This window comes from Capricornis sumatraensis, chromosome 4 (genome assembly GCF_032405125.1).
Source record: "Capricornis sumatraensis isolate serow.1 chromosome 4, serow.2, whole genome shotgun sequence".
NCBI lineage: Eukaryota > Metazoa > Chordata > Mammalia > Artiodactyla > Bovidae > Capricornis > Capricornis sumatraensis.
This window is the reverse complement of record NC_091072.1, coordinates 10,546,289-10,690,467: the sequence shown is the minus strand read 5'-3', so window position 1 is coordinate 10,690,467 and position 144,179 is coordinate 10,546,289. Positions and strand designations below refer to the sequence as shown.

General features: G+C 38.2%; 2 protein-coding genes across 2 annotated transcripts in view; one reads left to right on the top strand and one right to left on the bottom strand.

Moving 5' to 3' along the window:
• The window catches only part of LOC138078037 (A disintegrin and metallopeptidase domain 3-like), a 108,824-nt gene extending 107,618 nt beyond the window's left edge, over positions 1–1,206 (bottom strand). Inside the window, exons 1-2 of the mRNA XM_068970501.1 lie at positions 1,149–1,206; positions 586–668 (exon numbers count right to left, since the gene is read on the bottom strand). Of these exons, the coding sequence (XP_068826602.1) occupies positions 586–668; positions 1,149–1,206 (141 nt within the window). The remainder of the gene's footprint in view (positions 1–585; positions 669–1,148) is intronic.
• A 23,477-nt stretch (positions 1,207–24,683) lies between these two features.
• ADAM18 (ADAM metallopeptidase domain 18) lies at positions 24,684–142,465 on the top strand. The gene is made up of 20 exons (XM_068970500.1): positions 24,684–24,738; positions 25,286–25,362; positions 35,697–35,752; positions 38,314–38,392; positions 41,656–41,732; positions 43,194–43,371; positions 46,745–46,810; positions 51,332–51,403; positions 51,605–51,771; positions 52,811–52,892; positions 62,681–62,817; positions 64,184–64,367; positions 80,427–80,522; positions 89,773–89,971; positions 103,214–103,319; positions 107,557–107,740; positions 117,343–117,423; positions 126,283–126,397; positions 134,656–134,812; positions 142,423–142,465. Exons 1-20 carry the CDS (start codon positions 24,684–24,686, stop codon positions 142,463–142,465), a joined length of 2,211 nt encoding a protein of 736 aa, XP_068826601.1.
• Positions 142,466–144,179: the final 1,714 nt, after the last annotated feature.

The window sequence follows — 144,179 nt, the reverse complement described above, 5'->3', positions numbered from 1 at the left end:
CCATAAAAGAAAAAGCCAACTACAATTCTCATACACGTTCATTAAAAATTTATGTGTGTGTGTATGCATGTCTCTAAAACTTCCTTCAAATTTACTGCCTTTAGAAAGTGAGATAGCCATTCACTTTCTTAACAAGTCTCTGCACTGCCTAGGGACACACTTTACCATGTTAGAAAAAAAATAACATTACTTTCATTTTTGCAAAGATACCCATAAGCACATATATGTTAAATACAGGCATGAAGATATTATTTATATACTGTTATCTTAAAATCATGCTATAAGTTAAATATTTGTATGGCTTCATTTACATACAAGATATATTTAAATAGAAAATTTAGCAGACCATAGACTCCTTTTTGTGTGATGCGAATTCAAGGCATCTCTTTTCTTTGTATCTGTATTTGAAAATTGTTTCATAAGGTTTATATTTACTTGAGAAATGAAAAGAAAGCACTTGTTCTCCTCAGACAAAAGGTCTGTTGAACACAATCTCTAGAACACAAAATCAAGGAATGCATCGATTTGGGTCTTGCACTCCAGTAAAAATAAAACACTTTTATTTTAAAGTGATTTGTTAATTACATGCGTTTCTGAAATACTGCCATCTTTGGTGTTTGTCTCAATCTTCCTTGGCACTGTAATTTGTAGACTTGCTGTTTCAGAGTCTGCAGTAAGGAAAACAAAAGTGAGCATTCCCCAGGGCATGACCGCATCCTTTCTTACTCGTCCTCTCCATCCTTTCTTACTTGTCCTCTCCTATCACAACAGTTGTGGATCTTCCAAGCCCCAGGTCGCGCGCCTGCACACATGCGTGCGCGCCTGCACACATGCGCGCGCGCGCGCACACACACACACGCACAGACGCACACACACACACATCAAAATATCATACTGTGTAGGGTTTTAATAAGAGGTCCCCTGGACCCCATCCAGGATCCTCTCCCTACCCCCACCCCCACGCCGTCTCCCTAGAAGACCTGTGTCCCCGTCTGGGAGTGAGGGACAACTATCCCAGTCCTGCTCTGAGCCCTCCGACCAGCGGGCCTGGCAGAACCCTGAAAATGGGCAGGACTCCAATCAAACCCTGGCGCCAAGGGACACTGTGATGATGGGGCCCCCTCCTATCCGGCAGGGTCCTCACTTACGATGACCCGCCGAAGCCAGCCGGACCAGTCCTGTGAGGAGTAGCAGGAGAGATAACATTGCCTGGCCGGCCTCGCCTCAGGGAAGGCGGTTGACTGGACGTGGCTCCCCGCGTTCGCCAAGCGCGGGGGTGGCGGTAGGGGTGGGGTTGGGCGCGGGGTCTCGAAGGGGCGGGGCTGGGTTGGGGCTGAGGGGCGAGGCTAGAGGGTGGAGAGGAAGGGCGGGGCTGGAGAAGGGCGAGGCTGGAGGGCAGAGAGGAGAGGCGGGGCTAGAGTGGCGAGGGGAGGTCTAGGGGGAGGGGTGTGACAGGTTTTGGCCTGTTGAGGCTAGAAGGCTGGCAAAGTGTGGTCTGAGGCAGGATTTTATTTGGTTTTTGAGTTCCCTCGAACTCTTTTTGGACTTGGTGGTATATAGCCTGCTAAGCTCCTCTGTACATGTATTTCCCTGGCAAGAATACTGGAGTGGATTGCCATTTCCTTGTCCAAAGCATCTTATGGGACCCAGGGGTGGAGCCCAGGTCTCCTGCATTGGCAGACTGATTCTTTGCCACTGAACCAAGTTTGAAGCCTATGATTGAAATAGATGGCTACAAAGCCGTTAAGCAAAACATCCCTGGAATGTGAAACTGGCAAGGGTTGCACTTTATTCTCAAAAAGAGTTGCATACACCTTCTAGAGAGTTAGCAATTATAAGTTTCTAAAGTGACCAACTTAGATAGCATATTAAGAAGTAAAGATATTACTTTGCCAACAAAGGTCTGTCTAGTCAAGGCTATGGTTTTTCCAGTAGTCATGTATGGATGTGACAGTTGGACTGTGAAGAAGGCTGAGCGCTGAAGAATTGATGCTTTTGAACTGTGGTGTTGGAGAAGACTCTTGAGAGTCCCTTGGACCGCAAGGAGATACAACCAGTCCATTCTGAAGGAGATCAACCCTGGGATTTCTTTGGAAGGAATGATGCTAAAGCTGAAACTCCAGTAGTTTGGCCACCTCATGCAAAGAGTTGACTCATTGGAAAAGACTCTGATGCTGGGAGGGATTGAGGGCAAGAGGAGAAGGGGACGACAGAGGATGAGATGGATGGATGGCATCACCAACTCTATGGACATGAGTTTGAGTGAACTCTGGGAGTTGGTTATGGAGAGGGAGGCCTAGCCTGCTGCGATTCATGGAGTCGCAGAGTTGGACACGACTGAGCGACTGAACTGAACTGAACTGAAAGGAAGTTTGGGCTTCTTAGATAGCACTAGGGCTAAAGAACCTACCTGCCAATGCAGGAGTCTCTGGAGCTGTTGGTGAGATCCTGGGTTGGGAAAATCCTCTGGAGGAGGAAATGGCAATCAACTCCAGTATTCTTGCATGGACAGGGGAGACTGGCAGGTTGCATACACTCCACAGGGTAACAAAGAGTCAGACACAACTGAAACCACTTAGCAAGCACTCAAGCAAAGGAAGTTGCCTGAGAAAAGGGAGTGTCTGTTTGCATGATTCTGGGAGATAGAAGTCCTCCTTCAATTGATGAAAATCAATATTTTCATCTTATAGGTTTTTTACCCTTATACTATGTATAGAAAAGCAATAGGTTTTTCAACTAGTTTATACGAAGATTGCGGGCGTGTGTACTGAGTTTTGTCTCACTCTTTGCCTCCTCTATACACTGTAACCAGCCAGGCTCCTCTGTCCACGGAATTTTTCAGGCAAGAATACAGGAGTGGATTGCCGGTTCCTTCTCCTGGGGATTTTCCTGACCCAGGGTTTGAATCTGCATCTCCTGTGTCTTCTGCATTGGCAGGCAGATTCTTTACCACTGAGCCACCTGGGGAACATGAAGATTTCTGAAACTGTTAATGACTAAGCAACTGAAATGATTGTGACAAACATTCATGAGAGGCAGATTTGTACAAGATTTGGGAGATAGTATGTTGGGTTGAAGTTTCATTGGTTTCACGTATTTATGGGCTAGAAAGTATTTAGACTAGAGAGTATTTATGGAAATGAAAGTCTGGATCCCTAGAATTTGAGCTGAACACACACGTTTTCAGATGACAATAGATACCAATATTATACATGGAAAATGCTAAAGCTGCTACTAAAAAGTTACAAGAGCTCATTGATGAATTTGGCAGAGTCTCAGGATACAAAATTAATGCACATAAATCTTTGCTTTTCTAAACACTAACAATAAAACAGAAATTAAGGAAACAATTCTATATACCATTGCATCAAAAAGAATAAAATACCTTAGGATAAACTACCTAAGGAGACAAACCTGTACTCTGAAAACTATATGACACTGATGAAAGAAATTGAAGATGACACAAATGGTTGGAAAGATATATCATGTTCTTGTATTGGAAGAATCAGGACTGTTAAAATGACTATACTGCCCAAGACGATGTACAAATTCAATGCAATCCCTATCGAATTACCAATGGCATTTTTCACATATCTGTAATAAATTTCTTTTAATTCATATGGACACATGAAAGACCCCAAATAGGCAAAGCAATCTTGAGAAAGAAAAATAGATTTAGAAGAATCAGACTCCCTGAGTTCAAACTATACAAAGCTACAGTAATGAAAACAGTATGGTACTGGCACAAAAACAGAAATATAGGTCAATGGAACAAGATTGAAAGCCAAGAGATAAACCGTACACACCGGAGATCAACAAATCTATGACAAAGGAGATGAGAATGTACAACGGAGAAAACACAGCCTTTTCAAGATATGGAAGCAACCTAAATGTCCATTGACAGATGAATGGATAAAGAAGAAGTGATATATGTATACAATGGAATATTACTCAGCCATAGACTACAATAAAATAATGCTTTTTACAGGAACATGAGTGTAACTAGAGATTATCATAATAAGTGAAGTAAGTCAGACAAAGACAAATATATAATACCACTTATGTGTGGATCCTAAATGAAATGATGAAAATGAATTAACATACAAAACAGAAATAGACCCACAAACATAAACAGCAAAGTTATGGTTACCAAAGGGAAAAAGTGAGTAGGAGTTTGGGACTAACATACACACACTAGTGTATATAAAACAGATAACCAACAAGGACCTACAGTATAGTCCATGAAACTATACTCACTATTTTGTAACAACATATAAGGTAAAACAATCTGAATATATATACATATATATAATTTGCAAATGTATATATGTTTAACTTAATTACTCTGCTGTACACCTAAATCAACAATATATCTCAGTTCAGTTCAGTCACTCAGTCGTGTCCAACTCTTTGCGACCCCATGAAATGCAGCACACCAGGCCTTCCTGTCCATCACCAACTCCCAGAGTTCACTGAAACTCATGTCCATAGAGTCGGTGATGCCATCCAGCCATCTCATCCTCTGTCGTCCCCTTCTCCTCCTGCCTCCAATCCCTCCCAGCATCAGAGTCTTTTCCAATGAGTCAACTCTTCACACGAAGTGGCCAAAGTACTGGAGTTTCAGCTTTAGCATCAGTCCTTCCAAAGAAATCCCGGGGCTGGTCTCCTTTAGAATGGACTGGTTGGATATCCTTGCAGTCCAAGGGACTCTCAAGAGTCTTCTCCAACACCACAGTTCAAAAGCATCAATTCTTTGGTGCTCAGCTTTCTTCATAGTCCAACTCTCACATCCATACACGACTACTGGAAAAACCATAGCCTTGACTAGACGGACCTTTGTTGGCAACGTAATGTCTCTGCTTTTCAGTATGCTATCTAGGTTGGTCATAACTTTCCTTCCAATGAGTAAGCGTCTTTTAATTTCATGGATGCAATCACCATCTGCAGTGATTTTGGAGCCCAAAAATAATGTCTGACACTGTTTCCACTGTTTCCCCATCTATTTCCCATGAAGTGATGGGACCAGATGCCATGATCTTTGTTTCCTGAATGTTGAGCTTTAAGCCAACTTTTTCACTCTCCACTTTCACTTTCCTCAAGAGGCTTTTTAGCTCCTCTTCACTTTCTGCCATAAGGGTGGTGTCATCTGCATATCTGAGGTCATTGATATTTCTCCCGGCAATCTTGATTCCAGCTTGTGTTTCTTCCAGCCTAGCGTTTCTCACGATGTATTCTACATATAAGTTAAGTAAGCAGGATGACAATATACAGCCTTGACTTACTCCTTTTCCTATTTGGAACCAGTCTGTTGACTGTGTGGATCACAATAAACTGTGGAAAATTCTGAAAGAGATGGGAATACCAGACCACCTGACCTGCCTCTTGAGAAACCTGTATGCAGGTCAGGAAGCAACAGTTACAATGCTATATATCAACTATACTTCAATTAAAAAAAAAGGAAAGAAAAAAAGAAAGGATTGGCTTCCCAAGGGAGGAGGGCAACCAAATGGCAGCCTCAAATTCTTAGCTGATTTAAGGTCTGTCTATTTTTGAGCCAACTACATGACCTTTTGGAAATGTTAGCAGCTCAATTACCAAGCAAACGGTGGTAGAAAGACCTAATCTTTATCTCCTTTAATGTGCAATATTTGCTCTGGAGCAACTTTTTGGAGTTGGCGGAAACTTTGTCAGGTCTTCATTATGATCCCAACCTTCTGTTATTCAATGCTACTTCCTTCTTCATTTCACACATTTTGCTACCTAAAATCATTTAGACCCTCTGGCTCTTCCTCAGCTTCTTCTTCTTGGAGAATACAATGGAGATATTCACAATTGACTCATTACTGCCAATACAGTAATCTCTTTCTCTGTTCTCATTCAACCTGATCTCTGAGTAGTATTAAAATTGCTGACTAATATTCCACTCTGAATTTCTATTTTGATCGGTATAACTATACAATCTTCTACTTACCTTACACTTCAGTTTTATTTTCTATTTGAATTCTTTTCTCCTAATCCCCAGATCATTTGTGTCGCCTTCAATTCTATTTTGAATCACCTTTTTCCTCATATGCATCTCTTAGTTGATCTTATTCACTATTTTTCCTTGGAATTTCCTTTTTTTATGTCTTCATAAATCTATATATTTCACCTCAAACTCTGGGGCACCAGACTGTTATTTCTAACTACCCATTCAGTACATATACCTGCTATTCCACAACCACCTCCAGGTAAACATATATTTAAACTAAACTCATTAGCTCCCATTCCCTTTTCAAATCTGCTTCTCCTACTATTGGTACCCCTCTTATCACAGTGGCTTAACCAACCTAACAATTTCATCAACTTCCATGTTAATCTTCATATTGAATTATTCAACAAACCTACCTTCTTCCTAAATACATGAGGTATCTTTAATTATTTAGTTTCTCTTTCCACCCTCTAATCCTGAGTATGTAGATAATTTTTTTTTCTCAACCTATGTAAAATTCCCCTTAATGAATTTATTGCTTCCAAGTCTTCTTATTTCAATACCACCACAACCAGGCTGTTACAAAAAATCATTCTAACAGAAAAATTCATTATTTTTCACTAAATTTTGTTGATGATTTTAAATTAAGCATAAAGTTGTAAAATATACTAATAACCATATAAGTCACTCTATGGCTGAGATCTCAGATTCACATCCACTTTTAAACTTCACTTGACATCTATAAAGAAAACAAAATTATCTTAACAGAAGGCCTGGAGAATTTGGAACATCCCACTAAGGAAGAATTTTTCCTTTCTATCCAAAAGTGGATATCCATATCCACTTTTCTGTTAGCCTCTGATGTACTGGGAGAGAAGGATGGTGTCATAAACATTTTAATATTGACCTAGTTTCAGATTTTCAATATGCATATAAAATAATTATTGAATTAAATACAAATGATCTGGATGTCCATAGCCATGTTCACTAAAAGTGAAAAGTGAAAGAAAGTTAAGTTGCTCAGTCGTGTCCAACTCTTTGCGATCCCATGGACTATAGCCTACCAGGCTCCTCTGTCCATGGGATTTTCCAGGAAATAGTACTGGGGTGGATTGCCTTTTCCTTCTCCAGCGGCTCTTCCCAGCCCAGTGATTGAACTCAGGTCTCCCACATTGTAGACAGACGCTTTACCGTCTGAGCCACCAGGGAAGTCCATCATGTTCGAGGGATGTTGTGGGGAGGGAGTTGGGAGGGGGGTTCATGTTTGGGATCGCATGTATACCTGTGGTGGATTCATGTCAATGTATGGCAAAACCAATACAGTATTGTAAAGTAAAATAAAGTAAAAATACAAATTAAAAAACAAACAAACAAAAAATACAATAAAATTTATTAGGTGGACCAGAACAGCAAAAAAAAAAAAAAGAGCAGTTAATATCAATCACATGAATACAGGAAGGCATTTAAATAACAAATATAATTTCACCACTTAGTTATTTGACTGACAACACAGATTTTTAGTTGTACCAAGAACAACATTTTCATGCGTATCTTGCTTTCAACAACTTAAAAAATTTGACCAGGTTATGGACAATCAGGAAGTCACTATACCTTAAAAGCAGCATAATCAATCTTAACATATTAAATACCAGTAATTCTCATAGTTGGTGCTGCTGCTGGTGCTGCTGCTGCTGTTGCTAAGTCGCTTCAGTCGTGTCCAACTCTGTGCGACCCCATAGACGGCAGCCCACCAGACTCCCTAGTCCCTGGGATTCTCCAGGCAAGAACACTGGAGTGGGTTGCCATTTCCTTCTCCAATGCATGAAAGTGAAAAGTGAAAGTGAAGTCATTCAGTCGTGTCCGACTCTTTGCAACCCCATGGACTGCAGCCTACCAGGCTCCTCCATCCATGGGATTTTCCAGGCAAGAGTACTGGAGTGGGGTGCCATCGCCTTCTCTGAAAGTTGATATATAGGGAACCAAAATTAAAAACAATGCATTGGACTACAAAGTTAGAAAATAGAAATATGCCAATGGAAAAAATGAGTCCAGAAATAAACTCTCATATATGTTGTCTAATGATTTTCAATTAGGATGCATGACTACTCAAGGGAAAGAAGGACAGTTTTTTGTTAGCAAATTATATTGAGACCACTGGATGTCAACAGGCAAAAGAACAAAGATGGACTCTTACTTATACCATATGAAGATTAACTCCAAATGAATCAAGTATTTATACATCAAGCACTAAAACTATACAATTCTTAGAGGAAAACAAGGCGGCAGTATTCATAACACTCGATTTTGGAATGGTTTCTTGAATATAACACTGAAATTCTGGGCAACAGAAGAAAAAGTAGATAAGTTAGAATTTATCATTATTAAAACCTATTGTGCATCAAAGGACACTATCAGTAAAGTAAAAAGCTAAGCCACAAAATAAGGGAAAATGTTAACAAATCATATATCTGATGAATAATTTATATGTAGAACATTTAAAATACTCCTACAGCTCAGGTACAAAGAAACACATAACTCAATTTAAAAATGGCAAAGGACTTGAATGGACATTTCTTCAAAAAAGATACATCAATGGTCAATAAACACGTGAATGTTGCTCAACATTACTCTTAGGCCATTGCAGGTTGAAACTCCAACTAGATACCAATTCACATCTATTGGGATGCCTATTATTGAAAAAATTCAGAAAATATCAAGCATTAATGAGAATATAGAAAAAATGGAATACCTGTGCATTGCAGGTGGAAATGTACAAGTGCTACAGTCCATGTGGAAAACTGTATGGTGATTCCTCAAAAAAATATAATACTATATTATCCTCAAATTCCACATCTAGGTATATACCCCAGAGCATTGATAGCACTGACTCAAAGAAATGTTTATACACTCATGGTCTTAGCAGAATTATTCACAAATAGCCGAAAGCTGAAAACACTGGAGTGTCCATCAACAGTATAAACATACAATGATATATACATACAATGGAAAATTATGTAGCTTTAGAAAAGAATTGAAATTCTGACAAACAGTACAATATGCATGAAACTTGAAAACCTTATACTAAATAAAATGAGCCAGTCACATGGGACAAGTATTGGATGATTCTGCTTTTATGAGGTACCTGCAGATACCAACTCATAGGGACCCAGTAGAAAGGTAGGGGCTGGAGGGAGAGGGGATGATAAGTCACTGTTTAAGGGATAGTTTCTTTTGGGGAGGATGCTCAGCTGGTAAAGAATCTGCCTGCAATGTGGGAGACCTGGGTTCGATCCCTGGGTTGGGAAGACCCCTGGAGAAGGGAAATGCTACTCACTCCAGTATTCTGGCCTAGAGAATTCCATGGACTATACAGTCCTTGGGGTCACAAAGATTCGGACATGATTGAGCAACTTTCACAAAAATTCTAAAATTTGATAATGATAATATAACAGATGCACAAAGATGTGAATGTACTTAATGCCACCAACTTTATACACAAAAAAATGTTAAAGTAATCAGTTTTATGTGTTGATTATTTTATGACAATAAAGCATAATTGTCAGGCAAATTTTCCATTTTATTACACCACAAAAATAATACAATATTTAAACATAATTTGATGAAAAGAAGTGTAAGATATACACTGAAAGCTAAAACTGCATTATTAAAAGAGTGATCTACATAAATGTAAAGACATCTCCAACAAGTGTATTGGAAGATTCAATACTGTTAAAACAGAAATACTCTCCAAATTTATCTGCAAATTCAACACAATCCTTAACAAATCCAAACTGCCTCTTTTGCAGAAACTGACAAGCTAATCTTAAAAGTCTTACAGAAATTACGGCAACACAGAACAGTAAAATCAATCTTGGAGCCATAATTTTCAAGAAAACTTGAAACTGAAAAAAATAAAACACAATTCCAAAACATATTACAACACTGAAATAATCAAGGCAGTGTAATACTGTCCCAGGAATAAGGATAGACATTTAGTTCAGTGGAATAGAAGGGAGAGTGCTAAACAAAGCTGCATGCTTAGCCATTGGTTTTTGACAAAGATATTGAAACTCATCAAAGCAAAAAAGATGATCTTTTAAAACAATAGTGCTGGAGCAAATATATATCCACATTAGAATGAAGCTAAATTACTGCATAATAATATTCACAAAAATTAACTGAAAATGAACCATAGATCTAAATGTAGAGCTAAAATGAGGATTTTAGCAGACTGATTGAATTTCATCAAAATTAAGAACTTTTGTGCTGCAAATGAAGCAACCAAGAGAGTGAAGAACAAACTAAAGAGCAGGAGAAAATATTTGTAAATATTCTATCTTGTATGGAACTTGTATCCAGAATCGATAAAGAACATTTATAAGCCCACAATAAAAAGACAAATAACCCAATTCAAAATGGGAAGGGATTTAAATAAGCTCATCTTCACAGAAGATAGACTGATGGACAAAAAGCCCACGATACGATGTTCAACGTCTTAGGAAAATGCAAATCAAAACTCCGATGAGGTAGTACTTCACATTCATTGGGATGACTGTTATAATAAAAAACACAGTGAAGGATATGAAGCACCTGGGATCTTCTTGGTGTTCTTTATACCAGCACTACTCAAATTCTAGTATCTCTTTTTCCACTCTTACTCCAGTAGGAACTGCTGTCTAATTAGCTTCACGTTGTCTCATACTATACACACACATCTATATGTTTCTTATTCTTCCGCCAAGGACACCTAGGACGACTCCCTTCGCACTTTTAGAACCCTTAATCTACAGAGCAACTCTCTGTTTAGTGCTCCACCCTTTATGTCCAGCAATTCTGCTGTGAATTCTGTCCTCCATGAGAATGCTGTACTTTGCCTAGGATTCCAATTCTCTGTGCTGATATCAGCAAGTTATCCATAGGTAGCACTCTATTTCCATGAAATCAACATCATGTTTCCTTTTCTTCAGATATTATATTTCTGTATTTTCCATTGACCTTCAGAAACCATTTCCCTCATATTTTTGTCCTGTTTTATATTTTTATTATTTGACACAATTAATGGAAAAATTTTACCATGCCCCAGAGTGGAAACTCCCTCTCTCTCTTCCATAGAATAATGGGTGCCTCCTAATTCATCTAATAATAATTTCTTTAATCAGTCTTTGAAGTAAGTAAGCGCAGGGGAAGGAAGCTCCACTTGTAATGTGATGATTTTTAACATAAATTTATTTATTTTAATTGGAGGTTAATTATTTTACAATATTGTATTGGTTTTGCCATATATCAACATGAATCTGCCACAGGTACACACGTGTTCTCCTGAAGCCCCCTCCCTCCTCCCTCCCCATACCATCCCTCTGGGTTGTCGCAGTGCACCAGCCCCAAGCATCCAGTATCATGCATCAAACCTGGACTGGCGATTAGTTTCATATATGATATTATACATGTTTTAATGCCATTCCTTAAATCATCCCACCCTCTCCCTCTCCCACAGAGTCCAAAAGACTGTTCTATAATCTGTGTCAAAGGGGAGTTGAACTTTTCTGATGGATGAGGCCAAGAAAGGAGAGCTTTAAAGTGTTGAGTTCTATTGCAGCATGAGATTGCTTCATGTTCGATTTCCAATACTTTTACATATATTTGTTAACTTATTTATTAGAAGACACAAAACTTCCTAAACCACTATCTTTTGGGTAAATTACTTCTAATCGATATATAATTGGACTGTGTATATGTTTCAACATAACCAATTCTTCTGTCTTTTGGAGGGGGCATTAAATTTGCTTACACATAATATCATCATAATTGCTATGGTGGTAATTCTGCTTGCTTAATATAAGTTCTTTGTATTTTAATTGTCTGATTTATTGGTTTTGCTTAATTGCACCATTTCCATAGATATAGCTTTCTAGTTTTATGTAATGTTTAGAACACCAAGAGGAATATCTTTTTTTCTAATTTAAATAATATCACTTTATACATCTGTTATGTAAATTTAACCTAATGTGCTCTTACTGTTTTATTTTAAATTGGCCTTGAGAGGATTCTTCAATATCCACAAATCAATCAATGTAATACACCACATTAACAAATTGAATAATAAAAGCCATATGATTATCTCAATAGATGCAGTGAAAGCCTGTGACAAAATTCAACATCCATTTATGATAAAAACTCTCCAGAAAGCAGGAATAGAAGGAACATACCTCAACATAATAAAAGTTATATATGAAAAACCCACAGCAAACATTATTCTCAGTGGTGAAAAACTGAAATCATTTCCCCTAAAGTCAGGAACAAGACAAGGGTGCCCACTTTCACTGCTACTATTCAACATAGTTTTGGAAGTTTTGGCCACAGCAATCAGAGCAGAAAAGGAAATAAAAGGAACCCAAATTGGAAAAGAAGAAATAAAACTTTCACTGTTTGCAGATAACAAGATCCTCTACATGGAAAACCCTAAAGACTCCACCAGAAAATTACAAATCAATGAATATAATAAAGTTGCAGGATATAAACTCAACAAACAGAAATCCCTGGTATTCCTATACACTAATGAGAAAATAGAAAGAGAAACAATTCCATTCACCATTGCAATGAAAAGAATAATACTTAAGAATATATCTACCTAAAGAAACAAAAGACCTATATATAGAAAACTATAAAACACTGGTGAAAGAAATCAAAGAGGACACTAATAGACGGAGGAATATACTGTGTTCATGATCGGAAGAATCAAAATAGTGAAAACTAGTATACTACCCAAAGCAATCTATAGATTCAGTGCAATCCCTATGAAGCTACCAATGGTATTTTTCACAGAGCTAGAACAAATAATTTCACAATTTGTATGGAAATACAAGAAACCTCGAATAGTCAAAGCAATATTGAGAAAGAAGAATGGAACTGGAGGAATCAACCTGCCTGACTTCAGGCTCTACTACAAAGCCACAGTCATCAAGACAGTATGGTACTGGCACAAAGACAGAAATATAGATCAATAGAACAAAATAGAAAGCCCAGTTATAAATCCATGCACCTATGGACCCCTTATCTTTGACAAAATAGGCAAGAATATACAATGGAGAAAAGACAATCTCTTTAACAAGGGGTGCTGGGAAAACTGGTCAACCACTTGTAAAGGAATGAAACTAGAACACTTTCTAACACCATACACAAAAATAAACTCAAAATGGATGAAAGATCTAAACGTAAGACCAGAAACTATAAAATTCCTAGAGGAGAATATAGGCAAAACACTCTCCGACATAAATCACAGCAGGATCCTCTATGACCCACCTCCCAGAATATTGGAAATCAAAGCAAAAGTAAACAAATGGGACTTAATTAAAATTTAAAGCTTCTGCACAACAAAGGAAACAATAGGTGAAAAAACAGCTTTCAGAATGGAAGAAAATAATAGCAAAGGAAGCAACTGACAAAGAATGAATCTCAAAAATATACAAGCAACTCCTGCAGCTCAATTCCAGAAAAACAAAGGACCCAATCAAAAAATGGGCCAAAGAACTAAACAGACATTTCTCCAAAGAAGACATACAGATGGCTAACAAACACATGAAAAGATACTCAACGTCACTCATTACCAGAGAAATGCAAATCAAAACCACAATGAGGTACCATTTCACACCAGTCAGAATGGCTGAGATCCAAAAGTCTACAAGCAATAAATGCTGGAGAGGATGGGGAGAAAAGGGAACCCTCTTACACTGTTGGTGGAAATGCAAACTAGTACAGCCACTATGGAGAACAGTGTGGAGATTCCTTAAAAAACTGGAAATAGAACTGCCTCATGACCCAGCAATCCCACTTCTGGGCATACACATTGAGGAAACCAGAATTGAAAGGGACACGTGTACCCCAATGTTCATTGCAGCACTGTTTATAATAGCCAGGACATGGAAGCAACCTAGATGTCCATCAGCAGATGAATGGCTAAGAAAGCTGTGGTACATATACACAATGGAGTATTACTCAGCCGTTACAAAGAATACATTTGAATCAGTTCTGATGAGATGGATGAAACTGGAGCCGATTATACAGAGTGAAGTAAGCCAGAAAGAAAAACACCAAAACAGTATACTAAGACATATATATGGAATATAGAAAGATGGTAATGATAACCCTGTATGCGAGACAGCAAAAGAGACACAGATGTATAGAACAGTCTTTTGGACTCTGTGGGAGAGGGAGAGGGTGGGATGATTTGGGAGAATGGCATTGATACACGTATGTCATATGTGAAATGAATCGCCAGACCAGGTTCGATGCATGATACAGGATGCTCGGGGCTGGTGCACTGGGATGACCCAGAGGGATGGTACCGGGATGGAGAAGGGAGGAGGGTTCAGGATGGGGAACACGTGTATACCCATGGTGGATTCATGTTGATGTATGGCAAAACAAATACAGTATTGTAAAGTAATTAACCTCCAATTAAAATAAATTTATATTAAAAATAAATTGACCTTGATATAGCAATAATTATTGCTAAGTAATTTTTAAAAATTCTTTATTTTGCTCTTTTTTAATTGTAGAAACCTGTTAGATGATAATATCAATATAATCTATTCTAAGTAGCAGTTCATAGAAGAGGATGTGATACATGAGAGTGTAGCACATAAGTATTAAATATATGGATAAACATTGAAAATAATATATATATACATATATACACATAGACTTCCCTGTTGGCTCAGATGGTAAAGTGTCTGTCTACAATGCGAGAGACCCAGGTTCGATCCCTAAGTTAGGAAGATCCCCTGGAGAAGGAAATGGCAATCCACTCCAGGACTATTGCCTGGAAAATCTCATGGACAGAGGAGCCTGGTAGGCTACAGTCTGTGGGGTCACAAAGAGTCGGACACAACTGAGCGACTTCACTATACATACATATTTATATATGTATTTGACAGAAATACATAACACACTTTGGGGCATAGTCACAGAATTTTGGGAAAATTTTGAATAAATTTAAATGTATTCATTCTATGATAATATTATTTGAATCCCAAATTTTTACTATTTGAATTACTAAAATGCTTTGAATATTATAGTTGAAAGAGTTAAAATGTACTGTTATGTTTTAGTTAAAAGTACAGACTTCTTGATAAAACAACACGATACTTCTCGAAATAATGGCCTTGTGATCAGTTTCTATGTCTTTCTACCTTTCCTCATTATTGGTGCCATTATTGCTTTTAAGAGGAATAAATCAAAGATATTTCTGAACAGAGAGGATACAGTAAGTAAACTCAATATTTTTCTATTTAATAATGAAGGTGCTCTATGGAACAATTAAAATATTATTCAGAATATTATGATTGGGGACTCAGATGGATTGAGTTAATCTTTAGATATCTACCAAATGTTTAGAAATGTACCAGATTTTTTCAGATTTCAGGCAAATAGGTATCCTTCATGTCTATATAGATCTAAGAGCAACTGAAGTTACACAGTAAACCCTCAGTACCTTTCAAATTGAAAGTCAAGTTGGCTGTAATTACTCTAGAAAGCTCTGTCTACTTCCTAAGCAATGCTATTATCTTGTGTTGACATTCAGTTTTGCCAAGATCAACAGAGACCAGGACACACAGAATATGGGGCTAGTGATGATGAATAGATACAGGGCAGCTTCTCCATGGCTCAGCAGATAAGGACTCCACCTGCAATAGAGGAGGCACAGGAAACACTGGTTTGATCCCTGGGTTGGGAAGATTCCCAGGGGAGGAAACAGCAACCCACTCCAGTATTCTTATCTGGAGAGTTCCATGGGCAGAGGAGCCTGTCCAAAAGGTCACAAAGAGTTGAACTTGACTGAACGACTAAGCAAGAACACAAACATAGAATATGGAGCCAGTGAAGATGAATAGAGACAGGGCAGCATAGAATATAGGACAGATGAGAAAATATAAGATGGTTACAATGAGGGAGAGCGCACATGTGTATGTTACACAAAATTAATATTGCTCATGTGTCTCTAAAATTAGAATTAAGGCACTTATTCAGCTTTTCCTTCTTTTGTGTGTATGTAGATAAGAGCCTATTTAGGTCTTTTTAAAAATTTTTAAATGAGATATAATTTACATAAGACATTATATTACTTTCTTGTGTACAACATAATGCTTTGATATTTGTATATATTGTGAAATGATCACCACAGTAAGTCTAGTTAAACTTTGTTACATAGTTAATAAATTTGATTTTTTTCCGAAGAGGACTTTTAAGACCTATTTCAGCAAGATTCAAATATGCAATTTGTTATTATTGACTGAAGTCAGCAGGTGTACATTACATCCCCATGACATAATTATTTTTTCACTGGAAATGTGTACCTTTTGGCCCTCTTTACCTATTTTGCTCACCAGCCTCCCTACCTATTAATCTGGCAACCACCAATCTCATCTCTTTATCCATGAGGGCTGTGTTTTACTTTTTATCTTTACATTCCACATATAGGTGTATCATACTTCTGTCTATCTGATTTATTTCACTGTCATATGCTTTTTTCTTCACTGTAATACCAATAAAAGCCACAATTTGCTCAGTGAATATTAGCAAGTTGAGAATGCAGTGTTAAGGGTAAAGAAGTGGGACTCATTTCTTCATTGTAAAGGAATTAATTCCTATTCCTCATTTGTTTATCAGAGATAATAATATACAATTTCTATCAACATTACATTTCAAGTTAGTTTTATGAAAAGGTTAGCAGCAACCAGTAAATTCAGGGTAGTATTCTGCATGATTCTTATGGATATTTACATAATCATTCAATTGTTACAAGTTGACTTAATTGAATTATATCTACCATAAGTCTTCCTGGGCTCTTACTTAAGACACCGTAGAAAAATCTCAATAGTGCTCACAACAGCCTAAATTTTAGAGCATCAGTGAGTGGTTTCAGGTCTTCAAGGGCAAGAAATGATGTAGAGCTGAAACCAAAATGGCAGTAAGGAACTCTATAGTTACGAACTCAGTCATTCTCTCTATCACCCAAAGGCTTTATGATTGACATCATCTCTTCTTCTCTATAGTGTTTCCCTGGTGGTTCAGATGGTAGAGAGCCTGCCTGTGATGCAGGAGACCCAGGTTCAATCCTTGGGTCAGGAAGATCCCCTGGAGAAGGGAATGGAGGCCTACACCAGTATTCTTACCTGGAGAACGCCATGGACAGAAGAGCCTTATGCGCTATAGTCCATGGGTTCACAAAGAGTCGGACACGACTGAGCTACTAATACACTTTATACACACTTTTATACTTCTTCTCTATGACTACCCTCTCCAAAATAACTAATTGGGTTACACATGCCCAGAGTACCTCTCTCAACCCTTTCTAGTTTCATTTTCAAATAAAAACCTCCATTTCTCAAAACCAGTGCCTATTAGTTCATTTTATCAAGTGCATGCATGCTCAGTTGCATCTGAATCTTTGTGGCTGTTTGGACTGTAGCCCACCAGGTTCCTCTGTCCATGGGATTTCCCAGGCAAGAATACTGGAGTAGGTTTCCATTTCCTCCTCCAGGGGATTTTCTGACCCAGAGATGGAATCTGAGTCTCCTGCATTGCAGGCCAATTCTTTACCTGCTGAACCATTGAAGAGCTCCCATTTTATCAAGAGGCAGAAGTAAATAGCTGTGCTAGTGTCTTTAGTTTCAGCCAGTGTTCTCTCAGGATTTATAATCACAAGCTAGGTGTTCAAGCCTGATTTTATCATGTAGCCAAAGAATTTAGGAGGAACTTTTATATCATGACATTCCCTTTCAACAGGAACTGAGTGTGTATTGGAGTCAAAGGAAAAAATGGAGATTGTGTAAATACCAAAATTTGTAATTAAGCATAAATGAAACAGAGGCTTCATTAAAGACCTCATTAACAGAATTAAACTAATAACTGTTTACATAGTTATTTTATAGAAGTAATATAATTGAAGCTATGATAACTTAAGAATTCACATGTAAATTATCTGCTTAACTTTGGAGAAGCATTATCATAGATAATTGATAAATGATAAAAATATAGATAGATAAATGATAAATGACAGATAAATGATAAAAATATGATTTATCATAGATAAATGATATGATTTATCATTTAAATCACAGATAAATCTATGATTTACTGTAGATAAATGAAAAAGATATCATCATCATAGATATTTATCCTATTTTCCAAATAGACAAAATATAGAAAAGTAATAGATAGATTTTAAGTTTGAAATTTGAAAAATACTTAACATATGTAAAAGTTAGGCTAACATTAGGGAAAAGCCAAACAGTAGAATATGTGATCCCTGAATGGAATATAGGAAGCAAAGTGAATATTGTTACATATTAATTGAATAATCAGTACAAATCTAGCTTTTTTGGGCTTTGTAACTTTAAGATTACAGTATTTCCTAATCTTAGAAATAATTCTGTTTCTTTCATATAGTTCTTTATCAGAAGTCAGCAGTAGTAACAGCACCCAGTCAAGTTAAAGGTGAAGTAAAAGAATCAGGTTATTGACAATATAATATAATTCATTAAATACTTAAAAAATACTTTTAACATTACCTCAGTTAATTATTTCCAGATTTCATCATTTTGATTTTTATTTGTTACTCTCACATACTAAGTCAGAAATCAAAACAAAGTATTTGATTTAATTTAATTTTATATTTATCTGGAAAGATTTAATGTTACTCGCATTAGCCACAGTTTCATTAACAAACATTTTTGTAAAAAGAAATGACTTTAAAGAGATTTTAAATGTGTTCTTAAAATATTTGTGAGTAATCATGCATTTGATTGGTAGATTTAAGATTCTAACTGAGAGGTTTATGCAAATTTTCTCCCAACACTTGTATTATTACTCACTAACTCCCTGGAGAGTTAGGAGAACTAATAGTTCTCCTTATTTTAGATATAAGGAAACAGACAAAGAGAGTAAATTTTCCCCCACATGTATAGAACGTTAAGGAGTTTTTGAGTTCAAGTTTAAGATAATCGGACTCCAGGGTTGAAACCTTTAAAAATTCCACAATTTTCCCACATATTTTCTGATATAAGACTGGGGATGGGAAATGGAATTTGCATTTATTGAGGATCTAGTAGATGCCAGGCAAATGTCAACTGCACTCACCCTGCAGGGCAGAAAAACCATTCTTTATTATAAGATGGGATACCAAAGGCTTCTGTATATGTTGTTCAAATTTCTAACTCAAATGTGTAAAGAAATCATGATATTTCCCATATTAGACTTATCACTGGGAATATAGGGAAAAAAATGAGAAACTCATCTAAGAATGAGATTGTGAGTTCATCTCTCTACTTCTCTGCCATATATAACTGTGATGGAGAGTGAAATCAATGGATATCTATTTCCTTTTCTCCAGTGAAGAACATGTTTATAACTTGCTTCCTCAATGTAAAGTAGTCTTATTTATGCCTAGAGCAATCTCCACCTCTTCTCGGATCATGTTATTAAAAGCCCACATCTTAGGTGAAGATTTTGGCCTTGGCTTTTTCTCATGTCCTACAATCATAGTTTTGTCATCATGCTGGGTGCCTTCACCTGCACTCCTCACCTCCACACAACTTCAGTCATTTTCTCCTAGAGTGATACACTGAGCTCTCCATCTCCCTGTTTGTTTTTTGTTTTTTCCCAGCTCTAAGTCATAACTTCAATATCATGCTTTCATTTACAGTTTTTTTCCATTTTTCACAGTCATTTCCCACCAGCATTACTTTAGGGTTATATTAAGAACTTGCCTCCAGAATTTGACACATTCATTCCATAAACATATTTTATAAGTTGATTGTAAAGTGTGCTGAAAGGTAACTCATCATATGGAAAAGATGAGAGAAGGAGGGACTGGGGAGCAATTTAAAATATGGCCGACTAAGTAGGTCCTGTTAAGCAAGTGATGTGTCAGCCAAGACTTGGAGGAGGTACAAATAATTATGCAGTTTAGATATTTGAAAGGAGTCACCTGACATCACAGAGCCAGCTCACAGAAGGCTTGTATTTAAATGCAAAGGTTGCAGGGCAGTAAGAGAGGAATGCAGGCATACACTGGGGGCCAGAGAGACACCTCCGGCACAAGATCAGAGGTTTCCTATTTTAAATTTTAAACAGCCCATCATTAATCCCACTGCCCTTATCTCACCAAATAGAAGCCAGATATTCAGGCTTTCCCACAGGTTAAGACTCACAGCTCCACTGCAGCTGTAAACCACTCCTATCTCACAGGCATCAAGCTGGCAGAGCTATCCCTATATGCATCTGGGCAGGAGCTTTTCAAGCACATGCAAGATCCAGTGAAAAAAACCTCAGGTCTGATCCAGGAGAGAAAGGATGTTACCTCATACCAGGGGTAGTAAAGATGGTCTTAGGAATACATTTTGAATGTGAACCAACAGAGTGAGTTAAGAGTTTGGCTGTAGAGTGTAAGAAACAGTGCTTAAGTGATGTTCATTTCTAATAGAGCAGAGAGACAGTGAGGCTACAAAGTTAACCCAGAGCTCTCTGTTCCTAAATGTGTGCTCTTAATATATTTAAATTTTTATTTGAAAATTTATGGATGATGAAAAAGGAGAATCTGCATAGGTAATCATGAACCAAGACAGATATCTGACATGCCATGATATAAAGGTTAAAGTTTCTCATTTATGAGTAGGAACATGCTTGCTCAGTTTGCAACTGTTTGGACTGTAGCTTGCCAAGCTCCTCTATTCCATGGGATTCTCCAAGCAAGAATACTGGAGTGGGTTGCCATTTCCTCCTCTAGGGGATTTTTCCTGACCCAGGGATTGAACCCACATCTCCCGTGTCTCCTGTATTGCAGGCAGATTCTTTACCTGCTGAGCCACTGGGGAAACCCAAATAGGAATGTAGTTGAAGCATTAACTAATTTTGAAGTGGTAAAGAGAGGGATTTAGCATGATAATGTCCACCTTTAAAAGATTTCGTGGGATATATTAGCAGAAAATGTGGTCAGATTCAGGCAGAACTGGAGACAAGTAAAATGGAATGCACAGTAAAAGTGTTTTGAAGGTAGGATTGGATGATACGGGAAGAATAGCAAGTTCTGAGACCTAAGGGGTAGACTTGGTTGAAGTGGTGACGGAGTGGATGTATTCGGGTTAGAATAAAAGAGGACTATGAAGACGTAAATATTCTGACTCAATGGATAATGATACCTTTTACTATTGATATACTGTACAGTTGGTGAAAACCCATTTGGTATTGGAGTGATGAAGCAGAGGGGAGTGAAAAAGGAGTTTGTTTTGAACATGTGTATGTGGGACACCTGTCAGAAATGCACAGAAGACTAGAAGTTCTCTTCCTCTATAGATAAAAATAGAGAAAATAGTCATTATTTCCTTCTTCACGTACTTATTGCTCTTTGCCTCTCTGTTTCCTTGTTCATGATTTTCTTTGGCTCATGTTATAGAGACATACATAAATACAGTTTATAGCATTTCCTTTTATTTTATTTTTTTAAAATTTTATTATTATTATTTAAAATTTTATTATTTATTTATTTATTTATTTATTATTTTACTTTACAATACTGTATTGGTTTTGCCATAAATTCATATGAATCTGCCGCAGGTGTACGTGAGTTCCCAATCCTGAGTGACTATCACAGACATGTCTAGAAAAAAAAAAATTAAACAAAACAAACAAAAAAACTTGGTTTTACATAATCTGTGGGGCATAGGCATAGATTGTGACAGTATAAATTTTCTTATTATATGAATTAATTGATATAACTTCGTGGTAAAATTAGCTTATGTTAGTTTATAAAATGTAACATTTTTATTTTTCTATATTTCTTTTACAACAGTTGCTAAACAATATTTCAAAAAAACACAGCTTGGAGAAAAAATATTATCAAGAAACAAAACATTATCTGGCCTGATTCAAGAACGAAAAAAAAAAAATCTGCTTTTCTCTCCTTTTGTGATGGCTTAACATTTTCAATTTCATAAGCCAAAATAAATACTGTGAGTGAAACCATGTAGGCTCATTTCATTTGATTCTGTTCTCAAACCCAAGTTCATGTGCCTGATGCACACTGAGGCCAAACAAATGGAAATCACAGTATTTGGAGCAGAGAAAGTTTTATTGTAGGGACCAACCAAGGAGAACAGGAGGCTAATATTCAAAGAACCCAAACTCCCTAATGGGTTTTGTGGAAGAGTTATCGGTAAAATCTGGGGCAAGAGCTGCAGCGTGTGGAACTTCCCTCTGACTGGCTGGTGGTGAGATAACAGGGCCGTGTTCCAGCCATCTCAGTCATCAGCCTTTCCAATCAGTGTGGGTCCACTTGCTTGTGCTCAGCCTGAAGTGGCCTCCTCCGTCTGGGTTGAGGGGGGCCCTAGTTCCTGCTGAAGAACTCCAAGGCATGCACAGACTGCTAGCCCATCACCCAAGGAGGGACCAGCACCAGGCCCCTTGCTGCAGCAATGTTTCTTCCTGCCTCCCCTTCCTTCCCCAGTTAGCAACTGTTTGAATATGCCCTTTGGAACTCGTGGAAGGTCAAGGAAGCAGAAAGCCTTTTTCCTTCAAATAAGAAATGGGACACACGGAAAGACTTTGGTATCCAGGAGGGCCCCACAGGGTCCTGCTCAGCTTCAGTCTAGTTGGTCCTGGGAGGTTGTTCCATCCCAAAGACACATTCCATCATGCACTCTGCTACTGACTGCCTGAGCTCAGATGCCCACAGCCCTGCTAATCACTCCCATCTCAAGAGAGGACATCTGGGTCCACTGTCTCCAGTAGCTTGTGATTCTCATGCGCTACCCATTTCCAAGCTTTGGGAGATTAAGAGGATATTGAGCCTCAGTGCCCTCAGAGAGTCCCTGGCCTCCATTCTACCTTCAAGGAATTAAACTGAGTTCCTGGTCATAGGTAGCTATTCTATCTCCAGGTGATACTCCCCTGGCCTCATGGAAAACTGAGTTCTAGAATATATCTTTCCCTTGAAGGACCCAGACTTACTGTCTCTCTTGACGGATGTACTTCTGCACATTTCAAAGTGTTATTTGTGGTTTAGGGATCCATCGTCTTACCTGGAATCTAACTAGGACCTGCAGAGTTTCCATCAATATAAATGAAAGTGATCCTGGGCTGTGGGAGGAGCTAATCACAAAGGCCAAGAGTTTCCTTTTCCAAATGAGCAGCTAGCTGATGATGGTTACACAAGAGGTGGTCCATCCATACAATGGGATAGTATTCAGACACAAAGAAGGAAGCACTGATATGTGACAAGTGGATGAATCGTGAAACCATTATGCTATTCATGGTCTCTGTGAATAAAGCCAGTCACAGAAACCATATATTATGCATTTGTATGGAACATACAGAACAGGAACATCTAGAGAGACCAAGAATAGTGATTATTAACTGCTTGTGGGGTGGGGGGTGTGGGAGAGAGGGGAATAAAAAATGGGTGGGAGATGATAACAGTTGAAGGGTAGAGGACTTGCTTTTGAGATGAGAGAACGGAAACTTTTACTGTGGTAACGGTTGCATATATCTGTGAATATACTGAAAATCCTACAGTCATTCACCTGTGTGCTTTCAGTGGGTGAACTCTGTGGTAAAAATCATACACATCAGGATGATTCTATTGGACCTTTCCCTCGCCCCCTTTGCCACTACATTATTTTGACCCATTATGATTCATGTCCTGCCTTATTTAAAACTAATTTCTCAGGATCAGTTTCCCAGGAGTACTATTGCCTCCTAGGTCCAAGTTTTGGACCTGATCAGAGTTTATTTTTGTAATTTTAATACAATACATCCTTGCTGTGGAGTGTCCTGGGATAAAGGAAGATGAGGATGAGTGGCGGGCAAGTGAGTTAGCTTTTGAGCCCGAGCAGATTAAGATATTTGTCAGAAGATTCAAAGACAATTGTGTGTTCTGTCTTCTGCCCTGGTGCCCCTTTTCTTCTCTTAGTTTGTCTTGCTGACTGTCTCATTTCTACAGCTTCCTTTGTATGGTTCTAAAAGGAATTTTAACAAACCACACTTAGATTCCATTTCAAAGTTTCCTTTCCCTTTCCTCAGCATATCATAACGGAACACTGTATTTAAGAATGGGACACAGTTGAAAAAAGTGCTTTCTATTGTCGTATCCAGGATCAAGTTCCATATTCTTGATATTTTCCTTGTTTGAAAAGACTTTTTAAAAAAGATTATGAAGTCGGCAGTAGCACAATTTAAGAAGAAAATTTCTTGTAAAAAATATAGTTAATATTGCTAGTCTTCTCTTTCTCTGCCACCATAGCAAATAAAAGTTGTTAGAAAACCATCACATGGAGAACGGAAATTACCAGGAACTTCCCCCAGAAGAGCGTGCCTGCTAATTTGCTTCAGTTGTGTCTGACTCTAAGCCCTCATGGACAGTATGCTTATTTGTCCCTGTATCCCTACTGAAGGGTTTGAAGGATGTCCACGTTGTCATCACAGACCCGCTGTACGTAGGCGCAAGCATTTGTCTGCGGTTCCTTCTTTCGGCCCTGAGCGCCCAACCACTCAGGATGCCTAAGGATGAGCCAGTGCAGCTGAAAGCTAATTCGAGGCCCTGGTCATCACCCCCAGGGCTCGGGGCAGAATGCTGTACTCCGAAGGGCTTCTGCCCGCGAGCCTCAGGGATACCCAACGGTCTCTCACCTGGCTCTGCTTCCTGCGCCCCGGCCCAGCCATGTTCCTACTCCTTGCAGGGCTTGCTGCGTTTGGAGGGCTGCTCGCCAGCCAAGGTAAGACTTCGGAGCCTCAACTTCCTTCTCCCTCTCTGGGTACTGAGCAGAGCTGGGATCTTCCTGGGGAGCAATTTCTGTAGCTCTAGGATACCTGCCGCCCCTTCCTGGGATTCTCTGATGGTGCCTTCCTTCCACCCTCAGCCACCCCCGGACCAGGATAGGGGATGGAAGATGTTAGCCAAGGATGCAATGTCTCAGCCGCTGAAGGTCTTTCTGGGCCACCCACTCTGTAGCCAGAGGACTTAGCTAGGTTCGGTACTGCCGTGTCTTTATTCCTCAGAGACCCCAGGGAAAGGCTTCAGCGTGGTTCTGGAACCCAACAGGATGGTCCTGCAGCATTATATCTGTTCTCTGTTCATTTGTTTGTTTCCTCGCCATTTTCAGTGGGCCACTGAAAATCTGGTGAAATCTGTGGACCAAGCAGGAGGGTGGACACACGTAGATAGATTTACAATTGTAGACCCCCACCATGGACTCAAAGCTTAAGAATCCATGCTTGTCTTAGAGGACTGTTGCAAAAAATAATCCCATTTTCTTACTGCAGATTCTGAGGGAGTGTTCCTATATGTCACAGTTCCACAGAAGATAAGGTCAAATGAGAGTGAAGATTGGGAGAAGCAGGTAAATGATCAAGAATGTTAGTTTTAAAGATGGAGTGAAGGAATAATTTAGGAGTGTGGGATGGACATGTACACACTGCTCTATTTAAAATGGATAAGCAACAAGGACCTATAGTATGTATGGCACAGGAAACTCTGCTCAATATTTTGTGGCAGCCTGGATGGGAGGGGAGTTTGGGGGAGAATGGATACAGGTATATATATATATGACTGAATCCCTTTGCTGTCCATCATGAAACTCTCACAACATTGTTAATTGGCTATGCTGCAATATAAAATAAAAAGTTAAAGAGTATCAGTTTTATAATTTAAAATTTTAAGACTCTTTATTTACCTTTGCATTGAATCAGATCATACTGATTTGTATTTGCTTGCAAAGCCACATATTTTTATTGCTAATTCCTAGGCCCTTCCCTTCATCTCTCAGGCTCTTCTGAAGCACTTGTTCACAATTTTCAAGAAATATTAAATACTATTGATGAATCATACTGGTAGAAATAAACAACATTAATTAACTGTGACAATGGTTCAGACTGCAATGTATGGAAAGAAAACATTATTAATGGCCACAGTTAAAGTGATAGAACAAATGGTTTTAAGCAAAATTTAGACCTGCAAATTTGACCCAGAAGCATCAGACTTACTAGAAATAATGGCCAAATAAAAAGAAAATTAAAAATATCACATTTGCCTGAAATGTGATATTATTTAAATAACTGAAGTAAACAACTTGAAGTTTAAAGTGATAGATATTACATATATTGACAATGAAAGCATGTCAGTAAATATTAATTGGAAAAAGAATTTGAAAAATGTGCACTACTACTAAAAACTGATTAAATTGAAGACATTCCATCTTGAATATTTTCCTGATTAAAACTATTTTAAATTGGCATAGTTATGCTGTTTTAGATTGCCGACCAGAAACTAGAAGTCATAATACAGGGGTTTAGATTTCCATATGGTTAAGAAATGGGGTCAATATATAGAAACCCTGAGAAAATGCTTTCAGTTTGAAGGAACAATTTTTGAAATGAGTTAAGTAAAAAAATTAAGACTCCAATAACTCTATTTTGACATACAGTATTAGAATATATTATGATTATGTTCTACTACTGAAAAATTATAATAAAAACTAAATGTATAAAATTGTACTTGAAAATCATAATAAAATTTCCTTTAGAGAAGTTTTTTTTATACTACTCTCATTTAATTCTCACATTAACCTTTTGAAATATTTTATATATATTTTCATATATATATGTGAGAAAGGATTACAGATGTTAAAGCAGTCAGAGTTATCAGTTTTAGGACATGGAGTCATGACTTTAATTTATGAATATTTTTCCATTAAGAGTAAACTACATACTGTTGAAAAAATATTTGGATTTAAGCTTTTTTTTTCTGATTTGCTTCCATTTGTATGTATATTGTCATTGCATGATCACTTTAAACTTCAAGTTGTTCACTTGTTCCACAGTTATGTCAAAGTATATAGCGACGATGCAGGATGTGAAATGTGCAGTGTCTGCCTACATGTTTTTAAATCTATCTGTGTTTCATTACTGGTAATTGGTCTGTTCGCATTTTCTATTTTTTCCTGGTTCAGCCTTGGGATTTGTACCTTTCTAAGAATTTATATGCAGAGTACATCATGAGAAACGCTAAACTGGAAGAAACACAAGCTGGAGTCAAGACTGCTGGGAGAAATCTCAATAACCTCAGATATGCAGATGACACCACCCTTATGGCAGAAAGTGAAGAGGAACTAAAAAGCCTCTTGATGAAAGTGAAAGAGGAGAGTGAAAAAGTTGGCTTAAAGCTCAACATTCAGAAAACAAAGATCATGGCATCTGGTCCCATCACTTCATGGGAAACAGATGGGGAAACAGTGGAAACAGTGTCAGACTTTATTTTTGGGGGGTCCAAAATCACTGCAGATGGTGATTGTAGCCATGAAATTAAAAGATGCTTACTCCTTGGAAGAAAAGTTATGACCAACCTAGATAGCATATTCAAAAGCAGAGACATTACTTTGCCAACTAAGGTCCGTCTAGTCAAGGCTATGGGTTTTCTAGTAGTCTTGTATGGATGTTAGAGTTGGACTGTGAAGAAGGCTGAGCACCAAAGAATTGATGCTTTTGAACTGTGGTGTTGGAGAAGACTCTTGAGAGTCCCTTGGACTGCAAGGAGATCCAACCAGTCCATTCTGAAGGAGACCAGCCCCAGGATTTCTTTGGAAGGAATGATGCTAAAGCTGAAACTCCAGTACTCTGGCCACCTCATGCGAAGAGTTGACTCATTGGAAAAGACTCTGATGCTGGGAGGGATTGGGGGCAGGAGAAGAAAGGGACAACCGAGGATGAGATGGCTGGATGGCATCACGGACTCGATGGACTTGAGTCTGAGTGAACTCCGGGAGTTGGTGATGGAATCCTGGCGTGCTGCGATTCATGGGGTCGCAAAGAGTCGGACACGACTGAGGGACTGAACTGAACTGAACTGAAGAATTAATCCATTTCATCTAGGTTGTCCATTTTCTTAACTTATAGCTGTTAATACTTTTTTATGGTCTTCCCTGGTGGCTCAGTGGTAAAGAACCCTCCTGCCAATTCAGTCCCTGGGTCAGGAAGATCCTCTGGAGAAGGAGATAACAACCCATTCCAATATTCTCGCCTGGGCAATCCCATGGATTGAGGAGCAAAGGAGATTGACATGACTTAGTAACTAAGCAACAACAGTAGTCTCTTCAGTTCAGTTCAGTTCAGTCGCTCAGTCATGTCCAACTCTCTGCGACCGTGTGAATCACAGCATGCTAGGCTTCCCTGTCCATCACCATCTCCCGGAGTTCACTCAAACTCATGTCCATCGAGTCGGTGATGCCATCCAGCCATCTCATCCTCCGTTGTCTCCTTCTCCTCCTGCCCCTAAATCCCTCCCAGCATCAGGGTCTTTTCCAATGAGTCAACTCTTTGCATGAGGTGGCCAAAGTACTGGAGTTTCAGCTTTAGCATCATTCCTTCCAAAGAACACCCAGGACTGATCTCCTTTAGGATGGACTGGTTGGATCTCCTTGCAGTCCAAGGGACTCTCAAGAGTCTTCTCCAACACCACAGTTCAAAAGCATCAATTCTTCGGCGCTCAGCTTTCTTCACGGTCCAACTCTCACATCCATACATGACCACTGGAGAAACCATAGCCTTGACTAGACAGACCTTTGTTGGTAAAGTAATGTCTCTGTTTTTTAAGATGCTGTCTAGGTTGGTCATAACTTTCCTTCCAAGGAAAGCATCTTTCTTTCCAAGGAGTAAGTATCTTTTAATTTCATGGCTACAATCACCATCTGCAGTGATTTTGGAGCCTCCTAAAATTAAGTCTGACACTATTTCCACTGTTTTCCCATCTATTTGCCATGAAGTGATGGGACCAGATGCCATGATCTTAGTTTTTGGGACATTGAGCTTTAAGCCAACTCTTTCACTCTCCACTTTCACTTTCATCAAGAGGCTTTTTAGTTCCTCTTCACTTTCTGCCCTAAGAGTGGTGTCATCTGAATATCTGAGGCTATTGATATTTCTCCCAGAAATCTTGATTCCCGCTAGTCCTTCCTTCAGCCCAGCGTTTCTCATGATGTACTCTGCATATAAGTTAAATAAGCAGGGTGACAATATACAGCCTTGATGTACTCCTTTTCCTTTTTGGAACCAGTCTGTTGTTCCATGTCCAGTTCTAACTTATGGTCGTCTATATTTCTGTGATGTCAGTTTTCATTTCTGATTTTATTAATTTGGCCCCTCTTTCTATTCTTTTTTTTTTGGATGAGTCTTACTATAGCCTTGTAATATTGTTTGGAATCACAGAGTGTGATGTCTCTGGCTTTGCTTTTCTTTTTCAAGATTGTTATAGCTATTAATGTTCTGTTTTAGGATTGTTTTCTCTATTTCTGTGAAAAATGACATTGGAATTTTCATAAGGATGCATTGACTCTATAAATCACTTTGAGTGGTATGGAAAAGTATTATTTCCTTCAACTCGTAGACATAGATTATCTGTTTCTTCTCTAATTTTATTCATGATTGCTTTTTAGTTTTCAGTGTGTACGTTTTTCGTCTCCTTTTATTCTTTTGTTCTTATTGCAAATGGGATTAGTTTCCTATTTTTCTTTCTAGTAGTTCATTGTTGCTGCTGCCAAGTCACTTCAGTCATGTCCGACCCTGTGCGACCCCAGAGATGGCCACCCACCAGGCTCTGCTGTCCCTGGGATTCTCCAGGCAAGAACACTGGAGTGTGTTGCCACTTCCTTTTCCAATGTATGAAAGTGAAAAGTGAAAGAAGTCGCTTAGTCGTGTCCAACTCTTTGCAGCACCATGGACTGCAGCCTACCAGGCTCCTCCGTCCATGGGATTTTCCAGGCAAGAGTACTGGAGTGGGGTGCCATTGTTAAGTGTATATAAACAACACTTATTTTTGTATTTTGGCCTTATGTCTTAAAACTTTTCTGAATTCATGTATTCTGATAGCTTTTTGGCATTGTCTTTAGGAATTTTTGTACATGTGAACATGTCATCTGCAGACACAATGTTACTTCTTTCACCCCTTTTGTTTTCTCTGTTTAAGGGAAGCTCCTGTAACTAGGTGATTTCCTAGCCTTTCTTCCAGTGCCTCTGTATAAAGTGGGGCAATATATGTGGACAAATTCCATTGAGGGAGAATTGGAGAGTTAATTTTATAATATTCATTGGAATGAATCAGAGCAAGAAAGCACAGGGAATGCCTTCACATCTGTCCAAGTTCCCAGATGACGACTCTTTATGTACCCAGTCAGTTGCCAAATACAAGTTATTTAGAAGCTCAGCCCCTAGGCAGCAGCCTGGGAAGTATGTACTCAAATCCTTTTCACAGAGAACTTGGGACTTTTATGTTTTTTCCTGTTCCATCTGCCTTGAGCCCAGGAAAATAATCCTGGGATGTGCTTGCATTTCTGTATAAACATCTTCTCTTAAGAAGATTCTCAGTCAGTCAGTTCAGTTGTTCAGTCATGTCCAACTCTTTGCGACCCCATGAATCACAGCACGCCAGGCCTCCCTGTCCATCACCAACTCCCGGAGTTCACTCAGACTCGCATCCATCGAGTCAGTGATGCCATCCAGCCATCTCATCCTCTGTCATCCCCTTTTCCTCCTGACCCCAATCCTTCCCAGCATCAGAGTCTTTTCCAATGAGTCAACTCTTCACACGAGGTAGCCAAAGTACTGGAGTTTCAGCTTTAGCATCATTCCTTCCAAAGAACACCCAGGGCTGATCTCCTTTAGAGCGGACTGGCTGGATCTCCTTGCAGTCCAAGGAACTCTCAACAGTCTTATCCAACACCACAGTTCAAAAGCATCAGTACTTCAACACTCAGCTTTCTTCACAGTCCAACTCTCACATACATACATGACTACTGGAAAAACCATAGCCTTGACTAGATGGACCTTTGTTGGCAAAGTAATGTCTCTGCTTTTCATTATGCTATCTAGGTTGGTCATAACTTTTCTTCCAAGGAGTAAGCGTCTTTTAATTTCATGGCTGCAGTCACCATCTGCAGTGATTTTGGAGCCCCCCAAAATAAAGTCTGACACCGTTTCCACTGTTTCCCCATCTATTTCCCATGAAGTGATGGGACCAGATGCCATGATCTTCGTTTTCTGAATGTTGAGCTTTAAGCCAACTTTTTCACTCTCCTCTTTCACTTTCATCAAGAGGCTTTTTAGTTCCTCTTCACTTTCTGCCATAAGGGTGGTGTTATCTGTATATCTGAGGTTATTGAGAGTTCTCCCAGCAACTGATTGATTCCAGCTTGTGTTTCTTCCAGCCCAGCGTTTCTCATGATATACTCTGTGTATAAGTTAAATAAGCAGGGTGACGATTTACAGCCTTGATGTACTCCTTTTCCTATTTGGAACCAGTCTGTTGTTCCATGTCCAGTTCTAACTGTTGTTTCCTGACCTGCATATAGGTTTCTCAAGAGGCAGGTCAGGTGGTCTGGTATTCCCATCACTTTCAGAATTTTCCACAGTTTATTGTGATCCACACAGTAAAAGGCTTTGGCATAGTCAATAAAGCAGAAATAGATATTTTTCTGAAACTCTCTTGCTTTTTCCATGATCCAGCAGAAGTTCGCAATTTGATCTCTGGTTCCTCTGCCTTTTCTAAAACCAGCTTGAACATCAGGAAGTTCACCATTCCCATATTGCTGAAGCCTGGCTTGGAGAATTTTGAGCATTGCTTTACTAGCATGTGAGATGAGTGCAATTGTGCGGTAGTTTGAGCATTCTTTGGCATTGGCTTTCTTTGGAATTGGAATGAAAATGGACCTTTCCCAGTCCTGTGGTGACTGCTGAGTTTTCCAAATTTGCTGGCATATTGAGTGCAGCACTTTCACAGCATCATCTTCTAGGATTTGAAATAGCTGAACTGGAATTCCATCACTCCACTAGCTTTGTTCATAGTGATGTTTCCTAAGGCCCACTTGACTTCACATTCCAGGATATCTGGCTCTAGGTGAGTGATCATACCATCGTGATTGTCTCAGTCATGAAGATCTTTTTTGTACAGTTCTTCTGTGTATTCTTTCCATCTCTTCTTAATATCTTTTGCTTCTGTTAGGTCTATACCATTTCTGTCCTTTATCAAGCCCATCTTTGCATGAAATATTCCCTTGGTATCTCTAATTTTCTTGAAGAGATCTCCAGTCTTTCCCATTTTGTTGTTTTCCTCTATTTCTTTGCATTGATGGCTGAGGAAAACTTTCTTATCTCTTCTTGCTATTCTTTGAAACTCTGCATTCAAATGCTTATATCTTTCCTTTTCTCCTTTGCTTTTCACTTGTCTTCTTTTCACATTTATTTGTAAGGCCTCCCCAGACAGCCATTTTGCTTTTTTGCATTTCTTTTCCATGGGGATGGTCTTGATCCCTGTCTCCTGTACAATATCACGAACCTCATTCCATAGTTCATCAGGCAGTCTATCTATCAGATCTAGTCCCTTAAATCTATTTCTTACTTCCACTGTATAATCATAAGGGATTTGATTTAGGTCATACCTGAATGGTCTAGTGGGAACCTATAAATACTGACCCTGTCAGATTTCAGATTTGGGTTATATGGGATCCAAACGTTCAGGTGGCAGCCTTAAAAGTTGAGGTCGCATTGCCAATATTTTCTAAGTAGAAATGGAATATAGACTTAGAAATTGTGAATTGCTATATTATATATACATAACATATAATATTATACATTAGTATGTGTGAGTGTGTGTGTGTGAGTCACTCAGTCATGTCTGAGTCTTTGTGACCCCATGGACTAGCCCACCAGTAGGCTCCTCTGTCCATGGGATTCTCCAGGAAAGAGTACTGGAGCGGGTTGCCATTTCCTTCTTTAGGGAATCTTCCCAACACAGGCATCAAACTCGGGTCTCCTGCATTGCATGTGGATTCTTTACTGCTGAGCCCCCAGAAACATCAGTATACTTCAATTAAAAAAAAAAAATGAGATTCTCATTGTATAGAGAAGCTCCTATTAGGAAGAAACTGGAGACTTAATTTTCTTGTTGAATTGAGCAAAGAGTGGGGGAGGGTAGTCAGGGGAAGTGCCCACCAGCCCTTTCAGGCTGGTATCCCTAATAGCAGTATCCTGGCAGTATCCCTAATAGTGCACAGGTGTAGTCTGATTTGAAGCTGGACCTTCAAGCTCCAACTGAGAATGTGAGTAGTCAAACCCCTTCCAGGAAGAAAGTGAGAGCTGGGTGCTTTGACCTGCTCCATCTATAATGCACCTGGGAATAACCATGAGATGTGCTCATGGGCACATGAAAAATCTGCTTCTTTGTTTAATGGGAGACTCATGGATGCCAAGTCCCACTGGCTGTCTGAACTCGGCTACTTGGAAACCAGTCCCTTGGGTGGCAGCCTTAAAAGTTGTGCTGCTGAGTGGACCTAGAGATTGTCGTACTGAGAGAAGTAAGTCAGACAGAGAAGAAACATCATATGACACCCCTTATACGTGGAATCTAAAAAGAAACAATACAAATGAATTTGCGAAACAGAAAGAGACTCACAGACTTAGAGATAAGGACAGGGATAAGGATGAGGGGAAGGGATAGTTAGGGAGTTTGGGATGGGCTGTACACACTGCTATATTTAAAATGAATAACCAACAAGGATCTACTGTATAGCACATGGAACTCTGCTTAATGTTCTGTGGCAACCTGGATGGCAGGTGAGTTTACAGGAGAATGGATACATGTATATATAAGGTTGATTCCCTTTGATGTACACCTGAAACTACCACAACATTGTTAATCAGCTATGCCTGCTTTGTTGCTTGTTGCATCTCTTTGCAACCCCATGGGCTGTAGTCTGCCAGGCTCCTCTGTCCATGGGATTTCCTAGACAAGAATCCTGGAGTTTATTGCCATTACCTTTTCTAGAGGATCTTCTTGACCCATGGATCAAACCTGGGTCTTCTGCACAGCAGGCGGATTCTTTGCCATCTGAACTACCAGGGAAGCCCTAATTGGCTATACTCCAATATAAAATAAAAAGTTTAAAAAAAAAAAAAGTGTGCTGCTGGATGCCTGGTCCAAACCTTTTGGTGCTGAGGGAGATACTGAAAATTGGGGCTTCTCTCCTGATTGGAGCCTATTTTGCCAGGGCTGGGTTTTATGGTGTGTGTGTTCAGCCTTTCCTGCCCTTTTGTGTGGTGGATATTTTCTCAGTCATCCAGTATTGAGGAGCCACTCTGCTACTTCCTGGATTTCTCTCAGAGGCAATTGACCCATGCAAAGCTTATATTTGATATACCTGTGGGAGGAAGATAAGACCAGAGCCTCTTATCCTGTCATCCGGTTTATTTCATGTTCCTGGGTATATTTATTTTTGATTGGATTAACACTGCTAATTCCATTTGGTTGATTGCTTAACTTTGTGATTTTCCCTTAAAATGTACTATACTTTGTTTTGGCAGGCAGTTAGGTTACCTATTGGTTACCTAACCAGTTCGAAAATGTCGTGCTTGTAATGTCTTTGGTGAGGCTTCCTTGGTGGCTCAGTGGTGAAGAATCTGCTTGCAGTGCAGGAGACTCGGGTTTAATACCTGGGTCAGGAAGATACCCTTGAGAAGGAAATAACAAACTGTTCTAGTATTCTTGCCTGGGAAATCCCATGGACAGAGAAGCCTAGCGGGCTACAGTCTATGGGGTCGTAAAGAATGAGACACGACTGAGCAACTAAACCACATTGTCTTTAGGATGAATGTCTCGAGTAACCCTGACTCTAGTTTCTGGGTTTCTAGGTTAGTTTCTCCTTAACACTAAAATTTGACCCTTCTGTGATCTTTACTGAATGGCATGAGCGTGTTCAGTGACATTTTTCTCCTCTGGTTGGTCAGACCTTGTAAGTCTCCCAGCACTATATGAGCTGTGGGTTTTATTCCTCAGCTCCTCAGTTCTTTGCCCGTGGTGTTGGACAGACCCTAAATTCACAAAGTGATTCCTACCATCTAGTGTTCAGACCATTGAAGAAACTCTACCTCTGAGTATGGGAAAAACCTGTGGCTTCCTTCCAACCAATAGGATATGGCCCAGTAGATGGAGGTACCTCTGAGGATCATATTTGTTAAAGGACAAAGATTGGATTTCGTGCCTGTATCGTTCTTTTACATAAAACATGTTTTGCTAGACATTCTCTCACCCTCCGGACGATGTCTTAAAAGCAGCCTGCTGTACTGTGTACTGTGCACATCTGCTCCTGGACCCCTTCCCATCAAGGTGATGAGGACCACTATAGCTTAGTCCCTGGAGTCTCACAGCTCGTATTGCTTGAGCCGCAGCATTCTTCCCTTGCTTCCTTCTCTTAGCTCTGTCTTTAGCTTATATGTGAAGCATTGCAAAGTGGCTCTAGTGTTTGAGAGTGTGTATTTATGTATTTATAAACATGTTACTGTTTCATTGTATTTGGTGTAGCATGTAAGCCTACAGTCATGCCTCATTTATTTTGGCTAAAAATGAGTATGTTTTTTATACACATAAACAGTAAAATCTAGCATTAATACATAGTAAAGTTATATTTCTTCAAAATATAGCTTTCATCTCTTGTTTTCAAAAGCCATTCCCTACATTTATCACCCTCATCCTGAATTTATTTAAAAATTTAAAATTCTTGCTAGTTAGAACAAAATAGTCTGAAGGATATATGCTTTTTAAAAATGGATTGGGTGAGTCTTTTTTGACTTTAGTGAAAAATACTCTTTTATTTATTTCTGATTTACTTAATTACTTTTATTTGCTTTATTTTAGGTGACTTATATCATTACCATTGATAACAAACCATATGCTCTGCATCTCAGAAAACAGTAAGAAATAATTTTCCCTTAAAGCTTAGAACTTACTTTTTAAAAAAATGTTTTTGTACACTATTTAAATTTAAGCATGCAGCAAAATGTAGGTTGTTTAATTAGTTTTTCAGTTTTGGATTCATTAGTTCCTGAATATTAAGTCTATGAGAACTTTGAATTTTTATTTTCCAGCTTGTTAGTTTCAAATAAATCTATGCATTAATAAGTAAGCATTTAAATCCACGACTCAAGAACTGCAAGTTATGTATCAAGTATATCCAGTATACAATCAAACATGTGTATATCATGTGGTTATTGGCAGAAAATTGAACTAGTTGCATACTTTGTGTGGAGGTTTTAATAATATATGTATTTATTTTTAACAACTTTATTTGGTAAATTATGTGTATATACATATAATCATAAAACTCTCAAGTGTATAACTATAAGTTTAATATAGTATCACAATTTTCAACCATAAATCAGTTTTAAAACATTTCGTTCTCCACATTGGACCTGTCATACCATTTCACATTTAATGTCTGTTATCAGCCACTACTCTGGAAAACAAGCAATCTGTTTTCTGTCTCAATCTGTGTTTTTCAACATTTTATATACTCAAATAGCCTCTTTGCCTACATCTTTGAAAATATGGATTTTTAACAACTGTATTTTGTCTGCCTGTATTTTTGTGGTTGAGTAAGGCCTGAGAAAATTTTCTTTACTTAATTCATGACGATTCTCATCTAACTCATGATCATTAAACTCATGTTGGTCTTTAGGGTCACTACCATTCCATAAAAAAATATTCTTTAGTAAGGTCATCAATGATCCTCATGTTTCTAAATGCCCGTTACTTTTTATTCTTCATTTTTCTTGATCATTCAGCGGCATTTTGTATAGCTGAGCAGCATCTCCTCCTTATAACAGTTTCTTCGTTTGGCTTCCAGGACACAGCAGGTCTCTTGGTTTGTCTCTTATCAGTGTATTCAGTCTTTCTCAGATTTTGTTTTGTTTTTTTCTGATTCCACTTCATCTCTCTCATCTTAGGAGTACTCCATGGTGCTATTCTTCAATCCCCCTCTTTTCCCTACCTATACTCAATCACCTGGTTCTTTCATCTGCTTCTATGGGTGTATTGATTACTCCCAAACTTATATCTTTACTGTATTTCTCTTTAGCGAATGCCACATTCGTGTATTTGACTTCTTATTTGATAACCAAGAGTTTGCTGTGATTCTCATATTTAATGTGCCTAAAATATACTTCTGGTCATTTTTCAAAATTTGTCTTTTCCTCAGGGATTTTAGTAAATGGCATGTCTACTTTTTCAGTTTCTCAGAAAAAAAATGTTAGAGTCACTCTTGACATCTTATGTTTTTCTTTTGTTTTCCTCCACATCCAGTGGATTACTAAATCCCATGTGATCGACATTCAAAATGCATTAAACAGAAATCAAACCAATATTTTAAAGTAATCACTAATCAATTAAAAATAAATATTTTTTAAAAATGCATTCAGCAATTGGACCTCCACCACTGCTACAATCCTAGTTCAAGCTACCATCATGTCTTTACTGGATAATAGCCTATCATCCAGCTATTGCAGCCTAGCTGATCACTTTGTTTGTGCTTATCGTCCTACAGTAGGTTCTCAACAGGACATTCAGTCTGATTCTATTAAAATGATAGTCTGATCCTGCACTCTTCCTGCTCAGAATCTCCCAGTGGTGGCTTCTTATTTCTAGGACACCACCTCTTACTATTGTCTCTTGTCTTGTCTCCATAATTCACCACAGGTACTTTGTCCTCTAGATGGTCTTCGTAGGTACAAAACCTATCTCTGCCTCAGGATATTTCCATTTCCTGCTAGATCTGTGCAGATCCAAGTGGCTTGTTTCTCAGGTCTTCAGTAATCAAATCACTTAGCCTTTCCTTGCCATCCTGTCTACATTTGCAACCAACCTTTGGGCCTTATTTATTATCACTTAACATGGCTCAGATGGTAAAGCTTCTGTCTACAATGTGGGAGACCTAGGTTTGTTCCCTAGGTTGGGAAGATGCACTGAATAAGGAAATGGCAACCCACTCCAGTACTCTTGCCTAGAAAATCCCATGGACGGAGGAGCCTGGTGCAGGCTACTGACCGTGGTGTCGCAAAGATTCAGACACGACTGAGTGACTTCAGTTTTACTTTCACTTTCAACATACTAGCAGTGTGTGTCTCTCATTGTGAGAAAGACTGTGGTTTTGTCTTTTCTATATTGCTGTACCCCAGTGCCTTGAATTGAATCTGTCAGATTGTTGGCACTCAGCAAATATTGTTGAATGAAGACATTTGTAGGCACACACACAAATATCTGATATGGAGGATTCAAAGTCTATTCTGGTGTTAAGAAAGCCCAAACTCTTTGAGATGCCAGGTCAGTGAATTTACACTGTGATGGCATGCTAAAATTACTCTAATTAAAGAATACACTTATATGAATCCTATATATTTTACTCATATTTTTATTATTTAAATGTTTATGTTCATAGTAAATTCATGACTCAACCACTTTTAGTTTTTGTTTTCCTTAGCTCATTTGTATCCCAGAACTTTTTGGTTTATACATATAATGAAACTGGATCTTTGCATTCTGAGTCTTCATATTTTAAGGTAAGACCCAGATGTTGTAGACATTCATTACCACACATTTCCTTATTAAAGTGGGCTTACCATTACCATTGGGATAAGCTTGTTCCATGTTGGCAGTTTCATACAAATATTTTATTTCATATTCCATGTATGATAGGGATGAAATCCACATCCAGAGAACACGTCTGGGCACCTCATTGGTATAAAATAAAGAAATGTGTCAAATACTTATTTTCCTTGAAAACCACTTTTATTTTTTATTTTTTTAAATATAATTTTATTTATTTTAATTGGAGGCTAATTACTTTACAATATTGTACTGGTTTTGCCATACAGCAACAGGAATCTGCCACAGGTGTACACATGTTCCCCATCCTGAACCCCCCTCCCACCTCTGTCCCCATACCATCCCTCTGGGTCATCCCAGTGCACCAGCCCCGAGCATCCTGTATCATGCATTGAACCTGGTCTGGTGATTTGTTTCACATATGATATTATGCATGTTTCAATGCCATCCTCCCAAATCATCCCACCCTCGCCCTCTCCCACAGAGTCCGAAAGAGTGTTTTATAAATCTGTGTCTCTTTTGCTGTCTTGCATACAGGGTTATCGTTAACATCTTTCTAAATTCCATATATATGCATTAGTATACTGCACTGGTGTTTTTCTTTCTGGCTTACTTCACTCTGTGTAATCAGCTCCAGTTTCATCTACCTCGTTAGAATTGATTCAAATATATTCTTTTTAATGGCTGAGTAATACTCCATTCTGTATGTACCACAGCTTTCTTAGCCATTCGTCTACTGATGGACATCTAGGTTGCTTCCATGTCCTGGCTATTATAAACAGTGCTGCGGTGAACATTGGCTTACAAGTGTCTCTTTCAATTCTGGTTTCCTCGGTGTGTATGCCCAGAAGTGGGATTGCTGGGTCATGAGGCAGTTCTATTTCCAGTTTTTTAAGGAATCTCCACACTGTTCTCCATAGTAGCTGTACTAGTTTGCATTTCCACCAACAGTGTAAGAGGGTTCCCTTTTCTCCACACCCTCTCCAGCATTTATTGCTTGTAGACTTTTGGATTGCAGCCATTCTGACTGGTGTGAAATGGTACCTCATTGTGGTTTTGATTTGCATTTCTCTGGTAATGAGTGACGTTGAGCATCTTTTCATGTGTTTGTTAGCCATCTGTATGTCTTTGGAGAAATGTCTGTTTAGTTCTTTGGCCCATTTTTTGATTGGGTCATTTATTTTTCTGGAATTGAGCTGCAGGTGTTGCTTGTATATTTTTGAGATTCATTCTTTGTCACTTGCTTCCTTTGCTATTATTTTCTCCCATTCAGAAGGCTGTCTTTTCACCTTGCTTATAGTTTCCTTTGTTGTGCAAAAGCTTTTAATTTTAATTAGGTCCCATTTGTTTATTTTTGCTTTGATTTCCAATATTCTGGGAGGTGGGTCATAGAGGATCCTGCTGTGATATGTTGGAGAGTATTTTGCCTATGTTCTTCTCTAGGAGTTTTATAGTTTCTGGTCTTACGTTTAGATCTTTCATCCATTTTGAGTTTATTTTTGTGTATGGTGTTAGAAAGTGTTCTAGTTTCATTCCTTTACAAGTGGTTGACCAGTTTTCCCGGCACCCCTTGTTAAAGAGATTGTCTTTTCTCCATTGTATATTCTTGCCTCCTTTGTCCAAGATAAGGTGTCCATAGGTGCATGGATTTATCTCTGAGCTTTCTATTTTGTTCTATTGATCTATATTTCTGTCTTTGTGCCAGTACCATACTGTCTTGATGACTGTGGCTTTGTAGTAGAGCCTGAAGTCAGGCAGGTTGATTCCTCCAGTTCCATTCTTCTTTCTCCAGATTGCTTTGGCTATATGAGTTTTTTTGTATTTCCATACAAATTGTGAAATTATTTGTTCTAACTCTGTGAAAAATACCAAAACTGCCATATGACCCAGAAATCCCACTGCTGGGCATACACACTGAGGAAACCAGAATTGAAAGAGACACTTGTAACCCAATGTTCATCACGGCACTGTTTATAATAGGCAGGACATGGAAGCAACCTAGATGTCCATTAGTAGACGAATGGCTAAGAAAGCTGTGGTACATATACAGAATGGAGCTTGATAAGGATTGCTTTGAATCTATAGATTGCTTTGGGTCGTATACTCATTTTCACTATATTGATTCTTCCAATCCATGAACACGGTATATTCCTCCATCTATTAGTGTCCTCTTTGATTTCTTTCACCAGTGTTTTATAGTTTTCTATATATAGGTCTTTTGTTTCTTTAGGTAGATATATTCTTAAATATTTTATTCTTTTCATTGCAATGGTGAATGGAATTGTTTCCTTAATTTCTCTTTCTATTTTCTCATTATTAGTGTATAGGAATGCAAGGGATTTCTGAGTGTCGATTTTATATCCTGCAACTTTACTATGTTCATTGATTAGCTCTAGTAATTTTCTGGTGGAGTCTTTAGGGTTTTCCATGTAGAGGATCATGTCATCTGCAAACAGTGAGAGTTTTACTTCTTCTTTTCCAGTTTGGATTCCTTTTGTTTCTTTTTCTTTTCTGATTGCTGTGACCAAAACTTCCAAAACTATGTTGAATAATAGTGGTGAAAGTGGGCACCTTTGTCTTGTTCCTGACTTTAGGGGAAATGCTTTCAGTTTTTCACCATTGAGGATAATGTTTGCTGTGGGTTTGTCATATATAACTTTTATTATGTTGAGGTATGTTCCTTCTATTCCTGCTTTCTGGAGAGTTTTTATCATAAATGGATGTTGAACTTTGTCAAAGGCTTTCTCTGCATCTATTCATATAATCATATGGCTTTTATTTTTCAGTTTGTTAATGTGGTGTATTACATTGATTAATTTGCGGATATTGAAGAATCCTTGCATCCCTGGGATAAAGCCCAGTTGGTTATGATGTATGACCTTTCTAATGTGTTGTTGGATTCTGATTGTTATAATTTTGTTAAGGATTTTTGCATCTATGTTCATCAGTGATATTGGCCTGTAGTTTTCCTTTTTTGTGACATCTGTGTTAGGTTTTGGTATTAGGGTTATGGTGGTCTCATAGAATGAGTTTGGAAGTTTACCTTCCTCTGCAATTTTGTGGATGAGTTTGAGTTGAAAACCACTTTTAATAAATCTTTATGATACACAAACTTATTACTTTCAACTTTTTTAAATGTTGTGAATATTTATAACATTTGTCAATACAGTTAATGCATAAATAATTTATTTATTGGCCTCACTGTACTGTTTTTCAGATGCATTGTCATTATCAAGGATACATTGCAGGTTTCCCAAATTCAGTCGTAACACTCAGCATCTGTTCTGGACTCAGGTAACAGAATCTTGGGGCTTCCCCATAACACAGTGGGTAAAGAATCTTCTTGCAATGCAAGAGACACAGGAGAAGTGGGTTCGATCCCTAGGGCAGGAAGATCCCCTGGAAGAGGGCATGACAACCCACTCCGGTATTCTTGCTGGAAAAAATCCAATGGAGAGAGGAGCCTGGTGGGTTACAGCCCATCCCTATTGGCTTAAAAAGGAAAGAATCTGCCTGCAGTGCAGGAGACCCACGTTCAGTCCCTGGGTTGGGAAGATTCCCTGGAGAAGGAAATGGCAACCCACTCTAGTATTCTTGCCTGGAGGATTCCATGGACAAAGGAGTCTGGTGAGCTACAATCCATGGTGTCACAAAGAGTCAGACATGACTAAGCGAGTAACACACAACAGAATCTTTGAGGTTATTTATACATGAAAAGTTAGGATATACTTTGAAACAAAATTTAGTGGCTGCAAAACAAATCTGGGATATTTAAGGAGACTTCTAATCAGAACGTTTTCTTCATGATGGCCTTAGTTTTTAATATTAATAAATGGGCCTTTGCAGTAACCATTGAAGTCAAATCACTCAAGGGAATCCTAACTGAAGATATGTTCAAGATATTGAGGAGAAAGAGACAGATGCATTAAAGAAAAAATTCAAACACACCCACCCCCCAAATCCTTTAGAACATCTTCCTGGATGTTATTGTTGTATTTTGTATCAGCTATCTGGAATAGTTATGGAAAATTACATTAAATAGTTACTTAACTAAGCACAAGCTGTACATTCTCAGTGTAGGTGTGCTTTGTATCAGATGTAAGATGACTAGCTGAGAAGGTACCTCAGATGTAAAAGGCCAGGGGTGATGATTTTCATTATTGATGTGGCAGGAAGAAGGTGGTCAGTTTATAAGATACAGGCCCAGAGAAGAGCAAAAAGATTCTTCCCACCTTCCCTTTGCTTTTCATCTCCTGATGTCCAGAATTTGTTGACTCAGAAACTTGACATTTTCTGAATGTGGCTTTCCTACATATCAGCCTTTTTAGACCTCCATCCTATATATCCACTGTCCCTCTGTAAGAACAGGAACTTTTTATTCTTGGAATTCTCAACAAATGCCTTGGTTTCGAGCAAATCAGTTCAATTCAGTTGCTCAGTCATGTCTGACTCTTTGCAACCCCATGCATGGCCTTAATACACCTTGAATGAATGTGACTGCTATATGGGGAAAAAAAAAATACTTCTCAGTTTACTTAGTTCTTTAATACATGAGAAAAACTGAGGCAGATGTGGTTACTCAGTTACTAGTGGTAGCTGAAAAAAAAAGTAGGAAAAGAGAGTGACTTTAAAACATGTTCCTCACTATGGTTGCTCATTTCTTATGGCATTTTGAATTATAAATCTGATGGAATCATTTGCAGGATGATGGGATTATTTGCGGTATTTTTATGTCATTGTTTTCTAAATATTCAGGGGATTCCTTCAGTTTGAAAATATAAGCTATGGCATTGAGCCTTTGGAATCTTCAGCGAGATTTGAGCACATAATTTATCAAGTGAAAAATGACCATACAGATAAACCAGTGTTGACAGAAAATTACAGCAATATTTGGCAGAAAGATCAGTCCTATGCAATCCATTTAAGCTCACAGGTAACTGAAACAATTCTGATGTCATGACGTGCTATAAAATTACTTCTATAGAATTGTGTTAATCAGGAAAAGGAGGTACTTAGCTGCTGAGTACCAATATAACATTTGATATCTTTTTTCTACATGGGTATATAAAACATCCATATTCCATCTAAAATACATGGAAATATGCAATAATGTATTTCAAGCTTATTGTTGTATGTTGTCTTATGTAATATTTCTTGTTTTTCACTTTTATTCAAGCAAAAGTGCTTATTATTGAGTAAAATTAGGAATATGGAAACACTAGTTACCACTGCCCTGGTAAAATTGCTTTTAATATTTTGATATATAGGTTTACATACTACTGGGACATGTCCTTCTAAAATACTGTATCATTTGTATATTATTAAGTTTTTAATTTGTAGGCTGAGTATAGAATTCTTAGTTGACAGGTGTTTTTCTTTAATCACTTTGGATATTTCAGTTCACTGTCTTCTGGACTCCATAGTCTCTGATGAAGAATCAGATGTTAGCCATCTTATTGAGGATTTCTTGTGCACGATGTGTCCCTTCTTTGTTGATTCTTTCAAGAGTCTCTGTCTTTGCCTTATGACAGTTTTGTTATGATGTGTCTTTGATTGGATCCTTTTGAGTTTATCTTACTTGGAGTTCATTAAGCTTCTTGGATGTTTAAATTAATTTTTTCATGAGATTTAGGAACATTTTGGCCATTAGTTCTTTGCAGCTCCTTTTTGCCCTTTTATCTATCTCCTCCCTATTACCTCCATTGTATACATGTTGGTCTGCTTGAAAATGCCCCACAGGAAAAGAACAGGTTCTGTTCATTCTGAAATCATTCTGATTTCTTTCTCTTCCTCAGACTGTATAATCTCAATTGACTTTAAAGAGGTACAAGAAAGGACATCTTCGTGGTGACAAAATAGTTTTGTATCTTGATTGGAGTTGTGGTTATATAAACATACACATGAGAAAATGACATAGAGCTATACACATACACATTGTACCAGGTGAATACCCTAGTTTTGAAAATGTACTGTAAGTCATAGGATGTAAACATCAGGGAGAATTACAAGAGATCTGTGATCTATTTTGGCAATATTCTATCATTCAATACATATTTTTTAAAAATTGAACAAAAGATTTTAAAGAAGAGAATAAAAGTAACCCATTGAAATGAATGGATTTTGAAGTTCAATTACTGAAAATTACATGTGACGTTATGATGAATGAGACTATAAGTTCATTTTAAAACACAGGTATTAAAGATACAGTTTTATTATTTTGAAAATAAGAATATAAATTTGAAATGGCAAATGGGGAAAAAACGCTGTTATTAAAATATGAAATCTGCTGTGTAGAAACATACTGAAAATCGGTTATGATGTGTACATAATTGTGATTATATTCAACCAGGCTGCAATTTGGAATCCATGGTTGTCAACAGTGGCTTACATTTTTATACAAGCACAGTAAGAGCAACCAAAATACAAAATATTTTTGAAGTTAATTTTGAACACCAAGAAAAGAAATCAGCATCTCAGTATATACACATTTAAGATGCATGCAGTTTACTTCCCTGTGAAAATGTAAATCTAGGCTCTACCAGTTGAATCCAGTTTTTTTGTTTGTTTGTTTATTTATAGTAAGCTATGCTATTTTGTGGGGCTTCCCTGGTGGCTCAGTGGTAAAGACTTCACCTGCCAATGCAGGAGACACAAGTTTGATCCCTGGATCAGGGAGATCCCCTGGAGAAGGAAACGGCAACCCACTCCAGTATTCTTGCCTGGAGAATTCCACGGACAGAGAAGACTGGTGGGCTGTAGTCCATGGGGTCTCAGAGTCAGACCTGACTTAGTAACTAAACAATAGCAACAACAAAAAGCTGTTTTATGACAGATGCCATCTTTGTTCCCTCCTTACACTTAGATTTAGTTACCAGTGCACTTGGATCAAGGAAGAAATTGTAGGTCCTTTAAAATATCCATGTGTGAAATGGTATTTCAGCATGTTAGATATACATCTCTTGTAAAAATTACCATTAGAGAACTAAATGATGTAATAAATTGATGATTTATAGCTGACTAGGTCAGGAAGCAATAGTTAGAACTGGACATGGAACAACAGACTGGTTCCAAATAGGAAAAGGAGTACATCAAGGCTGTATGTTGTCACCCTGCTTATTTAACTTATATGCAGAGTACATCATGAGAAACGCTGGGCTGGAAGAAACACAAGCTGGAATCAAGATTGCTGGGAGAAATATCAATAACCTGATATGCAGATGACAACACCCTTATGGCAGAAAATGAAGAGGAACTAAAAAGCCTCTTGATGAAAGTGAAAGTGGAGAGTGAAAAAGTTGGCTTAAAGCTCAACATTCAGAAAACGAAGATCATGACATCCGGTCCCATCACTTCATGGGAAATAGATGGGGGAAACAGTGGAAACAGTGTCAGACTTTATTTTTTGGGGCTCCAAAATCACTGCAGATGGTGACTGCAGCCATGAAATTAAAAGACGCTTACTCCTTGGAAGAAAAGTTATGACCAACCTAGATAGCATATTGAAAAACAGAGACATTACTTTGCCGACTAAGGTCCATCTAGTCAAGGCTATGGCTTTTCCTGTGGTCATGTTGGATGTGAGAGTTGGACTGTGAAGAAGACTGAGCACCAAAGAATTGATGCTTTTGAACTGTGGTGTTGGAGAAGACTGTTGAGAGTTCCTTGGACTGCAAGGAGATCCAACCAGTCCATTCTGAAGGAGATCAGCCCTGGAATTTCCTTGGAAGGAATGATGCTAAAGCTGAAACTGCAGTACTTTGGCCACCTCGTGTGAAGAGTTGACTCATTTGAAAAGACTCTGATGGTGGGAGGGATTGGGGCAAGAGGAGAAAGGGACGACAGAGGATGAGATGGCTGGATGGCATCACTGACTCGTTGGACTTGAGTCCGAGTGAACTCTGGGAGTTGGTGATGGACAGGGAGGCCTGGCATGCTGTGATTCATGGGGTCACAAAGAGTCAGACATGACTGAGCAACTGAACTGAACTGAACTGAACTTGACACAATCAAGGATTATTACATTGCATCAAATGGGACACAGAGCCTATGCTCTGGAGCTATGGAATTATTCACTTTCTCTTATTCAGTATTAATAGTGAATACCTAGACTTCTACCTTACTCTACCAGGCTCACTGGGATTCCTTTAAACTTGGAATTTGTTTTCAAGTTAATTTTCTGATTTGCAATTAATTTTTATAGTTAAGACCTCATGAGGGTTTTATGAGGTAACTTGCCTCCTCTACATGTCACTGTCTGTGTTTAATAAATTCAAAACATATTAACATTTGATAAATTCTCTTTTCAGGAAAAAACTTCTTCAGAACTATTGCCCCAATATCTAGAAATGCACATTATAGTGGAAAAAGCTTTGGTAAGTCAAACTTTCCCCTCCTTCCGTTGCTCTCTCTCTTCTTTCCCATTTTTTTCCCCTTTCTTAAAGTTTAATGTTTTATTGCTATCACCTAGAGAACATCAGCAAAAATGTTTAATCATTCCTAAGTATTAAATTTATGAAATCAATTTATGGAAATTTTTTATATTGTTAGCTCTCTTACAAAGGGTTTCAAAATTAATATTTCTAATGATTATGGAATGGTAGCTACACTTTTTCTTTGCTAAATGTATATAGAAAAATTAAAACATGGAACTGCCAATTTGGACCAATTTATCTTTCAGAGTCCAGACATTTTTTATTTTATTTTATTTTTTTAATTTTTTTTTTTTTTTTTGCTTTTTTAATTTTAAAATCTTTAATTCTTACATGGGTTCCCAAACATGAACCCCCCTCCCACCTCCCTCCCCATAACATCTCTCTGGGTCATCCCCATGCACCATCCCCAAGCATGCTGTATCCTGCGTCAGACATAGACTGGCGATTCAATTCTTACATGATAGTATACATGTTAGAATTCTTTTTTTATTGAAGTATAACTGATTTACAATGTTGGGCCAATATCTGCTGTACAGTAAAGTGAATCAGTTAAATACTATAAACATTCCTCTTTAGTATTCTTTTCCATTATGGTTTATCACAGGGCATTGAATACAGTTCCCTGTGCTATAAATTGGGACTTTGTGCTTTATTTGCCTTCTCTCTTTAAACATTATGAAAAACTTCCTTAAAGACATAATGTATGTAGTTTTCTGATTATTTCCAAGTAAAAAGGTTTAATTTTAGGGGTGACTTGGATATGGTTAAGAAGCTTCCCCCATGGCTCACTGGTAAAGAATCCGCCTGCAATGCAGGAGGCGTGGATTGGATCCTTGAGTCAGGAAGATCCCCTGGAGAAGGAAATGGCAGCCCACTCCAGAATTCTTGGCCTGGAAAATCCTGTGGACAGAGGAGCCTGGAGGGCTACAGTCCATAGGGCCACAGAAGAGTCAGTCAGGACTGAGTGACTGAACATCAAACAACAACAAATGTATGTAATTAGGATCCCAAACTAGCCTAGGATGCACAATACTATCTACCCACCCTCTCATTCTCAGATCAGGCCGGGGTCTCTGACCACACTTCCTAACTGCCTTGCCCTCTCCTTAACCTGCTGTACCCTCTCCAGTCACAGTGTTTTCTTTGAACTGTGATAGATATTTGCCAGCTGACCAATTGACTTAATATTTTTTCCAATTTTGGGGGGAATAATTGATAAATATGATTGTATATGGCTACATTGTACAATGTGAAGATTTGATGACCATGTACGTTGCAGATTGTTTACCAAGACCAAGATAATTAACACATTCACTGCCTCACAGCATTAACAGTATTTTCCGTGTGTGTGTGTGTGTGGTAAGAACACTTAAGAGAACTCATCAACTTTCAAGTATACAATACCATATCATTAACTATAGTCACTGTCCTGCACATTAGATACTCAGAACCTATAACTGAAAAGTTTGTACCCTTTGACTTACATTTCTGCATTACTTCCTCTGGCAACCAAAATTCTATTCTCTGTTTCTATGAAATTGGACTGGTTTTCTTTGTTTTAGATTCTACATGTTAGTGATACCATGACACAACACAGTTTCTGTCTTTCTTGGGTTGGCACACTTAGCACAATGCCCTCCAGGTTTATCATGTTGTTGCAAATGAGAGAATTTCCTCCTTTTTGTGACTGAATACTATGCCATTGTACATGTACTGTACTAAGTCGCTTTAGTTGTGTCCGACTCTTTGCAACCCTATGGATTTTAGCCCACCAGGTTCTTCTGTCCATAGGATTCTCCAGGTAAGAACACTGGATGGATTGCCAGGCCTTCCTCCCATTGTACATGCAGCTGCTGCTGCTGCTGCTAAGTCACTTTAGTCATGTCCGACTCTGTGCGACCCCACAGATGGCAGCCCACCAGGCTCCGCCATCCCCGGGATTCTCCAGGCAAGAGTACTGGAGTAGGTTGCCGTTGCCCTCTCCACCCATTGTACATATATACCACTTTTTTCTATTCTTTCAACTGTTGACGACACTTAAAGTTGTTTTCATATCTAGGCTATTGTGAATAACATTTCAAACATGGGAATACAGATATTTCTGTGAGATACTGACTTCACTTTCTTTGGCTCTACACTGAGAAGTGGGATTGTCATTCATATGGCAGTCCTTTTTTTAATTTTTAAGGAACTGTTATATTGTTTTCAATAATGCTGTTTTCCAATCCCATAGAGTACAGGGGTTTCCTTTTCTCAACATGTACACCAGCATTTGTCAGTTCAGTTCAGTCACTCGTGTCCGACTCTTTGCAACCCCATGTACCGCAGCGAACCAGGCTTACCTGTTCATCACCAACTCCCAAAGCTTGCTCAAACTCATGTCCATTGAGCTGGTGATGCCATCCAATCATCTCATCCTCTGTCATCCCCTTCTCCTCCTGCCTTCAATCTTTCCCAGCATCAGGGTCTTTTCCAGTGAGTCAGTTCGTCACATTAGGTGGCCAAAATGCTGGAGCTTCAGCTTCAGTATCAGTCCTTCCAATTCAGGACTGATTTCCTTTAGGTATGACTGGTTGGATCTCCTTGCAGTCCAAGGGACTCTCAAGAGTCTTTAACACCACAGTTCTAAAGCATCAATTCTTCAGTGTTCAGCGTTCTTTATAGTCCAACTCTCATATCCATATATGACTACTGGAAAAACCATAGCTTTGACTAGATGGACCTTTGTTGGCAAAGTAATGTCAGCTTTTTATTATGCAGACTAGGTTGGTCAAAACTTTTCTTCCAAGGAGCAAGCATCTTTTAATTTTATGGCTGCTGTCACCATCTGCAATGATTTTGGAAAGAAAAAGTCTGTCACTGTTTCCATTGTTTCCTCATCTATTTGCCATGAAGTGATGGGACTGGTTAGTTTTTTGAATGTTGAGTTTTAAGCCAACTTTTCCACTCTCCTCTTTCACTTTCATTAAGAGGCTCTTTAGTTCCTCTTCGCTTTCTGCCATAAGGGTGGTATCATCTGCATATCTGAGGTTATTGATATTTTCCTGGAAATCTTGATTCCATCTTGTGCTTCATCCAGCCCAACATTTCACATGATGTACTTTGCATGTAAGTTAAATAAGCAAGGTGACAATATACAGCCTTGACGTACTCCTTTCTGGATTTGAAAAAAGTCTGTTGTTCCATGTCTGGTTCTAATTTTTGCTTCTTGACTTGCATGCAGATTTCTTAGGCATATGTAAGCTGTTATTTTTTTCTTTTGTTGTTTTTTTTTTTTGATGACAGCCATCTGACCAGTGTGAGGTGAAATCTCACTGTGGATTTTGTTTTCATTTCCCTGATGGTTAGTAATGTTGAAAACCTTTTGTGTACCTGTTGGTCACTTGCATTTCTTTTTTGGAAAAATATCCATTTGGTAAACATAATGTCTTTTGAGTATCTAGATAAGAGTGAAATTATTATGTCATTGCTGCTGCTGCTGCTAAGTTGCTTCAGTCGTGTCTGAATCTGTGCGACCCCATAGACGGCAGCCCACCAGGCTTCCCCATCCCTGGGATTCTTCAGGCAAGAACACTGACATTAGGTTAATGTAAATTACTGTTAGACGATATTGATAATTTTCAGAAGTGACTGTAGCAGTTTGCTCTTCCATCTTCTTATAAGTGATTGGTATTGATAGTCTTTTTCAACTTTAAATGGAGTATAATCTATGAAAATATTGAATCACCATGGTGTACACCTGAAACTAATATAATATTGTAAGTTGACTATAGTTTTTAAAAATATATTTTTTATCAGTTTCAAAGAAAAAAATATTTTCTTTCTTTTCACCTTTACCCTATTTCAGTTTGTTCTTTATCAAACCTTTTTGAATCAGTCATGCCACATAATTTTCACTTTACATCATTGACATTTCTGTCTTCCTAAAGATTTATTTGAGCATGTTGATGATTTTTAATATTTATTTACTCTTCTTGAATTATTAAGCATGCAATGGGAAATGTGGCTGATTTCTTCTGTTTTGGAAAATATCTACTTCAAGAAATCCCTTTATAATATAGACAGATCTGTGAAGTTATTTTAGTACCTCTTGATGATTTCAATTGTTTCTGCTGGACAGTGTCTTTAAAATATATAACAAGTGAGAATCTATTTTGAATGCTAAGTATGATTTTTTTATTGTTGTTTGTTTTCATTATGGTAAATATTATTATCTTTATGTTAGTATATTTTAATTCAACTCACAAGTTCTATGGTTTTCCTACTTGCTATCATCAAGAGATATTCATCATACAAGCAAAATTGCTGTCACATTTTTAAAAGAGTCACGTTTAGGAACTCATGTACACCTGTGGTGGATTCATGTCAATGTATGGCAAAACCAATACAGTATTGTAAAGTAAAATAAAGTAAAAATAAAAATTAAAAAAAAATAAAGGTCATAAAAAATTTCTTTTTCAGTATGATTATATGGGATCAGAAATGATGGCTGTAACACAAAAAATTATCCAGATTATTGGCCTTGTCAATGCAGTAAGTTTTAACATTTTTGCATGTGTAAATTTATGAAAAGTCATTGAAAATCTTTTCATTATATCATGGCAGATTAATGACCTCAAGTCCTTTATTTGGGTTAATATCCAAAGTAATCAAGTAAACTTTATTTTTTTATGTACTATTTTGATGTAATGATTTATTTTATTTGAATATATACAATATAAATCTTATTTTTAGATGTTTAGTCAGTTCAAATTGACTGTGATATTATCCTCCTTGGAATTGTGGTCAGATAAAAACCGAATTTCCACCATTGGAGAGGCTGATGATTTATTACAAAGATTTTTGGCATGGAAACAGGACTATCTTATCCTTCGGCCCCACGATGTAACATTCTTACTTATGTAAGCACAATATTCTGCATTAATACAGAGATATACATAAATAATTTCATTAATTTTATAATATTATTAAACATTTATTATAAACAATATTATAAAACATTTATAGTGTTTTTCAGTTTGCTGTAGGCCCCTTTGAAAATGTTAAGTGAAATATAGATGTTGCCATCGAGGTGATAGTGTAGTAGGAAACATGATAAAAATAAAAACAATCTGAATCACTTATATGACCAAAATATTTTGGAATATAATTTATATGAAAAAATCTGTCTTTCATGAGCTTTTATAATATCAGCTATATGACAGAATACATACAAACTCCAACTTATTAATGATGTAAAACTGATACTATTCAGTTAATAAATATTACCTACGATTTGTGAATGCATTTCATGTCTACTGTTCGATAAAGAAACATTTAGGTTTTTGGTAATATGGTTAGGGCTTCCCTGGTGGCTCAGATGATAAGAATCTGCCTGCAGTTGGGAAATTCAGGTTTGATCCCTGAGTTGGGAAGATCTTTGGAGAAGGGAATGGCTGCCCACTCCAGTATTCTTGTGGAAAATTCCATGGACGGAGAAGCCTGGTGGGCTACAGCCTATGGGGTCACAAAGAGTAGGACATGACTGAAGAAATGCCTGTCTATAATTTTAAAAACTGCTTATATTTAGATGGCAAGAAATAAAAATAAATAAATAAAATTAATCATCAAAAAAGAAATATTTTCCATAAATTAAAAATTTCTTTTAATTTTTAGTGACCAAAACAATAAATTGCTGAATAAGGGAAATTGAGGAGAATTTGATATAATAAAATTATATCAAGTCAAGGACTTAGGTTAAGAAAAAAAATTGATATCAAGGTGAATTATAGTTTTCAAAAATTTGAGCATTTTGTATAATATATTAGGTATTATTCAGATTGAAAATAGTATGTTTGAAAACTTATTTTAAATTTTATGGGAGATTTAACTTAATAAATAAGCTTGTGAATCGTTCTGAATGACCATGCTAATACAAAAGGAAACATTAAAATGATATAGTTACAGGAAACAGCCTAAATATGTGGGAGCAACATTTCCTGGCACAATATGCAATAGAAGCTATGATGCAGATGTTGCTGTGGTATGTAATTTGTGTCCTCTCTGTGAATATTTTTTTTCTAAACTTTATATTGTGTTTTATAAATATTATTTTACATAGTGAAGTAAACTTGATTTTTTTCTCTATATCGGTATGTATTATTATTTTGTTCGGACAACATGATTTTAATCTCAGACAGTTATTTAATTATAAATTTCAAATATAGGGAAATGATATGAAGAGATATGACTATACCTCTTCACCAGCCTGGCATAAAAGATGATAGCATTGTATCAGATTTGCTAAGCACGTAACCGTAGGGAAAAGTTAAAGCCTTCTGTTATGTCTCCTTCAAATTCAGGAAATAACAGAAGGCATGACTTCATATTTGCTAGTTTTTGCATATTTTATACTATTGTTACAAATACATGTAACCATTAACTATGTATTATTGTTTTGTTTTGTTCTTTCTTTATATATCATTTCAGAACCATTTTGAATAGCTTGTTAAAAGGTGTATACAAGTTGAAACATATTACTACTTCCTTTTTCTTGCAAAACTGTATCTTATCAAATAAAGCAAATATTCTTATTACAAATAAAAATGGTTTTACAAGACTACTGAAAACACTAAATCAATTCTTTGCATAATCTACACTTTTGAATCCTTTTCCTTTTGTTTTTAAACTTTCCTTCCTGGCATATAACATAGTGTATATTTCCTTTTAAATAAAAGTTTTATTGAGGTGCATCATGTATAGGGAATATTGCACAAGTCATAAGCATACAGCACACTAGTTTTTGGCCAAGTTATACATAGATATAAGTATCACAGAGGTCAAGAAATAAAATCTTATCAATAGGTCAGATCAGTTCAGTTCAGTCGCTCAGTCGTATCCGACTCTTTGCGACCCCATGAATTGCAGCACACCAGGCCTCCCTGTCTATCACCAACTCCTGGAGTTCACTCAAACTCATGTCCATCGAGTTGGTGATGCCATCCAACCATCTCATTCTCTGTCGTCCCCTTCTCCTCCTGCCCCAAATCCCTCCCAGCATCAGAGTCTTTTCCAATGAGTCAACACATCGCATGAGGTGGCCAAAGTACTGGAGTACTGTAGCATCATTCCTTCCGAAGAACACCCAGGATTGATCTCCTTTAGAAGGGACTGGTTGGATCTCCTTAGAGTCCATGGAATTCTCAAGAGTCTTCTCCAACACCACAGTTCAAAAGCATCAATTCTTCAGCACTCAGCTTTCTTCACAGTCCAACTTTCACATCCATCCACTGGAAAAACGATAGCCTTGACTAGATGGATCTTTGTTGGCAAAGTAATGTCTCTGCTTTTCAAGATGCTATCTAGGTTGGTCATAACTTTCCTTCCAAGGAGTAAGTGTCTTTTAATTTCATGGCTGCAATCACCATCTGCAGTGATTTTGGAGCCCCCAAAAATAATGTCTGACCCTGTTTCCACTGTTTCCCCATCTATTTGCCATGAAGTGATGGGACCAGATGCCATGGTCTTCGTTTTCTGAATGTTGAGCTTTAAGCCAACTTTTTCACTCTCCTCTTTCACTTTCATCAAGAGGCTTTTTAGCTCCTCTTCACTTTCTGCCCTATGGGTGGTGTCATCTGCATATCTGAGGTTATTGATATTTCTCCCAGCAATCTTGATTCCAGCTTGTGCTTCCTCCAGAATCAGAAGACTCCTAAATCCTCCCTCCTGCTATCTTGACTCTTACTCACTGGTTAACTTGATCTTTCTTTGAGCTTTCTGTAAATAATAGAGTATGTGTTCTCAATGTGTGTATTTACAACATATTTGCTCAAAACTACATCTTTGATGGCTTTTCATGTTTATATGTGTAGAAATAGTTTGTTCATTCTTTTGCTCTATATTTCTGAGTAATATGCCCAATGAATTCCTTGAGTATTCAAATTTCAGTGCAGTTCCGTTCAGTCATGCAGTTGTGTCCTATTCTTTGCAACCCCATGGACTGCAGCATGCCAGACCTCCCTATCCAACACCAACTCCCAGAGTTTACTTAAACTCGTGTCCATTGAGTAGGTGATGCCATCCAACCATCTCATCCTCTGTCATCCCCTTCTCCTCCTGCCCCCAAATCCCACCCAGCATCAGGGTATTTTCAAATGAGTCAGCTCTTCAATCAGGTGGCCAAAGTATTGCAATTTCAGCTTCAGCATCAGGACTGATCTGCTTTAGGATGGACTGGTTCGATCTCCTAGCTGTCCAAGGGACTCTCAAGAGTCCTCTCCAACACCACAGCTCAAAAGCATAAATTCTTATGCACTCATCTTTCTGTATAGTCCAACTCTCACATCCATATATGATTACTGAAAAAAACCTTAGCCTTGACTAGATGGACCTATGTTGGCAAAGTAATGTCTCTGCTTTTTAATAAGCTGTTTAGGTTGGTCATAACTTTTCTTCCAGTGAACAAGTGTCTTTTAGTTTCATGGTTATAGTCACCATCTGCAATGATTTTGGAGCTCCCCAAAATAAAGTCTGTCACAGTTTCCATTGTTTCCCCTTCTATTTGCCGTGAAGTGATGAGACCAGATGCCATGATCTTCGTTTTCTGAATGTTGAGCTTTAAGCCAACTTTTCCACTCTCCTCTTTCACTTTCATCAAGAGGCTCTTTAGTTCTTCACTTTTTGCCATAAGGGTGTTGTCATCTGCATATCTGAGGTTATTGAGATTTCTCCCAGCAATCTTGATTTCTTCTTGTGATTCATCCAGCCCAGCATTTCTCATGACATACTCTGCATATAAGTTAAATAAGAAGGGTAATAATATACAGCCTTGACATACTCCTTCCCCAATTTGGAACCAGTCTGTTGTTCTGTTTCCAGTTCTGTTGCTTCTTAATCTGCATACAGATTTCTTAGGAGGCAGGTCAGGTGGTCTGGTATTCCCATCACTTGAAGAGTTTTCCACAGTTTATTGTGATCCACACAGTCAAAGGCTTTGGCACAGTTAATAAAGTAGAAGTAGATGTTTTTCTGAAACTCTGTTGCTTTTTTGATGATTCAACGGATGTTGGCAATTTGATCTCTGGTTCCTCTACTGTTTCTAAATCCAGCTTGAACATCTGGAAGTTCACTGTTCATGTACTATTGAAGCCTGGCTTGGAGAAGTTTGAGCGTTTACTTTGCCAGCATGTGAGATGAGTGCAATTGTGTGGTAATTTGAGCATTCTTTGGCATTGCTTTTCTTTGGTGTTGAAATGAAAACTGATCATTTCCAGTCCTGTGGCCACTGCCGAGTTTTCCAAATTTGCTGGCATATTGAGTGCAGCACTTTCACAGTATCATCTTTTAGGATTTGAATTTGTTCAACTGGAATTCCATCACCTCCACTAGCTTTGTTCATAGTGATGCTTCAAAATTAGGCATTATCTATGGAGAAGACTCTTGAGAGTCCCTTGGACTGCAAGAAGATCCAACCAGTCCATTCTGAAGGAGATCAGCCCTGGGATTTCTTTGGAAGGAATGATGCTAAAGCTGAAACTCCAGTACTTTGGCCACCTCATGTGAAGAGTTGACTCATTGGAAAAGACTGATGCTGGTAGGTGTTGGGGGCAGGAAGAGAAGGGGACGACCAAGGATGAGATGGCTGGATGACATCACTGCCTCAATGGACGTGAGTGAACTCTGGGAGTTGGTGATGGACAGGGAGGCCTGGCATGCTGCGATTCATGGGGTCGCAAAGAGTCGGACACGACTGAGCGACTGAACTGAACTGAACTGATTGATTTCCTATATTGAAGTCAGGATTCAACAGCTGATTTCTTCATGGAAACATTTAAGATCTTTTTATCCTTCCATGGTATCTTTTATCATGCAACATGCTTGTTATATTAAAGCACTTTCAGTCTGGACACTAATTTACATCTGTCCCTAGAAGCTTTATGTATTGTTTACTTGATCATATTTTTGTTTCCCTTTTCTTTGTAAAACTTTGTTAAGTATGTATGAGAGCATTTTGACTCATCTATTTTTTTTTTCTCTTTTTAAATTTTTCCTTTTTTTTTAATCCTTTTTCCCAACCTTGAGCAATTGGCTTAACTTTTTCCAGGGCATAAAATTGTGCTACTCCATGTCATGGGTGGTGGTGGTTTAGTTGGTAAGTAATGTCTGACTCTTATGACCCCATTCACTGTATGCAGCCCGCCAGGCTCCTCTGTCCATGGGATTTCCCAAGCAAGAATACTTGAGTGGGTTGGTATTTCCTTCTCCAGGGGATCTTTTCCACCCAGGGATCAAAGCTGGGTCTCCTGCATTGCAGGTGGATTCTTTACCACTGAGCCGCCAGGGAAGCCTTGCAATTATTGAAGTCCATGAACACCTTGGTTTAAGCAACATATGTTACAAACTGCATAAGACATATATAATGCTCTAGTTGAGTGTTCTATACATGCCAGTTTTATAGACATTGTGTGATAATATTTTTCATGTCTTTTAAATAATTTCCTATTGTCTAGTGCTTTTGTCAATTATGACAGTTGTTGCAGTCTCCAACTAAATTATGTATGTGTGTGTTTATTCTTTCAATTATATTTATTTTAGCTTCATATTTTTGAAGCTCTTATGTTTGATATGCAAACATTTAAGATTATTATTGAACTTTTTATTCCTGCAATATCCTTTGTCCATGATAATCTTTGTTCTGAAGCTAGCTTCATCTGTTATCAATATAGCCTCTCCAGCTTTCTTATGGTGAATGTTCATATGTTAAATCTCTTTTCTTAACTGGTTTGGTCTTTATATATTATGTGAACTTCCAGTCAGCAGCTGGACCATGTGTTCATTCCTCTGTTTCACCAATCTGTTTAACTAATATGTTCAGACAATTTGCACTGAATCTAATTGTTGATGCATCTATATTTCAGTTTGTCAACTTAGTATATGTTTTCTGTTTTATCTATCTTTTTTTTGGTCCTCTGTTGCCATTTACAGTTCTCATTTTTTCTAGAACAATTTTTTGTATTTTTTTTGATTTATTCATCATAGACATAATAAGCAAGCATGACCCATTGGCCACATCTGGCCAACCACCTATATTGTAAATAAAGTTCTATTTACAGTTTTATCCACACATTAACCCACTGTGTCTAGGTAATTATAGTTGTGACAAATACTGTATAGTACACAAATATATCCTGTCTCTTTATATAAACTATCTATCTCTTTTTAGTGTTTTTCAATAGTTCTCTTTGTAAAACATTTTTCATATGTTCTGTAGTGAGATTACACACACACACTGACACAATCACATACACCCAAGTTTGTTTACCAGCATTTTAGTATTTCAAGTTGAATATGGGAATGTTAATACCATATTTATTTTAGATTGAAATTATGTGTGTAATCATAAAATGGGAAATTTTATAGTATAGTTTGCTTAAATACTACTTCTAAGCATATTAATAAGTATACACACTAAATTATAATTTTAAACATAATTTTAAAAAATCAAATGAAAAATAGTCTATTTTATCTACCCATGAAAGTACATTTTCTGTTCCTCTTTCTTCACTACTGATGTTACAGGTTTTCTTTTATTATAATTTTCTTTCTTGTCTGAAGAGCTTCCTTTAGTCATTTTTTTAAAACTTGGTTACTGGCAATATGTCTCTTAATTTTCCTTCATTTTAGAATGTCTTTATTTCATCTTCATTATTTAAGGATATTTTTGCTGGATGAAAGTCGTATTCAGCACTTCAAAACTAATGTGTTACATTCTCTGTCTGACATTATTTCTGATGAGAACTCTTATTAATCATTGTTCCTCTGTAAGCAATCTGTTGTTTTCCTTTGGTTGACTTCAAGACATTTAAGTTTTCTCTGGCCATCTAATTATGATGTGTCTGATCATGCATTATTTCGAGTTTATTGTTAGAAGTTTTGTGAATCTATGAAGTATGTAGATTTGTGTCTTTTGCCAAATTGAGGAGATTTTCAGCCATTTTTCTCTTCAAATATATTTCAGCTATGCACTTTTATTCTGGGCCACTAATGATATTAATGTTAGGTTTTTGTTGTTGTTGTCATCATTGTCCTACTGCTCCTGTATTTTTGTTAATTTTTTCAAAAGCTATTTCCTCTCTGTCTTGAGATTGGGTAATTTATACTAATGAATCTTTAAGTTCACTGATACTCCCTTCTGTCATCTCTTTTTTTTACTAAATTCATCTATTGAAGTTTATTTTCTTATTACTGTATTTTTTCTCTTCTGAAGTTTTAATTTGGTTCTTTTTATATCATCTATTTATTTGATGACATTTTCTATTTCTTAATTTCCTTTAAGAGTTTTTGTAATAGCTCATTGGAGCATTTTTATGGTGGTTGCTTTAAAATTCTTGTCAGGAAATGCATCTTGGTTTTGCTTTCTGTTGATTGCCATTTCTGACTGCAGTCAAGATATTCCTGGTTCTTGGTATTTGAGTAATTTTGGGCTGTATTTGGAATATTTTTGAGAATTGTCATCAGGCACCGATTTCTCTTTATATTTTCCATTTCTGAAGACAGTTCATTTTTTAAAATACACATTTTAGGCTAGTTTTATGGACTGTTGCTCACATCCTGGTTTAGTTTCCAGGGCCTTTTTAATGATATTCTTTGAAACCTTGGACATTATAGCATTCAGAGGAAGTGTGGATTCTGCTTCTTTTCTCTGACGAGGGTTGATTTTTGTTTGCTTGTTTTGTCGTTCAGTGCTCTTGGTTAAAGTCAGAACAGCAACTCAGCCTCACAGACGGCAGCTCTGGCCTCAGCTGAGCTCTTCAGTTTGAGGCTGCTAATTGTACGAGTGTCTCAGAAATCAGCGAGAAATGTGGGAGACAGAATTCGGATTATCCTCTTTCTGAAGTTTTCTGCTTGTGTATTTGGCAGTCATAATTTCCTGATATTCACATTTTATATTTCCAGGCTAGAAATAGTAAAGATTTTGCCCTGAGTTGCCCTGTGAACCCACATCCCATGTCTGTTATACTTGTCCTCAGTCTAAAAGTCACACAAACTTACTCTTTTTAGTTTCTTTTGAGCATAGACTCCCAACCAATGCTAAAACCTTCTGTTAATGCCAGGTGGACTCCAACTTCTTCACCACCTGAAGTACCTATTATATTCTATCTTATAGATGCTAAGTCTCTATTGAAACTGTACCATATTCATTGTTCTTCTCCACTTTTTTCCTGTATTTGTGTACACGCACAAATACATGTGCATGCACAAACACACACACCACACAACTCTTCCTGCCCACCCCCAGCTTTATTGGCTTCTCTGATAGCTCAGCTGATAAAGAATCCTCCTGCAAAGCAGGAGACCCCTGTTTGATTTCTGGATAGGGAAGATTCCCTGGAGAAGGGATAGGCTACCCGTTCCAGTATTCTTGGACTTCCCTTGTGGCTCAGCTGGTAAAGAATCCACCTGCAATGAGGGAGACCTGGGTTCTATCCCTGGGTTGGGAAGGTCCCCTGGAGAAGGGAAAGGTAGCCACTCCAGTACTCTGGCCTGGAAAATGCCATGGACTGTATAATCCATGGGGTTGTAAAGAGTCAGACACAACTGAATGACTTTCACTTTCACTTTCTAGCTTTATTGAGACATAATTGACAAATAAAATATTTATATAATTAAAGTGTACTGTGAAAAGTTCTGAAAGAGATGGGAATACTAGACCACCTGATCTGCCTCTTGAGAAACCTGTAGGCAGGTCAGGAAGAAACAGTTAGAATTGGGCATGAAACAACAGACTGGTTCCAAATAGGAAAAGGAGTAGTCAAGGCTGTATATTGTCACCCTGCTTATTTAACTTATATGCAGAGTACATCATGAAAAACGCTGGGCTGGAGGAAACACAAGCTGGAATCAAGATTGCCAGGAGAAATATCCATAACCTCAGATGTGCAGATGACACCACCCTTATGGAAGAAAGTGAAGAAGAACTAAAGAGCCTCTTGATGAAAGTGAAAGAGGAGAGTGATAAAGTTGGCTTAAAGCTCAATATTCAGAAAACAAAGATCATGGCATCCGGTCCCATCACTTCATAACAAATAGATGGGGAAACAGTGGAAACAGTGAGAGACTTTATTTTTTGGAATCCAAAATCACTGCAGATGGTGATTGAAGCCATGAAATTAAAAGACAATTACTCCTTGGAAGGAAAGTTATGACCAACTTAGATAGCATATTCAAAAGTAGAGACTATACTTTGCCAACAAACGTCCATCTAATCAAGGCTATGGTTTTTTCAGTGGTCATGTATGGATGTGAGAGTTGGACTATAAGGAAAGCTGAGCACTGAAGAATTGATGCTTTTGAACTGTGGTGTTGGAGAAGACTCTTGAGAGTCCCTTGGACTGCAAGGAGATCCAACCAGTCCATCCTACAGGAGATCAGTCCTGGGTGTTCATTGGAAGGACTGATGTTGAAGCTGAAACTTCAATACTTTGGCCACCTGATGTGAAGAGCTGATTCATTAGAAAAGACCCTGATGCTGGGAAAGATTGAGGGCAGGAGGAAAAGGGGATGACAGAGGATGAGATGGTTAGATGGCATCACCGACTCAATGGACATGAGTTTGGGTAGGCTATGGGAGTTGGTGATGGACAGGGAGGCCTGGCGCGCTGCAGTTCATGGGGTCACAAAGAGTCAGACACGACTGAGCAACTGAACTGAACTGAACAGTGTGATAATTTGATACTAGTTATGGAATGGTTCCAAAAATTAATCAATATATCCATCAATCCACTTTATTTATGAAAGTGCTTAAGACCCACTTTCTTGACAGTTTTCAAGTATATATTGCAGTCTCATCAACTGTAGTCACCATGCTTTATACCATACACATACACACACAATATCTTTATTTAGGGTATGGATTAAATTTTACTCATGATAATTTTTTTGGATATAGAAAAACTGGGAAGTTCTAAAAAATTTTTGTTTGTAATTTGTAAGTTCTAAAAATTATGTAATTATTAAATAAATGTAATATACACATTTATTTACGTAAATAAATTACATTTATTTATGAAATGAATGAAATTTCATTCATATGAAATGCTACTCTTCACTATTGTCAGTCTTTTTGTGCTGACATCTCACTCGAGATTCTTTACTATGGCCTTGCCTGTGTCTTGAACTTCCATCCTGTCATTTCTTTACTTCATTCATTATACTACAACCTTTGAACAGGTTCTCAAACAAGCTTGCTACCACTATTCATAACGGTGGGTCATTTCCCAAACTTTGTTATCTCATCTTAAGCATCAATGCCAAAAATAGACTTTTCTAACTATCTGATCTATACAGTTATACCCCTCCTCAGAATTCTCTGTTGAAGAATTCCATTTCTTTAGAGCACTTTTCATGCTTTCTTTATATCTGGTAGGTTTGTTGTTACTTTCCAAGTAATTCTTTCCCCTCTTCTGTAAAATATGCTCCAAGTATGGACAAAGTCCCTTCTTTTCATACATGCCACTATATTCTCATCTTTTTTTTTTTTTTAATCATAGTGCCTGGCCTATGTCTATATTGAACTATATTTGTTAATGGAAAGTATTGATTTAATAAGAAAGTTAAATGTGTTTGATTACATTTTACCTTATCTCATGCTCTTTATTAAATTAACTAGTATGGATATTCAGATTGATGATTTATCAAAATGAAGTAGAAATCTGGTCAACATGGAAAAGTATTAAAATATAAAATTTTATAGGAACAAAGCTCTTTTGATATATTTCTTGCTTTCATTTTCTTCTCATATGTTGGTTTTCTCTTCAACTTTCTTTATTTCAGTATCCAGGCACAATAACATTGGAGGGATTTTCAGTTATTATTGCTCAACTACTTGGCCTTAAAATAGGGTTAGCATATGATGACATCCAGGAGTGTTCCTGTCCAACAGCTAAGTGCATAATGAACCATGAAGCAGTGTAAGCATTGTTTTTCCTCTAAAGTTAATGTCATGCACATATTTGTGTAGTTGGTTACAAGACATGAATAATTTATTTTTCATACTCAATCCCACATCAAAAATTGGGAAGGAATGTTTGTGCAAGAGGAGAAATCACACTAGTGAGTTTGTCCATGTGACACAAGACTCTAGAAAGTAGTGGATCCCATAACAATGAAATATTCACTAAAGGGAATTCAAGGAAAAATGTAGATTTATGAGGACTATGAAATATTGTATTCACACAGATAGTTTTGCTGTTTATATTGTTGTTGTATCTGTTGTTCAAAGCAAAATCACCTTTGGTGATGTAACATAGTACTAGTCCCTTTGGCTATTATTTTGAAGGGAACAAAAAATAAGAAAATATTTGAAGAAAAATGTAGATGTCCTTATTTGCAGATATTATGATTGACTACCTATGCAAAGGCAGCAGAATCAGTCAGCGTACCATCAGAACAATAACATCAGAAAATTCGTCAGGGTGATCAATCTTGAAAACTAGTCTGTGTACCAGCACTAAGGAAATAGATAACTTACTATAAAATGTCTAATTTTTCCAGAAGTTCATACATTCAGTACAATTCCAGTCAATATTTTAGATTATTTTTAAGGAATTGGATGAACTCTGTGGGAGGCATAAAATGGAGATAATAGACATAAATGACCTTTTCGTGATTATGGAGTGGAATTTATAATCAAAGGAGAGATTTTATTGATGGGACATATGACATATCTATAGACTGATCAAACTAAAGAGAAGAGGAGGAAAAAATGATGATGTTGGATATAAGGAACACAGGAGCAAAATCACGGAGTAATGTAGGAGAGAATGCTTAAGTAGAGGGGCTGATTTTAATAGAGCTGGATAAATTCAGTTATTGTAATAGAATGTTAGGAGTAAGTAGATTGAAATATACACATTACCACCTGTAAAACAGATAGCCAGTGGGAATTTGCTGTATTAATGCAGGGAATCAAAAGCTGGTGCTCTGTGACAACCTAGAGGGGTGGGTTGGGGAGGGAACTGGGAGGGAGGTTTAAGAGGAGGGGACATGTGTGTGCTTGTGGCTCATTTGTGTTGATGTATGACAGAAATTATCACCATATTGTAAAGTAATTATCCTCCAATTAGAAACAAAATTTTAAAAAATTAGTCATGATTTACATTGTCTCCACCAAAAAGCATTAGTTTTTCGTTTGGAGCATCTAACAATTCATATTATATATGGTGCATATGATATATGGTGCGTATATATATATAATATTCACATTATATATGGTGCATTGTTTAGATGTGGTTTTATTAGATAGGTTTATTTAACCTGAGGATTATTTCATTTTAGAGTTTCCAGTGGTGTAAGGATTTTTAGCAACTGTAGCATGCATGAATATAGATCTTTTGTTTCAACATTTGAAGCTCAGTGTCTTCAGAAGTTTTCAATATTGAAATCATTCTACCAAAATCAATCAGTGTGCGGTAACGGAATTTTGGAAACTCATGAAGAATGTGACTGTGGCAGTGAACAGGTGAGTGATTAAGACTGAAATCTGAGCACAGTTTTGTATGTTTCTAATAAGCAACCAAGGTGTATATGGAATAATATATGCAACTAAGTCTTCAGTAGAATTAAGATATAAAAATGAGGATAAATTAAAATGTATGAATCACTTCCACATACCTCTTCAACTGACAAGGTGAGTAGTCATGAAATCTGGATTTGTACACACCATTCCCAATTATGCCAGCAGAGAATTTTTGAGTACTTATACTAAATGAAATCTCTTTTAGCCTAAATCTTATGACTTCAGTCTCTGTTTTCTTTATAAACTTCTGAATTTGTTCCAGCGTTTTTCTGTCTTTTGTCATTGTGAGAATGTCTAAACATTATAATGTGTTTTTCTTAATTATTCTCAAATATTCGTATATTTTCAGGTTTCAGGATGATCAAAATTTGTTCTTTATAATCCTTCTAAAGATAAATTCAGAATCTATTATACTATATCTCCATCAACCAAATGTGCAATTAACACTATTCTCAACTGATAGGACCAGATATTTAGTTTGTTATAGTATCATTATTCTCTAATATTTAATAATCCCCCCATTTAAATAAAATAAAATTTCTTCATGATTACTCCCCTGCAGCTATATGACTTTCTCATCCACCAACATAATAGCTAACCACTACTCATTTATGTAACTTAAATCAGAACAAATTCTCTTAACCATCTATCATTTCCTTATATGTATGTATGTATGTATGTATATGTGTGTATGTATGTATATATGTTTTCTGACTATCTCAGATTTTGCAGTGTCATCTTAGTTTTTTGCCAAACAGCACTATTCACATCTTGCATTGACCTACCCCTGAATATGTGCCAGTTACTTAACAAATCTGATTATTTTTAATGAAAGATAAAATGAAGCAGCATAATCCAGGGCTAAATCTACACAGTGTGAGTTTCCACAACTGCAGGCTACAGATAGACTGGTAACTATAGCACATGCTGACAGTGCTCTACCATATTTCCTTGGCACTGATTATTCCTGCAGCATGTTTTTGCTTCACGTACCTGATACTTTGTGTTGTAGTGTTTGTTCTGTCCCCAATAGAGTAGAATACTTGGGCAGTTATCAAGGAGAACTTAATGTACTCAGGACTAGCAATCAGCCCTCAGATAATTAGGATTGTGGATAATGTCCCCAATTCTTTGCTCTGCATAAGGAAATTCTCGAAAGCATGCTCTATTTCAGAGTTCTACAAACTGTAGCCAATGGGCTACACTTTTGTAAATGGTACTATATTGGAATGCAGTCATGCTTATATGTTAGCATGTTGTCTATGACTGTTTTTGTGCTATAACAGTGGAGTTGAATGGTTGCAACAAAGACCATATGGCATAGCATTTCTACAAAACTGAAACTATTTGCTGTTTCATCCTTTACAAAAAATGTTTTCTGTCCCCAACTCTGTATCATTTCCCAGAGGTACTTGTGGGATATTTTTTATTTTAACTTTTTATTTTGTATTGGATTATAGCCAATTAGCAATATTGTGATAGTTTCAGGTGAACAGTGAAAAGATTCAGTTATATATATATATATATATATATATATATATATATATATATATATATATATATCCTTTGGACCGCAAGGAGATCCAACCAGTCCATTCTAAAGGAGATAAGTCCTGGGTGTTCATTGGAAGGACTGATGCTAAAGCTGAAACTCCAATACTTTGGCCACCTCATGCGAAGAGTTGACTCATTGGAAAAGACTCTGATGCTGGGAGGGATTGGGAACGAGAGGAGAAGGGGACAACAGAGGATGAGATGGCTGGATGGCATTGCCAGCTCAATGGACATGAGTTTGAGTGAACTCCGGGAGATGGTGATGGACAGGGAGGCCTGGCGTGCTGCAGTTCATGGGGTCGCAAAGAGTCAGACACGACTGAGTGACTGAACTGAACTGATATGTGTGTGTATATATATATTCATTCTCCCCAAACTCCCCTCCCATCCAAGCTGCCACATAACATTGAGCAAAGTTCCATGGGCTATACAGTAGGTTCTTGTTGGTTATTCATTTTAAATATAGTGGTGTGCACTGACAGCCACAAGTTGGTTCTCTAAGTCTGTGAGTCTCTTTCTCTTTTGTATGTAAGTTCATTTGTATCATTTCTTTTTAGGGTCTACATATCAGGATATTTCATATCATATTTCATATGATATTTCATCTTCTGTTTGACTTACTTCACTCAGCATTACAATCTCTAGGTCTATGCATGTTGCTGCAAATGGCATTATTTCATTCTTTTTAATGGATAAGTAATATTCCATGGTATTACAATCCCACTGCTGGGCATATATCCAGGGAAAACTATAATTTAAAAAGATATATGTACTCCAACGTTTATTGTAGCCCTGTTTACAATAGCCAAGGCATGGAACAATGTACATGTCCATCAACAGAGAAATGGATAAAAAAGATGTGGTATATAGACACAATGGAATGATACTTGTGAGATTTAGCTTTATCTTACAGGAGCCATAACCAGCTCACAAATTTGCATGTGTTGGCTTGCTTCCCTTCCCTAATATCCCATGCCAGTTCTTTGGTTTAAACAGAATGGACCTTCAAATATATCTGCTCTCAAATCCCTGGAATTTGTGGGTGTGCATATTACATGGCAGAAGGTAATTTGCAGAAGTAATTAAGCTTATGGGCCTTAAAGAAGGGGCATTATTCTGGATTATCTGCATGGGCCAAGTCTAAACACATGAGCCCTCAAAAACAGAATATTCTCCAGGTGAAATCAGAGAGCTGTTACAGAAAGTGGCTCAAAAAGCCTTGGAAAGTGAGAGGGACTCAAACTGCTACTGCTGGAGGAAGACACATGGAAGAATAAGAAGAAATGTTGGTATTTTCTTGGAGAAAAGACTAGTCCTTGGCCAATGGCTGCCAAAGCAACAGGATGCTTTTTCTCCAAATTGTGGTTTTACACTTGTGAGACTGTAAGCAAATAACCTGACCTAGTTTACCTATCTGAAATTCTGACCTATAGAAAGTATGAGAAAGTTAGCTTGTGTAATTTTAAGTTTGACCACTAAGTTTGTGGTCAAAAACAGCATCAGTAGGGAAATAATACACTTTCCAAATAAATTACTAATATACATCCTTATTGCAGGCTTTCCAGGTTGCTCAGTGGTAAGAATCTGCCTGCCAATACAGAAGATGTGGGTTTGATCCCTGGGTTGGAAAGATCCCCTGGAGAAGGAAGTGGCAACCCACTCCGGTACACTTGCCTGGGAAATCCCATGGACGGAGGAGCCTGGTGGGCTACAGTCGCAAAAGAGTTGAACACAATTTAGCGACTAAACCACCACCACAACAATCCTTGTTTCAGAGTCTCTTTCTGGGGAAACTCAAAGCACATTAGCTGAATCAGAAATTGTTCTGGGAAGCAGATACTCAGGATTCTGGAGCTTCCCTGGTGGCTCAGTGGTGAAGAATCCCCTTGCCAATGCAAAAGAGTTTCCATCACTGGTTCAGGAAGAATCCACATGCCACAGGGCAACTAAGCCTGTGAACCACAACTACTGAGCCTGTGCTCTAGAGCCCGGTAGCCCCAACCACCAAAGCCCGAAGGCTCTAGAGCCTGAGCTCTGCAACAAGAGGTGCCACCACATGAGAAGCCTGTGTGCCACAACTAGAGAAAGCCCACGTGCAGCAATGAAGACCCAGCAAAGCCAAAGATAATAGGAAAAATGATATATAGATATGATTCTGAAAGTGTATTTCATGCTGGCCACATAGTAATAGGTACTCATGTACTCATTTCTGGACTTGGCACATTTGAATAGATGCACTTGAGAAACTTAAACCTTCAGATTCCTCAGAAGCCCCTGGGCTGTGAAGTTACTGCCCGCCTCCTGGTGGAGCTGAGCATCACATTGCGTGTGGACCACAGAGACTTACATGAGGATGCCTATTCTTCTCAAGATCTGTCTCTGCCTTCCCTTGTTGGTACCAGACTACCAGTTAGTGTCAAGTCTAAATGCAGCCCAAGTGAATATTGGAATAAAGAGATTATTTCTTTGAATTGTAGAATTTGCTAATACGTATGGGCAAGAACATGGAGAACATGCCAGGGGGAGATATCAAAGATGTTGGCCCCAAGATATTGAAATATAAGCCTAGAGGGATTGCAGGCAGGAGGAGAAAGGGACGACGAGGATGAGATGGCTAGATGGCATCACTGACTCGATGGACATGAGTCTGAGTGAACTCCGGGAGTTGGTGATGGACAGGGAGGCCTAGCGTGCTGGGATTCATGGTGTCGCAAAGAGTCAGACATGACTGAGCGACTGAACTGAACTGAACTGAACTGAACTGAAGGTATTGATAGGGGGATGTTGTCTAGTGAACTATGATTTAATGCCTTGGTAGGGGACTTCCCTTGTTGCTCAGCTGGTAAAGAATCTGCCTGCAATGAAGGAGACCTGGGTTCGACCCCTGGGTTGGGAAGATCTCCTGGAGAAGGGAAAGGCTATCCACTCCAGTATTCTGGTCTGGAGAGTTCCATGGACTATACAGTCCATGGGGTCGCAAAGAGTCGGACACGACTGAGCAACTTTCATACTAGGGGACTTCCCAGGTGGCTCATTGGTCAAGAATCTTCCTGTAATGCAGGAGGTGCAAGAGAAGCAAGTTCGATCCCTTGGTTGGGAGGATCCCGTGGAGCAGCGAATGGTAACCCAATGCAGTGTTCTTGCCTGGAAAACGTCATGGACAGAGGAGCCTGGTGGGCTACAGTCCATGTGACTGCAAATGGTTGGACATGACTGAGTGAACACGAGCATTCTTTCATCCAAGATAACCTAGGGCCAGCCTTGATTTGCTGTTGGGTGGAGCCTTGAAGATGGGAAACAATCTGGGCTATAATAAATGAGGTTGTTATGTCAGAACTGCCTTAATGGAGTAATACAGGAAGAGTCAAAAGTTGAATAGTGGCCATATTTTAATACAAAAACTAGCACCTAATTATTTGAGTGGCCCAGAGTGCACCCCTTTCACTAAAGCAATGAAGAAATGCATTTCCAAGGAGATTGCAACATTGTGGCTTTCTTCTATAGACTAGGATTGATGGTTGGAAGTACCATTATGGAGTTGGGCATTCAGTGTCACTAGGGATTGCTGAATTCCAAAATAGCTGAGGCCAAGCAGCTGTGGTTAAGAGAGATCTGGGTGGTCAATGATGAGAGTCCTTGATGTATGTAGCTGAAAACTAACAAGAGGGGAACAAAGGGCTGTTGCCAAAAATTTCTAATGGAAATTCACAATTCCTTGCTAATTTATGCAACCAAGCCAGTTTCAGAGCCAGAGCTCATTGTTGAAGTTGAGGTTGAGATCCTACAGTAGCCCCAGTAAGGATATAAAGCAGCAGTTTCCTCAGTGATTCCGCCCCATAGTGACCTCCAGCTGTTTGCTGTAGCTGTTCACTGCGGAAGACCCAGATCATTATAGAATGATGAACAGAGCATCTTTACTTGAGAGGCTTACAAAGAGGACCCAAAACACCATCATGGGTAGCATGGGCATGTAGAGAATCCAAGTGGTACCTGGCATCTTTGGCAAAATCCATCTTAGAGTAGATCCAGTAGATTCCTTAGCCTAACCTGTGGTCATGTTGCTAGTTCTTCTGTGACACATCAAGGTGACAATGAGAAGGTGACAGATACTCACCTGGGTTCCCCAATATGTGGAGTAAGAGCTACAAGAATAGGAAAAGATAAATATAAACACCTGAAATTACCAGGATAGAAATTAGCAAGCAGAATGTATTCTGGATGAAGAAATCAATAGGCAAAGTAGAAAGTAATTTGAATCAGATTACAATGGAATGTAATGAAAACCAAGACCATTGCAAAAGGATTAGTTAGCAGATCTAACAGGGCTGACATCAGAAGACCCAAAACACCTTCATGGTCAATATAGCTTCTGTATCCAAGCATCCTACACCCAAGTGCAAGTTCTTGTTATAAATAAATAAAATGGGTAAGACTCTACTAGCATTAGTAAAGAAACAAATCAGAGATAACAGTACTTAAAGATGAGACAACACTGTATGGTATAAAAACCATTGATTTAACAACCAGGAAAAAACAAATAAACAGCATTTACAATTGCACTGATCTCAAACACTAACAAAGTAATGCTCAAAATTCTCCAGCCTAGGCTTCAACAGTCTATGAACAGATAACTTCCACATGTTCAACCTGGACTTAGAAAAGGCAGAGGAAGCAGAGACCGAACTGCCAACATCCATAGAAAAACCAAGAGAATTCCAGAAAAGTGTCTTCACTGACTATGCTAAAGCGTTTGACTGTGTGGATCACAACAAACTGTGGAGCAGTCTTCAAGAGATGGGAATACCAGACCACCTTATCTGCCTCCTGAGAAATCTGTATGCAGGTCAAGAAGCAACAGATAGAACTGAACATGGAACAATGAACTGGATCCAAATTGGGAAAGGAGTATGTCAAAGCTGTGTATTGTCACCCTGCTCATTTAACTTATATGCAGAGTACATCATGTGAAATGTCAGGCTGGATGAAGCACAAGTTGGAATCAAGATTTCCGGGAGAAATATCAATAATCCTGGATATGCAGATGACACCACCCTTATGGCAGAAAGCAAAGAGAAACTAAAGAACCTCTTGATGAAAGTGAAAGAGGAGAGTGAAAAAGCTGACTTAAAACTCAACATTCACAAAATGAAGATCAAGGGCTCTGGTCCCATCATCTCATGAAAAATTGATGGGGAAACAGTGACTGACTGTATTTTTGTGGGCTCCAAAATCATTGCAGATGGTGACTGCAGCCATGAAATTCAAAGATGCTTGGTTCTTGGAAGAAAAGCTATGACCAACCAAGCTGCTGCTGCTGCAGCAGCTTTGTGTGACCTTGTGTGACCCTATGGACAGCAGGCCACCAGGCTCCTCTGTCCACGGGATTCTCTAGGCAAGAATACTGGAGTGGGTTGCCATTTCCATCTGTGATGATAGTCTAGAAAAAGAAAGAAAGTGAAGTCTTGTTTGACTCTTTGTGACCCCATGAACTGAAGCCTACCAGGTTCCTCCATCTATGGGATTTTCCAGGCAAGAATACTGGAGTGGGTTGCCATTTCCTTCTTCAGACCAACCTAAACAGCATATTAAAAAGCAGAGACATTACTTTGCCAACAAAGGTCTGACTAGTCAAAGCTATTGTTTTTCCAGTAGTCAGGTATGGATGTGAGTGTTGGACCATAAAGAAAGCTGGGCGCAGAAGACTTGCTGCTTTTAAACTGTGGTGTTGAGGAAGACTCTTGAGAGTCCCTTGGACTGCAAGGAGATCAAACCAGTCCATCCTAAGGGAAGTCAATCCTGAATATTCATCAGAAGGACTGATATTGAAGCTGAAGCTCCAATACTTTGACCACCTGATGTGAAGAACTGACTCATTAAAAATATCCTGATGCTGGGAAAAATTGAAGGCAAGAGGAGAAGGGGATAACAGAGGATGAGATGGTTGGATGGCATCACTGACTTGACGGATATGAGTTTGAACAAGCTCCCGGAATTGGTGATGGATAGGGAAGCCTGGTGTGCTGCAGTCCAAGGAGTTGGACATGCTGCAGTCCAACTCGCAAGGAGTTGGACATGACTGAGTAACTGAGTAACTGAACTGAACAAAGAACAACATGAGTAGAAATAAATATGTGAATAGCATAATATATTTTAAGGAAATAATGTGCATAATTTTAAAACTTAGAAAAGTTCATACCAGTTGTCTTTACTGGTAAAATTTAAAAATTAAGAAATTATACTGATTTTATGCAACATTACCTAGAGTATAGAAAAAAGCTATATGCTGTAATTCATTTTTAAGGATAAAAGAACCTTAATTAAAGGGCTTCCCCGGCACAGTAGTAAAGAATCTGCCTGCCAATGCAGGAGTTGCAAGACATGGAACTTCTATCTCTGTGTCCAGAAGATTCCCTAGAGTAGGAAATTTCAAGCTACTCCTGTATTATTGCCTGGGGAATCCCATGGACAGGGGAGCCTGTTAAGTTACAGTCCATGGGGTGGAAAACAGTAGGACAGAACTAAACACACACACACTCACACACATACACACACAGAAAACCTTGATACAGTATCTAATGAGACTATTTCAAGGATGGATTTATGTATGCTCATATTTCTTTTTTTTACCTTTCACTTTTATGTTTTAATATAAATTTATTTATTTTAATTGGAGGCTAATTATGATCACAGAATTCTCAGTAAAAGTTATAAACTGAATGTAATGAAACCTGCACACACATGCACTAGCACACACATTACAGAATTTATTGGTTTATTTAAGGAATTTTAAAGAGTGATTATCTCAGTGGAGAGATAATAATCGTCTATTAAAAGGGAACTTACTGTATTATAAGGGAAGTTGTCTATAAAATCTTATCATTAACATCATATACATGATGGTCTTTCTCCCTGAAGTCTGTAATGAGACATGAGGCCCCTATTATCTTTTATACTTGATTTTGAATGTGATGCACCAGCCAGCAAAGCAAAGCAGGAAAATATTTAACAATTCGAAGTATAACTTCATTCCTAATAATTTGACTGTTTAAAATTAAGACCTGAAATAATCCAGAAATAAATTATAATTTGTCTATATAAGTGCATGTATCAAGGTCATTGTTTACATAGTTCACAAAAATAGAGACTTCTTTATATCAGCAATAAATTAGAAAAAGAAATTTTAAGACACCATTTACAACAGAACTAAGAAACATGAAATGTTTAAGAATGTGTCCAGTAAAATATGTACAGGACCATGGAATAAAAAAAACTGCAAAGCATTGCTAGGAAGAATCATGGGAATATTTAACAAATTCAGAAAGAATCCTTATTGTAAGATTGGAGGAATTGATATTGATGAGATTGTGATTTCTCTTCAAATTTGTCATCTCTAGATGCAATCCCAGTGTGTATAAATCCATCCTCAAACAAATATAAAGTTATAAAATAGAAGGGGATTTTACTAGCTTTTCAGAAAATTGTGTATATTCTACTTTTGATTGGAGAAGGCAATGGCAACTCACTTCAGTCCTTTTGCCTGGCAAATCCCATGGATGGAGGAGCCTGGTAGGCTGCAGTCCATGGGGTCTCTAGGAGTCAGACACGACTGAGCAACTTCACTTTCACTTTTCACTTTTATGCACTGGAGCAGGAAATGGCAACCCACTCCAGTGTTCTTGCCTGGAGAATCCCAGGGATGGGGGAGGCTGGTGGGCTGCGGTCTATGGGGTTGCACAGAGTCAGATACGACTGAAGAGAGTTAGCAGCAGCACACCAAACTTGAAAAGTAAAAATTTCTAATAGTTGCATTGTTAATTGTAAAACCAAAATTAGTGGATCATTTATATCCTATTACGCTAAAACCCACTGATCTATATCACACTTCAAGTGTACCTTTTGCATGCATATAACTTTCTAATTTCTAATGCTGTTTCACTGAATTATGCAGTTTCTAAATATTGACATTTTTCATTATAAAAGACTATAACCTTAATTCATTAATATCATCACTAATATCATCAGAAAAGTAATGGAAAAATGAAGCCTCTGTGGATGGTAAAATTTTCCAAAATTGTAATTTTCACTTGAATGATTCAAATTCAGTTGTTTTCCTTGGAGTAACAGGCATATTTCATTCACTTTTAAGAAAATATCTGCCAAAACGAATACAATATTGTAAAGTAATTAGCCTTCAATAAAAACAAAAGAAACCTCAAAATTCAAAAATCTAAAAAACAAATAAAGAAAGAAAGGAAGAAAATGTCTGCCAAATACCCAAGACTGAAAATCTGGTTTGTCCATCAGTGGTTCTCGCAAGTAAAAATGCTTTCTATGGTAAATGTGACTAGTCAATCTGTAATGCAAAAAATCATAAAAGTGTTTTCCTTGAGAATCTATAGTAATGGAGAATATATTGTGATTATGCATAAACTGAATGGGGGAGGTGTGGAGGTGCATACAGTGTTGAATAAAGTCAGGCAGTAAGAAGAGGGTATTGGATGCTGGTTAAGCCAGAAACAATATCTGCTCCAACACTACAATCATATATGAATATATATGTGTGTGTGTGTATTCAGATCACTGAATCCCTTCTAATGAGCTATATATAAAACTGTGTCAGTGCTAAACTGAAAAAAAAGGTGCTTATGAATGCTCTCCATTTGTCACACAATATTAGAGGAGTGTTCAAAGGTTAAAATTCAACAAATTTAGTAGTTTTTTACTTCTTTACCAAAGACCTCCTTAAATGAAGCTGTTGAGTACATGATGGTGAATAATACAATGACCAAAACTTTGATTTAAACTAGACCTCCAGCAGTTTCATATGAAATTGCTTTTACCTGATCAATGCAAATATCAACACAATATAAAAGACAAATAAAGTCTAATTATTATTAAGAATTTGTTGGCCTTATAGACACCATTAAAAATATTTTAAAGATCTCCCAAGATCTGCCAACTACATTTGGAGAGCTTATAGTTTGAACTAGTTGGCAGATAATAAACATAAAATTTTTGACTAATTTTAATAGTAAAGAAAAATTCAGTATTACGAAGTCACACACACAAACACACACTATAGCCTAGTGTAACAAACATAGATGTGAGTTTTCTATGATAAATATTGACAAATAAATTCATGGTAAAGAATCCGTCTGCAGTGTGGGAGACCTGGGTTCAATCCCTGGGTTGGGAAGATCCCTTGGAGGAGCGCATGGCAACCCACACCAGTATTCTTGCCTAGAGAATCCCCATGGACAGAGGAGCCTGGTAGGCTAGAATCCATGGGGTCACAGAGTCGGACTTGACTAAATGACTAAGCACAACTTGCATACATAATCAAAAGAAAAATTTGCCCAGTTGCGGTTTATTTGGAAAAACACAAACTAAATTTATCCATGTGATTATTATACTAAACAAAGAAATAAAAACATATCACAACTAATTGAGGAAGAATCTTTAACACTAAATACTCCTTCTTCAAAAATGTACTTCAGAATAAAATTTAGTGTCAGTTTTAAGAAACTTCCTAGCAGTAATTTACAACAAATTTAATATATAATAGTGACTCATTAGAAGCAGATCCATTATATTTGATAATAAAAAAGTGTTATTGCTGTTAGAGTACAATAGTGGAATACCTGAGACAAAAAGTAATAGTCTTTAGTTTTTAAAAATTATTAAATAATTAGAGAATGAAATAACAAAGGCGTGTTTACTACACTTAAAAAAAAAACAAACTATGTAACAAATTGGTGTAAAGTTAATGAGCTCTTTCTAGTACATTGAAAGTCTAAGTGATTTAACAAAACTGAAAGACACACAGAAATTGCAATAAATAGATAGCTGTTTCTTTTAAAGTCAAATTGCATTCAATTTAATCTTTATTAAATCCCAATCAACACACCCCTTTTAACCTGAATTGAACTACCCTTCTGCAAAAGCAATTCCAAAATTTAATCTAGAAATATAAGTTAAACAAGTGCATGAATCTATTTTAATATTTTGGAGCAACGGCCATAAGAAATTAAATATACATACACACATACACACAAGTTGATAATGGGAAAAGAATAACAACAAAATAACATTAAAGGGAATAGATGGTTCATGGCTTGATTATTGCTGCATCACCAGCACGCAGAATAGTATCTGATATATATTCCAGGCTCAACAAACATGTTGATTGAGTGAATGCATGGATCATGTAATTCTCATTATAATAACATAGGATGTGTGCAAGTGGGTGAGGAGTGACTCTTTGATACATTTGAAATATCCCATTAGGAACAGTATTACTTGGAAGGTTTATTCTAAAGTTTTTCTTAAAGAGAACTAGGGAAGAATACAAAAGGGACTTTTGATGTTTTAAACATTTTCATAGACTACTCCATTAAAGTTATTTTAAAATAATGGCTATATTTCTCTGTGCTATATAATATATCCTTGTTGTTTATTTATCTTACCCTTACCTCTCTTCCCTTTGCTACCTGGTAACCGCTAGCTGTGGGCTTCCCTGGTGGCTCAGTGGTAAAGAATCCGCCTGCCAATGCAGGAGAGGTGACTTTGATCCCTGGGTTGGGAAGATCCCCTGGAGAAGAAAATGGCAACCCATTTCAATATTCTTGCCTGGGAAATCCCAAGGACAGAGAAACCTAGAGGGCTGACAGTCCATGGGGTAACAAAAGAGTTGGATACGACTTAGTGACTAAACAACCACCCCTAGCTGTATGTTTCAGTTTTGTTATGTCTATTATTTGTTTTCTCTTAGATTTTGCATATGAATGACAACTACAAAGGAACATTTTAGAAAATGAGTTCATTTTGGGGTAATTTTGCCTTGCTGCTGCTGCTGCTGCTAAGTCGCTTCAGTCGTGTCCGACTCTGTGCGACCCCATAGACGGCAGCCCACCGGGCTCCCCAGTCCCTGGGATTCTCCAGGCAAGAACCCTGGAGTGGGTTGCCATGTCCTTCTCCAATGCATGAGAGTGAAAAGTGAAAGTGAAGTCGCTCAGTCGTGTCCGACTCCTAGCGACCCCATGGACCGCAACCTACCAGGCTCCTCCATCCATGGGATTTTCCAGGCAAGAGTGCTGGAGTGGGATGCCATTGCCTTCTCCAATTTTGCCTTACAAAATATCAAAACATTCTACGAGGCTGTTAAATTCAGCTCACTGTGATATTGGGCCATTGGCTTAAGAAATGAAAGTTGACATCTATACATCTGTATCTACTTATATGTCAGCATTTATGTCTATCAACTGATATAATTTTCTAAATATGAAAAAATTATATAGATACATAACATTTAATTTCCAGGGTGAAAATAGTTAATGTCATAAGAGTTATCAATTCAATGCATTCCCTACTAGGAAGGGAGAAACAAGCCCTGAAAATGCAGAATCTGAACTATTATCAGCTGAGCCTCCATGTTGCTAGGAGCTGGCCTGCTGCTCACAGACAGGCTGCAGTGTTCCCCTGTTGAAAATGAATGATTTTATACAAGATCAACATCTGTAATCAAAATGGATGAAGGAAAAAGAGTAAAACCACTCTTTAAGCAAGGCCCTCCACTTTATTTCTGAGAAGGGTAAAACCTGAAAATTTTCCAAGTTATAATAGTAACCAAACACCCCCTTTTCCTGACCAATGAATAATTCTTGCTTCTTTACCAGTTTCAACCCTGGCATGAATACTGTCTTTATTCTTGGGTTTGTGTGTGCCCATTCCCTCAATCGTGTCTGACTTTTTGTGACTGCATGGACTGTAGCCTGCCAGGCTCCTCTGTCCATGAAATTTCTTAGGCAAGGATACTGGAATGGGTTGCCATTTCCTACTCCAGGGGATCTTCCTGACCCAAGGATCAAACCTGTGTCTCCTGCATTTGACAGAAAAATTCTTTACCACCATGCCCCCTGGGAAGCCCCTTTCTTCTTCTAGATAAGAATTATCAAAATACCCAATCATAGATGAACTCCTGGTTTCTGACAGCATCTAGTCTTGCAAAGTCCAGTCTCTTTAAACCCTCCCCAAATTAGCTAAGCCTCAATCCTCTAACTACATACTCTCATGGAGGTGTATACAGTTCCCCATGGCATTTGTTTTCCTTTGCGGAAACTATCAATAAACCCAGCTTGTTCAACTCAGATGTGTCCCAGGTGGATTTTGGGAGAATGGCATTGGCACCTATATCTTCTTAAGTATCCCCCACTTTATACAAGTGTAAGCTCTATTTTTGCACTGACACACACATGTGCAGGTGTGTGCATTTATTTATTCCTGTATTCACAAATACATTGATGAGTAATAAATACTAGAGTAAATATCCCACAAAATATGGAGGGGTATATTTCTGGAAAAAAATCTGTAAGTTTTAAAAAACAACAAAATATCAGTAAAATATTGATAATATTTGATAGTCTTGGCATGTTGGAGGGCTTGGTGATGAGATATAAAATGCAATAGTCATAAAGGAAGAAGAAAGTTGCAAGTTACAAGAAATGACAGACACCATTAATAAGACAAACAATAAACTTCAAGGAAAAGTCATAAACATAGAGAGGAAAAAAAGGGTAATCAGAGATTTTTTAAAAGCCACTCATGGAAGCAACCTAGATGTCCATCAGCAGATGAATGGATAGGAAAGCTGTGGTACATATACACAATGAAGTATTACTCAGCCATTAAAAAGAATGTATTTGAGTCAGTTCTAATCAGGTGGATGAAACTGGAGCCTATTATACAGAGTGAAGTAAGCCAGAAAGAAAAACACCAATACAGTATACTAACACATATATATGGAATTTAGAAAGATGGTAATGATAACCCTATATGCAAGACAGCAAAAGAGACACAGATGTATAGAACAGTCTTTTGGACCCTGTGGGAGAGGGAGAGGGTGGGATGATTTGGGAAAATGACATTGAAACATGTATAATATCATATATGAAATGAATCACCAGTCCAGGTTCGATGCATGATACTGGATGCTTGGGGCTGGTGCACTGAGATGACCCAGAGGGATGGTACGGGGAGGAAGGAGGGAGGGGGGGTTCAGGATGGGGAACACGTGTATACCTGTGGCAGATTCATGTTAATGTATGGCAAAACCAATACAATATTGTAAAGTAATTAGCCTCCAATTAAAATAAATAAGTTTATATATTTTTTAAAAAGCCACTCCTATTTAGAGGGGGGAAAAAGGAAAATGAATAAACAAAAATCCTTACGCAAAATGGTGAAAATTGTGAGAAGGAATGATTATTCATAAATCAAATTTTACAAAATGCAAAATCATTTTCAAACACACTAGCAATCAGAGAACTAATAATAAGAATAAGGCACCATTTGCATAGTTACCTTGTTATAAATTAAACTGATTGCTCCTAATTAGTTTTGACAAACATTGTTTGGTCATGCATCCTTATTTCCTTTTCATGAAAGGATATATACATGCAGATACACTCATGTAATGATATTGAACTTTGGAACATTAAACACTGAAATAGAATACAGAGAAAAGTTATACGCTCTAACTCATTTTTTAAGGATAAGATACCCAGTGAGACCCTGAGGAAACTGCAGGATATGATCACAACTTTAGAGTTTACTCCATATTTTCTATTTTATTTCTATGATGGGAATATTTACAAATATATATCCATTCATGTAAACATAAGAAAAATTGGAAACATTTAAACAATTTTAAATGAAGAAGAATCTTATTAAGGACAAAATCTTTAAAACTTGATTTTTTAGTAAATGGAAGATATTTAATTTTACAAATTCTTAAGAATATAAAAATATTAAAGAATATACAAATTATAGAAATGCAATGCATTCACTTGAAAAATATTTGGTTAACATTATTTAAATTATCATCTAATCTGAATAATAGTTGACTGCCATTTACCTTGTAAAAATATATATGTCAAAATATCCTTTTTTCAATGTATTTCCATTATAGTAAAATGTTGCACATGACTCCTACATTAAATATATTTTTGTTATATATATATATAGCCTAACTTTTCTTTAGCTTTATTCATAAAGGGAAATTTTAGTAAACAAGTCTCTAAAAAGAGAGCTGGGAAAAGTTTTCTCTTAGAAATTCAAATGTTACATTTCCATTTTCATGTTATATTTATGTCCAGGTTATATCCAAATTAATTATAATCTCCATGTTATGATTCCAACTGATTAATTAATTACCACATATTTTAAATATTGAATGCAAATGATCAACTTTCTTTAGATATTATTGACTTAGTTTTTATAGTTGCATGTGCCTTTGAGAATTCTAGAAATAGTAAAATAATAAAGTTTCACTAAACATAAGTATATCATATAGTTGAAAAATTGAACACAATAGAGTACTAAGTAGAAGCTGAGAAACAAGAACTATTAAGTGGTGGAACTAAAATGGTATTTCTTCTTATGAAATTTTAGGAATGTCAGTTTAAGAATTGCTGTGATTATAATACATGTAAACTGAAAGGCCCGGTACAGTGTGCTTCTGGATCATGCTGTACGTCAAAATGTGAGGTGAGTTTCCAACATTTATGTTGATGATTGAATTGTGATAATAGAATGCTATATAAATTGAATTAATGTAGAATTGATAGACTTCAGAAAAAATTCAGTGGAACAAAGTAGAGAGTGCATAAACAACCATGGGCATTAAGGACAAATATGATGAGATAAAGACATCTAAGATTAGTACTGATTCTTCCATTACGCTGAAACCTCAGTTCACCATCTTCTAATTTATCTGATAAAGAGTAGAAGAAACATATACCATCCTGTACAAAAAAAAAAAAAAATAATCAGCTCTTAAATCAATTGTAAAGTCAAATGACTAACAAAAAAAAATATAACAGAAATAGCAGACAAATGTGAAACACAGTGTGTGAAAGTGAAAGGCACTGAGTCGTGTCAAACATTTTGTGACCATGTATAGCCCCTGTATCAGTTCAGTTCAGTTCAGGTCAGTCGCTCAGGCATGTCCTTTCGTCTCTATGGACTGCACCACACCAGGCCTCTCTGTCCATCACCAACTCCCAGAGTATACTTGAACTCATGTCCATTGAGTCAGTGATGCCATCCAACCATCGTTCCGTCTGTTGTCCCCTTCTCATCCTGCCTTCAATCTTTCCTAGCATCTGGGTCTTTTCCAGTGAGTCAGTTCTTTGAATCAGTTGGCCAGAGCACTGGAGTTTCAGCTTCAGCATCAGTCTTTCCAATGCATAGTTAGGGCTGATTTCCTTTAGGATGGACTGGTTGGATCTCCTTGCAGTCCAAGGGACTCTCAAGAGTCTTCTCCAACACCACAGTTCAAAACATGTATAATATCATATAAGAAATGAATCGCCAGTCCAGGTTCAATGCAAGATACAGGATGCTTGGGGCTGGTGCACTGGGATGACCCAGAGGGATGGCACGGGGAGGAAGGTGGGAGGGGGATTCTGGATGGGGAACACGTGTACACTGATGGCAGATTTATGTTGATGTATGGCAAAATCAATACAATATTGTAAAGCAATTAGCCTTCAATTAAAATAAATAAATTTAAATTAAAAAGAAAGAAAAAAAAGCATCAATTCTTTGGTGCTCAGCTTTCTTTATAATCCAACCTCACATCAATGCATGACTACTGGAAAAAACATAGCTTTGACTAGATGGACATTTATCAGCAGATTAATGTCTCTGCTATTGAATATGTTGTCTAGGTTGGTCATAACTTTTCTTCCAAGGAGCAGGTGTCTTAATTCATGGCTGCAGCCACCACCTGCAGTGATTTTTTTTTTCTCAGTGCTTCCACTGCTTTTATTTATTTTATTTTTTTAAATTTTTATTTTTATTTTATTTTACTTTACAATACTGTATTGGTTTTGCCATACCTTGACATGAATCCACCACGGGTGTACATGCGTTCCCAAACATAAACCCCCCTCCCACCTCCTTCCCCATAACATCTCTCTGGGTCATCCCCGTGCACCAGCCCCATGCATGCTGTATCCTGCATCGGACATAGACTGGTGATTCGTTTCTTACATGATAGTATACATGTTTCAATGCCACCAAAAATAAAGTCTGTCTCTGTTTCCACTGTTTCCCCATCTATTTGCCATGAAGTGATGGGACCAGATGCCACGATCTTAGTTTTCTGAATGTTGAGCTTTAAGCCAACTTTTTCCACTCTCTTCTTTCACTTTCATCAAGAGGCTCTTTAGTTCTTCTTTGCTTTCTGCCATAAAGGTGATATCATCTGCATATCTGAGATTATTGATATTTTTCCTGGCTACCTTGACTCCAGCTTGTGCTTCATCCAGCCCAGCATTTCTCATGATGTACTCTGCCTATAAGTAAAATAAGCAGGGTGACAATATACAGCCTTGATGTACTCCTTTCCTGATTTGGAAACAGTCTATTGTTCCATGTCCAGTTCTGACTGTTGCTTCCTGACCTGCATACAGATTTCTCAAGAGGCAGGTCAGGTAGTCGTATATTCCCACCTCTTTAAGAATTTACCACAGTTTACTGTGATCCACACAGTCAAAGGCTTTGGCATAGTCAATAAAGCAAAAGTAGTTGTTTTTCTGAAACTCATTTGCTTTTTTCATGATACAACGAATGTTAGAACTTGATATCTGATTACTCTGCCTTTTCTATATCCAGTGTGACATCTGGAAGCTCACAGTTCATGTACCGTTGAAGCCTGGCTTGGAGAATTTTGAGCATCACTTTGCTAGCATGTGAGATGAGTGCAATAGTGTGGTAGTTTGAGCATTCTTTGGCATTACCTTTCTTTGGGATTGGAATGAAAACTGACCTTTTCCAGTCCTGTGGCCACTGCTGCATTTTCCAAATTTGTTGGCATATTGAGTGCAGCACTTTCACAGCATCGTCTTAAGATCTGAAATAGCTCAACTGGAATTCCATCACCTCCACTAGCTTTGTTTGTAGTGATGTTTCCTAAGGCCCACTTGACTTCACATTCCAGGATGTCTGGCTCTAGGTGAGTGATCACACCATCGTGATTATCTGGGTCATGAAGATCTTTTTTTGTACAGTTCTTCTGTATATTCTTGCCACCTCCTCTTAATATCTTCTGCTTCTGTTAGGTCCATACCATTGCTGTCCTTTTTTGTGCCCATCTTTGCCTGAAATGTTCCCTTGGTATCTCTAATTTTCTTGAAGAGATCTCTAGTCTTTCCCATTGTGTTCTTTTCCTCTATTTCTTTGCATTGATCACTGAGGAAGGCTTTCTTATCTCTCCTTGCGATTCTTTAGAACTCTGCATTCAAATGGGTATATCTTTCCTTTTCTACTTTGCTTTTCACTTCTCTTCTATTCACAGCAATTTGTCAGGCCTCCTCAGACAACCATTTTGCCTTTTTGCATTTCTTTTCCTTGGGGATGGTCTTGATCCCTGCCTGCTGTACAATGTCACGAACCTCCATCCATAGATCTTCAGGTACTCTGTCTAACATATCTAATCTCTTGAATCATTTGTCAGTTCTGCCGGGATCCAGCCCCGGTGGATCCAGGGAATTCAAAGGGTGGACGGAGTCGGCGAGATTAGGAAGAAATAGTGTAGTAAGAAAATTAAGTGGAGAGAGGAGGCTGATTAACTTGGGTTACGTGGAAAACCAATAAAGTTCCAGACAAGGAGCTTGCACCATCTACGTTAGGCCGCCGGTGCCTGTTTGAATATCGGAGAGTGCCCCGCCTTGGGCTCTCTCTCTTACGAATCTTAAAAGCCAGGACAAGTAAGTAGACATAGTGAGCCTTCATGTCCCAGATGGGAATTCAGCCTGAAATTAGAGTAAAGAGGAGACACGGGGGAAACCAGTCCAGCAACTGGCTCTCCTTCTATTGTCCTTCAAGGCCTTTTATACTTTTGATTATACATAGAGATCAATGGGTAATACAAAATTATGTAGCGTTAGCAGCCCAGACTCTTTCTGTATATCTTTTTGTATACAAAAGGTCTCAGGTGATTTACATTATCTTCTGGCCAAGAGGCTTGTTAACACTTGTTGGCTCTCTTCCTTAATGAATGTTAATTTTGTTTCCCCTGAAGTGCTTTTCTTTAATCTGCATCTCCTTAAAGTGCTAAAGTTACATCTCTATAGAACAAAGGTGCAGTGGGTTATAACAAAGAAGGTACTTAACTCAAAGATCTAATGTTGCTAATACCAGGTCTACTACTTGTTTTTCTATATACCAACTATATCTAAAAATAAAGGATATGAAAATTTGGCAGCAAGTATTGGCTCAACAAATGAAACTTTTAATCAGTCCTATTCTAATGATTTTGACTCCTCAGAAGCCCCTACATTCCTAGGATGTTTTAAGCTTCCTGTGCCTCCTGCGGTCAGGAGGCCTCAATCACTTACACAGCTGTACGAGTCCTGCAGGCAGGCTAGAAAGCCATCAGAGGGGTTTTTGGATTGAAACACTCTTTCAAATACAGAAGACTAAGGCTCTTTTTCCAGAGAATGTCAGAAGAGTGGAAAAGCAGGCAGATTTTTATTTTTTGGGGGGGTGGATGCTCAGGAAATTCTAGGGGGAAAACCTGAGGTCTGATTAGCGTTGCCATCAGAGCTCTTCCGCATGACCTTGTCACAGGTGGAATTCCTCACGCTGGCTCCCGGCACTTCCACTGTATAATCATAAGGAATTTGACTTAGGTCACACCTGAATGGGCTAGTGGTTTTCCCTACTTTCTTCAATTTAAGTCTGAATTTGGCAATAAGGAGTTCATGGTCTGTGCCACAGTCAGCTCCCAGTCTTGTTTTTGCTGACTGTATAGATCTTCTACATCTTTGGCTGCATAGAATATAATCAATCTGATTTCAGTATTGACCGTCTAGTGATATCCATGTGTTAAGTCTTCTCTTGTGTTGTTGGAAGAGGGTGTTTGCTATGACCAGTGCGTTCTCTTGGCAAAACTCTTATTAGCCTTTGCCCTGCTTCATTCTGTACTCCAAAGCCAGATTTGCATGGACGGAGGAGCCTGGAAGGCTGCAGTCCATGGGGTTGCTGAGGGTCGGACACAACTGAGCGACTTCACTTTCACTTTTCACTTTTCACTTTCATGCATTGGAGAAGGACATGGCAACCCACTCCAGTGTTCTTGCTTGGAGAATCCCAGGGACGGGGGAGCCTGGTGGGCTGTCTATGGGGTCGCACAGAGTCTGACGTAACTGAAGCGACTGAGCAGCAGCAGCAGCAGCAGCCAGGTATTTTTGACTTCCTACTTTTGCATTCCAGTCCCTTATATTGAAAAGGACATCTTTTTTGGGTGTTAGTTCTAGAAGGTCTTGTAGGTCTTCATAAACCTGTTCAACTTCAGCTTCTTCAGCATTACTGGTCAGGGCATAGACTTGAATTACTGTAATATTGAATGGTTTGCCTTGGAAATGAACAGAGATCATTCTGTCATTTTTGAGATTGCATCAAAGTACTGCATTTCAGACTCTTTTTGACTATGTTGGCTACTCCATTTCTTCTAAGGGATTCTCGCCCACAGTAATAATAGGTCATCTGAGTTAAATTCACCCATTCCAGTCCATTTTTTTTTCTCTGATTCCTAAAATATCGATGTTCACTCTTGCCATCTCCTGTTTGACCACTTCCAAGTTGCCTCGATTCATGGGCCTAACATTCCAGGTTCCTATGGAATATTGCTCTTTACAGCATCAGACTTTACTTCCATCACCAGTCGCATCCACAACTGGGTGCTGTTTTTGCTTGGCTCCGTCTCTTCTTTGTTTCTGGAGTTATTTCTCTACCTTTCTCCAGTGGCATATTTAGCACCTACCTACTTGGGGAATTCATCTTTCAGTGTCCTATCTTTTTGCCTTTTCATACTGTTCATGGAGTTCTCAAGGCAAGAATACTGAACCTTGTGTGCACCAGGCCCTGTATATTCCATGGAATTCTCCAGGCCAGAATGCAAGAGTCGGTAGGTAGCCTTTCCCTTCTTCAAGAGATCTTCCCAACCCAGGGATCAAACCCAGGTCCTCCACACTGCAGGTGGATTCTTTACCAGCTTAGCCACAAGGGAAGTCCAAAAGTGTAGGGTAGCGAAAATACAAAGAATCCTCACACGTTAATAAATCAAAGTTGAGTCACACACCACACACACAAACACACACACACTGGCAAATGGAGTACCCAAGCAATTTACAACAATGAAAAGTATAATTGTTCAGTGTGTGCACTGATCATCTGCAGTAATTAAGACAAACACAAATAAAATGATAATACAGTATTATAGAGCAGTTATCCAAATAGCAGTTTTAAAAACAATGCCAGATATTATCTAAGGAATGGGACTAAAGATCTTTGTTTCATGGTGTTTTTGGAAATTTGAATTACTTTAATCCCTTTCCTGAGCAATTTTTGCATATTCCAAATAGAGTATAAATTATTATGTTAATTGATTATTATGAGTTTATGTCTTACGTATGTACCCTAGAAACATGACCATGTGTTGAAAGCTCAGGAAGAAAAAATGTATTAATTACAGGATAAATTTGCAGTAGCAAATCTTAAAGGCAAATTTAATGTTTACTGTTGTTGGAATGGTTACATAAATTATTGAATATAGTACAAGAATTAATAAGTGCAGGCTAAATATGCATACACTTAGAAAGCAAGTTTCATAATGCAAAATATTTTAATTCCAACTCTGGTAAGCTATATACACACAAATATTCCATATATTCTTTTTGCTCATTTTTTTCAATTAGAGTATAATTCATTAGAGTAAAATTATTTTAGTGACTGCTTGTGAGTATTATGACAAACATATTCAAACTTATAACAAGCCCCACAATCAAAGGATAGGCAATTTCATTACCAGGTCTCTCAAACCCCCCTACCTCCATGCCCCTTTGTAGATAGTTCACACCTCCACCCACAGGCCCTATTAACTACAGATCCGTTTTCTGCATTTCTGGTTTTGCAAAAGCAAATTGCATTTTATTGAATCTCATGTGTGTAAACATTATAAATAGGCATCTTCAATTCAGTCACACAGTGATAACTGACTCTTTGCAATCCCATGAACTGCAGCATGCCAGGCCTCCTTGTCCATCACCAACCCCCAGAGCTTGCTCAAACTCATGTCCATTGAGTCAGTGATGCCATCCAACCAGCTCATCCTCTGTTGTCCTGTTCTTCTCCTGCCTACAATCTTTCCCAGCATCAGGGTCTTTTCTAAGGAATCAGTTCTTCACATCAGGTGGCTAAAGTATTGGAGCTTCAGTTTCAGCACCAGTCCTCCAATGACTATTCAAGATTGATTTCCTTTAGGATTGACTAGTGTGATTTACTTGCAGTCCAAGGGACGCTCAAAAGTCTTCCCCAACACCACAGTTCTTAGCATTATGCATTTGAGCTTCATTTATGTTGTGTTTATCAGTATTTCATTCCTTTTTTATTGCTGAATAGTATTGCAAGCAATTTAAGGATGTACCACAGTTTGTTAATACAGTTCCCAGTTGAGGGATATTTGGTTCATTTTCCATTTGGGGTTGTGAAAATACAGCTGCTATAAAAATATTCATAAGCAGATTTTGCATGAATATTAGTTTTTTTTTTTCACTTAGATAATTATAAATGAAATTGTTGGTTTGTACAGTAAGTATATATGGAGTTTTATAGGAAACTCTAAACCTATATTCTAAACTGCCTATACTATTTTGAATTCCCAGTAGCTATTATTGAGCCTTGCAATTGGTCTGCAAACTAAATATAGACTCTAAAATTGCACAACATGATTTGATTTTGTCATTGCTACTTGTTTATTATTTAACCTTAAAAAATCATTTTACTATTAATAGTTTCTCTGAGTTTACAGATCTTCAATCAATCAGAATTTGGTTTCATATAATACACCACTTCATATATGGAGATGGACCTTATATAAAAGAACATCTCTCACATATTATAAACACAAAATATTTTGTTACTTGTTTTGCTTTATATAGTCTTATTTTTTAGAACAAGTAAAATGAAGAAAACAGAATTTTGCAATTAGCATCATTTATTCCATTTCTGGATCTCTTTATTTCCTTCTGTAAATTTCTGCTCAGTACCATACTCCTTATATCTGAAGACTTCCTTTACTATTCCTTGTAATTTCTATCTGCTGAAATCAATTGTCTTAATTATTGTTTTCCTGGGCAAGTCTTTATTTCACAGTCATTATTGAAATATATATTTCCTAAGAATGGAATTCTAGATTGAAAGAGTTTCTTCTTCATACAGTCCTTTATAAGATGGCTTTTCATTCATGTATTGCTCATATTTGCCTCAGTCTATTAAATATTAGGTCAATCGAACTGGATTGTACAGTGTGTGTGTTACTTCAACATGCATAGAATGTCAGCTTCTGGCCATGGTGAACTTTATCATAGAAGGCAACGATGCCTGATTAAGTCAACAGGGAATAAAGATATCATCATAAATGTACTCTTTATCTGAGCTATGAAAAGAGGATTTTAGCTCACAAATGATAAATATAATGGTGATGATGACAGCAATGGTAATGGCTACTCCATATATTGTTTACCATATGTTGTTCAAGCACTTGTTACATTAATTCAGTTTAATACTAACAAGAACCTTACGAGAGAATGATTATTATCCCAAGTTTACAAATGAGGAATTATGTGTCTCACTCACACAAATAAGTTAGTAAAAGTCCAAAAAAGATATTAAAACCAGGAAGCTTTTTTTAAAAAAATTTCTTTTATATCAGACTACAGTTGATTTACGATGTTGTACTAGTTTTGGGTGTACAGCTAAGGGATTCAGTTATACAAATTATATATGCATAATTCTTTTCCCATTTAGGTTATTACAGAATATTGAGGAGAGTTCCCTGTGCTATACAGTAGGTCTTTGCTATCTATTTTAAATAGATAGATTAAATTAGGTTATCTATTTTAAATATAATGGAGTGTATGAAACCAGGGAGTTTGTCTCCTGGGTATCTCCAAGAAGACAATGGTAGAGGCAGTGTTTCTCCAATTTTCAGGAGCAAGTATGCTTCATCTGTTTGATCCGTCTCCATCCAAGTGCTGGTTAGTCTGGTGGTCTTTTGATGTAAAACACAAAACTCTGGTGGAGCATCCTTTTAGCCTTTGAGACAGTTACCTTTCCTCAGGCTTCATGATGAATACTCTGCCTGCCCTTTCCTTTGGAGAACTCAGCAGTAGGGCTCTGTAATCCTCTCTAGTATCAATATGGTAAGTTCCCTACCTATGAACCTTCAACTCACAAACTGTCAAATATGGCAAAAGCGCATTTGCTTCCCCAAGGAACCAGAACCCGTGCTGTTAACATCCAGCGTGACTGAAACATCATCCTCCATCTCCTGATGATCTTTCAGCTCTGCCATCTCTCACCTGGTCTTCCTCCTCCAGTCAGTAATTCTTGCCTGTTCACTCAATGCCAGCCCCTGGATACCAGCTATTGTGCTGTACTAATGTACTTTTCAAGATATTATAAGATTTAAAGTATTTATTTATTTTTTTTAAAGTATTATTTGTGTGAAAAGGACAATAAATCTGTTACAGTATGGTGCTGTACAGCCAATTGTGTTAGTTAAGTGCCTAGGCTAACTTTGTTGGATTTATGAACAAATCGAATTTCCAAATGGAGTAGAATGCGTTGATATGTAGGGGACTTGCTGTAATCAGGCACATCTCATTTTCTCTTCAGTAAGAAATTGAGAATAGTCACTCATGGAACATGATTTTCATTTTCCTCCTAGATATCAGTAGCAGGCACTCCCTGTAGAAAGAGTGTGGATCCAGAGTGTGATTTTACCGAGTATTGCAATGGGACTTCCAGTAATTGCGTTCCTGACACATATGCCATGAATGGCCAGTTGTGCAGGTTGGGGAATGCATATTGTTACAACGGACGATGCCAAACTACTGACAACCAGTGTGCTGAGGTATTTGGAAAAGGTATTGCTCTTTTTTATATATTTCTCTTTTTCTTGTATTTGATGAAGCAGAGAAAATTAATAATTTGATTAAGCCTCAATATCAGGGTACATATCTTCTTAATATCCTGCATGATCCTTGGGGTGGATATTTAAAGCACTTTCATACCAGAGGACACAGTAAAGCAACTGGTTGATTTGTGAACTGAACTAGCCACCTTTGACATGGAACACCATTTTTACTTAAAATAATGATTGAGACAAATGATGTTGATTAAGAGTTGGGTATTTGGAAGACATCAAAAATGAATGAAGTGAGCATGTCATTTCAAGGAAAATAACTGGCTGAATCTGTTGCTAAGGATAAAACTCAAAACTTTTCAACTAAAACTTTGGGTTTTAGAAACATTATCTGCCTCTGTGACTTGACAGCTTCCCCACACACTTAGAGTTAACTAAAAATTTAAATTAAAATTAACATTAGTATTGGGGCTGCTCTGGTGGCTCAGATGGTAAAGAATCCGCCTGCAACGCAGGAGACCCAGGTTTGATCCCTGGGTGAGGAAGGTGCCCTGGAGTAGAACATGGCAACCCACTCCAGTATTCTTGCCTGGATAATCCCATGGACAGAGGAGCCTGGTGGGCTACAGTAAGTGATATGGCAAACAGTCAGGGACAACTGAGTGACTAACACACACAATATTAGTATTAATATGATTGTTACCTGAACTCTTTATAAGTAGATTGCTTATCTCCATTTTGTTTCCTTTTTCTTCTGGGGAACATATTCCTTCTTTGCCTCACTTTGCCTGATTCTTTATTTACATTTCTATGTATTAGGTGGGTTGGGGGCTTCCCAAGTGGCACTAGTGGTAAAGAATCCAACTGCCAATGCATGAGACATAAGAGATACAAGTTCAATCCCTGGGTGAGAGGGCATGGCAACCCACTCCAGTATGCTTGCCTGGTGAATCTCATGGACAGAGGAGCCTGGTGGGCTACAGTCCATATTTGCAAAGATTTGGACACAACTTAGCATGCAGCACACTTTAGGTGGGTTGATTTCATTTTATAGCACACTTTCTATGGAACCCAGCAGCACACTGCTCTCCATTCTCCAGAGCTGTGTGCTCAAAGGGTACTCTTGATGTGGACTGCAGGGCCTGCAGGGTCCTGGGTCTGGTCCAGGCCCACTGATGGGAGGTGCTGGGTCCCAGGGCACCTGGGCAGGGGCTGGAGGTTCCTGTCTTATATATTTATCTTAAATTTGGATCCCTCTCTAAGATATAATAGATATCACACAACTCTAGAATTGGAAGAACTGAATCACAAGGTCAGTAAAGATTAAATTTGAATGAAGGAAAATTAGTTTTTGTAGGAGTGTTTCAAACTTTGAGGATAGTATTATGCATTCCTTTTCTTATGGTTTGGTTTTTGGTTTGGATCTTAACTTTCTCATCAAAAAGATCCATATTTACAGCTCAAATTAGGAGCTATATTTATGTATATAGAGATTGGAATAGCAAGTTAGTAGATTCCATAATTTTACTGAACTTCTTACTTTACCATTCATAACCTAATTTTAGTGGCCTGAAACTTTAAAAGTTCAGAATGAACTTCATTCTGAAAATATAGAATTATATTTCCTCACTGAAGAACTGATAGGATAACAGTAGTCTCAGGCAATTGATTAAAATTTGTTTTTATACTTCACTTTTTAAACAATTTTTGAGAACGATTCACATGACTAATACATATATCCCTCTTTTTCAAACAGTGATTATTCATAATACCTCAATATAATTTTATATTTTTAAAGAAGTAAATTAAGTTTAGAATAAATCAAAATTACTCAGTGACATTCAAATAAAATCATTTGCTAATTGAGTAAATGTAGCAGAACACCAAATTTCAGTTATTTGCCCAGCTGTAACACAAGGTTTATAGTTTGTACCAAATTACACAGTACCTGTTTTATGTTGTCTTCCTAATTATTATTTTTTTTTAATTTCCTGTAAGTTTTTTTTAATCTTCCTAATTATTTGAAACTCATCTTTAGTAACAAGTTTCAGGTTAGGTGACAACCAAAATTCCAGAGCTACAGAGCTTTCATCTCTCATGAATCACAGATCAGTGCTATTTTCTCTATGCTATGTTTTCAAGATGTTGCTTTTTACTTGGTTCTTTGTTGTTATTTTTACAATGCTCATTTGCATTTGAAAATATTATTTGTCTTTGCCACAGTAACTTTTGACCAACGTTTAATGCATCACTTTTAAATTAAATAATTTACTTATTACTTATTTACTCTCTGTAAGATCCAATAAGTTGAATCTAGGACACAATCCTTTTATGTTTTTAAAATTTTTTCTATAGAGAACCAACAGTTCAATTTTATTCAGAGCAAAGAAAAAGGAAACTTTTGACCATACTAGAAGAAACTGAGCCATAAGTTTGGAATCTCTACTGAAACTACACATGCAATGAGGACAAAATTCTGCCAATACAATTGATTTGCTGCTGCTTTTATTGTCTGTGTCTCTAATATTACAATTATAAACAAAACAGGGCAGCTAATATTTGGAATAATTGCTGCACTGTTGCAGCATCTGGCACACAATTTCACTTCTCTTCACATGGCTGGTTCTCTTTGCATACCTGGGTTTCCCCTTCTTCAGTAAAATCACTTTTGATATTGAATGTCTTTCAAATCTCCTCACTTTCCCCCTTGATCATATTGACAGCCTTGCAGGTAACATCAAGCAAATTTTTGATTTCTAAGTAGTTTGCTGCCAGTGTAAGATCAAATCATGTTCCTTGGTCAACTTTCAGGAAGTTGTTCAGATATTCAGAGATATCATCTGTTCATTTTTCTTTGTTCTCATTGTCCTCAGGATGATGAGGATTGTCTTTGTGATGGGTGCACCACTGAATGACCATTTTTTGTTTGTTTGTTTGTTTTTTTAAATACTGCTGCATTAACATTTGACAAAGGGACAGGATTATCATCTCTTTCATCGTCTATTCCCAAATCCGCCTTTAGCGGCACTTGGATAGCTTTTACACTCTTTTTATTAGTGACCATAACAGTTTTCTTTCAACATGTACTTGATGAACAGCGACTTCCAATACAAATGATAGTCATAGATTGTTTTGCAATTTCAGCAACAACTTTGATTATCCATCAGACCTCTGCAACCCCTACCTCAAAAGCTTGGCTCCGTCTCCACAAAGCAGAAATGGGGGACTGGCTGCCATACTCTTTGGACTGAAAGAGTCCTTCCCACACTCTTTTTAATTAAATGAACTTTTAACACCAAACCAAGTTACTTAACATTTGACATCTTCTTGAGTTCTAATGAAAATAAGGATGCTTAGTAAAGATGTAACCACTAGTGAATTTCCTCTTGGAATATACACTCTAATATCTCCACAAAACTTATTCAAATAGGTCAAAATCAATCTTTTGATGTAGTTTATTAATTTCTTCATACAAAAATATTCATTTAATTCAGACTTAAATTGAAAAAAATAGGAAAAACCATTAGACCATTCAGGTATGACCTAAATCAAATTCCTTATTATTGTACGGTGGAAGAGAGAAATAGATTCAAGGGACTAGATCAGATAGACAAAGTACCTGAAGAACTATGGACAGAGGTTTGTGACATTGTATAGGAGGCAGGGATCAAGACCATCCCCAAGGAAAAGAAATGCAAAAAGGCAAAATGGTTGTCTGAGGAAGCCTTACAAATAGCTGTGAATAGAAGAGAAGTGAAAGGAAAAGGAAAAAGGAAAGATATTCCCATTTGAATGCAGAGTTCCAAAGAATAGCAAGGAGAGATAAGAAAGCCTTAGTCAGTGATCAGCGCAAAGAAATAAAGGTAAACAATAGAATGGGAAAGACTAGAGATCTCTTTAAGAAAATTAGAGATACCAAGGGAATATTTTATGCAAAGGTGGGCACAATAAAGGAAAGAAATAGTATGAAATAAAGAAAGCAGAAGATGTTAAGAAGAGGTGGCAAGAATTCACAGAACTATACAAAAATATCTTCACAACTCAGATAATCACGATGATCACTCACCTAGACCAGACATCCTAGAATACGAAGTTAAGTGGGCTTAGGAAGCATCACTATGAACAAAGCTGGTGGAGGTGATGGAATTCCAGCCTGTTGAGCTATTTCAAATAATAAAAGATGATGCTGTGATAGTGTTGCCCTCAATATGCCAGCAAATTTGGAAAACTCAGCAGTGGCCACAGGACTGGAAAAGGTCAGTTTTCATTCCAATCCCTAAGAAAGGTAAAGGCAAAGAATGCTCAAACTACCACACAATTGCACTCATCTCACACACTACTAAAGTAATGCTAAAAATTCTCCAAGCCAGGCTTCAGCAATACGTGAACCATGAAATTCCAGATGTTCAAGCTGGTTTTAGAAAAGGCAGAGGAGCCAGAGATCAAATTGCCAACATCTGCTGGATCATTGAAAAAGCAAGAGAGTTCCAGAAAAACATCTATTTCTGCTTTATTGACTATGCCAAAGCCTTTGACTGTGTGGATCATAATAAATTGTGGAAAATTCTGAGAGAGATGGGAATGCCAGACCACCTGACCTGCCTCTTGAGAAACCTGTATGCAGGTCAGGAAGCAACAGTTAGAACTGGACATGGAACAACAGACTGGTTCCAAATAGGGAAAGAAGTTTGTCAAGGCTGTATATTGTCCCCCTGCTTATTTAACTTATATGCAGACTACATGGTGAGAAACCCTGGGCTGGAAGAAGCACAAGCTGGAATCAAGATTGCCGGGAGAAATATCAACAACCTCAGATATGCAGATGACACCAGTCTTATGGCAGAAAGTGAAGAACTAAAGAGCCTCTTGATGAAAGTGAAAGAAGAGAGTGAAAAGTTGGCTTAAAGCTCAACATTCAGAAAACAAAGATCATGGCATCTGGTCCCATCACTTCATGGCAAATAAACTGGAAAACAGTGAAAACAGTGACAGACTTAATTTTCTGGAATCCAAAATCACTGCAGATGGTGACTGCAGTCATGAAATAAAAGATGCTTGCTCCTTGGAAGAAAAGTTATGACCAACCTAGAAAGCTTATTAAAAAGCAGAGACATTACTTTGCCAACAAAGGTCCATCTAGTCAAAGCTATGGTTTTTCCAGTAGTCGTGTATGGACGTGAGAGTTGGACTATAAAGAAAGCTGAGCGCAGAAGAATTGATGCTTTTGAACTGTGGTGTTGGAGAAGACTCTTGAGAGTCCCTTGGACTGCAAGGAGATCTAGCCAGTCCATCCTAAAGGAAATCAGTCCTGAATATGCATTGGAAGGACTGATGCTAAAACTGAAACTCCAATAATTTGGCCACCTGATGTGAAGAACTGACTCATTTGAAATGACCCTGATGCTGGGAAAGATTGAAGGCAGGAGGACAAGGGGATGACAGAGGGTGAGATGGTTGGATGACATCATCAACTTAATGTTCATGCGTTTGAGTAAACTCTGGGAGTTGGTGATGGACAGGGAGGCCTGGCATGCTGCAGTCCATGGGATCACAAAGAGTCGGACACGACTGAGCCACTGAACTGAACTGAGCTGATTCATTCACTCGATTCTTATCTTGAGCAGGCATTTTTTTTCTTGTTGTTGCCAAAACTATGGGCAAGAAGCAGTTCTTGTAGTAGCCTACTATATGAGACATACAAATTAACAAAAATTGCTTACATTCTGCATTATTTCTTTAAGTAAACTTAAACTTTTAAAGCATCTGTAGAGTCAATCATAGTCATCATGTTTGTCCATTAAATATATATATATAGTGAGAATGTATGTGCACAGGGCTGATAATATTCAAGTTGGACACAGGTGCATGCTTACTGTACTCACAGAGCTTAGAGTCAAGAGACAAAGACAGTAAATACATACACACCAAAGAAACATAAAGCTCCTAATTGTACAAAGTGCAGTTAAAGGAAAGAAAATGGAATGTTGAAAGGAAAATGAGTTGTAGAGGACAAGAAGAATACTGCTGAGTGTCATCAGAGAGCCTCCAGCTGTCAACTCACCCCCTTGATCTCCAAGGCTAGCTAATTGTAGTGGGTCAAATCTTTTCTGGGCCTGCATCTTAATTTGATTTCTTCTCTGCTCCCTCCTGTTGCTTCCCTCTCACTTCCTGATGGTCTGGATGATCTGATTACTAATAGTTTGCACATTGTACCTCATCCAGAGGCTAACTTCTGGTCAGCCACTAACTCTTGTTACTGACAGCAGTGAGAGAAAATACAAGATACATTTTCAGAATGACATCACTCACTAACAGGCAGTCGATGAACACCTCATCACTGTTGGAAACTTACAATGTGCTCACAGAATGAACAGGGATAGGATGCTAGTGACAGGGTATACCATGTATCAGCTGGTATGAGTGAACTGTATGGGGAAATAGTAATTGCCAGGGCAATGGAACTGAATATCTATTACAAAGCAACGCTGGAATCTGGGAAAAGATAGCAAAAAGATATTGGTACAGAGTCTAAGCTTGCTCTGTTTGCCACACAACAGGCCAATAATCCAGAGACAAGATGTTGAGGTAAGGATTATGACTTTATTCAGAAAGCCAGCCAGCCAAGAAGGTAGCAGACTAATGTTTCAGAATAACCATCTTATCAGGTTCTTTTACAGAACAGAGATGGGGGAGGTGAGGAAATAAAAAAGTGGAATGGGAGAGAGAGAGATGGTGAGGAAATAAAGTAAAAAAGGCCACCAGTCTTCCCAAACATCTCCAGGAATGACAAGCTTGTGGAAGGAATGTATTAATCTCTTCTTTATCACAGCCATTCACAGGAGGGTAGGGTCATGTTAGTTGTCTATGAGCTGAACAAAGGCATTTTAGTTTAACAGTCAGGCAGAGTAGCAGGGTTCTGTGAGGCAGACCATTATGTATACTCATAATAGCCAAAACAATGAAAAGTCAGTCAAAGAAACAGTTCCAACATGGAGTCAGAATTGGCTCTTCCCTGCAATAGGATGATTTGAATTCAGACTGAGTGGAAGGGCCTCCCTATTAACTTATATAGTTAAAATCAGAGGATAGAGAAAGTTGAAGACTTCCCAAGTGGAAGGAACTCCAGAAAAGGTTAAATTGTCAATCAAATCTATTTTGCCAGGTTAAAGATCTGGTTGGGAAGAAAATGAGAATTTTGCATTGAGGATGGGAGGAATTAAAGATATGTCCCCTAAACTTTTGAGCATCCAGACTTCTCTGAAACTTTTGAATCTATAAAATATCAAACTGCCCCCTGTCATACCAACACCTGCACCCAATCTGGCATAGGGATGTTCCCCTTGCTTGAAAATAATACAGAAGTCTGTGTTGACTAAAGAAAAGATGCACAATGTGGGCGTGCAAGTTATTTTATCTGGGACAAGATTGGGACTGCAGCCTGGGACACAGCCCTTCAGATAGCTCTGAGAAACTGCTCCAAAGATGTAGTGGAAGAAGGCCAATGCATATGATTATGGCAAAGGTGGAGTACATGAAATCAAGTGCATATTTTACAAGAGGTTTTCTGCTAATCATGAGGAACTGATGTCACCATGAAGGGATTTCATGCTTTTCTAGATATGAGGAGATGTAAGGTTTGGGATCATGAAATCAGATCCTGAAAATATCTAACTATTTAAAGACCTGTTCCATCAGTTTTCCTGGAGCAGAGAGTGCCTCATTCTCCACCCTGAACTCCCTTCAGAGCAGGTCAAAGGTCAACAGCTGCAGCTGCAGAAGATTCCATCTATGCAGAGGCAGATGGCAAATGCTCTCAGCAAGCACCAAGTTGTAGTTGACACCTGTCACACAAAATGTATCCCCCTGAGTTTCTTCCCCTACATTTTGGGCACTAACTTAAAATAGAGTTAAGACACAGAGCTTTTTTAAACTAGAGCCCAGATGTCCTGGAGCTTATATGGGAGTAACAGAGCTCTCACTGGAAAAGACCCTGATGCTGGGAAAAATGGAAGGCAAAAGGAGGAGAGGGCAGCAGAGGAAGAGATGGCTGGAAAGCATCACAGACTCAATGCATATGAATCTGAGCAGACTACAGGATCTCCAGAGGACAGGGAAGCCTGTGCTGCAGTCCATGGGGTCACAAAGAGTCAGACACTGCTTAGTGACTGAACAACAGCAGGGATCTACACCAACAGAGCTGTAGGTCCTAGTTAGCAGTTACAGCTGAAACCAAGGAATATGCATGGAACTGGATTCTGAGAGTCCTTTGTCATAAGACTGGATCAGGGCCATAAGACTTGGTAGGAGAGAGTTTATTGTTATGGAATCATTCTCCCAAAGTTGAGGAATCAACATTCTGTATGGATACTAGAAGATAGTAAACATTTTTGCTGGGATTGTTTCCAAAAACATTGAAAATAACATGATGACCCATTCTAGGTGAATTCAGTTCAGTTTAGTTCAGCTGCTCAGTCGTGTCCAACTCTTTGCGACCCCGTGGACTGCAGCACGCCAGGCCTCCCTGTCCATCACCAACTCCCGGAGTTGATGCAAACTCACGTCCCTTGACTCAGTGATACCATCCAACCATCTTATCCTCTGTTCTCTTCTCCTCTCACCTTCAATCTTTCCCAGCATCAGGGTCTTTTCAAATGAGTCAGCTCTTCATACCAGGTGGTCAAAGTATTGGAGTTTCAGCTTCAGCATCAGTCCTTCCAATGAACATTCAGGACTGATTTCCTTTGGGATGGACTGGCTGGATCTCCTTGCAGTCCAAGGGACTCTCAAGAGTCTTCTCCAACACCACAGTTCAAAAGCATCTTCTGTGCTCAGCTTTCTTTATAGCCCAACTCTCACATCCATTTGTGACTACTGGAAAAACCATAGCTTTGACTAGATGGACCTTTGTTGGCAAAGTAATGTCTCTGCTTCTTAATATGCTGTCTAGGTTGGTCATAACTTTTCTTCCAAGGAGTAACTGTCTTTTATTTCATGACTGCAGTCACCATCTGCAGTGATTTTGGATTCCAAAAAATTAAGTCTGTCACTGTTTCCACTGTTTCTCCATCTATTTGCCCTGGAGTGATGGGACTGGATGCCATGATCTTTGTTTTCTGAATGTTGAGCTTTAAGCCAACTTTTTCACTCTCCTCTTTCACTTTCATCAAGAGGCTCTTAAGTTCTTCTTCACTTTCTGCCATAAGGGTAGTGTCATCTGCATATCTGAGGTTATTGATAATTCTCCCTGCAGTCTTGATTCCAGCTTGTGCTTCATCCAGCCCAGCATTTCTCATGATATACTCTGCATATAAGTTAAATAAGCATGGTGACAATATGGTGGCCCATTCTAAGTGAATTTTAAATGAAAGAATTGCTGTACCACTTAGTGGAGTAAAGGAAGGAAAGGCTCAGGGAAGTGGATATTCTGTAATGTACATGCTACATATATAAGGCCAAATAATTAAGCCAACAGGAAGGACCATGGCCTTGGGATGTGCTGGTGAGAAGGGTATCAGAATCACCATAAATTTCAATAACGGCCTTCTCTGTAGGCCAAGGCAATAATGGTAGGAGGGGATAATATAGAAGGAGGTTCACTGATGGTAATTGGCATGATAAGCTCTTGAAAAAATCAAGATCAGATAGTAGTGCCTGGAACAGCTGGATAAAATTATTATAATAAGCATCAGGGACAGAGTAGCAGATGTGGATACCTGATTTACCAACTGTCAGACAGATGGCTAATATTATAGAATATAGTTTCTATTCTGTTGTGTTATATGGGCAGCCTACAAAGGTATAGTCTTCTTTGTACCACCAAAGAAAATAAAGAATGGATGACTGAGAGACTAAAAAGGATTACCTTACTGAATATCATAATTCCCTGTTCAAATTCTAAGCAACTTTCAGAAACCCAGTTTCACCATGGTCTCTCCACGAGAGTGGGCACTTAGAGGGGTCAGGAAATGATTAAGAACCCTTGCCAAGTTTCAGTTTATAATGGGTCCCCTAGATTCGAAAGTCCATTTGGTAGTTCTTTCTCCATCCTAGAGTGTATTCTTGGAGTTCACATCATGGTAGTTTGTGCAATGGCATCATTAGGTCCTTGGTCAGTTTGGGGAGGCCATAGAGAAAGTCCTTCCAGAAATTAGTGCTTTGCTTAAAGGTGTAAAGGATGCAGATTTGTTGGCTATACAATATCTGCACTGAATGACCAACTGGACCCTTGCAGAAACCAGAGGGTCCCTGGAAGATAACAGTATCTATTGCCAATATCAGCAAGTAGTAGATTAAGTAACTGTACCTGCTCTGCCAGTGTGGTGCCTGTACTAGAGCAGATCAACATGACCTTAGATATGTGGTAGGAGTGCAGCCATTGATTTGGCAAATATATATATTCTTTTCTATTCCTACCTGAAAAGAGAAAGAGAAGCAGCTTGCATTCACATGGAATGGATGATGGTATTAATTTAGGGTTAAAATATAGCTGCATTCAGCCACATGTAGTTGAAGAGATTTGGACATCCCAGAAAAGGTCATGTTGATCCACACTGTCACTGATTTTGTACTAACCTGGCTAGATAAGAAAAATGTAACTAGAATGGGCTTCCCTCATGACTCAGTGGTAGAGAACCTGCCTGCCAATGCAGGAGATGCAGGTTCAATCACTGGGTTGGGAAGAGCGCTTGCAGAAGAAAACACCCTCCAGTATTCTTGCCTGGGAAATTTCATGGACAGACAAGTCTGGTTGGCTAGTGTATAGTATATAGTTCATGGGGTCACAAAAGAGTCAATCACCACTTAGTGACTAAACAACAACAAGCTAGAATGTATGAGGACTAAGTAAAATACATGTGATACAAAAGGGCAGGAGATACACTGAAGGAATATTTAGGAACCTGTCATATCAGCAAAGTTTTAGGAGTCCAGTGATCAGGGGCATGACCTGACACCCTCTGCAAAGTAAAAAACAAACCCTACGTATCTTGCATTTCATATGAAAAGAAACTAGTACGGTACCCAAAGGTGGTCTTATTTGGGTTCCAGAGGCAGTAGATGGGGAAGTGCTGCTTGATTCCATTTACCAGGTGACATGAAATGTTGCTAATATCGAGGGAGGTAAAAAAAAAAAAAACAAAAAACAGAATAAGCCCCTGCAGCATATCTAAGCTGCAATGCAAACAGCCCTGCATTTTGAATCATAAAACACAGAAGACCCATTACTAGAGGTGTGGGTTGTGAGAAAAATAAATGCCATGTGGTGTTTCTACCAAGCTTGTTAGGAAAATAGCAGGGTAGTTCCCTGGCGTTCCTGAAGCAAAGCTGTGCTGAACAACCTTCTGAACCACTGGGGAAGCCCATTCTAGCTGCATTTTGGAAAACTGCACTAACTTGACAAACAACTCTGGGCACACTATTGGCCCCTGTAGAGATAAACAATCTGGCTTTCAGATATCCAGTGATCATATGCTGAGAACTACTCATCATAAACTCAGTTATGTCAAATCCCTTAAGTCAGATGGTTCGATAGATAGAAGTCATACATTCATCTAGATTCAAGCTCAATAAAAAGAGAGGCAGAAGAAAAATTCATGAACAGGAAATCTAGAACAGTTTGTCTTTCTACCCTCTTATACCTTTGCTTCTCCTTGGCTCTTACCAATGGATACATGGGATTTCATTATAACTGGTGGATGCAGAAGGAATAAGCCTAGGCTAGTTTTATAGGTGTGTTGGCTCAGTAACTGGTTATAAGTTGAGAAAAGATAGTAGCCACGCTGCAGTCTCACTTGGGAGGATGCCTTAAAAGATTCTGACCATGTGATCATTCATTTCCTATGAAGAAGAAATGTTCAGAAATTGGATTATAGATGTATCTATGGACAGCGACAACGGGCCAAGGTGGTTGGTGGTGAACCTGGATGCAGAGAGGTTAGATTATAGACAAGAATTCTGGGATAGACACATGGGCATGAACGAGAATGTGAAGATCTTTGTATTAATCAATCAGGTTAATAGTCATTAAAAAACAAACAAAAACCCACTCACCATGGTTTAGGCACAGAACAACCAACTAGAAAGTTGGTTATATCAGTTTATATCACTTAGCACCTGTCATCATCCACCCAAGTACCTGTAGGATGAACTTTATTTTCTTTTATTCCTGTTTCTGAAATAACTGATTATTTTTTCTGAGTTTGCCTTATCTCTTTCTTGACTACTTGCACCATTTGGTTAAATTCAGTCAAGAGTAATTAAGACACATTCTGTTTCCTGACCACCTTGCACAGGGGAAGTAAGCTCACTAAAGACATTATTTACCTTTAAATTATTGAGAAGATAGTTTCTCAAGAAGTTTCAAAATTGCATACAGGGCATTACTCTCTTTCTTGCCATCTACTGGCAGGCTTAAATTGCAATGCCACATTTTAGGTGCATTTCACAGTAGAATTCCACATCTAGGTACCAGTCTTTCTGTTTATTGAAATGGAAATGAACCTCAAATCTCTGAGATTTACGTATCTAATGCAATTACTCTGCTATATTCTGCTCTGCCATCACTATGACACCCAAACTGATTAAAGAGCATCTACTTAAAGCCTTGCTTATCTTGCATTAAGCAAGATAAGAATATGGCACCCCATCTACTAATTCTGAAGGTTTTACCCCAACTGATGTTTCAAATCTCTCATTTCATTAAGTAGAGCAAGTTACAAGGTCAAGCCTGATGTACATTGGACTAGGAAAGAGGCATTCCCACAGGGAGGGGTCAGGAAATTGTTTTTAACTATAAGATACTTTGCTATGATATAGATAATCATTTTCTATTTTCTATCAAATAAGACAATCATTTCTTTATACTTGCATTGACAGGGTGTGTTCTAAGGCTCTTCAGTGATATCCAACTCTGTTCAACCCCATGGACTGTAGCCCTCCAGACTTCTCTGCCCATGGGATTCTCCAGGCAAGAATACTGGTATGGGTTTCCATGTCCTCCTCCAGGCAGTCTTCCTGACCCAGTTATCAAACCTGCTGTCTCTTATCTCTCTTGTGTTGGCAGGAGGTTTCTTTACCATTAGAGCTACCTGGGAAGCCCATCGACAAGATACACATAGGAAAAAAAAAAAGCATGACCAAGACCACAATATTTTTGTTTATGTCATGAGTTTCATTAGCTTTTTATTGAGAAATATTTTATTTGCATTAAGAATAATAATTTAATGGACATGTTTTTCATTTTAAGGTGCTCAAGGTGCTCCACTCGCCTGTTTTGAAGAAGTTAACTCTTTGCATAATAGTTTTGGAAACTGTGGTTTTAAAAATTCCCAACCATTACCTTGTGAGCAAAAGTATGTATATAGAAAATGACTGTTTCATTGAGTTATAAAATGTCTCTATTTCTTGTCAAGTGACACTAAATAGTAATGGACAATAAATTGTATATCTGGAGAATAGTTTCAAATAACATTATGTATATTTTCCTTTTATGCAATTTAACTCTTTTTTACTTATCTTTTTTTCCCTGTTAATAAGGAGACTAAGAGAAGTTTGGTGTTTATTACTGAAGGTAGAAAGTGGGCTCAGTGCAGAGGGAACAGATGGAATCACTCATCTCCTAAACTGAGAGACACCTTCCCTGCCATCTCTTATCTTCCAAAACTTGGAAGAGAACACTTCAAAAATCATTTTTTAATGCTAGCATTTCCCTAATACCATAGACAGACAAAGGCATTACCAGAAGTGAAATAAGAGGCCAGTATCCTTGATGAACATAGATGAAAATATTGACAAAAAAGCAAATTTAACAAAACTTTAAAAGGAGCATAAACCATGATCCAGTGGGTAATATTCCAGAGGTATAAGGATGGTTTCATATCCACAAATCAATCGATGTGATGCACCATATTAATAAATAAAGGGATAAGAATCATATGATCATCTCAGTAGGTATAGAAAAAGCATTTGACAAAATTCAACATCCTTTCATTATAATAACTCTCTTCATATTAGTGTAGAAGGACTGTACCTCAACATAATGAAAGCAATAAATGAAAACCCACAATTAACACTACACCTAAAAATAATAGCTGGTAGTATTACCCCTGAGATCAAGATCATGGCAATAATGCCTTCTCTTGTCACTTCTGTTTGCTATAATACTGCTGTAATAATAAAAATGAACTCATAGAAACAGAGTGTAGAAAAGTAATTGCCAGTGGAAAACAAAAATTGGTAAAATGATACATGCTTTCAGTTGTAATGAATAAGATCTGAAGATCTAATGTATAACATGGTGAAAACACTATATAATTATTATATAATTAGGCAATAGAATTATATAATTATTATATAAATGAAATTTGCTGAGAGTAGAGCTTAAATGTATTCAAAATAGGATTTCTGTACACAAAAATAGGATAAATACGTGAAATATTGAATGTATTAATTCACCTAACAGGGTGAAGCATTTCACAATGTAAAGTGAAAGTGAAAGTCACTCAGTTGTATCCTACTGTTTGCAACCCCATGGATTATACAGTCCATGGAATTTTCCAGACTAGAATACTGGAGTGGGTAGCCTTTCCCTTATCCAGGAGATCTTCCCAACCCCGGGATCGAATCCAGGTCTCCCGTATTGCAGGTGGATTCTTTACCAGCTGAGCTACACGGGAAGCCCAGGAATACTGGAGTGGGTAGCCTATCCTTTCTCCAGTGGATCTTCCCAACCCAGTAATTGAACTGGGGTCTCCTGCATTCATGGGGTTGCAAGGAGTCAGACAGGACTTCACTTTCACTTTCACTCCTGCATTGCAGGCAAATTCTTTACCAACTGAGCTATCAGGGAAGACCCTCAAAATGTATACATGTATCACATCATCAATTTGTATACGTTACATACTTTATAATCTTGTTAACTATACCTCAATAAAGCTAGAAAATGATAGCAGCAGATAAGTTCTGGAAATCTACTATACAACTTAATTCCTATAGCTTTTAAAAATATGTTATTGTATACTTAAACTTTTCCCCAAAGTTAAACCTTTTATTAACTGTTCTCACCACATCCATAAAATAATGATTATAATACAAAGGGCAAGAGGAAACTTTGGGAAGTAATGGATATGTCTATGTCCTTGATGATGCTAATAATTTCGTGGGCATGTCCTTATCTCCAAATTCAAGTTTTACACATAGGTATAATTTTTTGGTGGTGACTATAAAGAGTCAGACATGACTGAGTGACTGAACTGAACTGAACTGATACCTTAAGATGCCTTAAAGAATAGTAACAGAGCCAGATTCAAGAACTAAGAGAGGACATAAAGACAATGTTGATTAAAAAAAAAAAACAACAGAAAGTGGGAAGAACATGTTAAAAAAACTGAGATAAAGTCAAATGCTCCAGAGGGAAGTAGGACTTTCTTTAACTCCTAGGAAAAAATCAGAAAAAAAATTTGTAAAACCCTTAGGTAAGTACCACACTCAGCATGGCTAAAAAGCAACTTGGTTCCTTTATGAAAACTACAAATGGCTGAAGAAGGTGTTTAGTTCAATGGGACTAAGACAGTATCCTGCACCATCTGCCTCCACATGAGTCTGCTACGGATTAATTATGATGTGTAGAGAATGCAGAAATTCCCATGTGCCCCAACACCAGAAAATTAACAGGTTAAAAGAGGAAGTCTGGAATCATGAAGTGAATGCTGATGAAGGGAGATCTCATGAAGAGAGCCTGATAATCTCTAAAAGATGGAATATAATCAGCCACACCATATTAGAAAGCAATTGAGAGCAGACTGAGTTAACCACAGAGGATGCCCACAGAGGCAGGAGGTGGTGGTAAGTCAGCCTCAATTTCTCTCTGATGACCAGAGGTATGTGTGCACCATACATACATATCTTGGTCTAAGATACGGAAGAAGGAAAAGCAAAGGTGGAAGGAACTGTGAAAGTTAGCAACCATGACTTAAGTGGACTTCATCTGAGATGATGGTAGTATATGAATTTTCCCAAAATAAAATCACTAGATGAGATTGGAATTCAATAGCTCAATTCATCTGCTTTCAGCAGATTCCAGGAATTCAAGCAGATTTCCAGTTCCAAGAATTCAACCAGAAATGCAAATTTTGAGAGAATGTACTTTGGAAGAGGAGTTTGTATTTCAATAGCCAGACTAGAAAAAGATGTATCATGTGATATTTTGAGATACATTCTATACAAAGAGAATAGAGCAACAATAAAAGGAAGTATTTCAATCTGAGAAACAAGAAAAATGAGACTGGAAGGAGAGAAACTGGGAAAAAGATTTGGAAATGGAATCCCACTCTCATTTCCGTCTTCACGTCTTGATGCGTTCTTGCTCAGTCATGTCCGACTCTTTTGCAACCCCATGGACTGCAGCTCACCAGGCTCCTCTGTCCGTGAAATTTTACATACAAGAATACTGGAGTGGGTTGACATTCCTACTCCAGGGGATATTCATAACCCAAGAACTGAACCCACATCTTAGCAGGCAGATTCTTTACCACTGTGTCACCTGAGAAGCCCTCACTTCCTGATACCATTAAACTAATCTCTGTTATTTTAAAAGGACCTCCCATGGAGAATTCCCCAGTTCAATAGTTAGGACTCTATGCTTTCACTGCTGAGAGTATAGACTTAATCCCTGGTCAAGGGACCTAAGATCCTGCAAACCACAAAGCCAAATAAATAAATCAATTAAAAAAAAAAAAAAAGCCTCCCCATGGTCTTTTAGAACAAAGGGATGAAATTTTCAAATGAAAGACATTTAAAGAGATAACAGCGGCATGCTCAACAAACACATATCAATAACTAAGAATTGTTTTTTCAATTGAGGATGAGAGTTGGTAGATTTGAGTGATTCCAAGAGCAAGAAGTGACATCAATTATTTTCCAGGGCATAAGCTAGGAATATTGGAAGTCTCTTAGAGAAGCCAGTATTCTACCCATTGATAAGTAAATAAACTATTTATGGGATAAACTCTGGTAGGGCTTATGCCAAATATGAGCTCTAAAAGTTTCTGTATTCTCAGGAAAGGAATACAGAATGACTGGAAATAGCAACATATTCAAAGAATCTTGGGATCAAAAGGAACAGTCTGTATATTAGATTGATTTACTGACTAAAGATCATGGCCATTACAGTGAGCATACTTAGAAGGGTCTCAAAATATGCACAAAGTATAAATAAATGCAGTCAGCCACTCTCAACAAACCAGCAGACTGGTCAAGCTTTATCAAAGTGGGAGCAGGTGAGGAATTTTCTGAGTGTGATCGGTGTAATGGGCTAGATAACAAAACTAAGTACTTAAATGAGCAACAAAGTCATGTCTGAACATCTCAGTTCATTGTGTAGATTTCAGTTCTGCTGCTGCTGTGCCAATTAATCGTATCACATTTAGATGTGCACCCTAGTGTACAGTGACATTTGGCATTTTTCTAATTTTTTTTTACTGTTGGTTAAACAACATTTATGTTAGCATTGATGTGATACAATGCTTATTTAAAACTTAAGTTTCATTAAAGGACAGAATGATAAGACATAGTTTTGTTTCCCCTCTCCAGGGATGTTCTTTGTGGAAAGTTAGCTTGTGTTTGGCCACAAAATATTACTTATAGAAGTGATGTTCGATCTGCAGTTTATTCATATTCTCAAGGACTTCTGTGCATAACTACTGCATCATCAGTGAGATCAGGTGGAGGAGATTATACCTATGTGGCTGATGGCACCGTGTGTGGTGCACAGATGGTAACAAGCATGTTCACTTGTATTTACCTGTGTTAAATTATGTAATTATCAGATACTATATTCCACGATGACTATCCCAATCATACAGAAAGGATTTGAACCTGGCGCTGCCATTTATTTCCCATGTGATATTGAAAAGATCATTAAACCAAGCCTCGGTTATCAAATCACACTGACTTTTTGGATTAATCTGTCATCAGTCCTCATGGGAGAAGATGCATTTTTAAGCACAAGAGTCTACTGACAGTTGATTCTTTTTAGATCTTTGAATTCTGATGGCTTTAAATCATAAAATTCTAACTTTGTGTTTTTAATTTTTCGTACTTCAGAAAAATCATAATTGAACATTCATATTTTATCTGTATTGTCAAAATATAAGTGTGAGAAATTTAGAGGACCCAAAGCAGAAGTCTGCACTGGGAGAGCACAGCTATAGCGAGGTACAAGCTCATGTTGAGATGTACATGTAGTACTATTTATGTAGCTAAAAAATAAAGGGAGAAGAAAAGTGATTCAGAAGCTCAGAGAGTCAGTCTGAAATATGAGTGCACACATTCCAGAAAATATAAGGCAGCAGTTGTAAATCAGTGTTTTATGTAAATGGCATTTAGTCCTTATGTATTAAAAATAAAACAAAAGCTTAAGACGGTTAATCAGACAGCCAGTTTTTCTGTCTGCGTTGAGCAGTCCTATCCCCTTGGGAACTTGCCTCTTATGGTCAACATCTTTAACATGGCTCCAATGCTCCCACTTCCTGATATTCACACCCCATGTAATCCTCTTCATCTGTATGTGCACTGGATATATTGACTGGCTTCTAAGAAAGAGAAGATGGTGAAAGTTATGGAATGTCATTTATAAGATTAGTTTTAAAAAAGACAGTGACTTCTGTTTGGCACGCACACTTTCTTTCTCTCACCTTCTCAGCTTGCTTGCTTTGCTAAAGCAATTTACATGGTGGAGAAACTCATATAGAAAAGCTTTTCATGATATCGATTTGTTAATTTTTCCTTTCATAGAACATGTGTTTTGTGTCATCTAATAAGCCTAGTTATAAAGTTATAGTTATATAGTTATAGTTATAGTTATAAACCCTGGGTCATGAAGATAGTCTCACAGATTTTTTTATTTCTAAAAATGTGTAATACTGTGTTTTACATTTAAGTTTGTTTTACATTTGGTTTATTTCCAGTTAATTTACTCTAACCTGAGGTTTAGGTTGAGGTTCATTTTTTTTTTTACTTTTGTCAAAAATGAATTGAGTGTATATTTGTGAGTCTGTTTTTGGATTGTCTAGATTGTTATATTAAATGCAGGTCTATATATCTACAAATATCATGTTCTCTTGATTACTTTAGCAATTTCAGTTCAGTTCAGTTCAGCGGCTCAGTCATGTCTGACTCTTTGTGACCCCATGAATTGCAGCACGCCCAGCCTCCCTGTCCATCACCAACTTCCAAAGTTCACTCAAACTCACATCCATCGAGTCGGTGATGCCATCCAGCCATCTCATCCTCTGTTGTCCCCTTCTCCTCCTGCCCCTGATCTCTCCCAGCATCAGAGTCTTTTCCAATGAGTCAACTCTTTGCATGAGGTGGCCAAAGTACTGGAGTTTCAGCTTTAGCATCATTCCTTCCAAAGAACACCCAGGACTGATCTCCTTTAGAATGGCCTGGTTGGATCTCCTTGCAGTCCAAAGGACTCTCAGGAGTCTTCTCCAACACCACAGTTCAAAGCATCAATTCTTTGATGCTCAGCTTTCTTTACAGTCCAACTCTCACATCCATACATGACTACTGGAAAAACCATAGCCTTGACTAGACAGACCTTAGTCAGCAAAGTAATGTCTCTGCTTTTGAATATGCTATCTAGGTTGGTCATAACTTTTCTTCCAAGGAGTAAGCGTCTTTTAATTTCATGGCTGCAATCACCATCTGCAGTGATTTTGGAGCCCCCCAAAATAAAGTCTGACACTGTTTCCACTGTTTCCCCATCTATTTCCCATGAAGTGATGGGACCAGATGCCATGATCTTCATTTTCTGAATGTTGAGCTTTAAGCCAACTTTTTCACTCTCCTCCTTCGCTTTCATCAAGAGGCTTTTTAGTTCCTCTTCACTTTCTGCCATAAGGGTGGTGTCATCTGCATATCTGAGGTTATTGTTATTTCTCCTGGCAATCTTGATTCCAGCTTGTGCTTCTTCCAGCCCAGTGTTTCTCACGATGTAGTCTGCATATAAGTTAAATAAGCAGGGGGACAATATACAGCCTTGACGTACTCCTTTTCCTATTTGGAACCAGTCTGTTGTTCCATGTCCAGTTCTAACTGTTGCTTCCTGACCTGCATATAGGTTTCTCAAGAGGCAGGTCAGATGGTCTGGTATTCCCATCTCTCTCAGAATTTTCCACAGTTTATTGTGATCCACACAGTCAAAGGCTTTGGCATAGTCAATAAAGCAGAAATAGATTTTTTTCTGGAACTCTTGCTTTTTCCATGATCCAGCAGATGTTGGCAATTTGATCTCTGGTTCTTCTGCCTTTTCTAAAACCAGCTTGAACATCTAGAAGTTCACAGTTCAAGTATTGCTGAACCCTGGCTTGGAGAATTTACTTTGCTAGCGTACGAGATGAGTGCGATTATGTGGTAGTTTGAGCATTCTTTTGGCATTGCCTTTCTTTGGGATTGGAATGAAAACAGACCTTTTCCAGTCCTGTGGCCACTGCTGAGTTTTCCAAATTTGCTGACATATTGAGTGCAGCACTTTCACAGCATCATTTTTCAGGATTTGAAATAGCTCAACTGGAATTCCATCACCTCCACTAGCTTTGTTCATAATGATGCTTTCTAAGGCCCAGTTGACTTAGTAAGCTTTAATAATAAGCAGAGTGATTCTTCTCAGTTTACTTTTCTTTCAAAATATAGTTTTGGTTATCCTAGGCCCTGCACTTTTCAATATAAACTGCAAAATAAACTTATGCCATGCCATGCTAAGTTGCTTCAGTCTTGTCTGACTCTTGCAACCCTATGGACTGTAGTCTGCCAGGTTTCTCTGTCCATGGGATTCTCCAGGCAAGAATTCTGGAGTGGGTTGCCATGCCCTCCTCCAGGGGATCTTCCTGACCCAGGGTTTGAACCTGGGTCTATGTCTCTTGCGTTGACAAGCAGGTTCTTTTCTGCTAGCACTGCTTAAAGTGGGTGGCAAAAGAATACTGGAGTGGGTAGCATATCCCTTTTCCAGCGGACCTTCCCCATTCAAGAATCCAACCAAGGTCTCCTGCATTGCAGGCAGGTTCTTTGCCAGCTGAGCTATCAGAGAAGCCCTATTAGTTGTTCAGTCATGTCTAACTCTTTGTGACACCATGGACTGTAGCCAGCCAGGCTCCTCTGTCCATGGATTTCTCCAGGCAAGAATACTGGAGTGAGTTGCCCTACCCTCCTTTAGGAGAATCTTCCCGAACCAGGGATCAAACCCATGTCTCCTATGGCTTCCTCATTGTAGGTGGATTCTTTACCTCTGAGCCACTGGGGAAGCTCAAATGAACTTTTATGAGACAACATAAAACTCTTCAGAAATTTAATAAGAATTATGTTAAAACTGTAGTTTAATTTGGGAAGAGTGAATATCTTTATTATGTTGCATTTTTCAATGCATGAAAATGGTAAGTCGCCTCAATTATTTAAGTAGTCATTGATTTCTTTCATCAGCATTTTATAATTTTTAAGGTATAGATATTGTGTATCTTCTATTTGACTGCATGTCAACATTTTATTCACTTTGGAGTAAGTATAACTGACATTGTGTTTTTAACTTCATCTTTCACATGTTTATATAAATGTAATTTTCAATATGTTCAACGTGCACCCAAAACCTTGCTGAATTATTTTGTTATTTCTAGAACATTTTTGTAGAATCCTTAGAATTTTGTATGTAGACAATCACTTCATTTTCAAATAAAGACAGATTTTTTTGTTTATTTTGTTTTTTGTTTGTTTTTTCTGGTGCTGCTGCTGCTAAGTTGCTTCAGTCATTTCTGACTCTGTGCAACCCTGTAGATAACCTCCCACCAGGCTCCCCCATCCCTGGGATTCTCCAGGCAAGAACACTGGAGAGGGTTGCCATTTCCTTCTCCAATGCATGAAAGTGAAAAGTGAAAGTGAAATCTCAGTCGTGTCCGACTCTTAGCGACCTCATGGATGGCAGCCCACCAGGCTCCTCCGTCCATGGGATTTTCCAGGCAAGAGTACTGGAGTGGGGTGCCATTGCCTTCTCCACATAAATTTTATTTGTTTCCTTGCTTATTGCACTGGCTAAAACTTCATGTACCATGTTTAATAAAAGTCTTGAGAATAGACACACTTGCTTTCTTCCTCATTAAGGGGAAAACATTGTCGTTTACAGTCAGTTGTTTTACTAGGAGTAGGTTTGAATATGACCCTTAGCAACTTGAGTAAATTCCCTTGTATTCCTTGTTCACTCAGATTTGATTTTTTCATTACAAATAGATGTTGAATGTTGTCAAATACTTTTACTTTGTCAATTGATATAACTATGTGACTTGTATTCTTTTATAGTTCTGTTTCATCCAGATGATCTGAAAAGCAATATTAATGGTATTTGAGAAATCTAGATTCCTAAGAAAGATTGGAACTTGTAAAGATAGGGCATTTTCCCTTATTGTAGGTTAGTTATGTAGTTTGATAAAAATGAGGAAGCATAGGTGATTAAATTCACATGGAGAATTTTGGAAAATGGATCAAGATTGCCAGAGACTTTGATCATGACTGTTATCTAGGACACTTAAGGGTGCCAAACACCTCTGCACAAGTTTTTCTCTTAACTTTTTAAATTGGATAAAATGTACATAGCATAAAATTCACACTTTTAACCATTTTCAAGTATCCGATTCAGTGGCGTTAAGTGCATTTGCTTGACCATATATAATCTGTTTCACTAGTCAGTTTGTCTGAATTTATGCCAGAACCACGTGGTTTTCATATAGTGCTTACTTTTTTTTTTTTTAACTGAAGTATAGTTGCTTTACACTGCTGTGTCAGTTTCTGCTGTACAGCAAAGGGAACCACCTTATGTATACATATACCCTCTCTTTTTTGGATTTCCTTCCCATCTAGGTCATGACAGGGCACTGAGCAGAGTTCCCTGTGCTATACAGTAGGCTCTCATTGGCTTTCTATTTTATTTATAGTATCCATAGTGTATTATATGTCCATCCCAATCTCCCAACTCATCCCACCCCTCCTCACCCTTGGTATTTATGCATTTGTTTTCTATGCTAGTGTCTCTATTTCTGCTTTGCAAATAAGATCATCTATACCATTTTTCTAGATTCCAGATATATGCTTTGATATATGATTTTTTTTTCTTTCTGATTTACTTCACTCTGCATGATGCTCTTGAGGTCCATCCATGTCTCTGCAAATGAGAATTTTGTTCATTTTTATGTCTGAATAATATTCCATTGTATGTATGTATCACATCTTCTTTATCCATTTCTCTGTTGATCAACATTTTAGTTGCTTCCATGTTCTGGCTATTGTAAAGAATGCTGCTATGAACATTGTATATGTCTTTTCAAATTATGGTTTTCTCTGAATATATATAGAAGAGTGGGATTGGTGGATCATATGCCAAATCTATTTCTAGTTTTTTAAGGAACCTCCATACTGTTCTCCATAGTTGCCACATAAATTTACATTCTCATCAATGTGCATTGAGGTTTCCTTTTCTCCAAAAGGTCTCCATCGTTTATTGTTTGTTGAGTTCTTGATGGTGGCCATCCTGACCTGTGTGAGGTGATATCCTGCTGTAGTTTTGATTTGCATTTCGCTGATTTTTAGTGATGTTGAACATCTTTTCATGTATTTGTTTGTCATCTATATGTCTTTGGAGAAATATCTATTTAGGTCTTATTTTTTTATTACATTTTTTAATATTGAGCTTAATGAACTGTTTGTATATTTTGAAGATTAATTGTCAATTGATTCATTTGCAAATATTTTCAACTATTCTGAGGGTAGACATTTTGTCACATTTATAGTTTCTTTTACTGTGCAAAGAAAGCCTTCTTCATCGATCAATGCAAAGAAATAGAGGAAAAGAACACAATGGGAAAGACTAGAGATCTCTTCAAGAAAATTAGAGATACCAAGGGAACATTTCATGCAAAATGGGCTCGATAAAGAACAGAAATGGCATGGACCTAACAGAAGCAGAAGATATTAAGAAGAGGTGGCAAGAATACACAGAAGAACTGTACAAAAAAGATTTTCATGACCCGGATAATCACGATGGTGTGATCACTCATCTAGAGCTAGACATCTTGGAATGTGAAGTCAAGTGGGCCTTAGAAAGCATCACTATGAACAAAACTAGTGGAGGTGATGGAATTCCAGTTCAGCTATTTCAAATCCTGAAAGATGATGTTGTGAAAGTGGTGCACTCAATATGCCAGCAAATTTTGAAAACTCAGCAGTGGCCACAGGACTGGAAAAGGTCCGTTTTCATTCCAATCCCAAAGAAAGGCAATGCCAAAGAATGCTCAAACTACCACACAATTACACTCATCTCACATGCTAGTAAAGTAATGCTCAAAATTCTCCAAGCCAGGCTTCAGCAATAAGTGAACCATGAAATTCCAGATGTTCAAGCTGGTTTTAGAAAAGGCAGAGGAACCAGAGATCAAATTGCCAACATCTGTGGGATCATGGAAAAAGCAAGAGAGTTCCAGAAAAGCATCTATTTCTGCTTTATTGACTATGCCAAAACCTTTGACTGTGTGGATCACAATAAACTGTGGAAAATTCTGAGAGAGATGGGAATACCAGACCACCTGACCTGCCTCTCGAGAAATCTGTATGCAGGTCAGGAAGCAACAGTTAGAACTGGACATGGAACAACAGACTGGTTCCAAATAGGAAAAGGAGGATGTCAAGGCTGTATATTGTCCCCCTGCTTATTTAACTTATATGCAGACTACATGGTGAGAAACGCCAGACTGGAAGAAACACAAGTTGGAATCAAGATTGCCAGGAGAAATATCAATCACCTCAGATATGCAGATGACACCACCCTTATGGCAGAAAGTGAAGAGGAGCTAAAAAGCCTCTTGATGAAAGTGAAAGAAGAGAGTGAAAAAGTTGGCTTAAAGCTCAACATTCAGAAAACGAAGATCATGGCATCTGGTCCCATCACTTCATGGGAAATAGATGGGGAAACAGTAGAAACAGTGTCAGACCTTATTTTGGGGGCTCCAAAATCACTGCAGATAGTGATTGCAGCCATGAAATTAAAAGACGCTTACTCCTTGGAAGAAAAGTTATGACCAACCTAGATAGCATATTCAAAAGCAGAGACATTACTTTGCTGACTAAGATCCGTCTAGTCAAGGCTATGGTTTTTCCAGTAGTCATGTATGGATGTGAGAGTTGGACTGTAAAGAAAGCTGAGCATCAAAGAATTGATGCTTTGAACTGTGGTGTTGGAGAAGACTCTTGAGAGTCCCTTGGACTGCAAGGAGACCTAACCAGTCCATTCTGAAGGAGATCAACCCTGGGATTTCTTTGGAAGGACTGATGCTAAAGCTGAAACTCCAGTACTTTGGCCACCTCATGTGAAGAGTTGACTCTGTGCAAAAGTTGATGTTGTTGTTGTTTTTTTTTAAATATAGAACACTTCATGTATTTCAGTGTCACTCTTGCATCAGTCAGTCAGTCAGTCAGTTCAGATACTCAGTCGTGTCCGACTCTTTATGACCCCATGAATCACAGCACGCCAGGCCTCCCTGTACATCACCATTTCCTGGAGTTCACCCAAACTCATGTCCATTAAGTCGGTGATGCCATCCAGCCATCTCATCCTTGGTCGTCCCCTTTTCCTCCTGCCCCCAATCCCTCCCAGCATCAGAGTCTTTTTCCAGTGAGTCAACTCTTCACGTGAGGTGTCCAAAGTATCGGAGTTTCAGCTTTAGCATCAGTCCTTCCAATGAACACCCAGGACTGATCTCCTTTAGGATGGATTGGTTGGATCACCTTGCAGTCCAAGGGACTCTCAAGAGTCTTCTCCAACACCAGAGTTCAAAAGCATCAATTCATCAAGCACTCAGCCTTCCTCACAGTCCAGCTCTCACATCCGTACATGACCATTGGAAAAACCATAGCCTTGACTATGGAGCCATGTTGATCTTCTCTGTGTCATTCCAATTTTAGTATATGTGTGGCTGAAGTGAACACTACAGTAAGTTTTGAAATCAAGAAGTGTGAGTCCTCCAATTTTGTTCTTTTTAAAGACTGTTTTAGCTATATAGAATCTCTTGTGATTCCATGTGCATTTTATGATGAGTTTTTCTATTTATGAAAAAGCTATCTGTCTTGAAATTTTGACAGATTGCATTGAATTTATAGAAGCTTTGGATAGTATTGATATATTAATAATATTATATCTTCCAGCCCATATACACAGGATAAATTTTATTTTTCTGGTTTTAAATTTTTTTTTTAGTATTTCTTTCAGTTTTCAGTGTATGCTTCTTGGTTAATTTTAATTGTCTAATAATAGTGGATGCTATTCTTTATAGAACTATATTCTTAATTTCCTTTTTAGAATGTCCATTGTTACAGAAATGTCTTTAGTTTTGTATGTTAATATTTTATCCTGAAATTTTACTGAATTGTTGATTAGTTCTAACAAACTTTTGTGTATGTGGAGTCTTTGGAGTTGACGTACAAGATTATATCACCTGCAAAGAGATAATTTTACTTGTTTATTTATAATGTGTGTACTTTTCATATTTTCTTGCCTGATTGCTCTGGCTAACACTTCCAATATTATATCCAAGAGAAAAAGCAAAAATAGATGGTTTACACAGCATTATTTACTCATTGGCTATATGTTAATTTTCAGGAAATAATTGGAAAATGCTAAATTTCATTCTTCTTTTCAATGATTTCATCATGTGTTACACTGATGTATTTAAAGAAGTCAAGAGAATATATGTTACAACCTTAGCTTAAAAAATAGAGAAAAGTAAATGAAGGGAAAAAATGACTAATTTAACCCCTGATTAACCACTTCAGCATAACTAGGGTTTTGCAATGCATACATATTAGGTTAAAATATTTCTCTTGATGGACTATTATAGTTAGTATTATAGCAAGGATTTATGATAATTTACCATCCAAAATAATAATTTATATTTACACTGAAACTAAAATAATAAATTATTTTCCAGTTTTTGAGCAGACAAATCATTAATATTAATCTAACCAATTATTCATAGCAGAACATTAACTCCCATAATGGTGATTCTCATTTCAGTTCCCAATTGTAAGTATTAAAACCAAAATTATATGGCATCACTGCATAAACTGTGTTAAGGCAAACATGCTCCAATTTTATTTTTTTAACTCTTACTATTGTTTAGATTTTTGTATTGGATTGATAGAATCTCTGTTCCAAAATCAGAGTGATGCATAATATAAAGTCTCAGCAAGTATGTCTTTTGTTCTTTTGTATACACACTATATAGTTAATTCTTTCCTTGTGTCAGATTTGTAAATAACTATGAAATATTGCTTGTTTTGTTTTAGTATTGTATAAATAAAACCTGCAAAGAAGTTCCTTTAATGGGATATAATTGTAATGCCACTATAAAATGCAGAGGAAATGGGGTAAGCTACTTTTGTTTTGGTAATCCTAAATTTTATGTTATTTTTTGAGTAATTCAAAGTGAAAAATCTATCCTGTTTAGGAGAAATGAAAATCTAAGTTCCTCTTTTATCCAGTCTTGCCTAGGAATAGCTAACTAATATAAAGAAAATCAGCTGATTACCAACCAATCAAAACACTATTTAGTGAACTGTACTATATGTGTACTGAATTTATTGTAAGCACTCAAAACTTATGAATTGGTAACACATTTAAATTTTAAAAAAATCATTTTCTCATGCAAATGAATGCATATTTTACTATATTGTGAACATATGTCTTCTTCATACTCTTCATAATTAAAATTTAAAGCTATATAGTATTTTACAGAAGATATTCTTAAAGACATGTTAGAGAATATCTGAAGTTTCTATGAAGAGGCTTCTATAAGAAAGTATCTTCATGCAAAAAACATTTTTTTTTCCTCAACTGTTTATCCATTTTAATCTGGCAATACAGATTTGTAGTTACTTTTGCATTGAATATTTACTTCTTAAAAATGTATAACTTGGGTCCCTTGTTTTACCACTTTCCAAAAAGAAAGTCAGTGTATGATTTGGTCAACATTATAGAAATAAATCAAATTTATCAGTACTCAGTTTTGTAATATTCAAGAGAGTGCCAGAAAAACATCTATTTCTGCTATATTGACTATGCCAAAGCCTTTGACTGTATGGATCACAATAAACTGTGGAAAATTCTGAAAGAGATGGGAATACCAGACCACCTGACCTGCCTCGTGAGAAATCTGTATGCAGGTCAGGAAGCAACAGTTATAACTGGACATGGAACAACAGACTGGTTCCAAATAGGAAAAGGCGTACGTCAAGGCTGTATATTGTCACCCTGCTTATTTAACTTCTATGCAGAGCACATCATGAGAAACGCTGGACTGGAAGGAACACAAGCTGGAATCAAGATTGCCGGGAGAAATATCAATAACCTCAGATATGCAGATGACACCACCCTTATGGCAGAAAGTGAAGAGGAGCTAAAAAGCCTCTTGATGAAAGTGAAAGAGGAGAGTGAAAAAGTTGGCCTAAAGCTCAACATTCAGAAAATGAAGATCATGGCATCCAGTCCCATCAATTCATGGGAAATAGATGGGGAAACAGTGGACACAGTGTCAGACTTTATTTTTTGGGGCTCCAGAATGACTGCAGATGGTGCCTGCAGCCATGAAATTAAAAGACGCTTACTCCTTGGAAGAAACGTTATGACCAACCTAGATAGTATATTCAAAAGCAGAGACATTACTTTGCCGACTAAGGTCCATCTATTCAAGGCTATGGTTTTTTCTGTGGTCATGTATGGATGTGAGAGTTGGACTGTGAAGAAGGCTGAGTGCCAAAGAATTGATGCTTTTGAACTGTGGTGTTGGAGAAGACTCTTGAGAGTCCCTTGGACTGCAAGGAGATCCAACCAGTCCATTCTGAAGGAGATCAACCCTGGGATTTCTTTGGAAGGACTGATGCTAAAGCTGAAACTCCAGTACTTTGGCCACCTCATGCGAAAAGTTGACTCATTGGAAAAGACTCTGATCCTGGGAGGGATTGGGGGCAGGAGTAGAAGGGGACGACCAAGAATGAGATGGCTGGATGGCATCATGGACTCGATGGACGTGAGTCTGAGTGAACTCCGGGAGTTGGTGATGGACAGGGAGGCCTGGTGTGCTGCGATTCATGGGGTTGCAAAGAGTCGGACATGACTGAGCAACTGACTGAACTGAATATTCAGTATTACAATTTACTTGATTGGTTTTAGAAAATATAGAATGCTGATGCTTTGTCTTGAATTTTCTATGAAACTTCTCTGTAAACAAGGTTAGCTACATTTTCATGTTTTGTTTTTTACATTTATTATTGTTCATTTTAATTGTTATCATTGTTGGTCTGATCTTTTGCTCTTCTTTGTTCAATTCTCTGCTTTAAGCCTTCAGCCTCAATATTTTTTGTAAAATCTCAAACCAAACTTATAGGTTGCAGTTTATTGATAGATTTTGTTTAGCTGTAATTAACATACAATATCATATTAGTTTCAAGTGTCAGTTCAGTTCAGTCACTCAGTTGTGTCCGACTCTTTGTGACCCCATGGATTGCAGCACACCAGACCTCCCTGTCACCAACTCCCGGAGTTTACTCAAACTCATGTCCATTGAGTCAGTGATGCCATCCAACCATTGTATTGTCTGTCATCCCCTGCTCCTCCTGCCTTCAATCTTTCCCAGCATCAGGGTCTTTTCAAATGAGTCAGTTCTTCATATCAGGTGTCTAGAGTATTGGAGTTTCAGCTTCAGCATCAGTCCTTCCAATGCATATTCTGGACTGATTTCTTTTAGGATGGCCTGGTTGGATCTCCTTGCTGTCTAAGGAATCTCAAGAGTCTCCTCCAACACCACAGTTCAAAGCATCAATTCTTCAGCTCTCAATTTTCTTTTTAGTCCAACTCTTTCATCCATATATGACTGCTGAAAAACGATAGCTTTGACTAGATGGAGCTTTGTCATAATTTGATATTTTGCACATTATGAAATTAACATTCCAGTAAGACTAGGTTTATGTATATTCTATTTTATAGTAAAAAGTTTTATTTTAAAAATACTTAGATATTCCTAAGAGATTTGGTCTATTATGTTAATTTTTTTCTAAAATTTATATTATAAGGAATTTATTTATTTAGATTTTATATTCTAGATAAATGTTGTTTCTGACATGACATTGTTCATCTATTTTAATGGGAGAGATAGGGTGCTGGAATACCACTTTAAAGTAGAGAGAAATATATCTTGTGCAGTATGCATTTAGAGTTCTAGCATATCAACAATGCAAAAATGTTGTCTTTCCACATTAAAAAAAAAAATCGCTCACTCTGTTGGCACAAAATTATTAAGTTTTAGTTCTGCTCTCCCAAAACTTTGTAAGCTCAGTTGGACTGTTCTATTTCCTTCAGTCCTGTCAAAGAGAAATGTGATGGTAGTTTAATTCCATTGTATTTGTGCTGAATGTTGTGAGATTACTTTTCTTTATTTTCTGACATTAGAAATATTACTGACAAGTGACTAAGATATATGTTTTCATTTCATTTTTTCTGCTAAGAACTCCTTGGGGTAGAAAGATCCCCTGAAGAAGGAAATGGCAACCCACTCCAGTATTTTTACACGGGAAATCACATGGACAGAGGAGCCTGGTGGGCTATAGTCATGGGGTTACAAAAAGTCAAACACGATTTAGAGACTAAACACTAGAAAGTCAAATTATATATCTAGTCTGAAATAGCAAGTCATTCTTCACTTAATAAAATTTAATAATATTTATTTGTTTATTGCTTCTGCTTTAGCTGGCCATCTTTTTTCTTTCACTACATTAGTAAAAATGTAATGATGGTAACCTCTGTTATTTATGTTAAATCAGGATAGCGGAAATTTGGGGATTAGATTTGAAATATGAAATAAATGATGTTTTACTCTTAATTTCAAATTTTTACATTAAAATATTTATCACCAGTATGTTGTGTGCGTATGTGTGTGCTCAGCTGTGTCCAGCTCTGCAACCCCATGGACCATAACCAGCCAGCCTCCTTTGTCTATGGGATTTTCCAAGCCAGAATTCTGGAGTGGCTTGCCATTTCCTAATCCAAGGGATCTTCCCAAACCAAGGTTGAACCCACATCTCTTGTGCCTGCTGCATTGGCAGGCAGATTCTTTACCACTAAGGCCACCTGGGAAGTTGGGCTACACTAAATATAAAAAAAAAAAAAAGAAGAAGAAGAAGAAGAAATATTGACGTGTAAATTAGAACAACACTTTGGATTTCAGTATTATAAATAAAACTCATTGAAATCACTTTTGATATGTAGGGAAAAGAAATTTAATATTTCAATAATCTTTCAGTTCAATTCAGTCACTCAGTCAAGTCCAACTCTGCGACCCCATGAATCACAGCATGCCAGGCCTCCCAGTCCAACACCAACTCCCGGAGTTCACTCAAACTCATGTCCATCAAGTCAGTGATGCCATCCAGCCATCTCATCCTCAGTCGTCCCCTTCTCCTCCTGCCCCCAATCCCTCCCAACATCAGGGTCTTTTCCAATAAGTCAACTCTTCGCATCAGGTGGCCAAAATATTGGAGTTTCAGCTTCAACATCAGTCCTTCCAGTGAACACTCAGGACTGATCTCCTTGAGGATGGACTGATTGGATCTCCTTGCAGTCCAAGGGACTCTCAAGAGTCTTCTCTATCACCACAGTTCAAAAGCATCAATTCTCCAGTTTCATCCAGAGAGATGATATGGGGTGGGAGGTGGGAAGGGGGTTCATGTTTGGGAACGCATGTACACCCGTGGTGGATTCATGTCAATGTATGGCAAAACCAATACAGTATTGTAAAGTAAAATAAAGTAAAAATAAAAATTTTTTTTAAAAAAGCATCAATTCTTCAGCGCTCAGCTCTCTTCACAATCCAACTCTCACATCCATATATGATCACTGGAAAAACCGTAGCCTTGACTAGATGGATCTTTGTTGGCAAAGTAATGTCTCTGCTTTTGAATATGCTATCTAGGTTGGTCATAACTTTTCTTCCAAGGAGTAAGCGTCTTTTAATTTCATGGCTGCAATCAACATCTGCAGTGATTTTGGAGCCCCAAAAATAAAGTCTGACACTGTTTCTACTGTTTCCCCATCTACCTGCCATGAAGTCATGGGATCAGATGCCATGATCTTCATTTTCTGAATGTTGAGCTTTAAGCCAAGCCAACTTTTTCACTCTCCACTTTCACTTTCCTCAAGAGGCTTTTTAGTTCCTCTTTGCTTTCTGCCCTAAGGCTGGTGTCATCTGCATATCTGAGGTTATTGATATTTTCCCCACCGATCTTGACTCCAGCTTATGCTTCCTCCAGCCTGCCCGGATCCAGCCCCAGTGGATCCAGGGAATTCGAAGGGGGGACAGAGTTGGTGTCTTAGAAAAGAATTATTTAACTAGAGATATAAAGAGAGATTAGGAAAGAATGGTGTAGTAGGAAAATTAGTGGAGAAAAGAGGCTGAATAACTTGGTTTATGCAGAAAACCAATAAAACTCCAAGACAAGGAGTTTGCACCACCTACGTAGGCCACTGGCACCCACTTGAATAGTGGAGGGTGCCCTGCCTTGGACTCCCTCTCGCGTGGGTCTTAGAAGCCAGGGCAAGTAAGTAGAGGTGGCGAGCCTCCACGCTCCAGATGGGAATTCAGCCAGAAAAAAAGAGAATGAAAAGAGACCACACGGGGGAAACCAGTCTTTCCAGGAACTGGTCCGTCTCTTTATTTTTCAGATCCGCTTATATACTTTTGTTACACGTAGAGATGGAATACAGAGTCACGTGGGGTCAGCAGACCTGACCCTTATCAAAATCAGGTGCTTTATACAAATGTCTTAGGGGCTTTACATCATCTTACGGCCATGAGGCCTGCTGAAATTTTATGGCCCTTTCTGATAACGGTCAGTCAACCGTAAAACTTATTCTTCCTGGGGTGAATTTTCTTAAACCAAGTGCCACCCTCCTAAGGCACGAGATAAAGTTGCATTCCTATAGGGTGAAGGTGCAGTGGGTTACAATTAAGAAAGAAATTTACTTAGCCTAAGGTTTAACATGAATTAATATCAAAGGTTAATACTTATTTCTCTTATATGCTAGTTACATTCATTAATGTGTATAAGGGCAGGGGATATGGAGACTTAGCAGCAAACATTGGCCCAATAAATAAAAAATCCTTCACCAATATAATTCCTAATCAACCCACTATACTAATAATTTTCTAACTTCTCAAAAGAATCTGTATTTAGAAAGTTTAAAGCATCTCACAGCTGGGAGGCTGTGAACAATCACATGTGGCCAGACGAGCCTGTCAGGCAGGCTAGAGAACTTTCAGAGGAGTTTGTGAACTGAAACACTCTTGTCACGCCCAGGAATTTTATTAGCTGGAGCTTTAAGTTAACTCTTTCTCAGAGAGAGATTGGGGGGGGGGGACAGCCCCCCAAAATGTCAAAAGTGTAAGTGAAAGCATAAAGCAATAAAGTAGGCAGACTCTGGTTTTGGGAGAAGATGCTCCAGAATTTCCAGGGGGACTCCTGAGGCTCTATCCCGCCTTTGCGTATGTCGAGCCTCCTTCTTCATGACCTTTGCCATGGGCAGAGTTCCTCATGCTGGCTCCTGGCAGCAGCCCAGCGTTATCTTTAAACCCCCCAAATTCATCATTATCAGCATATATGGACAAAACACAATGTCTGCAATATAATGATAGGAAATAACCAAAAATGTCTATTTCTTAAAATGTGCTAGCCCTATATTTATACCTTCAGGTATGGGAATAAATTCATAATATATCATTAGTGATGTTTGTTTGGCAAAAACCTGGGAATGAGTGTTTATATGTTTGTGGATGTGGGTATGTGTCTGTGAATATATGTAAAACAGAAAGCGCTTAGCAGTGGAGAAGGACTTAATTAGTGGATGAAGGCCTTCTTTTGTGTGTTAGTCACTCAGTCAGGTCCAACTCTTTGCGACCCCATGGAGTATCACTGCCAGGCTCCTCTGTCCATGGAATTCTCCAGGCAGGAATACTGGAGTGGGTATCCCTTCTTCAGAGGATCTTCTTGACCCAGGGATCAAACCTGGGTCTCCTGCATTACAGGCAGATTATTTACTGTCAAGCCTGAGGGCAGCCCTATGTATCAATTATATAGTCTTTAATAAACTTAGAAGACAAACATTTTTCCTTCTTGCATTTCTTTTTCTTGGAGATGGTTTTGGTCAAAACCTCCTGAACAATGTTACAAAGCTCAGTCCATAGTTCTGCAGCCATTCTGTCTACCAGATCTTGTCCCTTGAAACTATTCATCCCTTCCCCTGTAAATCATAAGGGATTTGATTTATGTCATTCCTGAATGGCCTAAAAGGAGAAAGGTAAATATAAACCCAACTGAATGCAGAGTTCCAGAGAACAGCAAGGAGAGAAAGCCTTTTTAAGCGGACAATGTAAAGAAATAGAAGAAAACAATGGAATGAGGAAGACTAAAGCTCTCTTCAAGAAAATTAGTGATACCAAGGGAACATTTCATGCAAGGATAAGCACAGTAAAAGATAGAAATGGCAAGGACCTAATAGAAGCAGAAGAGATTAAGAAGAGGTAGCAAGAATACACAGAAGAACTGTAGAAGAAAGTCTTAATGTCCTGGATAACCATGATGGTGTGGTCACTCACCTAGAGCCAGACATCCTGGAGTGTGAAGTCAAAGTGAGCCTTAGGAAGCATACCTATGAACAAAGCTAATGGAGGTGATGGAACTCCAGCTGAGCTATTTCAAATCCTAAAAGATGATTCTGTTAAAGTGCTGCATTCAATACACCAGCAAGTTTGGGAAACTCAGTAGTGGCCACAGGACTGGAAAAGGTGAGTTTTCATTTCAGTCCCAAAGAAAGGCAATGCCAAAGAATGTTCAAATTACCATAAAATTGCACTCACTTCACATGCTAATAAGATTATGCTCAAAATCCTTCAAGCTCGTCTTCAGAAGTACATGAACCGAGAACTTCCAGATGCATAAGTTGTATTTAGAAAAGGCAGAGGAACCAGAGGTAAAATTGCCAACATCCACTGGATCATAGAAAAAGCAAGGAAATTCCAGGAAAAAAAAAAAAAAAAAAAAAAAATCTACTTTTGCTTCACTGGCTATCTTAAACACTTTTTCTGTGTGGATCACAACAAACTGTGGAAAACCTTATCTGCCTCCTGAGAACCTGTATGCAGGTCAAGAAAGGCCAGTCAGAACTGGACATGAAGCAACAGACTGGTTCCAAATTGAGAAAGGAGTATGTCAAAAATGTATATTGCCATCCTGCTTACTTAACTTATATGCAGAGCATATCCTGCAAAATGACAGACTGGATGACTCACAAGCTGGAATCAGGGTTGCTGGGAGAACTATCAACAACCTCAGGTGTGCAAATGATAGCACTCTAATGGCAGAAAGTGAAGAGGAACTGAAGAGACTCTTGATAAGGATGAAAGAGGAGAGTGAAAAAGCTGGCTTAAAACTCAGCATTCAAAAAATTAAGATCATGGCATCTGGTCCCATCGCTTCATGGCAAATCAGTGGGAAAAAGGTAGAAACAGTGGCAGATTTCATTTTCTTGGACTGCACAATCACTGAGAATAGTGACTGCAACCACAAAATTAAAAGATGCTTGCTTCTTGGAAAAGAATATGACAAATCTAGATAGCATATTAAAAATCAGAGACATCACTTTGCCTACAAAAGTCCATGTAGTCAAAGCTCTGGTTTTTCCAGTAGTCATGTACAGATGTGAGAGTTGACCATAAAGAAGGCTGAATCCCAAAGAATTGATGCCTTTGAACTGTGGTGCTGGAGAAGACTTTTGAGAGTCCCTTGGACAGCAAGGAGATCAAACCATGAACATTCATTGGAAAGACTGATGCTGAAGCTGAAGTTCCAATACTTTGGCCACCTGATGGGGAGAGCAGACTCATCGGAAAAGACCCTGATGCTGGGATAAATTGAGGACAAGAGGAGAAGGGAGCAACAGGATGAGATGGTTGGATGGCATCACTAATTCAATGGGCCTGAGTTTGAGCAAACTCAGGGAGATAATGAAGGACAGAGAAGTCTGTTGTGCTACGGTTCATGGGTGGCAAAGAGTTGGAAACAGCTTAGCAACTGAACAACAACAAACTTAGAAGATCAGGGATTTTATTCTTTTGAATGTAAGTATATATGACATACAGAGACTATCATGATTCATAGTAATTACATATTTTTCTGTTTCAGATATGTAATAATTTAGGCAATTGTCATTGCACTCCTGACTATACACCTCCAGATTGTGAATTACAAATTGGTTCACCAGGAGGAAGTATTGATGATGGAAATGATCATAAATCTTGTGAGTAGAAATTAAAGTTTTAAATTCTAGGATGTTTTAAAAATAAAGCATCAAAATAGGATGCTTTATGAAATAAAGAAATACACTACTAACTAAAATCTTTCATGATCTCCCAAGTGACTAAAAGAGTTACTTTGAATAGTGGCTTTCATTAAATTAATGTTAAATAATATTTGCAATGTGCTTTCCACAGAGGCACCCAGTTTTAATCAACTCAGTTACTAAAATACAATATAATACTCAAGTTTCAATAAACATCATGCATGCTCAGTTGCCTCAGTCATGTTTGTCTCTTTGTGACCCTATCGACTGTGGCCCAGCAGGCTCCACTGTTCATGGGATTCTCCTTGCAAAAATAGCGGAGTGGATTGCCAGTTCCTTCTCCAGGGGATCTTCCAGACCCAGGGATTGAACCCAAGTCTCTTATATCTCCTGCATTGGCAGGCAGGTTCTTTACCACTAATGCTACCTGTGAAACCCTAATAAACATCATAGCATGAATGAAAATAAATATGGATGGATGAACATCATGCAAATTATTTGCATTCCATGTTATTAAAAACTTTGCAGGTTATTAAAAAGCACGTGTAGGATAAGGTGTTTATTTTGAATGAAATTTAGATTAAAAAATGTATGACAAAATGTAAGTATACATATTTACTAGGAAATAATGGTAAATCACATTTTGAGTGATGAAGTACAAGTTTATACTTTCTCTCGTTTCCATGAATGAAGGCAATTTGCTCATTGATTCAACATCTATTTATGATAAAAACTCTCAATAGGGCTTCCTTTGTGGTCTAGTGCTTAAGAATCCACCTGCCAATGCAGAGGACATGGGCTCAATCCCTGGTTGGGGAGGATTCTACATGCCACAGGACAACTAAGTCCACTCACTGCAGCTATTGAGTCGGTATGCCGTAGAGCCTGAGCTCCACAACAAAAGAAGCCAACTCAGTGAGAAACTTGCACACTGCAACCAAGGGGAGCCACTGCTCATCACAAACTAGGGAAAGCTTGCACTCAGCAATGAAGACCCACCACAGCCAAAAATAAAACAGATAAATAAATCTTAAAAAAAATAAAACTGTCAACAGTGTGGGTATAGAGTGACTATACCTCATCAAGGTGGAGTCCACATATGGCAAACCCCAAACTAACATCATATGCAACAGTTAAAAGCTGAAAGCTTTTCCTCTAAGATCAGGAATAAGACAAGGATGCCTATGCCACTACTTTTATCCAACACAGAACTGAAAGTCCTAGTCACAGCAATTAAACAAAAATAAATAAATAAAATAAATCCTATATTCTAGTTGTATTTGATGAGTGTTTTCTTTTTAAAAAAATTAACTTATTTATTTTTATTGGAGGATAATTGCTTTACAATATTGTGTTGGTTTCTGCCTATATCAACACTTTTGTTGGCTTTTTAATTAATTTATTTATTTTTAATTGGAGGAGAGCGTTTTGTTCTTATTGGACTACAAGGCCCAAATTGTTTCATACATATCCATTTGTAAAATTTTTCTTGTATTTGTGTCATTTCACTGGAACAGCTGGACACCCATAAGCATAAGAATTATCCTAGTCACAGACCTCACAACTTTCAAATATTAACTCAAAATGGCTCATAGTCCTAAAGTCTAAAAGTATAGCTAAGGACAAGCTCAGGCAACAGTAGTGACTGGAGACAGCGGTATGCATACACTTGGCTGTGGGGCCCAAGTGCAGGTGTCCAGGTGGTGGCAGATGTCAGCTGAAGATGTGTTTGTAGTGATCAGGGCTGGGGTAGGTGGCAATGGCTGGAGCCAACTATAGGCTCACTGGCTGTTCCAGTGGCCGTGAACGTCAGTACGCTTTCCTAGTGCTTCACACTCTTCTTCTGCAAATGCATACTGCAAGGGAATTCAGTGATGGGATGGGGAAATCGAGTTCTGGGGCATGCTGGTACACAACCGGACAGGCTAGCTCCAGGTAGGCACAGTGATGCCCACCACTGTCAGAAGTCCAATTCTGATCTGGATCCAACAAACAGCTAGATTATGCTCTCCTGTAGCCGTTCTCTTCCTCCCCTGGGTGTGTGCACTTTCTTGCAGGTCAGGTTTTGCTGGGGATGTGCAGGTTCAGAGCTGAAGGCAGGGGCTGGTTACAAGTAAGCACGGTGGTGTGGGCCGGTCAGAGAGGCAGAACCTGATCGGGATCTGACAAACAGCTGCAGACACCATGGATGTTGATTTGCTCTTCTGTGGCTGGACGCTCACCCCAGGACATTTAGTGGAAGCCAGAGACAAGAGTCAGGCTGCAAACATACAAGTGCGTGACTGCAGGGGCTATTCATAGGTGGACATGGTGACATTGGCCAGTGATGGAAGGCAGGACCTGACTCTGTCCACAAAATGCAGTGTGTGGCCAGGAAGGAAGGCAGCAGAAAGGGTAGGCTGGCTGGCTATACATTCACCTGTGGCTGTAGGTTGTTGTTTTATCATTCAGTTGCTAAGTTGTGTGTGACTCTTTGCGACCCCATGGACTGTGGCCCACCAAACTTCTCTGCCCATGAGATTTCCTGGGCAAGAATACTGGAATGGGTTGCCATTTCCTTCTTCAGGGGATCTTCCCCACCCAGAAATAGAACCTGTGTCTCCTGCGTTGGCAGGCAGATTCTTTACACTGAGCTACCAGGAAAGCCTGTAGCAGATTACTTCCACTTATTATATCAGAGGGTCTAGTGAGTATATCCTTCCTCCAAAAGCATACAGATTAAAAGGAAAATCATTGTTTCTGTACAGGTAATATGATCCTATATGCAGAAAATCCTAATGAGTCACCAAAACCTAAAGAGTAAGGTGGCAGAAAATGAGATCAATATACAAAAAGCAATTGTATATCTACAAACTAAAAATGACAATCCAACAATGACATTAAGGAAGCAATTTTATTCATGATGGAATAAAAAATAAAATACTTAGAAATAAATTCAGTGGAAAAGTATGTGATTTGTACACTGAAAACTTCAAACCATTGCTGAGAAAAATTAAAGAAAATTTAAGTAACTGAAGAGACAGTTATGTTCAGAGTTTGGAAAACACTTGTTACAAGGTCAGTTCTCCCCAGATTTATCTATACACTCAGGAAAATCCCGTTGCAAGTCATCCATCAGGTTCATTTGCAGAAATTGACCAGCTGATTATAAACTTTATACAGAATTTCAAAGGGACTAGTGTTGTTAAAATAACTTTGAAACAGAGTGATGTTGGAGAAAATACACCACCCAATTCCAGAACTTTCTATAAAGTTACAATAATCAATGCAGTGTAACATTGATGTTAACATAGACATGTAGATCAATGGAACATAATAAATCACTGGAAGTAGAGCCACAGATGCATGGAAAACTAATTTTCCATAAAGTGCAAAGCAAATCAGTGAATAATGGATAGCTTTTTTCAACAAAAAATGCTGGAACAATTATATACTCACATGAAGAAAGGAAGAATTCTGTACATGTTTTGACATCGTGTGTAAAAATTCACTCAGAGTGGATCGCAGACCAAAATATGAAGCCTAAACTTATAAAACTTCGAGAAGAGAATATATGAGAAAACCTAAGTGCCTTTGGATTAAATAAGGATTATTTTTTTAACATGTGATACCAAAAGCACAATCTAAGGAGAAAAGGTGAAGATGTGGACATCATCACAATGAAAAGATTTTGCTCTTCAAAACTCATTTGAAGAGTTTTGTATATAACTAGAGTTAGATATATGGAGAAGGCAATGGCACCCCACTCCAGTACTCTTGCCTGAAGAATCCCATGGATGGAGGCGTCTGGAAGGCTGCAGTCCATGGGGTCGCTGAGGGTCGGACAGGACAGAGCGACTTCACTTTCACTTTTCACTTTCATGCATTGGAGAAGGAAATGGCTACCCACTCCAGTGTTCTTGCCTGGAGAATCCCAGTGATGGGGGAGCCTGGTGGGCAGCCGTCTATGGGGTCGCACAGAGTTGGACACGACTGAAGCGACTTAGCAGCAGCAGAGTTAGGTATATAACTAATAAATTATATTCTGAATATACACAAATTTTATATTCACAATATAATCTTTGACAATTAATAATGGAAAACAAACAGTCCGATAAAGATGGACAAAATATGGATACTTTATCAAAGAAAATATATAGGTGATAGATAAGCACATGTAAAGATGCCCAATATCATTGTTCCTGAAAGAAATGCACACTAAAATCACAATTAGTTACTGTTACATTCTTTTAAAATTTATTTAAACATGAAGTTTTGCCAAAATGGGAGGATAGTGTTTCATACACTATTGTTGAAAACTGCACAGTTTCAGCTTCTTAAAAGAATCTCATGTATTTATTATTTATCTTTGGCTGTGCTGGGTCTTCGTTGCTGCATGTTTCTAGTCGGAGTGAGCAGGGGCTCCTCAGTAGGTGTGGTGTGAGGGCTTCTCACTGCAGCGACTTCTCGCTGCAGAGCACAAGCTCTGGGCATGAGGGCTTCAGTAGCTGTGGCTCCCCAGCTCTAGAGCACATGGGCTAACTTGTTCCTTGGGATATGGGATTTCCTGGATCAGGGCTGGAACCCGTGTCTCCTGCACTGGCAGGTGAATTCTTTATCACTGAGCCTCCAGGGAAGCCCTTTAGCTTCTTTCACCTATCATGTAATGCAGTCACTTTACTGTTTGCCCAAGAGAATAGAATGCCTTCACCCCTACAAAACTTTGTACATAAACATTCATAACAGCTGTACATGTAATAGATATGAAAACAACCCAAAGACAAATCAACAGGTGATGGATCAACAAAGTGTGGTATATTCAAAACACAGCATACTATTGAACAATAAAAAGGAATGAGCTACTGTTAAAAATACAAATGTGGATGGATGTTAACATTTATGCTGTGTGAAAAAAAAAACAAGATTAAAATGCATAGAGACTATATGACTTTATTTATATTAAATTGTAGAACACCTAAACTAATTGATAGAGAATGCTGATCAGATCAGTGGTTGCTTGTGTTGGGAGTGGCAGCAGAGCAGCATTATATGGGCTAGAAGAAACTTGTGGGTGATGGATGTATTCACTCTAGTTGAGCCTTAGATGACATGGATTTGAACTGCTCTGTGCATTAACAAGGATGTCTGGCATGCTGCAGTCCATGAGGTTGCAAAGACTCAGACACAACTTGGCAATTGAACACGTGCCTCCACTTGTACACAGATTGTATTTCAATAAATACCACAGTACTATAGCACCAGAAGCAGACTAAATCCATGGGAGAGCAGCTACAGATATGGTGGAGCCTGCGCAACAGAGAGACTGCAGATATGGAAGACCAATGCTCAAGTTAAACATGAGTGTTCAGACTGCTTGGAGTGGATCCCCCAACCCCGCAATGTTCAGGAGTCAACTGTCTTTTGACTGATGTGGTGGTTTTATAGATATAAACATTTATATACAACATATAATATACATCTCAAGTAGATTCATGTATTATGCATCTAAAATAAGAGTAAATCTGTTAAAAATCATAAAATTGAAGTGACATCAAAGACAAGAGTCACACTATTTTACCCTCAAATCTCAGACATTAAACTTACTTTCCTTACCAATACTGATAAGAATTTTGCATTAACTGAAGAAAATCCATAACTATCAAAACAAAAAATAATCTTTTAAGTATATGCCTCATTTGCTATATCTTATCCATTGTGCAGTTTTAGTGTTCACATTTCATCATATACGAAGAATCAGTTCAGTTAGGTTCAGTTGCTGAGTCGTGTCTGACTCTTTGCTACCCCATGGACTGCAGCACTCCAGGCCTCCCTGTCCATCACCAACTCCTGAAGTTTACTCAAACTCATGTACATTCAGTCGATGATGCCATCCAACCGTCTTATCCTCTGTTGTCCGCTTCTCCTCCTGCCTTCAATCTTTCCCAACATCAGGGTCGTTTCAAATGAGTCAGTTCTTTGCAAGAATAACTATATAATAAAGGAAGGAAAATATCAGTTATACCAAGACTCTCATCCATTGCTAATGTGAATGTGATTCCTACAACCACTTAGGAAAATCACTGGAAAAGTTACAAATGTTTGGTTTAGGCACACACTGTAAGTAGGCATCACATTCCCAAGGGCATATACCTATGAGATATGCACACATACACTGACTAAGAGACATGTAGTATAATATTCATAGCAGCACTATTCATAACACTCATAACTGCAAGTTACCCAAATGCTCATAAGAAGCAATGTATTTATAGCTGTTATTTCTATATAAAGATATTGTATGCAGTGATGAGAATGAATATTTTAAAATTATAAACAATAATTTGGCCAAATCCCCAAACAAGGTAATATTGAGCCAAAAAATCAGATAGGATATAAATACATACAACATAACTCTATATAAAGGTTGCTGCTGCTGCTGCTGCTGCTAAGTTCCTTCAGTTGTGTCCAACTCTGTGAGACCCATAGACGGCAGTCCACCAGGCTTCCCCGTCCCTGGGATTCTCCAGCCAAGAACACTGGAGGTTGCCATTTCCTTCTCCATTATAATCTGTCAAAAATGATCCATGGATTAGTGATTTTCCATGGATGGTGGCTGAAACAAAGTAGATTGGAGGTAGTGAGATGCTGGTAAAGTTACTTTTCCTGGATCTGGTGCTAGTTACATAGATGTGTTCAATTTAGAAAATTCTTTGAGCTATAAAATGATGAAGTGAATGCATGTCTGTTAGTATTGTTACATTTCTGTAAAAAATCTAACTAAATAGTAATGGAGGGAAGCAATATCTTTTTTTTGCTTTGTTTTGTTTTAATATAAATTCATTTATTTTAACTGGAGAACAGAATTATGATTAGAAAATGTCCTGGTGTGTGCCTTTGAGACTCTAGCAGAGTATGTTTTGAGATCTGGATTATTTTTCTAATTCTTTGCCAATATATTTATTTATTGTGTACTTTTGCTGCTGCGGCTGCTAAGTCGCTTCAGTCGTGTCCAACTCTGTGCGACCCCAGAGACGGCAGCCCACCAAGCTCCCCCGTCCCTGGGATTCTCCAGGCAAGAACATTGGAGTGGGTTGCCATTTCCTTCTCCAGTGCATAAAAGTGAAAACTGAAAGTGAAGTCACTCAGTCGTGTCTGACCCTCAGTGACCCCATGGACTGCAGCCTACCAGGCTCCTCCATCCATGGGATTTTCCAGGCAAGAGTACTGAAGTGGGGTGCCATTGCCTTCTCCATGTCTCCTTTTGGGAATTGTGTAATATTTGAATTTTTTAAGACAGCAAAGGACATACTATATTGTTGGCTGTCAACAAGAGAGAAAAAATACACACAACACACACTTTACAGATAGGTAGACACAGACACAAGTATGGGTATAGAAATGGATTTTACTCACATGTATAAAATATAAATACTGGATGGAGAAACATAGTCATTTAAAAATGGTTTCCTTTGAGGAGCAAAACTATGTGACTTGGCAAGGTAGTGGACGGGAGATTTTCACAGCATATTGCTAAATTTTTAACTTAAGCCCCACTAATATGTCACCTTTAAAATAAATAAATAAGATGAATGTAGTAAACAGACTTCAAACTGTATATACAGTATCATAATACCTTAAAAATATGCATAAAAGATGCCTAGTAAGCCTCCAATACTTTGATCACCTGATGCGAAGAACTGACTCATTGGAAAAAAACCCTGATGCTGGGAAAGATAGAAGGCGGGAGGAGAAGGGGACGACAGAGGATGAGATGGTTGAATGGCATCACTGACTCGATGGATATGAGTTTGAGCAAGCTCCAGGAGTTGGTGATGGACAGCAAGGCCTGGCATGCTGCAGTCCATGGGGTCGCAAAGAGTCGGACACGACTGAAAGACTGAACTGACTGAATTGAGTAAGCCTATGAAAACTATGCAATTGTAGTTTTGGGTATGAGCTTAAATGCCCTTTAATTTCCTCATATATGACAGTTTGCAAGGTCTTAAACTTTCAATTATGTATATGATTTTACATGTATGCATATGACTGCTGTCCAACTCTTTGCGACCCCATGGACTGAAGCCCTCCAGGTTCCTCTGCCCATGGAATTTTCCAGGCAAGAATACTGCAGTGAGTTGCCATTCCCTCCTCCAGGATGCATATGATTAAAGTGAGATAAATAGAAATTTATTCAAACATTCAGTGAATATCCACTTATTTCTGTGTTTCACTTCCAGATACAATGTTTACTAAAAAAGGCTACAATACACATCAAAACTGGCTTATTTTAAGTTTCTACATTTTTCTGCCCTTTTTCATAACTTGCACCATTATGATAATGAAGCGAAATGAAATGAGAAAATCATGCAACAAAGAGAGTGTGGAATATGAGGGGTAAGTAAGATTTTACAAATAATTTAGTATCTTAAGTTGTGCTGGTCATTAACCAGTGTCATAAATTCATAATTATATATTTGTTATGTTTATTTGAAATGTGTGCTATTTTAAAATCTAAACAAATGTCCTTTTATCCATTCTGTTTTCCCAATAGTTCATTATTATTATATTAAGACAAATCAAAATTTTGACTGCTCTAGAACTGTTTTCCTGATGAATATTCCACAGTGTAATAGGGACTTAATATGAGAAAACTATATTTGGTATATCGTTTTAAGTTCCTAAGTCGATCTAAATTAAGTAGCACTGTTTGTTTCCTTCAGAGAAATCCTTTTTATCCAATTTAGAATTTATGTCAAAAATGTCATTAATAAATCCTTGAACCTCAAAATATTTCTATCTGTTTAGTAGTCTCAAATATTGTTAAAAAATCTCTGCAGAATTCCTCTGAAATTAGATACTATTTCTTACAAACTTGTGCATGATTTTCTTACTTTTGTGCGTCTTCCTTTCTGATGACCTAACTCTTTAACTCATTGAAGGCAAGAAACCTTTATATCAATCCCAATATGTGACAGCATGAATGAGGATTTTAGCCTCAAAGTGACATTTTCTTTGAAAACTATTATTGTGTGTTGTGCTTAGTCGCTCAGTCCTGTCTGACTCTTTGTGACCCTGTGGGCTGTAGTCTGCCAGGCCCCTCTGTCCATAGGATTCTCCAGACAAGAATATTGGAGTGGGTTGTCATGCCCTCCTCCAGGGGCTCTTCCTGACCTAGGGATTGTACCCAGATCCCCCGCATTGCAGGCAGATTCTTTACCATCTGAGCCACCAGGAAAGCCCATTTTATGAAGACATATTCAGTTATACACACATCACATGTATATCATTTAGGGAAATGTTGGATTATATTCACTGAAAGAGAAAGTGACTTAATTGGCCATCATGAGACTTTACAGAGGAAAAGAAAAGAGAATTCAAAGAAAGCCCTGACAGGTAATGTTGTTGAGGGAACCTGAATGATGTACATGCTGAATACAGCTCTATATCTAAAAATTCATGCTGTCCCAGCCTTAATGACTGTTTCTTTACAAACTCTCCCACCAGACCTGGGATGTGTACCATTAAGCTTTCCATCTTTGTTTATTCTATAAGTATATACTGGAGGTTTTCAATACATGAATTTTACCACATAGGAAAAAATTGTTTTATCTTATAGCCATGTATTTATTTCCAACATGCATTAGGCTAGGGCTCTGGGTTAAGGTAATAAGTTCACAGAGCTGGAGCATCATTCTCATCAAATCACATCAAAGACAAAAGCTATGAACCGATAACTTAATATCAATCTTAATAACTTGGAGGAAGTAGTGTTTGTCAGGTATTTCCTGACAACATGAAAACACCTGTTAGATTATTTCTCTCTCTTTTCATACTTAAATCTATATAAAAAAAAAGCAGCTAAATGTACCCCATATGTTTCTGTTTTTTGAGTAGTTCTTCACTTTCAGGCTCTATAAAAGGTGTTTCAGAATTATCTTGTATATTCTTTGTCACAGCCCTCAGTTCAGTTCAGTCGCTCAGTCATGTCTGACTCTTTGCGACCCCATGAATCAGAGCACTCCAGGCCTCCCTGTTCATCACCAACTCTCGGAGTTCACACAGACTCACATCCATTGAGTCTGTGATGCCATCCAGCCATCTCATCCTCTGTTGTCCCCTTCTCCTCCTGCCCCTAATCCCTCCCAGCATCAGAGTCTTTTCCAATGAGTCAACTCTTCGCATGAGGTGGTCAAAGTACTGGAGTTTCAGCTTTAGCATCATTCCTTCCAAAGAAATCCCAGGGTTGATCTCCTTCAGAATGGACTGGTTGGATCTCCTTGCAGTCCAAGGGACTCTCAAGAGTCTTCTCCAACACCACAGTTCAAAAGCATCAATTCTTCAGTGCTCAGCCTTCTTCACAGTCCAACTCTCACATCCATACATGACCACAGGAAAACCCATAGCCTTGACTAGACGGACTTTAGTCAGCAAAGTAATGTCTCTGCTTTTGAATATACTATGTAGGTTGGTCATAACTTTTCTTCCAAGGAGTAAGCGTCTTCTAATTTCATGGCTGAAGTCACCATCTGCAGTGATTTTGGAGCCCCCCAAAATAAAGTCTGACACTCTTTCCACTGTTTCTCCATCTATTTCCCATGAAGTGATGGGACTGGATGCCATGATCTTCGTTTTCTGAATGTTGAGCTTTAAGCCAACTTTTTCACTCTCCTCTTTCACTTTCATCAAGAGGCTTTTTAGCTCCTCTTCACTTTCTGCCATAAGGGGGGTGTCATCTGCATATCTGAGGGTATTGATATTTCTCCCAGCAGTCTTGATTCCAGCTTGTGTTTCTTCCAGTCTGGCGTTTCTCATGATGTCCTCTGTATATAAGTTAAATAAGCAGGGTGACAATATACAGCCTTGACATACTAATTTTCCTATTTGGAACCAGTCTGTTGTTTCAGGTCCAGTTCTAACTGTTGCTTCCTGACCTGCATACAGATTTCTCAAGAGGCAGGTCAGGTGGTCTGGTATTCCCATCTCTTTCAGAATTTTCCACAATTTCTTGTGATCCACACAGTCAAAGGGTTTGACATAGTCAATAAAGCAGAAATAGATGTTTTTCTGGAATTCTCTTGCTTTTTCCATGATCCAGCAAATGTTGGCAATTTGATCTCTGGTTCCTCTGCCTGTTCTAAAACCAGCTTGAACATCAGGAAGTTCACGGTTCACTTATTGCTGAAGCCTGGCTCGGAGAATTTTGAGCATTGCTTTACTAGAGTGTGAGATGAGTGCAATTGTGTGGTAGTTTGAGCATTCTTTGGCATTGCCTTTCTTTGGGATTGGAATGAAAACTGACCTTTTCCAGTCCTGTGGCCACTGCTGAGTTTTCCAACTAATTCCAGTTAGCTCAACTGGAATTCCATCGCCTCCACTAGCTTTGTTCGTAGGGATGCTTTCTAAGTCCCACTTGACTTCACATTCCAAGATGTCTGTCTCTACATTAGTGATCACATCATCATGATTATCTGGGTCGTGAAGATCTTTTTTGTACAGTTCTTCCGTGTATTCTTGCCACCTCTTCTTAATATCTTCTGCTTCTGTTAGGTCCATACCATTTCTGTCCTTTATCAAGCCCATCTTTGCATAAAGTGTTCCCTTGGTATCTCTAATTTTCTTGAAGAGATCTCTAGTCTTTCCCATTCTGTTGTTTTCCTCTATTTCTTTGCATTGGTCGCTGAAGAAGGCTTTCTTATCTCTTCTTGCTATTCTCTGGAACTCTGCATTCAGATGCTTCTATCTTTCCTTTATTCCTTTGCTTTTTGCCTCTCTTCTTTTCACAGCTATTTGTAAGGCCTCCCCAGACAGCCATTTTGCTTTTTTGCATTTCTTTTCCATGGGGATGGTCTTGATCCTGTCTCCTGTACAATGTCACGAACCTCATTCCATAGTTCATCAGGCACTCTATGTATCAGATCTAGTCCCTTAAATCTATTTCTCACTTCCACTGTATAATCATAAGGGATTTGATTTAGGTCATACCTGAATGGTCTAGCGGTTTTCCCTACTTTCTTCAATTTGAATCTGAATTTGGTAATAAGGAGTTCATGGTCTGAGCCACAGTCAGCTCCTGGTCTTGTTTTTTTGACTGTATAGAGCTTCTCCATCTTTTGCTGCAGAGAATATAATCAATCTGATTTCAGTATTGACCATCTGGTGATGTCCATGTGTAGAGTCTTCTCTTGTGTTGTTGGAAGAGGGTGTATGCTATGACCAGTGCATTTTCTTGGCAAAACTCTATCAGCCTTTGCCCTACTTCATTCCTCATTCCAAGGCCAAATTTGGCTGTTACTCCAGGTGTTTCTTGACTCCTACTTTTGCATTCCAGTCCCCTATAATGAAAAGGACATCTTTTTTGGGTGTTAGTTCTAAAGGGTCTTGTAGGTCTTCATAAAACCGTTCAACTTCAGCTTCTTCAGCATTACTGGTTGGGGCATAGACTTAGATAACTGTGATATTGACTGGTTTGCCTTGGAGATGAACAGAGATCATTCTGTCGTTTTTGAGATTGCATCCAAGTACTGCATTTCGGACTCGTTTGTTGACCATGATGGCTACTCCATTTCTTTTGAGGGATTCCTGCCCACAGTAGTAGATATAATGGTCATCTGAGTTAAATTCACCCATTCCTGTCCATTTTAGTTTGCTGATTCCTAGAATGTCGATGTTCACCCTTGCCATCTCTTGTTTGACCACTTCCAATTTGCCTTGATTCATGGACCTGACATTCCAGGTTCCTATGCAATATTGCTCTTTACAGCATCAGATCTTGCTTCTATCACCAGTCACATCCACAACTGGGTTTTGGTTTTACTTTGGCTTCATCCTTTCATTCTTCCTGGAGTTATTTCTCCACTGATCTCCAGTAGCATATTGGGCACCTAATGACCTGGGGAGTTCCTCTTTTGGTATCCTATCATTTTGCCTTTTCATACCGTTCATGGGGTTCTCAAGGAAAGAAGACTGAAGTGGCTTGCCATTCCCTTCTCCAGTGGACCACGCTCTATCAGACCTCCCCACCATGACCCGCCCGTCTTGAATTGCCTCGCAGGCATGGCTTGGTTTCATTGAGTTAGACAAGCCTGTCTTCCTAGTATGATTAGATTGACTAGTTTTCTGTGAGTATGGTTTCAGTGTGTCTGCCCTCTGATGCCCTCTTGCAACACCTACCATCTTACTTGGGTTTCTCTTACCTTGGGTGTGGGGTATCTCTTCACAGCGGCTGCTCCTTACCTTGGACAAGGGGTATCTCCTTACCACCGCCGTTCCTGTCACAGCCCTAGAAGCAGCCTTTTGTACAAGGATTGTTGGTTTCTTTTATTGGAAAACAATATTACAGACCCAGATGCTAGGTTTGCACCTTGCTATTGGGTTTCATTGCTTCTAGAACCTCACAAAAGACAGATATATGAATCTGATATGTGTATACAACACATGTATACACACAATTGTCCTTAGATATCCTGCAGAATAGTCCTTTATCACATATGTGTTGTAGCTGGGTGGTCTGAATTTTTGCAACCTTATGAACTGTAGCACACCAACTGTAGCAAACTTTGCTACAGCAAAATGTAGCAAAGCCTGGTTTCCTCTGTTCCCCACTAACTCCTGGAGTTTGCTGAACTTCATTTCCATTGAGTTGGTGATGCCATCTAACCATCTCATTCTCTGCTGCCGTCTTCTTTTATCAGGTAAAAATTGAGTTTTTTTTTTTTTCTTCAGATATGTGTCATATTTTCATTCAAATCATGGTATTTTTTGCTGAGGAAACATTTTTAAATTTTATCATTGTTTTCCTTCTTGGATTATGCTTTTGCTGTTATATTTAAAAACTCACCACCAAACCCAAGGTCACTCAGATTTTCTCCTATGCTTTCATCTTGAAGAGTTATAGCTTTGCAATGTACATTTAGACCTATGATTCATTTTTAGGCAGTTTTTGTTCAAAATTTGAAGTAAAATTTTAAAGTATGACTTATGTGATAAAGTTTGTATTTTTGCAAATGTATGCCAAATAGTCCAGTGTCATTTGTTGAAAGAACTATATTCATTGAAATGTCTTTGCACCTTTATTGAAAATCTTGAACATATATATGTAGGTCTAATATTGAATGAAGGAAATTAGATATTTCTTATTTTCTTGTTAATATTAAGTGCATCTTCTTATTTATAGGGTAAAGTTTTTTTTCCTGCAATATATCTTTTTCCAAGTTTCAAATACTAGAATGTGATTCTCTTTATCCACATTTGCAAATAAGTTTGCCTAAAAGAAAGATATGTTATCTTTTCCACATGCCACAGATTAAATAAGCTATGTCATGTCTGACTCTTTTGCAACCCCATGGACTGTGGCCCACCAGGCACTTTTGTCCATAGGATTTCTCAGGCAAAATTTAATGAAATGGGTAGCTATTTCCTTCTCCAGGGGATCTTCCTGACCCAGGGATGGAACCCACATCTCCTGTATTGGCAGACATATTCTTTTCTCTGTAGTGACTGGAAATATTCTATTTAGCCTTTCACTTTAGTCTTTCTAAACCATGAATTTTTCAAAGAACCAAATGTATACAAAACTAAATAAACATTTTCATTATTTTCAGTCATTTCATAGCTGTAATTATTTTGCCTCATACTTAAATGATAAATTAACAGTAAAGTAATAAATCTAAAGCTATATATTTATACATATAAATATGTATTCATATATGCTGCTGCTGCTAAGTCACTTACAGTCATGTCCGACTCTGTGCGACCCCAGAGATGGCAGCCCACCAGGCTACCCCGTCCCTGGGATTCTCCAATTGGAGCTGAAGCTCCAATACTCTGGCCACCTGATTTGAAGAGTTGATTTATTAGAAAAGACCCTGATGCTGGGAAAGATTGAAGGCAGGAGGAGAAGGGGATGACAGAGGATGAGATGGTTGGAGGGCATCACTGTCTCAATGGACATGAGTTTGAGCAAGCTCTAGGAGATGGCGAAGGACAGGGAAGCCTGGTGTGCTGCAGGCCACAGCATCACAAAGAGGTGGACATGACTGAGTGGCTACACAAAACAGCCTTCTTTATGGTCCAACTCTCACATCTGTACATGACAACCAGAAAAAGCATAGTTTCGATTATATGACCTTTGTCAGCAAAGTAATGTCTCTGCTTTCTAATATGCTGTCTAGGTTTCTCATAGCTTTCCTTCCAAGGAGAAAGCTTTTTATAATTTTGTGGCTGCAGTCTCTGTCTGCAGTGATTTTGGAGCCCAAGAAAATAAAATCTGCCACTTTTTTCACATTTTTCCCACCTATTTTCCAAGAAGTAATGAGGCCGGCTGCCATAAGCTTAGTTTTTTGAATGTTGAGTTGTAAGTCAGCTTTTATGCTTTCTTCTTTCACCCTAATCAAGAGGCGTTTTAGTTCTTCGCTTCCTGCCATAAGGGTGGTGTTATCTGCATATCTGAGGTTATTGATATTTCTCCTGGCAATCTTGATTCCAGCTTTGATTCATCCAGCCTGGTATTTCTCATGATGTACTCTGCATATAAGTTAAAGAAGCAGGGTGACAACATACAGCTTTGATGTACTCTTTTCCCAATTTTGAATCAGTCTGTTGTTCCATGTCCGTTTCTAACTGTTGCTTCTTGACCTGCATAGGTTTCTCAGGAGGCATGTAAAGCGGCCTAGTATTTCCATCTGTTTAAGAATTTCTACAGTTTGTTGTGATCCACACAGTCAAAGAGTTTAGGGTAGTCACTAAAGCAGAAGTAGATATTTTTCTGGAATTCTCTTGCTTTTTCTATGATACAACTGATGTTATCTCTGGATCCTCTGCATTTTCTAAGTATAACTTGTACATCTGGAATCCACTGATTCTTTATTTTTCACTCTCTCTGTTCCTTTGAGTGCCTATTTTGATCTGAGGCTAAAAAAAGAAATCTGACAGTAGATATAGTTAAAGTATGAAACTGTCTACTACTAAACAGATTGTAAATTTATATTTTCTTTTTCTTTCCCTAGTCATTCAGCCATTGTACCAGAACGCTATGACATGGAAAACTAATATAGCTTAGCACTTCGTCAACAAAATGCTTACATGAAGAGGAGAAAGTGTTTTGTAACCCTTATGCTATCCCTAAATACACTTTAAATGTCAAATTTTCAAAAATAAAGTGCACTTGGGCAGGAGGAAGTCTTCCTTCAGTTCAGTTCAGTCGCTCAGTTGTGTCCAACTCTTTGTGACCCCATGGACTACAGCACGTCAGGCCTCCCTGTCCATCACCAACTCCTGGAGTTTACTCAAACTCAGGTCCATCACGTTGGTGATGCTATCCAGCCATCTCATCCTCTGTCGTCCCCTTGTCTTCCTGCCTTCAATCTTTCTCAGCATCAAAGTGTTTTCCAAGGAGTCAGTTCTTTGCATCAGGTGGCCAAAGTATTGGAGTTTCAAAGTCAGCATTGGTCCTTCCAATGAATATTCAGGACTGACTTCCTTTAGGATGGACTGGTTGGATCTCCTTGCAGTCCAAGGGACTCTCAAGAGTCTTCTCCAACACCGCAGTTCAAAAAAGTCTCCTTTGTGACTCCCAAATACACCTAGCCGCTGGTGAACCCCTCCAGAGGGCCACAAATCTTGGTTCCCAAGCTGGGGAGAGGCCCAGTGCACAGCTGCACTTCCATCCCTCACTCTGCTCAACCCTGCAACAGACCTGCCTCTCCACCTGACTGCCCCGCTTGCCCCAGGCCAGTCCCTCAGGCATGCTCCTCCCCTCTCCTGTCCCTCCCTCCAGTCTCACCCCTCCTCAGCCCCTCCCCTTCTCTTTCCCTCCCGCCCCTCCCCCTACTTTCCACCCCTGCCCTCAGCCCCAGCCACGCCCCTCAGCCCCAGCCACGCCCCTCCCAGGTCCTGCTCCCAATCCCCCCTCCCCTCCCCGCGGTTGGTGAACCCCGCGAGCCATTTCCAGTCGACCGCCCTCCCCAAGGCAAGGCCAGTCACACAATGTTGTCTCTCCTGCTACTCCTCACAGGGCTGGGCCGGCTGGCCTCCGTGGGCCATAGTAAGTGAGGACCCTGCCAGATAAGAGGGGGGCCCATCACCACAGTGTCCCTTGGCGCAGGGGTGAAGGGGGTTACTCTCCTGGCCCCAGAAGCCCAGGTCAGGCTGAGGGAGCCCGGGTTTGGTTGGAGTCCTGCCCAGTTTCAGGGTTCTGCCAGGCCAGCTGGTTGGAGGGCTCAGAGCAGACCTGGGATAGTTGACAGGAACACAGGTCTTCCAGGGAGATGGGGTGGGGGTGGGGTTAGGGAGAGGATCCTGGATGGGGTCCTGGAGACTTCTTCTTAAAACTCTACACAGTATGATTTGTGTGTGTGTGTGTGTGTGTGTGTGTGTGTGTGTGTCTGTGTGTCTGTGTGTCTGTGTGTGCGCGCACCCACTGGGGCTTGGACGATCCACAAGTTATGTGATAGGAAAGGACAAGTAAGAATGAATGCTACCCTGGACTGGGGGATGCTCGTTCCTCTCTTCTTTACTGCAGACTCAAACATCACTTCTACAAATTACAGTGCCACAGAAGACTGGGACAGATATTGACAGTGGAGTTTCAAAAACGGATGTAATTAAGAAATAACTTAAAAAAAAAAATATATATATATATATATTTTTACTGGAGTGCAAGACCCAAATCAATGTATGCGTATCCCTTGTTGAAATTTTGTGTTCTAATGACAGTGTTATTGTTTTCATTTCTCAAGTAACAGATGAACGTTATGAAATAGAC

What these genes read in the sequence shown, in the direction of transcription:
- ADAM18 (XM_068970500.1), top strand. Translation starts at nt 24,684, where the DNA reads ATGTTCCTACTCCTTGCAGGGCTTGCTGCGTTTGGAGGGCTGCTCGCC. An exon ending in AGGGCTGCTCGCCAGCCAAG is followed by an intron (nt 24,739 to 25,285) that starts GTAAGACTTCGG and finishes TTCTTACTGCAG; the next exon opens with ATTCTGAGGGAGTGTTCCTA. An exon ending in GCTGTACGTCAAAATGTGAG is followed by an intron (nt 80,523 to 89,772) that starts GTGAGTTTCCAA and finishes TTTTCCTCCTAG; the next exon opens with ATATCAGTAGCAGGCACTCC.